Source organism: Eublepharis macularius, chromosome 6 (assembly GCF_028583425.1).
Source record: "Eublepharis macularius isolate TG4126 chromosome 6, MPM_Emac_v1.0, whole genome shotgun sequence".
Classification (NCBI taxonomy): Eukaryota; Metazoa; Chordata; class Lepidosauria; order Squamata; family Eublepharidae; genus Eublepharis; species Eublepharis macularius.
In genome coordinates this window covers 87,968,009-88,112,187 of record NC_072795.1, presented here as the reverse complement: position 1 = coordinate 88,112,187, position 144,179 = coordinate 87,968,009, and positions in this window count along the sequence as shown.

Sequence of the window (144,179 nt, the reverse complement as noted above, 5' to 3'; positions counted from 1 at the left end):
ATCCTGCAGCAGCAGCAGCCCACGCAAATCTTTGACTGGAAAATGTTCTGTGGGTGGATCTGTGGGGGCGGAAGGTACTGCTCTTACTGTGGACTGTTTCTGAGCTGTTTCAGAGCTTTACTCCATATGACCAATTATGTGTTGAACTGTGTTCATTGTCAATTGTTATGTATATACACATGGCTGTTGCAAGTGCACTGATTCAAGAGTACATTCAGATGAATAAATTCTCTCTCTCCACATTACAGTTATCAGTCTTTTAAAAGTTTCAGTCCAATACTGAAACAATCACTTCTGTTTCTTGTGTAAAAATATAGTATAGTTAACAATAGACATACAGTGATTCTTTTTATGTATAATTTTCATGAAATTAAATGCTTTTACTTCACTCAATATTTTCCTGAAGTATGCCATTTACACTGAGGAATTTTTTTGTGCTTGAGATAATTTGATAGGTCTGACTAAATGAACTAGTTAAAATAATAATCACAGACTTGTTTCTAGTGGAAATGCCAGAATTACTTTTCTAATTTTGTTTTCCTTTTCCTTTCTCCAGTAGCATAATATGAACTCGGGATCTGCAAGAAACTGGGGGAGGGGGGGAATTTGGAAATTCAATCACACCTCACTCTACACAAAACATTTCCTTTCATGGTTCTGTATACTTTAAAGAACTCGGGTACATTAACTTATTTTTCCTTTCAACTGAAATATAGCTGCTCTTAACTGTCTTGCTTTTCTATGGCATTTTCAGTTGTAACCAGGACAGTTTTTAAGGGCTTTTTCAATTTTTCTTTAGGTAAGTTTACAAAGTTATATACTTTTGTACATCTGGGGAGTTAATCTAATAGGTACCCTTTCTGTGTCTATATGTGGTCCCAATGGGGTGCTGTAATTATCCACACAGGAGCTAGTGACTTTATTCTCGGTTGTACTGATCCTATCATATCTTACACCACCACTGTATTTTCTAGAGTATCCTTGAAGCTGGAAAAGTATAATCTTAAACTCAAACTCTTAAACTGTAGAAATGTTGGTGCAGGGTACTGCGGTGGTAGAAAGTGCCATTAAATTCTAGCATGACATATGGCAACCTCTGCTAGGGTTTTCAAGGTAAGAAACTAATGGAGGTGGCTGGCCATTGCCTGGCTCTGCAGCGCCACTGCTTTGGTCTTACATGGTGGTCTTTCATCCAATTCCTAACCAAGGAATTGGCTTTGCATAGCTTCAGAGATCTGACTAGACTGAGCTAGTTTGGGCTAGCCAGATTAGGGCTGTAGATCCTCGGCCTCGGTAGATCCTTGGCAAAAAAGAAGTGTGTGACTTGTTCCCGTAATCTTCTTTCATAAGGCAGTGATCAAAAGTCCAGGTTTTTTAATGTGCTTTCTGCTCACTTGGGACAAAACTCTAGACATCAGTTTCCCAAACACATTATCAAAATGCAAAAAAACAAACAAACCAAAAACACCCTTGTCAAAGTTTTCTTGTTCAGGGCTTGTGTATGAGAAAGTTTTATTTCTAGTAGCTGCTGAGTGACCATACATTTGTTGTGTTGATGACACTGAATATTCATCTGATATTTCCTCAGTAGGTGATAATTGTTAGGAGATAGAGCCAAAACACACGTTAAGAAATACCTAGGTTCAGCACGTGTTCTCTTACCTCAAGGTTTGCCGGGATCTGTAGGCGTCCTGGAAGCTTAAAGTTTAGCATTTACAGAGCAGCAGGGAGGGAAATACAGGCGCCTGTATTTCCCTTCCCCTTCCTGCTGCTCTGTAAATGCTAAACTTTAAGCTTCCAGGACGCCTACAGATCCAAGCAAACCTTGAGGTAAGAGAACAAGTTTAGCATTTACAGAGCAGCAGGAAGGGGAAGGGAAATTCAGGCGCCTGTATTTCCCTCCCTGCTGCTCTGTAAATGCTAAACTTTAAGCTTCCAGGACGCCTACAGATCCAAGCAAACCTTGAGGTAAGAGAACAAGTTTAGCATTTACAGAGCAGCAGAAAGGGGAAGGGAAATACAGGCGCCTGTATTTCCCTCCCTGCTGCTCTGTAAATGCTAAACTTTAAGCTTCCAGGACGCCTACAGATCCCGGCAAACCTTGAGGTAAGAGAACACGTGCTGAACCTAGGTATTTCTTAACGTGTGTTTTGGCTCTCAGTCTTTGATAGTGCAGAGAAGGCAAACCCTCCCTATTGAGGAGAGGGGTAGCTTTGTGTGTGAAAGAATAGTAGGTTTAGTTGGAAGACTGAGATGTAAAGAGGGAGACAGAGGCTGTTGTGAGGTGTACTCTATTTGTAGATTTGCAAATAAAACAAATATTACAAAACTACTACAAGACTACATTGCTTTATCCTCCAATGTGAACCAAACCTAGGTAACATTGCATTGTTGCCTAAGAAAACCATATCCTTATGCTTCAAAGACAGAGCATACTTCTGAAATATGAAATGGTCTTCCTGGAGCAACATAAAAGTTATGCCAGCTTGGTGGTTAGAACACAAAGAGTAACTGGGCAAGTATGGCAGCAGATAAGGGGGCAAATTGCATACCATTTGCATTAAAGGGGATAACTTCTCATGTGAAGAGATGTGGGCGGGGGGGAAACATAAAAATAGATATTGAACTGTTATAAAATAGACAGCTGTAAAAAACCTCCACCAAAAGTGGGGAATTTTAAAAAATGGGCAGGAAGAAGATGCAATTCACTAGTGTGGAGGAAGCTTCAAATGCTTGTGACATATTGAGGGTCAAGCTAAATGAGACAGTGGGTTTTAACTTATGCCTGGCATCTCAATTAGCTTGACCCTCAAATTTTCAGGGAATGAGGGTTTCTCAGAACTTCTGTTTTGTTAATATGTACATAGAAGCCCTGAGACAACTACCACTCCCCACCATTCTGATGTCTGGGATACTTTTCCTGTACCATCTTAGGCCTCAGTATTTCAACTCAAGTCCCTTTGTTGCTGCCATTACTGCCACCATTTAAGTTTGGCAAAAGGAGATGGGGGTGTTTTTATTCCAGAAACCTCTAGATCTCATTGTCAACCAGAAAGAAACTCATTGTTGGGAAGGCTTTGCTGGCAACATGATGACACCACTGATGCTGTGCTGCTGTCACTTCTAGCACAACCAGAAGTGATGTCAGAATGTTAGGGCGCTGCTGACTGCCCCCATTTTCCTGATTTTTCTCCTATTGCTCAGCTGAGTGGCTGTGTGAAGAGATTCCCTACCCCAGTGGGAACTTGGCAATCCAAGTAACGGCTTATGAAAGTGTTTGCAGGAGATGCAATGTCAGGCATTGACATGTTCTTGAACTTCAATGACATCATCAGGACTTCACTGAGAATGGCCTTGAACTTAAATGAACTAATTCAGGTCTGATCCAAACTGAGCTCAAATAAATTTATTTTAGAATTCCCTATTCTAAATAGAGTCTAAGGAAACTCAAGTATTTCAATTCTAGCTGGTACGAAGGAAAACAAAAGCTTTTCATAACAAGTCTTTAACACTGACACCTACATTATCTGGCATTCTGAAGATATTATGTATGCAAAGTGCTATAATTCTACTTCTCCTAACCTTTACTCGCTTTTCCCTATGAAAATCACAGGGATAGCTGTTATCTGACATTATATATCCCTTATAACTATGGAGACAAGAGGATTTAAAATTGCAGCACAACACCTTGATAATAGAGCTCACTTTTGTGCTGAAATGTCACTATGATGACTGTCAGGATATAGTGAGTCCCCATGGGGTAGGTAGGTGAATTCTTTGTCTCATCCACTTTTCAGTCTAAGTCCTTAACCAGATCTCCCTATAGCAAAAAACCCATCAAATTCCTCCTAATAGACAAGATAAGCCAAAAAGGGGAGAAAAGAGGAATCTCCCTCCTGACACATGGCCAGGCCCCATGGAGAGACAGATCCAGGGATATTCTTCCTTATCCCTGCCCCAACACAAGAATAGGTAAGCAAGTTTCTGGAGAAACAAGAAATGTTTATTGCAATTTCCTCACATTTGCACAGTATGGTTTATTCAGGCAAATTTGCACCTGGTTAAACCTCTTCTTTAGAGTATTAGCAGGGCTCATTTTGAGGGGGAATGCGCAGGAATGCAGTTCCGGCAGTTTCCCAAAGAGGTCACATGTCAGGTGGCCCCACCCACCTGACTCTCGGCCATTTTGGGCCCATTTCATCCTGGATTGGGCCCGAAATGGCCAGGATCTGGCATCTGAAGGGTGGTGGATCACTCTCCTGCTCAGCAGCGGCCTGATCCTGACCATTTTGGGCTCTTACAGCCCCTTTTTGCCATTTTGGGCTGAATTTCGGCCCTGAATGGCAAGGATTGGGTCCAAAACAGCCAGGATAGGTGATGTCAGGGGGTGTGGCATATGCAAATCAGTTATGCTAATGAGTTATGCTGAGTTCCTCCAGCTCTCTTTCTACAAAATGACCCCTGAGTATTAGCTTTCAACAATTCCAGATCCAGGACTCACTTTTAGGATCTACTGAATTACATGAACGTGACAGGAAGTCACATGGTATCACAATCATATGACAGGACGAGGAGGAGCCAGAGTCTATGAAAGAGCCTGTGCTAACCACCACTAGCACAGCATCATATCTTCCCTTTTTCTCCTTCTCCAAGACCATTTCCAATTGGGAAAACCGTGTGTGTGTGCATCAGGGAGTGGAACGTGTTGGATCCTTTCTTCTGTGGTGCTTCAACTCTGATCCAAGTTATCCTTTCCAGCTATTTTTTGCAGCTAAAACATAAGGCTGAGTATACAATCCCCAAATTCCTTCTAAGATATTTATTTGAGATTCTATTTCTGGTGCAGGTAAGAACTCAAACAGAACCTTTTACTACTGGCACTGGCTCTCTGAAAGTTCTTGAGAATTTAGAATTCTTTATATGCCTTCTATGAACAACTAAAACAGAGCATACTCTGGCTGACAGTTTTGTCACAGTTTACTTTTGTAGTCTTTAAGATTTTTTTTTTAATTAACAGTTGTTTAAATTGTTGCCTTTTATGTTTTGGTTTTAAACTTCAATTTTGTATGCTGCTTTCAGAATGATTTTTATGGGGAAATGAACAAATATAAATATAGAGAAGTGGAGAATTCTATGAAGAACTGCAATGGTTAATTTCACTATATAATTTGGAACAGTGGATTTCTGCCTGCTATTAGGAAATGTGGAATTCTTCCTCCCATATTCAAATGCAGGCCTTGATCACATCCTGCATCGGGGAGTGGGGACATGGAGGGTAGTATGTGAGAGAGAAACATCTTTTGAGGTCTATTATTCAGCACTGCAAGACAAAGGGAAAGTATGGCCTCCTCATGCCATATTTGTACCCATCTGGCCAAGGAGAATTTCAGCTGTAACCATTCTTCTCTCTTAAAAAGATATTTATTATAAATATTACTAATAATGGTTGTTGGGAGTTTTCCGGGCTGTATTGCCGTGGTCTTGGCATTGTAGTTCCTGACGTTTCGCCAGCAGCTGTGGCTGGCATCTTCAGAGGTGTAGCACCAAAAGACAGAGATCTCTCAGTGTCACAGTGTGGAAAAGATGTAGGTCATTTGTATCTACTCAGGAGGGGTGGGGTTGAGCTGAGTCATTCTGTAAGAGTTTCCCAGGGTGTGGAATGCTAATGGCGGGAGGCTTCACTGTATCCTGAGGAGGTTCTTTTGCATATGGATTGGTGCTTGATGTGCTAATCTTCTCTGCAGGGCTATTGTCGGGTGTGGAGTGTTTTGTTGGCCTGGTGTTTTTCAGAACTGGAGCCCATGCTCTGTTCATTCTTAAGGTTTCTTCTTTCCTGTTGAAGTTTTGCTTATGCTTGTGAATTTCAATGGCTTCCCTGTGCAGTCTGACAAAGTAGTTGGAAGTGTTGTCCAGTATTTTGGTGTCCTGGAATAAGATACTGTGCCCTGTTTGAGTTAGGCTATGTTCAGCCACTGCTGATTTTTCAGGCTGTCCAAGTCTGCAGTGTCTTTCATGTTCTTTTATTCTTGTCTGGATGCTACGCTTTGTGGTCCCGATGTAAACTTGTCCACAGCTGCAGGGTATACGGTATACTCCTGCAGAGGTGAGGGGGTCTCTGCTGTCTTTTGCTGATCGTAGCATCTGTTGTATTTTTCGGGTGGGTCTGAATACTGCTTGAAGGTTATGCTTTTCCATAAGCTTTCCCATCTGATCAGTAATTCCTTTGATATATGGCAAAAACACTTTTCCTGTAGGTGACTGTTTTTCCTTGGTTGTTTGATTCATCCTGGGTTTGATTGCTCTTCGGATTTCATTTCTGGAGTAGCCATTTGCCTGAAGTGCGTGGTTTAGATGATTAATTTCCTCATTGAGAAAGCGCAAAACATAGCATTCCACACCCTGGGAAACTCTTACAGAATGACTCAGCTCAACCCCACCCCTCCTGAGTAGATACAAATGACCTACATCTTTTCCACACTGTGACACTGAGAGATCTCTGTCTTTTGGTGCTACACCTCTGAAGATGCCAGCCACAGCTGCTGGCGAAACGTCAGGAACTACAATGCCAAGACCACGGCAATACAGCCCGGAAAACCCCCAACAACCATCGTTCTCCGGCCGTGAAAGCCTTCGACAATACTAATAATGTGTCATGAATGTGTATGGTATAGAGTACAAGAAAACAAGTCACTGCACTGAGGAGGAACTTGCAACAGAAAGGGAGGAGGAGGAGGAGATGGAAGCATGGATAAATGGGAGGATAATATGTGTTCATTCATTCCAGTTAGAAGTGCTTAGGCTTGCTTTCAGTAGTTTGGAGGGGCTGTGATGAAAGATTTGAATGAAAGGACAGAGGTGGCATGATGCAGGTGTTCTAGAAGGCAATTCCACTAAGACAGCCCAGGTTGTAGAGCAGTGGGTCAGTAACCCTGCCTTTCTTCCCACACAATGCAGGAAATTTCAAGCTTCATATCTGAGTAGGAAAGAATAGGAATGAGGGATATTTAAGGACTCAGGGTTCAGCAACACAGTGACTCCACAAGCTGAATTCAGTAGCCTATTCAGACCTACTTTTGATGTCTCAATACAAAGTCAGTTGGGGAGCTGCTGCTGTGCTACGGAAGGGCAGAGGGATAAGGACAGGAGCCCAGGGCCCAGAGCACCAGAGGTCATCAGGATGCTGAGCCCTTGAACACACTTCTGCCGTTCCCCTTCTCAAATATAGCAGCACATCCCATGAGACCTGTACCTCAGAAACTGTGGTGGACTGTGAAGCTCTTACCATCTTGATACTGGGGGAGCCAGTATCACATCCTTCTCACATCCTCTGCTTCATGATGTGAATGATTGCGAAGCTCATATTTCTTTGTGTGAACTGGACTGATATGTGGTATCATTCAACATTTCACAGTATCTGGCAGCTGACAATGCAATGACATTTAGCAAATGTCAGTGTTTCTATTAATTTTATCCATGTATTTATCCACATCTAATCAAACAATGTCCCCCTGAATTTATGACAAGCAAACACACTGAAGACAAATGTCAATTTTAGAATCCAAATTTCTAAGTATGGGACTAAAATCAGCACCTTTAATTTTGAAATGTTGAATTTTCTGGGAGCTTCTCTACGACATTAACAAGAACCAAAAGGATCCCAAAATGTGCATGCCTTTATCCCACCTATTAAAATTTGCCCTCACTTCATCAGTTAATCAACTAAAGTATTGATTATTGATTAAACCAGTGTGTGCCCCTAGTGAGGATGCCAGTAACTGTCATAGGACGCATCTGAACCAGTGGTCTGAAAATCTTTTTTCTTAGACCAAATGCCATTCTGTTGTCTGATACATGAGTTTCAGTTAGTTCATTGGTACATTATCAATACAAGGTTGCTTTCTAGGATTTAAATACAACAGTAGTATCAGGCCCAGTACCACTGCACTATTACTTTACTACAAAATCTAAGAGTCTCCAATGGCATCAGTGTGCTCAATTGTCTATAAAAAGTCAAGTCCTTTCGAAGAGTTTATATTTCACTGGTCTGTTCACTTACAAAGTCTTTGGAAATGTTTTTTTTATAGCTGGGCTACTAAAATTGTTTTCTCACTCACTCTCTTTAAACATAGCCCTCTGAGTTATTTCTAGGCCTTTCATTTTGTTACTGGGTTTTTATTTATGTTATTTCGTGTTCTCCTTTCTCATTGACACTCAAGGTGGATTACATAGTGTTAGTCCATGTGATCTGTGGCTGGGACATTCAGTAAACAATGCAATAGGATATGCAAATAGAAATGTGCAGAAATTTGAAAACAAGTAGAGTTTCAATATAGAGCAGAAACAAAATTGAAACAGAGCCTAATCAATTCAAAACCTGACATATTAAATATTGCAGAAACTACTTGGCAGGCTCATACTTAAAAGGAATTAACAGTACATAATTGTATCATCATAACCCGAGCCTTTTACCAATGCATCTTTTTAAAACAACTTCCTTACAGTACAGCCCTACTATCTGAGTAAAACAGCCTTCTTGAATAATTCAACTTTGCATAGTGCATGGAAAGACAAGAGAATGGGAGATTTCCTGACCTTTTCAGGTAAGCCATTCCATAAGTTGGGGCCACTCCTGGGAATGTGTGGGATGGAACCATCAGGATTAACAGCTAGCAAGGCTTGAGACTGTCAAAAGAAAGCACAGATGTGAGAATTTTTGGTTTTATTATCCTAGTTGTCCACTAATTGTCCTAATTATCAACTAGGAAACCTCTGATGAACTACCTTCTAATCAGAGTCTTTTTGGAAGCTAGCATGAAGGAATCAATTGATTATAAATAGTTTATCTATTCCCAAAGCAAAGCACTATCAATTTTTAAAACTCTCAACAATGGACATATGAGTCATCAAGTCATAACTTATGGCAACTCCAGCAAGGGGCTTTCAAGGCAATTGAGAAGCAGTGGAGGTTTGCCATTGCCGCCTTCTGTGGACTTCCTTGGTGTTCCTCCATCTGTATGATGACCCTGCTTAACTTCCAAAATCTAATGAGATCGGTATATACCATGCTGTCTTCCTTCCTTAAAACCCTTGGCACATAAGGAAAAATAAATAGCATCAATGCTACTCTGTAGTTTATTTTGCATTTTGCTCTGCAAACATCACATTAAAAATAAAAGTATTTGGAAATCTTGCCACCTTGGACTCTGTAGACACTGTGACCAGACTGAAGATAATGAGATAGTCTGACCTTTAAGAAAGAGGCAAGGGTAGCTGGGTTAAAGTTAAACACAATCTGTAAGGTAACATGAACTTAAGGTAAATGAAAATGTTAGCTTATGTACCAATAGCATAGCAACATTCAGAGCAATATATCATCAAGCAATTAAGTGAAAGTTCCCTTGGCTGTTTATCAGCTTATCAGTCTAAGCAGAGTAAAAGTTTGAAGATCAGATGTTCACACATTGCATGAAACATATCACTAAATAAAAAAATGTACGCTTGGCTAACATTAGCTAATGATTCTTCTATTTGTTTGCATGATGAAGAGATTCTTTTCACACTGTTGAAATACAAGTCAAGAAGAAGAGCCCCTGAATAAGTAGAGCATTGTTATTCCATCTTTGAATAAGTAACATCCGGCTGTCTTACACTGGGCTGTATAATAGGGGTGTTCAAAATGAAACAAACAAACCAGAAATACTCCCCGGAAGCGCGAGCGCCCGACTTACCGGGCGCTCGGTTTGCTGCCGGGAGGCGCGGGGGACGGGGCAGGCGCGGCGGCCGGCGTGCTGGCTGTCCCGATCGTAGCCGGGCAGCCAGCAGCCAATGGGATTTGAATCCCGGCTGGCCAATCCGCGGCGGCCGGGAGGCAGGCCGGGGCGGGGCCAGCCACCGGACCTCAGGAAGGCAGTCTTCCCTCTGGTCCGCTAGCTGGGTATTTATCCAGGCCCGGCCCCGGCCCCTGCTCACTCGGCTCGGGCGGCGGAACGGAGAGGACTGGCGGAGACGACGACGACGACGACGATGCGCAGCAGAGCACGAAGGCAGGCGGCGGCGGAGAGGTCTAGCTGAGCCTCTCCCTTTTTCGTCGCGTGCCTCGTGGCCTCACGGACCGCGGCTCCCTGCCCCTCCTGTTAGCACAGGGCAGGTGGGAGCGCCGTTGTTGGGGCCCGGGGCAGAGCTGAGCCCAGGCCCCACCACGGTGAAGAATCCCGGCGAGGAACGCTGCGCAGCACGTTCCAAGCCTCCACTCACCAGCCTCGAGTTGCTCCTTGCCCCTTGTTAGCACGGGCAAGTGGGAGCGGTGGGCCACCTTCCCCCAGCAGGAGGACAGCTGCAGCAGGGCATGGCACCATCCAAGAGGGCAGGCGGGCCAGGAGGGAAGGCCCGGAGGGGTGGAGGATCGGTGCCAGCCCCCCCCCCAGGGCCGCCAAAAAGGGGGCCGCTGGCGGCAGGGGCAAGAAGGGCACAGAGAGTGGCAAGCCCAAACAGAATATCGGGGGCCGGGAGAAAGGGTCCCGTACGGGGGAGCCCCGCCGGCGGGCTGCTGCAAAGGGCTGCCCTCCCTCCCCGCAGCTCCCCCACACCGCTGTGCCCACGGGGAGCAAGGGGCGGGTGAAGGAAGCCAGCCCCAGGCTCCCCCCCAGGGGAAAAGGCACTGCACAAGGAGGGAGGACTGATAAGGATAACACAGCCACCTCCCTCCAGAGTATCAGTCGGACCCTGGAGCTGCTCACAGCCAGGGTGGAGAGCCTGGGGAACTCCGGGCCTGGGGGAGCCGTGCCTCCCCCAGGGCCTGTCGAGGTCCTCTCTAGCAGGCGCAGCAAGAAAAGGAGAAGTGGCTCTGCCAGAGGGCACCAAGGGGAGGGGTCATCAAGCTCCAGCTCCAGGAGCTCCAGCCGCAGGCGGCGCCCCTCCGCCAAGAGAAGGAAGGCCCCCAGAAAGTCGAGCCGACGCCACCGGCACCAGGAGGATTCAGACAGCGATGGATCCACAGGTGAGTCCTCATCTGATTATGAGTGTGGCGGGGCGGGCTACTGGGAGGCAGGGGCCGCCATCCCCGGGATCCCAGGCTGGGCCTCGCGGCGTAGGGTCTCATCCGGCGGTGGGGACTCCCGGGAGGTGTGGGGGGCAGATGACAACGAGACATCCCCCCTCCCCTCTAGGTCCTTCACGGACGATGAGGACCCCCCGGGGATCCACTTATCTCGTAAGGCCCGGGAGAGAATCCTGAATGGGTTCTACGTGGATGTTTTCTCCCTCCTCAGGCCGGAGGCGGAGGATGGGAGAAGTGCCCCGTCTAGCAAACGGGACAAAAAGACCCCAAAGAGGGAGGCGGCTGAGCGCACCTTTAATAACTGGATGGAGGGGTTCACTGTCTATATGGGGGTGGTGCAGTTAGCGTACCCGCTACGAGGGTGGCACCTGTCCAATCACCTGGGCAATGTCCTGCGGGCCCGGGCCCTGGCCGGGGAGGCGGCTGCCATGGACTATGATGAGGCCTTTCGTAAGAGGGCTTCCCACAACCCCAGGGCAAGGTGGGAACTCATCAGCCAGAAGCTCTGGCTCTGGCTGGTGGGTCCCCAAATGAAGGGGCGGGCTGAGCCTGCCCGGGTGGGACGCTGGTTCAGCCGGCGGGACAGGCCTCGCGGCCTCTGCTGGGAATTCAACCAGGGCAAGTGCCAGCGGTCTAAGTGCCGTTACGAGCACTGCTGCGAGTCATGCGGGGCCCCGCACCCCCGCCAGGCATGCCCCCGAGGATCGCAGACCACGGCTCCCTTTCGGGGGGGCCGGTCCTCCAACGGCGGTGCCCACAGGGACGGGGGATCGGGTTCCACCGCTTCTCACCAATCCAGCAACAGAGGTAAATAGCCCGGCCTGCGGCGTGTTGGGGTTGGCCCCCACGCCTATCCGCTTACATGCTCTCCGTCCCCTTCTAGCGCAATACCCCAACAGGCTAGCAGCCGCCTTTCTGCTGGAAGGCTTCTCCAAAGGCTTTCGGATCCCTTTCACAGGCCCCCGTGTGGCCACCTCCTCGGGCAACCTCAAGTCCGCAAGGGAGCTGCCAGAGGTGGTCGCTGCTAAAATCGCCAAGGAGGTGGGGGCTGGCCGGGTCTCCGGCCCTTTCTCCACGCCCCCGCTTCCCAACCTCAGGGTTTCCCCACTGGGGGTGGTCCCCAAGAAGGCCCCAGGGGAGTTCAGACTCATACATCACCTGTCATACCCACGGGGTTCTTCAGTCAATGACTGCATCCCCCAGGAGCTTTGCTCAGTTAGATACGCCTCCTTTGATCAGGCGGTCCGCTTGGTCCAATCCTGCGGGCGGGGGGCCCTCCTGGCCAAGTGTGATGTCCAATCCGCTTTCAGGCTACTTCCAGTTCACCCTCAGGACTTCTGCCTCCTGGGCTTCAAGTTCAGGGATCAATGGTACGTAGACAGGGCCATGCCCATGGGATGCTCCGTCGCCTGTGCCACCTTTGAGGCGTTCAGCACCTTCTTGGAGTGGGCCGCCAAGGATCGCATGGGCTCCCCCCACATTACTCATTACCTCGATGACTTCCTGATCATGGCGCCCCCTGGTGGTCACACTTGTGCCATCCGGCTCAGGATCTTCCAGGACTTGGCCGACGAATTGGGGGTCCCACTCGCGCCGGAAAAGACGGAGGGCCCCGCCTCCCGTCTCACTTACCTGGGGATTGAACTCGACTCCGAGGCAGGCCTTTCTCGCCTCCCCCCGGACAAGTTAGCCCGGCTGCGGGCCATCATTGAGGCCACGCTCACTCGGGAGAAGTGCACTTTAAGGGACCTCCAGTCCATCCTCGGCCATCTTAACTTTGCCTGCAGGGTGGTCTCCCCGGGTCGGGCCTTCTGCGCTCGCCTGGCCAGGGCGTGCAAGGGGGCATCGGCACCGCACCATCACATACGGCTCACAAAGGGGATAAAGGAGGATCTCAGGGTCTGGGGGGAGTTCCTCTCCTATTACAATGGGGTTTCGCTGTGGCAAGTTGCCCTCTCTCCAGGCTCCGACTTGCAGGTGCAGTCGGATGCAGCAGGCAGCCTGGGGTTTGGGGTCTTCTTCAAAGGAAGGTGGTGCGCCCAGCAATGGCCCTCATCCTGGGCCAGCTCCGGGATCCTCAGGGACCTCACCTTCCTTGAGCTGTTTCCCATATGGGTCGCTGTCATAATCTGGCGGGAGGAGTTCAGGGACAAGCGGGTCCTCCTCTGGTGCGACAACCAAGCGTCAGTCCGGGTGATTAACAAGCAGTCCTCTCGCTCTGAGCGGGTCATGCGGCTCATCCGGCGTTTTGTCCTATGCTGTCTTTCTGCTAACATCTCATTTTCAGCCCGGCACATTGCAGGTTTGGATAACAGCATGGCGGACGCGTTGTCTCGCTTCCAGATGGAGAGGTTCTTCTCGCTGGCACCGCAGGCAGCACGCACTCCCGACCCGTTCCCGGTGAACCTGTGGCAGATTGGCGAGACACCGTGACACAGGGAATCTTCAGCTCCGTGGCTCCCTCCACTCTGCGGGCCTATGCCAAGGCAGTGGCGCGCTTCCTCACCTTCGCTGAAGCGGAAGGGGAACGGGGCCCCTGGCCGCCATCCAGGATCACGATCCTGCACTACCTGGCCCACCTGCGAGGATCTGGCTTCGCTCCAGGAACCATGCGGCGCGAGTTGTCGGCCATCTCTTTCGTCTGCCAGGCAGAGGGTTTCCCTGACCCATGTGGCGGTTTCCAGGCTCGCAGGGCCATAGAGGGGTGGGGGAGGGTCTCCCCGCGGGTACCTGACCAGCGCAGGCCCATCACCCTGCCCATCCTGCGGGCGATCTTGTGGGTGCTTCCAGACATTTGCTGGTCATCATATGAGGAGCGGCTCGTGCGCGTCGCCTTCACCCTGGCCTTCTTCGGGGCCTTCAGGGTCAGCGAGCTGGTGGCAGGGTCCCACCGGGATGCTTCGGGCAGGGCCCTGGGTGTGGGGGACGTGGTCCTTTCCAGGCGCAGGGTCACCATTGTGGTCCGGCAATCCAAAACTGACCAGCGGGGCCGGGGGGCCTCCGTCACCTTGTGGGCCACTCGTGAGCGGGCCATCTGTCCAGTTACGGCTGTCCAGTCTTTCCTGGCAGTCCGGCCTCCCCTCCCAGGCCCCTTCCTGGCGCACAGGGGCGGCTCCCCTCTCACACGCTACCAGTTCGCGGCCCTCCTGCGGTCCTGCCTTCAGGCGGCAGGGTTCCCGCCGGCGGATTTCGCATCCCACTCCTTCCGCATCGGCGCGGCCACGGTGGCGGCAGGCCTTGGGCTCCCCGCATCTGCCATCCAGCAGCTCGGCCGCTGGCGGTCCAGGGCCTTTCGCACCTACATTCGCCCTGCCCGGGCTCTTGCTCATTGAGTTTTGTTTATGCTTCATGTTTCAGGGCGGCGGAGGATTGTGTGGATTTGCGGCCACAGTATCGTGTATTGGGCCGGGAAGTACGCCACGTCTTCAGGATGGGGAAGACACCTTGGGCTGGACGACCGCATCGAGATTCGCTGGATCGGCTCCCGGGGCATGCTGTGGGAGGCGCTGGCTCCCACCTTGATTCGGAAGGCCCGCCGGGAGGGCCCACCCGACGCCTTGATCATCCAGCTGGGAGAGAACGACCTGGGCAAGCGAGAAGCTCCGGAGCTGAAGCGGGCGATGTGCAGTGACTTGGACTATCTGCGGGGTTTGTTTCCCCGGACTTTCCTCCTGTGGTCGGACTTGCTCCAGCGGCGCTGCTGGCGTTTTGCGCACCACCCTGAGAAGGTGGATGGAATCCGGCAAAGGGTGGCCTGCGCCATGGGACATTACATCTCTGCGGCCGGGGGCCTGCTCATTCGGCACTTGGACATCTCATTCCGCATGGAGGCGCTGTTCTGCCCAGATGGAGTGCATCTGTCCAGCTGGGGGCAGGACATTTGGCTGCAGGACCTCAGGGATGGTCTGCTGGAGTGGTTGCGGCGGTAGGAGCTTTGGCGGGAGCCCCCCCCGGGTGGGGGGGCTCTGGTGGCGGTTGGTCATTGGATCGGATCTCTTTTGGGGGGATCAGGGCCTCTGCCCTGGTTCCTGTTAGGGGATTCCCATAAGGAATCTTGGGGGTGAGTCACGGAGGTGCATGCCCAGCTCGGGGGCTGCCAGGCGGACTCACCACCAGGCGGCAGGGGAATCATGCAGGGGTGTACACCCAGATGATCTCCCCCTTAATGCCGCTCCTTGGGTGCCCCCCCTCAGCTGGGGCCTGAGGGGGGAGGGTTCATCGGCTGGCAGGCGGGCCAGCCGATGCTTGGGGATCCGATCCATATGACTGCCTTCGCTCCTTCCTGCTGTTCTCAATAAAGTTGTGGCCATTTTCACCCAGCCATGGTGTGGTCTCAGTTTGTCGCCGCGCCGGTCGTCCTGCATGCCATCAGCCTAGGCTGCAAATGTTTTGTTTTATTAAAGCGGCTTTGCGAATGTGAGCCAAATCCTGGAAACCTTCCTGCCAATAATACCTTCCCACCAGAAAGTTTATGAGTTTCATTTCATTTCAGTTCTTACCTTGCAGCAGCAGCAGCTGTGACAGGCAGTCACTGGGCCCACACAGCAGCATCTTAATGGCATTAACCAATTGGATCCCAAGGGGAGAGAGCCCTTACGTTATTAATTAACTCTGTTGGTGGGAGGAGGGAATGGATGCAATGCTCATGAGTGCATCTTTTTTTTCCCCTGTCACTACCTTGGCAATGGCATTGTCTCACTGCCATTCAGGTCCTTGCAAGAGGAGACTCCCTCCCCACCTATCAGCTTTGGAAATGTTTGGAAGGTAGAATGTGCAGACTTTGATCATAGGCTGCTATTCTAAAGATACTTCGGTGGGAGTAAGCACTATTGAATAATGTGGGACTTATATCTGAGTAGACCTGTTTAGGGAGGAATGGACATCTTGGTTTGCTTTGCAGTGCTACCCACTCACTCGTCTGTCTCCTCCATCCCCATCAAGGCACTTAGATGGGTTGGTCTCTGTGAGGAAAAACTGCTTGGGTGGGGGACGGGAGATGTGAGCAGTCTGTTCAATCAGTTAAACTTGATAAAAGCCCCAGAAGACTTCAATCATAGGCTGCAACTCTAAAGACACCTAATGGGAGTAAGCACCATTGAATAACATGGGACTTATATCTCAGTTGATCTGCCTGGGATTGCTTCCCCTTCCATCCTGTGAGTCATTTGCCTACTCTGCCCTTTCCTTTTGCAGAAAAAAGGGACCCTTATGGAAGAATCTCCCCAGAGTGAGCTTGCTGAGCTTAGGGAACAAAAAGGGGCTAACCAAATTCTGTCGGTAGCTATTGGCTTAATTCAGGATGAGAATAATGTCATATTTTGTAAATCACTCTGAGTGAGTGTTAAGTCATCCTGAAGGATAGTATATAAATCAAATGTTATTGTTATTGTTGTTACTATGTACCACTCTTCTAGACAGATTAGTGCCTCACCCAGAGGCACAAGGTAGTGGACAAGGTAGTGTTATTATTATCCCCACCATACAGCTGGGGAGGTCGGGCTGAGAGGAGTGGCTTACTCAAGGCCACCTACTGAGCTCATGACAGTAGTGGGATTCAAACCAGTAGAGTGCTGATTCACAGCTGAACCACTTAACCACTGTGCTACAGCAGCTCTTAACACAATCTCAACTTTCTGTGCTTTAATATAATGATATAACAAACCTTATAACTAAAAATGACATTTGCTTAAAGAGAGGAAAGGCAAGCAGGAGAGGCCATGAGGGGGAAGCATAAATTCAGCACACCTTGGAGCAGCAGTGGGCAACAGGGGATGAGTGTGGGGTCTTGGCAGCTCTGCTTGATGAGAATGGAGATGTAAATTCTCAAGAAAACTGAGAGATACCTTTGAGAGAGAAAATTAACAAGCAGACATATGTGGTCATAACATTATGGAAACATTTATTCTGGATAACAAACATTTGATTCTAAGGGTCAAACCACACGAGACAAAATACTCTCGAATTACACTCAAATGCACTCGAAATACAAAATACTCTCGAATTACACGGGTATTTTGTCTCGTGTGGTGAAACCCTAAATTTCTGGGCCAGATCAGCCAGGTTTGAAGCCTTTGCAGGCTAGAGAGTATCTAGTCTTCTGGAGAACTGGGAGGCAATATTCTGGGTCCAGAGGGAAGGCAGAAGGAACTTCCCCCACCTGATCCAGACGGATGGGCTTCCTTTGGCTTAACTAACCAGGCAGAAAGAGTGCAGTTGCCAGGAAAGGAGCTGAAGGAGATGGAAGAATGACTCAGGCTGGGAAAGTAGCCCCAACATCTAGGTGTGAGCACATGGAGGTGATGAGAGGTGAAGCAGACAGGCTACAGGATGGCAGTTAACCCCTGGAGCTGGCATTGTAAGGGAGCAAAGTAGTTAAAGTACCACTATTACATAACATTTCTGATGCATTGACTTGACTTTGGCACTGTGAAAAGAACATGGCATTTCCACAGTCACCCCCAGCCCTGGGGGCTTCACAATGTTAAAAAAGCCCTAAGAAGGACTGCCAGCTTTCTTTTCTAGTAAAGCTCTTGTACCTATTCACCGCAGCACAAGAAGAAGAAATTCACTAAGTGAAGGTTTTCACTGCATCAGCACACCAAGAAAAACTCTACCTAGCAATCCTCATCTGAGATGAACTAGGGATAATGATCATTTTGTACTCTGAATCCCTGTTCTTTCCCCTTGAAATTCCCCATATCAGCTTCCTTTCTCCTTTGTTTCTTAGCACCTAATTTCCCTCATAAGTTGTATACATTTTTCAACATTGACATACATTTGTATTGTATGGTTTTCATATACATGTATAAATAACACGCATATAAAACACCATGCAACATGTGCCCACAATAGGAACAAATCTAGAAAATCAACAGGGAAAAAGACAAACAATGACATAACAAGAAACAAATATAGGAAACAAAATTCATTTACACAGTATGCAGATAATTTATTTTGTTCAGATGTATTTCATACACCTAATCAAACATCATGCTGCAAGGTAAGACTTTCTCAGTATGCCATTAATCATAGTATATTGTGTCAGATGCATAAAGTAGAACAGTTGAGTGACATGCTAGAAATATTCAAAGAATGATTTTGGCAAAACAAATCTAGCAAGCATGTAAACTCTTCCTCACCCTATTGAAAAAGGTGTAAATCAAGTATGTTCCACCTTGAAATCTTATATGGATATCTGGAGGCTTGTGCTGTCCAAAAGATTTGGCTGGTTGCCCATCTTTTTATCTTTTCCCATCTTCTTTGTCAAGTCGCACAAGAAATGAGAGGATTACAGACTGAGCCTGTGTACCTTCACTCAGGGGTCCCATGGAGTTCATTGGGCTTACTTCCATGGAACTGTGAATAGGTTTATGACCTTCATCTGCTTTATATCTTGTCTAGGATGGAAAAGAAGGAGAAGCTGGCACTCCATCCCAACCCTGGCCCTCAGGAGTCACAGTTAAGAAGTAGTCATATTGTACTGTGCTCCTGAAACAGCCATTTCAGAACTGCCACTGTGGAGAAAACTAATGACTTCTTTGCCAAAATAATCTAGAGTAGATGGAGAGTACAGTGTAGGTTTTGACCTCCTAGTTTCTTGTATCTTACCACTCCATAGTTTAAAGCCTTCTTCCAACCCGAGGAGACTTTCTCCAACATGGGGAAGGGGGTCTTCCTCTAGCAGAAGCAGGAGAAACATTCCTTAGGTTGCTGGAACTTCATCCACCTTAAAATTTGGTATACGGCATGACAGTGAAGATTTACGTAGGAGTAAGCCACCCTTTTCCAGTTTCAATTCAAATACTGGTTATTACTTGCAAAGCCCTATACGGCCTTGGACCCTCATATGTGAAGGACAACCCTAATATTTTGCTCTGCCACAGCAGTCTCACTCATCTGAGCAAAACTTTCTGAAGCTGCCCCCCTGCAAATAGGTCTGATCAACAGGTAAAGTTCTGCTCAGGCAACAGGACTTCCCCACTTCTTCCTTTCTATCACAGCTCCCTGAGCCTCCAACACCTTTCCTGTGGGTTGCCAAATACTGTGCAATATGGGGACGGAGAGGAATCACTGTCGTCCAGTTGAACAAATGGATCCCATTCTATAAGGGTCACTCTACACATTACTTCTTTTATGAGTTCTCCATGGAGCCAACTTGTGCTCTGCACAGACACATGTCAGCTCCCAGGATTGGCTTCTATAAAAAAAATGAGATAGTAAATGGGCTCAGAAAGCTGCCACCTGGGGAGGGAGAATTCCTGCCTTTCTTGCAAGCTATGATCCCCAGGCAAAAACAGTGTGCGAAAGGAGAGTTTCCCCCCTTTCTTCTCCTGCTTGTGCACACAATACCTCCACATGGAGCAGCAGAAATGGGGAAATGTCTCCCCTCCACACTATTTTTGCATAAGGAAAAAAGCTTGGGAGAAAGGCAGCAGCTTTCTCCCCGTGGAAGCTTTCTGACCCATTTTCATGCTGGTTTTTTTTTTTTTTAATAAAAGCCGATCCTTGTGGTGATGTGTGTCTGCGCAGAGCTCCATGGAGAAGTAATGTGTAAAGTGACCCTTAGTGACTCTTTGGACCCAAGCCAGGTTATTATTAATTTTTTGCCATGGCCAAGTTCTCACATGACAACTTGTGTACTTCTCTGAGCAAAAGAAGCAAACACACACTTTAATTTGGAGTGATTTGTAAAGATCAGGAAGTCTAGCTAATAAGAGCTGGAAAATGAACTGGCAAATCTTCAGTGCATTTGTGCTATCAAGAGCTGCCATAGATGTAGCATTAAAAAAGAGCTTTGAAAACTGCATTGGCAGGGTATTCAGAGATGCTACACATTTATGATTGGTTTCTACAAAGCATGCAGTTTATTTCAGCCTTCTATAGCTTTTGAAACTTGATGATAGTGTTTTAGATGTTTCATTACCCTTGGAGAGCCACTCCATTCTTTTCTAGAATCTGTTCTATCTCAAATACATTTCTATCAAGTAACTTATACAAAATTCTTAATTAGCAAGAGGTAAAACTGGCTTTTGTATTGTTTGTAGAAGCTTCTTCCGCAATATCACTGAGAGTAGTAAAACTACACGTGTGTCTGGCAGCAAAATTCTGCTTTTTCTCTTGGTGCGTGTGTGGTTCCATGGATGGATATTTTGAATTTCCTTCCACCACTGTCATCAAAGAGAAAGCAACTGGGCCAGTTGGCAGGGAGCTATTTGACTGGACCTTGGGATTCTATGAAATGCAGTATTTTTTTCAAAAAAAGTAACTAAGGCTGCCATGTGCTTAGTACATTCAATTAAAAGCCCTTTGTGCTTTTGTAGCAGACAAGCTTTATGTACTGTAAGGTTCTACTTCCTGGGCATCGGAGCTGGGGGGGGGGCATGCCCTCCAGGATGGCCTTCTTCCCCCAGCAGGCTCAGAGAATGGCCTAGAATTGGAGGGGGAAAGTGGGATTTACAGGACCCTCAACCCTCTCTCCCTCCAGTAGGTTGACAGACTTCTCTCTCTCTCTCTCTCTCTCTCTCTCTCTCTCTCTCTCTCTCTCTCTCTCTCTCTCTCCACCCTCCTGTCTCCTACACATTTCTCATCAGCCTCCTGTCAATGCCCACTTTTATGGGGCTGTCCTGGAGAGAATCCCTGTCTCCTTATGGCTTTGCCCTACCCCCCATTCCCCAGGGTGCTTGTCAGCTGAGCTGGCATATCCCATGCACCTCCCTGGACATCCCTGTGCTCTGAGCTCCTCCCCCAGCTTCCCTGCCCTGCCATAAGGTGGGGCTGGCTGGCCCGTGCCAGACCCAGGGTTGCTTCCCGTGGCCTGTGGGGAGGTGCGGTTCCATGGCCCCTGATGGTCTTGGGTCTTGGGAGGTGTGGTCAGTGTCTTCTCCCAGTTCTATTGGCCCTGCTGGGAGTGGGCCACACTTTGCCACCACTTTGGGGGACTCCCCCTGTTGTGCTACCATGGGCTCTTCCAATCTCCATGCTGCTGTTCGCTTGAATATCTCGAGATATGCCTCAACATCTTCTTTGAGCCCTATCTGGGTCAAGGGGAAGGATGGAGCCTTGATCACTGGGCCTGTAGCCATGGTGGCTCTAGCTGCTTGGGTGGTTTCCCAGGCACAGTACAGGTCCTTTACCAATGAGGTTTGGCCTTCGTGTTGCTGGGTGACCATATCCCACATCAGTCTTTCTTGGTGCTCGGCCAGCCATTGCCCAAACTGAGTCAGATCCATGGCTGCCATGCCCAGGGTAGCATCTGGTGTACTAGGTTCTGTGCTGGTAGTGGCTGTGGGACCACCCTGTAGTGGAGGCTCAGGTGGAAACTAGAGTTTGGCTGGCACAAGTCATGGGAGGTGCTGTGCCGTGCCTGCCGGGGCTAGTATGTGAGATGGTGGCTTAGCTGCAGTCCCCATATGGGCTACCAACTTGTGAAGCTCTACCTTCTGGGCATTGGAGCCAGGGGCATGCTCTCCAGGATGTCCCTCTTCCCCTAGCAGGCTCAGAGAATGGCCTCAGAATTAGAGGGGAGGAGAGGAGTTTACAGCACCCTCAACTCTCTCTCCCTCCAGTATGTTGACAGACTTCTCATGCACTCTCTCTCTCTCCACCCTCCTGTCTCCTACACACTTCTCATTGGCCTCCTGCCAATGCCTGCTTTTATGGGACTGTCCTGGAGAGAATCTCTGCCTCCCCACGGCTTTGCCCTACCCCCCATTCCCCAGGGTGCTTGTCAGCTGAGCTGGCATATCCCATGCACCTCCCTGGGCGTCCCTGTGTTCTGAACTCCTCCCCCAGCTTGCCGCCCTGCCATAAGGTGGGGCTGGCTGGGCCCCAGGGTTGCCTTCCCTGCCCTGTGGGGAGGCATAGTTCCACAGCCCCAGTGGTGTCTGGATGTCTGGCCAGTGTCTTCTCCTGGTTCCATTGGCCCCACTGTGGATGGGCTGCACTTTGCCACCAGGGGACTCCCCCCCACACCATGACACTTCCTGCAGGGCCGCTGCGGGCTCTCCCAGCCTCCATGCTGTGCACAGCTCCCCAAGGGCCAGAAGTGAGAGTCTTTTCCAAATCCCATTGGGATTAGGAGTATTCCAGGGTTAATGGAGGCAGAAGCAGAGATCAACATCTGAAGAGAAGTCTAGAGAGTTGAGGAGTAGGAAAAGGGAGGCTGATAAAGGGAGTTCAAACAGCAACTGTAAAGTAGTTTATCTGAAAACAGCCCCAGCCCTGGACTTGCTGTCCCACCTCCCATGGGCCAAAACCTGAGCCTTGGAAAAGCCTTTTCCATCCCTGCCATGCTTGAGAAAAGAGTATAAAAGCAGGGCTCCAGCCTCTACAATAACAACATTCAATTTATATAATGCCCTTCAGGACAACTTAACGCCCACTCAGAGCAGTTTGCAAAGTATGTCATTATTATCCCCACAACAAAACACCCTGTGAGGTGGGTGGGGCCGAAAGAGGGATTTATATACTGCCCTTCAGGATGACTTAACACCCACTCAGAGCGGTTTACAAAGCATGTTGTTATCCCCACAACAAAACACCCTGTGTGGTGGGTGGGGCTGAGAGAGCTAGAAGCTGTGACTGACCCAAGGTCATCCAGCTGGCTTCAAGTGGAGGACTGGGGAATCAAACCCGCTTCTCTAGATTAGAGTCCCATGCTCTTAACCACTACACCAAACTGGCTCTTAAGGTTGCACTGATGGGGGCTTGACTAAATCCACCTATTGAGTTCATTCCTCTAGTAAGATTTAAATCAGAGACCAAAGCCATTGCACTAGACCAGCAATTTTTGCTGGCAAAGCTGTGTTTTAATTTCTACAAGATCATGTGGACATCCTTAATTAGGGTGCTACACACAGACTTTCATTATGCTGACTTTAAAAATAATGACAAACAATTTGTTTACATTCAGATGAACTAGTTTGCCTGATAATAAATTGACAACAGCATAGTTTAATATCTTTCTCATATTTATTCTGAAACATTTAGGTATAGCCATCACCTCGGTGAAACAATTTGAACTGCTTCCATTTCATGTAAGTGGATAGATCCGAGAAAACTGTCATGTAAGCATGGTTCCGATTTAGCTGAAATGCTAGGAAGCCATGGATCATAATCTACCTCTGAGATTTACTTTAGAGTTATTGGTGTTTTTCTTTTCTTTCTTTTTTAAAAAAATCTATTGTTTACATAACTTTTAGTGAAAAAATAACACATGAAATGGCCGGAGGAATGTAGTACTGCTTGTATGCCTATTGCAAATGAGAGAGATATTTTCCTGGATTTAAGTCCTTTTCTATTAACACCAAGAAAGACTTGAAAAGAAAACTTGAATATTACTTCAAAGTTATGCAGAGATCAAGGGCGCATGCCAAGTGGATAAATAGGTCAACCTTAAAGCACTTCAAAAAACTACAGGCCCAATAGGAATGGGAAATCAATACATTCAGGAGGACTGTTTGGGATGGTAGTCTGTGTTTGTAAAAGCTATAATGATAGACATTTTCACATCAACTAAGTTTTACACATGAGTAAATTCGACCATATCAATGAGAATGGCACATGTACAACTGAGGGTAGGATTAGATTTCCTTCTCTCAATATGAGGGGGAGAAATCAAGCCAGACTCTCCTGAAATAGCTACAATGGGGGGGAAATGACTAAGCTGTGTTGTGCACCTTCTTTTCCCCTGTGTTGCTATATTTATCATTTCTATTACATAGTTACTTCCTTTGTGACTAACAATGAAAGAGAGAGAAGGAGGGAAATGCAGCATCGAGAATAAAAAGCACACATACACACGCAAATAATCATAATGGATATACTTTGAAATCATTAACGTGTTACTGTGATCCAGTTTAGATCACAATTTTCTATCGCGACTTCTGTACAAGGGAAATAAGTAAAGTTTTATTACTGTATTTCTCTTCTACCATTTCTTCCAGGAGCTTAACATAGTGTAAATGGCTTTCTATCCCACAATTTATCCTCAGAAAAAGCTGCTGAAGCAAGTTTTTGTCTGTTAGGCCTAGGTTATCTAATAAGCTTTTGGAGATTTGAAGCTAGTCCTACACTAACTACTGTTCAACACTGGTTCAACTTTTAATAGAGCCTTTCTGAATTCAAAAGCTCAGATCATAAATTACATTAACAGTGCAGTCCTATGGAGAGTTACTCTGCTTTAAGAATTGAATCTAATGGATTTAGACTGGAGTAAGTCTGCATGGGATTGCACTATAAATTAGATAATTATATAAAAAACGTGGACAGCAATCTTAAGAAAACTTTCTTGGGAGTAAGCCCCTTTGAATAAAATAAGGCTTACTTCTGAATAAAACTTCATAGAATTGCTCTCTTTGTATCATGGCCACCTCATACATCAGATGTAGCTTTTATTTTCATATCCTCCATTACTGTGGATTTTTCTAAAAGATTTTAAGTGTACAAAATGGGTGAGAACCAACCGGCTTCTCTGATGTTGAAAATAGGAGGGAAATGGTTTCCTTTGACCATCCAAAAAGGCTGAAATGGGGATCCTGATAGACATGGGCACAAACGGGGGGGAAAATCTGAACACCCTGTTCATTGTTCATTGCCATCCACGAACAACAAACAACGAACAGAAGCGAACATGTCCCCTTTACGAACTTGTTTGGTGTTCGGTGTTCATGGCACTTGTCAGAGGGGCGTGGGGACTCCCCTCATCCCTCTGACAGCGGGCAGAGCCAGCGCCATGGGGCTTCATTCTGCCCACTGTCAGAGGGATGAGGGGACTCCTCTTGTCCCTCTGACAGTGGGCAGAGCTGTCACCGTGGGGCTTCATTCTGCCTGCTGTTAGAGGGACGAGGGAACTCCCCTCGTCCCTCTGATAGTGGGCAGAGCCAGCAGAGACTTCTCTCCGTCCCTCTTGCACCGGGAGAGCCAGCGCCGCCCCCTTCATTGTCATTTTCTCTTCAGAGTGGCAAAAACTGGACCGTCTGCTGGAAGCTGAAGGGTTAAAGCCAGAAGGAAAGCCAGAAGGAGTTGATACAGAGTTCAGTCCCTCCCTACCTCCGTTGCCAGGGGAATTGATTGAAAGGCACCAGACTGTCTGGCTTGATGAACAGCTGACGAACTCACGAACAAGGCTTTGCAATGACCACTTGTTCGTTCAGAATGGGGCCTCACGAACAGCTTGTTCGTGAACAACTGAACCCAATGTTCATGGCTTTTTTTCATTTGTATTGCTGTTCATGCCCATGTCTAATTCTGCACCTCTATGGGCAAAAGCCATGTGGGAGAGGGTTGTAATAATAAGAACTGGGTAAGGTTGAACTAATTGTTGGGTGAATCCAGCTCAATGAGCTGTTACTTAAATTCATTTTGTTCAGTCCTAAATATTCCCTGCTTGGAGGGGCTTTCTGTATGGGTTTTTCCCCCATAGGTTCTGGCTCCATGCTGTTTCAATTTATCCCAATTTCTCTCTCTCTTTTTTTAAAAAATAATTTGTATTGGATGAGGCAATATACAATAATTGATTAATACTAGGGATGTGCGTTTCGGCATTCAGAATGCCGAAAGAATGCCGAAACAAAAGTGTTTCGGCTTCTTTCGGGGAATGCCGAAACGTTTCGGGGAATGCCGAAACGTTTCGGGTAGCCGAAAGAAAAAAGCCGAAACGTTTCGGGATTCTTTCGGCTTTCTTTCGGCTTTTCAATGGGAAAATGCCTCCGTCTTCCCGGACGTCTGGGGGAGGCATTTTCCCACCGAATAAGCCCAAAATTGGTGGGGACCTTCCTCTAACCCTTCTCTAACAACCACCCAAGTTTCAGACAGATTGGACTTTGGGGGGCCATGTTATGGCCCCCCAAAGCAGGTCCCCCCATCCTCCCATAAGAAAGCAAAGGAGCAGCATATTGTTAGCATGCTGCTGCTAATCTTCTTCATTATTTCCTATGGGGAAAAAATGAAGAAGCAGGCTTCCTTTGCCAGGGGTGGCATTTTGCATGCAAAATGCCCCCTCACCCTCAGGGGCCCTTCTCCCACCCCTCCTCCCACCCCCCACCAAGGCTCAGCCTGCTCCCACTTGGGGGGGCCATTTCATGGCCTCCCCAAGTAGGTGCTCTAATCTCTACCACTGACAGCTGGGGGAGGCTTGTGTTGCCAGGGGTGGCATTTTGCATGCAAAATGCCCCCAAGCCCTCAGGGGCCCTTCTCCCACCCTTCCCCCCACCCCCCACCCAGGCTCAGACTGCTCCCACTTGGGGGGGCCATTTCATGGCCTCCCCAAGTAGGTGCTCTTTTCTCTACCACTGACAGCTGGGGAAGGCTTGTCTTGCCAGGGGTGGCATTTTGCATGCAAAATGCCCCCCAGCCCTCTGGGGCCCTTCTCTCACCCTTCCTCCCACCCCCCACCAAGGCTCAGACTGCTCCTACTTGGGGGGCATTTCATGGCCTCCCCAAGTAGGTCCTCTCAGCCCCTAAAGTCCACCCCTTACAGCCCCACACAAACCCAATTCCCCCCAAGCTGCCACACACAGACCCAAATCCCCACATTAGCCCCTCACAGACCCAAATCCACCCCCACCTGCCCCACACCCATAACCCCAGGAACAGGCTGGCAAAGGCCAGCCCTCTCCCTTTGTTCCCTATGCTGGGAACTTCTAAACTCTCTTTCCCTGGGCAATTCTGCACAGCCCAGGGGTGCCACAATGGTGGGCACACTTCTGAGTGCCAGCTGGTCCCTGTGAAGGAGCACCTGAACCACAGACACCCTCCCTCAAATTCCCCCACCACCTACAGAGATGGCTGGCCAGCCAGCCCCATTGTTCCCTATGATGGGAACCAACTGCACAACAAAGAATAAAACAAGAACAACACAAAATAAAGTTTTAAATTTTTTTTTCTCCCTTCCAAGGTACAAGTAGGCAAAGCATTATGACACATTACACCAGCAGTCCCCCACACAGAAAAATAACACAACTCACTTAACATCAGAGAATCACAAAGCATGATTCCTGTCAAAAACACTTTATTTCTTGAACAGCTTTAGGTTACACAGCAGGGGGGAACACCAAAGGGCATTGCAGCACTATCTTACACAAAAATAACACAACTCACTTAACATCAGAGAATCACAAAAACACAATTCCTGGCAAAAACACTTTATTTCTTGAACAGCTTTAGGTTACACAGTAGGAGGGCACAACAGGGCATGATAGCAATGTACTACAAAAAATGATACAACCCACTTCACCGTTTTTGACAGCAATTGTGTTTGTGTGATTCTCTGATGTGAAGTGAGTTGTGTTATGTTTGTGTAGTACACTGCTTTCCTGCTCTGTGGTGCCTTCCTACTGTGTAACCTAAAGCAGTTACAGAAATAAAGTGCTTTTGACAGCAATTTTTTGGGGTGATTCTTTAATGTGAAGTGAGTTGTGTTATTTTTGTGTAAGATACTGCTTCCATGCCCTTTGGTGTTCCCCCCTGCTGTGTAGCCTAAAGCTGTTCAAGAAATAAAGTGTTTTTGACAGGAATTGTGCTTTTGTGATTCTCTGATGTTAAGTGAGTTGTGTTATTTTTGTGTAAGATAGTGCTGCCATGCCCTTTGGTGTTCCCCCCTGCTGTGTAACCTAAAGCTGTTCAAGAAATAAAGTGTTTTTGACAGGAATCGTGTTTTGTGATTCTCTGATGTTAAGTGAGTTTTGTTTTAATTTTTCTGTGTGGGGGACTGCTGGTGTAATGTGTCATAATGCTTTGCCTACTTGTACTTTGGAAGGGAGAAAAAAAATTTAAAACTTTATTTTGTGTTGTTCTTGTTTTATTCTTTGTTGTGCAGTTGGTTCCCATCATAGGGAACAATGGGGCTGGCTGGCCAGCCATCTCTGTAGGTGGTGGGGGAATTTGAGGGAGGGTGTCTGTGGTTCAGGTGCTCTTTCACAGGGACCAGCTGGCACTCAGAAGTGTGCCCACCATTGTGGCACCCCTGGGCTGTGCAGAATTGCCCAGGGAAAGAGAGTTTAGAAGTTCCCAGCATAGGGAACAGAGGGCTGGCCTTTGCCAGCCTGTTCCTGGGGTTATGGGTGTGGGGCAGGTGGGGGTGGATTTGGGTCTGTGAGGGGCTAATGTGGGGATTTGGGTCTGTGTGTGGCAGCTGGGGGGGAATTGGGTTTGTGTGGGGCTGTAAGGGGTGGACTTTAGGGGCTGAGAGGACCTACTTGGGGAGGCCATGAAATGCCCCCCCCCAAGTGGGAGCAGTCTGAGCCTTGGTGGGGGTGGGAGGAAGGGTGGGAGAAGGGCCCCAGAGGGCTGGGGGGCATTTTGCATGCAAAATGCCACCCCTGGCAAGACAAGCCTTCCCCAGCTGTCAGTGGTAGAGAAAAGAGCACCTACTTGGGGAGGCCATGAAATGCCCCCCCCAAGTGGGAGCAGGCTGAGCCTTGGTGGGGGGTGGGAGGAGGGGTGGGAGAAGGGCCCCAGAGGGTTGGGGGGCATTTTGCATGCAAAATGCCACCCCTGGCAACACAAGCCTCCCCCAGCTGTCAGTGGTAGAGATTAGAGCACCTACTTGGGGAGGCCATGAAATGGCCCCCCCAAGTGGGAGCAGGCTGAGCCTTGGTGGGGGGTGGGAGGAGGGGTGGGAGAAGGGCCCCTGAGGGTAAGGGGGCATTTTGCATGCAAAATGCCACCCCTGGCAAAGGAAGCCTGCCTCTTCATTTTTTCCCCATAGGAAATAATGAAGAAAGATTAGCAGCAGCATGCTAACAATATGCTGCTCCTTTGCTTTCTTATGGGAGGATGGGGGGACCTGCTTTGGGGGGCCATAACATGGCCCCCCAAAGTCCAATCTGTCTGAAACTTGGGTGGTTGTTAGAGAAGGGTTAGAGGAAGGTCCCCACCAATTTTGGGCTTATTCGGTGGGAAAATGCCTCCTCCAGGCGTCCTGGAAGACGGAGGCATTTTCCCTTAGAAAAAAGCCGAAATAATGCCGAAATAATGCCGAAAGAATCCCGAAAGCCGAAAGCCGAAAGAGATTCTTGTTTCGGCTTTCGGCTTTAACGATAGAGAATCTTCTTTCGGCTTTCTACTTTCGGCTATAGCCGAAAATTTTTGGCTTGCACACCCCTAATTAATACATTAAACTTATCCAAATTAACCCTTCTACATATATACCCCACCCCTCCCCCTTTTCTTTGTTGACTTCCAACAACACTCGAACCCCCTGTTTATTCATAGCTATTATTATTACACTATATTGCTATCATTTTTACCATGGTAAAGATCTTAATATGTTTTTCTTTCATTAAAGTCTTTTTATATAAATTTTAAAATCCCTCCAAAGACCACAATTGTCCTTTAACATCACATTTCTTTTCCAAATATTTCTTAAGTTTCTTCCAATCCTCCAAAAAAGTTTCTGGATCTTGCTCATTCAAATTTCTAGTTATTTTATCCATTTTAGCCATGTACAACAGCTTCCTTGTCCATTCTTCAACATCCGGTATTTCTTCTTTTTTCCAATATTGAGCATATAGAATTCTTGCTGCTACGAACACATAATATAACAATGTCTTATCCTTTCTATTAACCTCTTCTAAGTGTAAAGATAATAATAACATTTCAGGATTTTTAGCAACATTATACTGTAATATCAAAGACATTTCAGCACATATTTTAGACCAGAAGTCTCTTGCCTTTTGGCACGTCCACCACATATGAAACAAAGAACCTTCATGCTCCTTACATTTCCAACATTTGTTTGATAACTGTTTGTTAGCTATGGCTAGTTTTTTCAGTGTTAAATGCCATCTATACAACATTTTATATCCATTCTCTTTAATACTAATACAAGTTGATATTTTTAGGGTATTTTTCCATAATTGTTCCCATGCTTCCATGGTTATTTCTTTATTACAGTTTATAGCCCACTTTACCATTTGAACCTTTATTGTTTCATCTTCTGTAAACCACTTCAATAACAACTTATACATTTTAGATATTGCTTTATTATTATCTCCCAGTAATAACTCTTCCAAGTCCAAATTTTTAATTCTAAAGCCTATCTTCCTTTTATCTGAGTCAAATAAGTCTTTAATTTGCCTGTATTGTAACCAGCCATATTTGAATGGCAAATCCTCATTTCGTCTAAGCTTCAACTCATCCTTTTCTAGTATTGTTAATTCTTTGAGGGTAAGCCATTCCTTTCCCTGGTATTCCAAATTTGGGTTGATTACTTCAACTGGTATAATCCAAAGTGGTTTCTTTTGTTCTATGAGTTTCTTGTATTTAAGCCAAGTTAGCAATAAATTTCTTCTTAGGTAGTGGTGCTGAAACATTGCATCCATTTTATATTTTTCATACCACATATATGCATACCATCCAAATAATTTATTATATCCTTCCAACGTTAATAATTTATGATTGGTCAAGGACACCCATTCTTTTATCCACACCAAACATATCGCTTCGTGATAAAGTCTTAGGTCAGGTAACTGCATTCCTCCTCTTTCCTTTGCATCACATAAGACTTTCATTTTTACTCTTGGCTTCTTCCCTGCCCAAACAAACTCAGATATTTTCCTCTGCCATTTTTCAAACTGTTTTTTATCTTTCACAATTGGGATTGTTTGCATTAAAAACATCATTCTGGGCAATACATTCATTTTAATTGTAGCAATACGACCTAACCACGACAGATTTAGTTTATTCCGTTTTATCATATCTCTTTCAATTTGAGTCAAGAGCTTTTCATAATTATTCTTAAATAAATCTATATTCTTAGCAGTGAGCTCTATCCCCAAATATTTGATTTTGTGTACCACTTCGCAGTTTGTTAATTCACTTAATTCTTGCTGCTGCTTCTTGGTCATATTTTTTATTATTTTTGACTTCTTTTTGTTTATATAAAAGCCTGCCAAATCTCCAAACTCTTTTATTTTATCCAACAACTTTGGCAGGGTTTGTACAGGATCTTCCACTATAAACATCACATCATCTGCAAAAGCCCTCAATTTGTAGGAAGATCCTTTTATTTTTATTCCTTTTATACTGTCATCTTCTCTAATCCTTCTCAATAATACCTCCAAGACCATCACAAACAGAAGGGGCGATAGCGGACATCCTTGTCTGGTTCCTTTCCTTATTTCGAAGTTTTCTGTCAGGTCATCATTAACACTAATTGTTGCTCTTTGTAGTTTATAAATTGTTTTCACAGCTTCTATAAATTCATTTCCTAAATCCATCTTCTCCATAGTTGCAAACATAAAATTCCAATTCAAATTGTCAAAGGCCTTCTTTGCATCCGCAAAGAAAAGGCCAACTTCCTTGTCTGGGCGTTTGTCATAATATTCAATGGCATTTATCACGATTCTCAGATTGTCTTTTAATTGTCTATTTGGTAGGAATCCAGCCTGATCTTCTTCTATGAACTCCATTAGCCATATTTAAAGTCTATCTGCTAATATTCTTGCCCTTATTTTATAATCGTTGTTTATGAGCGATATAGGTCTATAATTTTTAACGTCTGCCAGGTCTTGATTTTCATTTGGGATCAGAGCGATACTTGCTTCATTCCACGTATCTGGGAGGCCTTTTCCTTGAAACATATCATTCATTATATTTTTTAAAATCGGTACTAGGTCCTCCTTCATTACTTTATAAAATTTAGCTGTGATCCCATCCGGTCCTGGTGCTTTCCCAATCTTAGCCGCTTCAATTGCTTGTTTGACTTCTTCTTCTGTTGTTGGAGTGTTCAGTCCTTGTTTCATCTCTTCTGGTATCCTTGGTAGATGGGCATTCATCAAATACCCATCTATATCTTGTTGATTCACTGTTTTCTTTTGAAATAGCTTTGCATAATATTTAAAAAATGCATGCTTGATTGAATGATGCTCTTTCAATTCCTTACCATCCTCTATTATTCTATTAATAATTTTCTTTTCCTTCTTTTTTTTCAATTGCCAGGCTAGATACTTTCCTGGTTTATTTGCTCCTTCAAAAGTCTTCTGCTTTAATGTCTTTAGTTTCCATTCTAGCTCTTTATTACTAATAGCTGTTATTTGATCTTATAGTATTTTAATTTCCTGTATAATCGACTTTTCCCCTGATCTTTTCTTTAATTGTTGTTCTTTTTTGTGAATTTTTTCTTGTATTTCTTGCCATTTCTCCTGTTTTCTTGTCTTTACTATTGAGTAGTGTTAGATTTCCTCTTATTACAGCTTTATATGCATCCCATACCATCTGTGTTGACACTTCATTATTGTTATTTGTAAAAAAAATTGCTTAGTTTCTTCTTTCAAATACTTCAGATTTTCCTGATTTTGTAATAAATCCTAATTTAATCTCCATTTAAATGTTCTCCGCCCCATTGTCCATTTCTATGACATTGGATTATGGTCTGCACTCACCCTCTGTAAAATTTCCACTTTTTTAGTCAATAAAGTCAAGTCCTTAGTCACCCAAATCATATCAATACGTGAAAATGATAAATGCCTTGTGGAGTAGTATGTAAATTCTGAACTTTTTGGATTTTCTTTTCTCCATACGTCTACCAATTGTTCTTGCTGAACTAAGTCAAAAAAAGTCTTTGGTAACTTCCCTGATTTTTTGACAGTTGTTTTGGATTTTTTATCTAGTTGCAAATCCACTACACCATTGAAATCTCCAACCAATATCATCTGGTCAAATACATCCTGATCTAATTGGTTCAATAAGTCTTTAAAGAATTGGTCTTTTGCTCCATTTGGCGTATCGAGGGCTATTACCAACATTTTTTTTGCTTTTACATTTACTTCTACAGCCACATATCTTCCCTCTTGATCCTGATTAATTTTGATTCTCCAGTCTCATTTATGTAAATCACTACTCCTTTCTTCTTTTGTTTGGACGATGATACATATTCTTTTCCCAATTGTTTATTTTTTAAATATTTTATATCTTTATCTTTGATATGTGTCTCTTGTAGGCATATTATATTGCAGTTCTGCTTTTTTAGCCAATGAAAAACTGTTTTTCTCTTTTGGGGTGAGTTTAGTCCATTTACATTCCACGATATTAATTTGTACTCCATATGGTTAGATTTTTGATAATTCAGGAAAGTCCTCTGCATGTTCCTGTACAAACTTTTCCATCTGCTCCTTTGATTTAATAACAATTCTCAGGGCTTTGTAGTAAAAGCTTAGTCCTTCTGGGATTTCCCATCTATATCTAATATCTTTATCTCTTAGTTTCTGGGTTAATTCCCTATATTTTTTTCTCTCTTGGAGAATCCGTTTTGGCACTTCTTTCATGATCTTGATTCTACTGCCCTCTTTTATTAAAGGATTTTCAAAATGCTTTTTAAGAATCTCCTCCTTCATTCTCTTTGTCACTAGTTGGACAATTATATCTCTAGGTAACTTCCTCTGCTGTGCAAAAGCCGAGTTGATTCTGTATGCCAAGTCCATATTTGCTGTTATTTCTTCCTTTTCTTTCCCTAGAAATTCTGACAATATCTCTGTCATCTGTTCTTGTGTAGTTTGGGTCTCAGATTCCTGGATGCCACGAAATCTTAACTGCCTCTCCATCGTTTTGCATTCCATCATTGCCACTCTTGTCTGAATCACTTGGTTCTCATGGTTCATTTCTGCTTTTATATCATTTGTCTTTTGTTTTACCTGTTTCACTTTCTTAGTTGTTACTTGCAAGTCCTCCTTTACTCCCTCTATATTTTTTGCCAGTGCAGCTACATCAGCTTGAATAACATCTCTCATCTTTTTAAAATCCTTTGCCAGCATTTCTTGCATCTTCTGTAACAACTCTTTATGGTTCTCTGCCACTTTTTTTCCTAATCCTTCAATCGTTGCTTCTACTGAGGCTTGCCATTCCTTGTCCGCTCCTTTTTTTCCTGCCATCGTGGGACTCGGTTTTGAGCCTCCCCACATATCTGCCCTTGTTCTTAAATCCGTGGTGGATCGTTTAAAAGCTTAGGTTATCTTAATATTTGTTGCAAAAAATAAAATAAAATAAAAAAGTCCTTTTAAAATCCAAAATGTTGGGCGTTTTTTCTCTATGGTTTGTTTATAGTGCCTCTATGGTTTCTGTCTTAACTTTGTACCTTAGTTAAGATGGCGCACTTCCTGTTCCTGTTGTCTTCGTAGCCCCTCCAGTAAGTGTTTGTTTTGCTTCTGAGTGACACCTTTCTCACTGATCCTCTTCCCTTTCCCTTTGCTGTCCTTGCTAGGAATCCAGTTATCTGCTCTGCTGTTAACTTCCCATCTCACGATGTTTCTCTAGTCCCCCTCCGCTTTCTCATGCCGGTTATCTCAATTCTAACTGCAGTAAGTGTAAACAATATTTCTTTTCCAAGTTTTTAGTCCTTATTTAGTTTCCAATGTCTCCAATTTAACACTGCCTCTATTACTAATCATTAGCTCTTTTAAAATCTGTCCATTAATTTATTTTCTCTTGGTCTTTTTGTTGCCAATCCATTTTAAATAATCCGATAACGATCTTTACCTTTGCCGAATCTGCAGGTTGTCTGTGTTGTTTCCTTTGTTTATTCTTTGGTAAAAGTTGTTACTGAAGCTTGGTTATGACGATCTTATGCCAATTTAATGACTCCTGAGGCACTGCAAAGACAGTAGCTCTCCCTTCTTCGAGGGGACCTCAAGGTGATGGTGGGAGTCCTTTATTCAGAACCTCCCCTTCACCGAGATCTACACTCTCTTGGGGATGCGTAGCGTTCAAGCCCAACTTCTCCCTGAAGTTGGGATGGAAACGGGTGTTTGGGCACCCCGCTTTCCAACAAAAACAGTGTCTCGGACAGCCCCAGTTGGAGGCTGCTTCAGATCTCCATTAATCCAAGCCGGAAGTTCATTTATCCCAATTTCTCAATGCATTTTTTTTGTCTTCAGTTTTTGCTTTGGGTTTTTTGGTTTTTCCCTAGGTTTTTTAAGGTTCTTTTGAGATCACTTTTACTCCAATGTCTTTTTCTGCAAGCCAATTTTGAGTCAACTTTGCCATTACCTGCCTCTGCAACCCTGGTCTTCTATGGAGGTCTTTCATCCAAATACTAACCAAGGCCAACCCTTCTTAGCTTCTGAGATCTGACAAGATTAGGCTCACCTGGGCTATCCAGGTCAAAACACAGACTCTTTCTATTACAATGATGTCTTTCAGAGACTTGCAGTGTAATCCTAATCAGAGTTACATCCATCTAAACCCAATGAAGTCAATTGGCCTAAAATAGAGTTCCCCAATATGGTGCTTGTGAGCACCATGGTGCCAGCCACTTCTTCCCTTGGTGCCTACCGAGGTTCTCACAAAGTGGGTGGGGTCATCATAAATCAGGAATTGTTATCGGCTGTTCTCATTCAAATGAAAGGGCTTTCCACTGGAGAATCAGGAGGAGTGGTAAGCACACCAGCCTTTTCTTAGCCAGTATGAGGTTCCATTCCCTCTTCAGACTTTCCTTCTTCTCAGGAGGTTTTAGGAGGGAGATATTTTATTTGGCTCTGTCTCCTGGGGCAGTCATTTTGGGATGGCACTCACTAGCCTCTCTCATAATTACAAGGTCAAAAAGCCAGGGACCCCTGTCCTAGAAGGATGTAACTCTGATTGGGATGACACTTCCAAAGTCTACCCTATGCTACATAGTGAGATGGTCATTTTGCATCACACAATTCCATCCTTCTTAAGCTATACCCAATTACACCCATTTTCATAATTTTCTACACAATTGTGTAGAAATGCTTAAAAGAATCATAACAAGAGTTACAGGGAATACACAAGTTCTATAGAACTAAGCTATTAGCGTACTTCACAGACTCTTTCATAAGCTCTAGTATCTGAAACAGCACTAGTAACTATTTTCCTTTCACTTGTGGTTCTCTGGACCAAACTCATTTTCTCTTAGATTACTCTGTATGTGTGTGTACATTCATTTTTAAAAATGAAAAAAAATCCCATTCATTTCATTTGTTTTCCTGCAGAGTCTTGCAAACAGTCACTCAGAGAGTTCAGTTGGAGGCCAAAGGTGGAGAGAAAGTGACAGGAGAGCTCAGATATGTGAAATGTATATGCTTCTCAGTCATTAAAGTTAAACAAATGTAGTTGAAAAGAATGGTGTAGTATAAAATATAAGTCTTTTATTCCAAGTTTGTGTGCACAGCAGAACTTGGTAAAGATCAAGGGATATGAAACTTACATGGAAGGATTCAATCACTAAACAAGATTTATCAAAGTAAACAGAAAGTATATGATCAGTCATAAAGGTAAATAGAAAGCATTATATCATAAGTAAACAGGAGGCATTCAATCAACCAGCAAAGTTTAACATAAGCAGTCAGAAGTAGGAACAGAGAGAAAGGATCAGGGGAAATCAAGAAATAGCAAGCTGTGTATGAAACCAAGTTTCTTTCTCTACCTGAATTTCAGCAGCCATGAGCACTGGGTAGGGAGTACAAGCACTTGAAATGTTATTCATGTTGGAATGAAAAAAGCCAGTGTGTCAGGATAGCATTAGAAACTTAGGTTCAAATCATCAAGAAGCTCCCTGAGTAGTATTGGGCGAGTCACTCTCTTAGTCTAAAGTACTTCGCAGAGTTGTTGTGAGGGTATTGGTAAAGTGGAGGAATGAAGAATCATGTATGCTACCCTGAGTGCATTGTATGAAAAGCAGGATAAAAGATACAGATAGACAAACAAAACAAAAAAATGTTACAACTAGAAATGTATTTCTAATTAAAATCAATATTATTGAAACAAATGTATTAAAGAAACCTAAAAGTGGCAATAAATTAAATGAATATAAAACAAAAAAAATTAAAACTCCTAGTAAGGCACCGATGTTAATAAAATATGAAGTGGCAAGTGGTAACCTGGATTGTCCTTTAAGTAGCTCAGAGCAATGAAACAAACACTGATCTCTGCTGAATGCTTCTACACGTTGCCAATCTTCCAGCACATTTATTTATAGCTCTGTATGTGCTTTTTCTAACACCTTGTATTGTATTCAGGGCCTTCATAATGGCATAGCTGGAGCCACCTTACATGATTTTGAATGCCTCATGTGGACTTTAAGCTCAAGAAAAGCTCAATACGTTTTTGCTCCAGGAAAAATATGGAATTGTGGTTTGTGCTATTCATATCCTAGCAAAGCTTAGCTTCTTGAACTGAAATTTTGTACTGTATATACAATAGCTAATGCTACTGAAGCCGTATCCAAAGAGAACAGACAGATTAGATTCATTGGGATAGTATAATGATATGTGGGGGATTAAATGGACCTGTAGCTATCCCATATATATTTAAACTAGAATCTGTCTACAGTGACTTACCGAGGTTGTAATTCTAGCAGTAATCTCCTTCCATTAGCAGTAAGCAGATCCAAGACAAACATTTTTCAGAAACTCAGAATCCTGGCGGTGTTCACATTTTTCCACTCAGTTATGAGGCATCTGAAACCAGCATTTTAACTTGAATGACATTGTACAAGGAAAAATGCCCATGGGCTGAAAATCTTGGTTCCAAGTTTCAGTCTGGAAAGTAATGTTTTTGAATCGACATACACTCTTTAAAAAGAGGCATTGATGGAGTTTTATGGCCAAATAATTGTGAAAATGTAGGCAGAAAAATCCCCTGGCTTTGAAGCTATCTTGGCTTAGTAGCGCCTATTAAAAAATGTATGTGTGGGGAGGGAATACACTCAAATAGAAGGTATGTGTAATTGTTATGAATATTTATTGACTCCAAAGTTGGAAAACAACAATTTGCGGATTTGCTGATTTTTTCCCACTTTTAGGAAGCATCAGTATGTATCATTTTCAGAGACACTCTCAGTATCAAAAATATTTATTTACTTTTATTGATTACAGTATGTATGCCACACTTTCCCCTTGTGGCTCAAGGTGACTTACAATTGCAAAAATAATACACATACAAATAATAAATATATGAAGTACAGTAAAACCTATTTATCCCCCTCCCCAAGAAAATTCCTGCAGCTTCTGTTACCAAAACAGGAGGCCTCCTTAATTAGTTGGTGGGAATTAGCTTTAAGGAGGCAGTGAGAGGGGGTAACTGGGATTCTCTACCTATGTCTATGGGGATTATTCCCTTAGAAAATGCTGAAATAAACAGGCAGATGTTCAACAGGGAAGTTTTTTATTAAAGAGAAATAAAAGGCAAACATACAGAAAACCACACATAGCATACATACAGGGACAACTAAGAAAACAATGAGGAAATGAGAAAGCAGTTTTGGGGGAAGGGTGATAATTACTAGTTTTAAAGAGGAAGAGGTCTGTGGAGGAAGCAATGAGATCAACCAGCATTTCATGGCGAGGAGAAGAGAGGAAGCCCAAACAAGTTGGGGGGTACATGGATCAGTCCCAGAACACACACACTGACACATGGCTGGGAAGCCCAATTATAAAGAAAAATGTTCCCTGGAGCAAGACTGACATCTTACTCTCAAAAACAGTTACTTAATTGCTTGTCCAAAAGGTGAACAATACATTGGGAGAGGTTTGATATAACTATCCAGGCTGGAATATAGGTAAAACTACTGCTTGATGACCTGGTAAGTACTGGATGGGAAGGCTATCAGGTCTGCTGAATAGCCATGATTAGAACAAGTGGGTGAGGGGAGGTAAAAGAAAGTGTTGATGGGATTAGGCAGGGAGTTTTCTCAGGAAGCCTTGTTATCTCTGCTGCTCTTTGGGGCATGGAGGGCTGTCAGTCAGTCATCCCCATCTCTGCCTAGTAACTCTCCAGTCTCCAGGACAGCTGGCATCCATTCTGCCAGGCAGTGCCTTGGACTTATGGCAAGGAGTTTATGATATTCCATATCCATCAACTGTCCTTTCAGTATGGGGAGGGGTCTGATTGCTAACACTTAAATCCTATTAAAACCTCTCATAAATAAAACAGCCTTACAAGATAGCCCAAAAACTAAAGATGGTGCTCCATAGCTTCTGAAGGAGCCCATTTTACAAGGTGGGAGCCATTATAGAAAAGGAATGGGCTCTAGTAGATGCCAAGTGAGCCACCATAAGCAGGGGAACAACTAGAAACCAGAAGACTGCAATTATCATCTGGGGAAATACAGGGAGACAGTTCTTCAGATTTGTGAGACCTAGGCCATGAAGGGCTTTAAAGTTCATAACTAGTAGATTTTTTCTGAACTTGTATTTGTGGTCCACACTGTGCTTGTCTAGAGTCTATGGTAGCTTAGTATTGTCAACAGGTTACCCTACAGAAAGCAGTTACTTTGCAGGTACAGATGGAACTTATAAGTCAAATGGAAGTATGACTAGCTGCACAGAACCCACCTGCTGGCTACACGATCCAGAAATAACACCAAACCTAATGGTGGAATCTGTGGATGAAATGGAAAAATTGTGGGGTTTGAACTGGTGAAGACTAGGGTTGTTACGGGGGTGGGGTGGAATTTCTTTTCCCATTTTTTTTAAAATATAGCAATTGGTTCCTTTTATTCTCTTTTTCTCTTTCAAAAGAGGAATTCTCTTTGGTTTCATATTAATTTATCTTTGAGTTTTTTAACCATGTGATACCGTAGATTTCCTCATCTGTAGATTTCTGCATATTGTTGTGCCACTGTAAGGGTAAAAAGCAATCTGATGCAGCAATGATATGTTCAGACAAGTTCTGGCTTTTAGTTAATCATTTCTTTAATGGCTTGCCTTGTTTTTAATTTTTCAACTATGCTCGTAATAAATCTTGAGCATAAGTTCCAGTTCTGGCCCTTTCTAACAGATCGTCTAAACCTTTAACATTGAAGGATGTAACCAATAGGTTAATTTTACTATGACCTATATAATTTGACATGAATATCAAGCATTGGGAAAGTTTGTAGCCTCTTGAGACTGAAGCTGAGACCCAATTTCCGAATATTAACTGAAGCATTCCACACTAGACATTACCCTGTTAAATACTTTATTTTCTGTTAAATAAAAACTTGTTTTTTTGTTGTATCAGTCCAATCATTCATACTTACAGTATATGTAAATTACAGCAGCATTCAAACAGGGTCCAAGGAAGATACCTGTGAGGACATGTAGCATATATGTTACCAACACTTCTAAGCTTTTGTCACCCATTTACCTAATTGTGGGCAGTTGGGGTTTTAAAAGCGACAAGGAAAGGCTAGTATATGGAACTGGAAAAGGTACAGTTTATGAATAGACATAATAAATCCTTAAGCCCAGTCTGTTGCTGCCTAAGAGTTACATTCTCTCTCCTCCCCATAACCACCACAGCAAGTTATTGATGATGATGATGATGATGGGATGAAACAACAATGGGAAGAACTAATGTCAGAAACTGGGATTTCTGAATCAAAAACATAGTATCTCTCCAGGATAGTATCCCATCCAGGATATTACTCTGTTAGTAGCAGTCCTATTCACACAATATCTAACAAGCAGTGACCTCAGACATCATCCCCCCAGACCAATTAGCTATTCAAGGGACAATCAACAGCCATTAAAAGGAACATTAACATTAGTGAGTTAAATCCTGGACTCTAATCAGGCAATACTTTCAAGGAAAAATCATGTTGATAGATCCACGCATAGTAATCAGACAGCAACATTAAAATAGTACATTTCTTGATTTACGGGCCCACTTGAGCAGATTTAAGAGATTGTTCATTAATGCAGCCTGTACAAGATGTTTACTTTTATTTGCTTTGTTTTCCATTTCAATTTTGCATTATATGTGTGTCTTCTCTCTATGAATGATGATGCGAGCATACACTTTTTGTCTTCATAGCACTTCTTAATACACTGCTTTCTTTTTCATGTACTGTCATTGCTGTTTGTAATAACTTATATCTTTTTTTTATTCATTACTGGATACAGTTGCTTGCTGTGAGACCTTATTAAGTGTATTGTCAATGGCTTTCACTGTTGGAAACTGTATTGGATTATGTTTGGAAGAACAGAAGAGGAGAAACCCTGAAATTAGCAAATTGAGCTTTTAATCATCTTTAAGCATATCTACTGTTTCTGTACAGTCATCCACCATATACAGAATAAGAAAATTCTCAGCAAGCAGCAGGGCTTGGAAATGTTGGAATGTACACCTTGGCATTTTTTTCCTTATTTTTTTTAGCAGTGCTACTCAGGCACTGGTTTGTCTCACCCACCCCCATCAGGGCACTCGGAAGGTCTGCTGGACAGTCAATCAATCATACTTGATAAAAGTTCCGGAAGACTTCAATCATAGGCTGCAGTCATAAAGACAGTTCCCTGGGAGTAAGCACAAATAACATGGGACTAACATCTGAGTAGACCATTTAGTATCCCCCCCCCAATCCAGCATTTACCAAAACATTATTTCAAAACAAATTCTCCATATCAAGCTTAAGTCAAGCCCCCTGTGAACCATTGGCCTACTCTTTCCTTTCACAAAAGAAGGAAACTTCCTAAATATATATCAACAAAGGAGCCCAAGCTCAGGGAAGTATAGCAAACAGTGATAATAACACACCTTCCCTTTTCAATTGATAGATTTTATAAGTGAAATCCTTAACATGGAATATTCAATCACTCAAGTTATTAAGCCACAAAAGTTCCCGTCACAAAATACATTCAAACTTTCATTACATGTAATTACATTTCATTTTTCCATTTCTACTGAGTTGCCCTGCACGGAGCATATACAGTCAAGACCACAATGGGTTAATGAACGCCGCTTGTTCTCCTGCAGTTGGGAGGAACTCTGGCGTTGGTTTCAAAAAAATGGCCGTGCAGGGCAACCCTGTAGAAATGGAAAAATGAAATGTAATTACATGTAATGAAAGTTTGAATGTATTTTGTGATGGGAACTTTTGTGGCTTAATAACTTGAGTGATTGAATATTCCATATTAAGGACTTCACTTATAAAATCTATCACTTAATTGAAAAGGGAAGGTGTGTTATTATCACTCCTTGCTATAATTCCTTGAGCTTGGGCTCCTTTGTTGATGTCTACTCTGCCCTTTCACAAATAATCCTGCTTGCCCACAGCAAAAAGAAAACTTATGGAAAAAAACATAGGTCTCTTTATGGGAGAAGGGTTCAGACAATCATGCTGCTTGTTTGCCTGCACTTGGGAGATGGAGATTGGTGAGAGCACTTCATTTTGCAGTGAACTAATGAGCTTCCAAAGGAAGAATTCAGATTTGCCCCTCATTGTGGGGTCTGCTATCACTTTGCCAGACAGTGCCACCTGCCAATACTTGCCTTCTTTGGGCAAGTATTGTTGTTGTTGTGTGTGTATTGTGCTTGAGGAAAAACTCAGTGGATCATGGTTTAGAGAGGGGGGACTACTGGTTGATGTGGTTTTTGGTTAAGCGTGATAATAGCTGCACCCCTGAAAAGAAGAGTGCAGCTGCCCAACGCTAGCCTTGACACCTTCCCAAAGCATTCTTGAGGGGTCTGAAACACTGAACCCCATTGTTGTATGTGAACAAATTCATTGGGTTGATGGTTTTGAGAGAGGACTTGTGTTTTGTGTGATTTTGGTTCCATTAACTGCAAAAACAGCTGCTCCAAAGAGCCTCTAATGTCTCCTCATAAAGAATGGGGACAAAATTCATGATAATGGAAAAAAATGGATTACATCCAAACTGGCAATGCTCCACCTAGAAAAAAAATAGTAACAGAACAGAGCTTGTTTGAAACCCCTGATTCAAAACTGAAACTAATTTTTTTTCAGTGCACACTCCTACTGATGATTTAATTCAGTATAAGGCAGTTTCACGTGTTCAGGGTGTACTTTCACAACATCATTTTTAACATTTGGACCTCGGGTTGCCAACTTTTAAATTGGTACACTGTTTTCAGTGGGAAGACCTGGTATCCAAACTCCTGCTGCCTGCAAAAGAGAGGAGACCCACACCTGGGTTGGCTGCCACCACAAGCATTCAAAAAGAGTGCTTGGTAGACCTGGGCTCTGGATTTGGAAGCCATGTCTACCTTCTACTGAAAATAATAGCTGGTGAACCTGGCCTCTGGACCCCAGGTGCCAAGTTTACAACTTTTATTTAGAGCACCTCCCAGCTGTTCAGCAGCACTTCTGCCCTTTAAAGGTCAGTGGGGGTAGACCTGATATCCAGAGTCCTAGTCTACTGTCCACTATTTTCAATTTTAAAATTAAAAGGGATGGTGCACTGCAGAACAGCATGGGGACCAGGGCAAGCTTCGTCTCCCTCCCTGCTCCTGCTGTCTTGGGGTGAGAGGGTGAGGATAGGCACCAAACATTTATTTTAACTTAATTTTTTTTAAAGGGCATGATTTTCAGATCCTAAAATTCTTGAACCTGAAAATTGCCTGAAACCATTCAAAAAATGGAAACCCCAGCCCTTTTTCAGCATGGCAAAAATCATGCCCTTTAAACAACCTGAGCTGAAATTCAATTTTTTGAGGTACACACCCCTACTTAAGAGCTGCACCGGAGAGTTTATTTATTAATAATGAATTAATTTCTGCACAGGTAACATCCAATGTTCTGCAAAGAATTATTTGCTATTGTGTGCTTCTACCATTTTTATTCACAGCAGACATTCTATTCTTTAGCATACCCAAACTTTATTATGGTGAAAACTTTTTCCTTGGTTTTCCTCACAATGTCCTTGTTCTTTCTCTTTTAAATCAGTCATTGTTATTTTCTTCTTCTCCTGTCAGAATTAAGCTTTGAAGACAGTGATAGGGAGCAGCCTATATAAAAGTAATTTTCCCCCCTTGGATGTACTATATTAAATGAAAAAATCCCCCCAAAAGCCAATGAAAACATGGTAGGGGAAAGTCAGCTACAAAACCCCAAGCTTCTCATGGTAATGGCATGGATCCTGAATAATCACCAAGAGACAGACAGAGACCAGCTGCCACATTAGCTGCTTTCAAATACCGAATGATAACAGCAGAGCGCTGCAAGTTCTGCTGCAGCTGAAATGTAAGGATGGATACAAATCATTCTTCATGCTAGGTCCAATTTATTTTTGAAATCTCTTGGGGAAAAGGGTTCAGTGCTCTTTGCCCATAATGAACAGTTTCTTGGAATACATTATACTCCTCTGCCACCATTCAATAAGAATTATATGCATGCAGAAAAAAATTCCCTTGATGTGAATCTGACTTGCAGATTAGGTCCTGAATGCACTATGGGCTGGGTGAGGTGGGGGGAAGAACAGTTATAAAATATGGGCCAAACTAGACTTTCCACTGAATGTATAACCAAAGCTGACCCTGGGTTTAGTTCCCTCCTCTCCCTTCATAATTCATAGCAGAATTTACCTGTGGTGGGCACCAGTTCTAGTCAATTTGTTCACACATATAGACAGAACTGGTAAGCTTCTCCCAGGAGTGGTCTTCTTCCATCGTTGTACCTATCTACAAGAAATGGGAATAAAATACTATACTATATATGTACAGAACAAAGATATTACCACAGAAAGTTTGGAAATTTATGACCATTAGAAGCTATTCAAAAAAATAAACATGCTCACATATTATTAGCAGTTCCTAAGTCATCACCAGCAGTTATAGTTAGATCTGAGCTGGTTTTGATTCCAATATTGTACTTAGTCTATAAAGCTGCAATTAACTTTTGGTTGAAAATTCTCTTTGGTCCAAGTTCAGGTTTCTTAACTTTGGCTTATGAAATGAAAGTTAACTCATGGCAAAGTCATATACTAAATATAGTAGCCAAACTTGGATTTTCAGAAAAATATTTAAGGAAGCTTGGCTTTTTTGCAGTGAAACAATTAGTAAAACAAAGGGCCAAGCTACACATGACGAATGACACTTGAACAGCAAGTGTATTTCTCCCTGTTCACTTGCCCTCCACTCAATCCACTTGCCGTTCAAGTGTCATTCGTCATGTGTAGCTTGGCCCAAAGTCTATTGGATATAAGTGTTCAAGTAGATGCTGCCTTATTGGGTACCCCAAGAACAGCTTCTCTCTATAGACAGCTTGCATTCTTCCCTTTAACCCTTCTGTCTTATTTTACTAATCTATTAAGTTTTGAGCATAGGAAAGCATTCACCAAAATGCATTTGGATATTTTCCAACTGGCAATGTTAAGAGGTCGTTATAATGAGATCCCATATCATGAACGTATCTGCCCTTGTGATCAGAGATCTATTGAGGTCTTAGCCCCTGTAGTTTTCTGTGCCCAAGATTTGTAGCAGAACACAAACAATAGTTTAGGAATATTTTATCACACTATCGAGGGAGATTGGACCAGATCAGACTTATAATATGGCTTGCTGATCAAAACAAATGGGTAACATCACAAATGACAAAGTTTATTACTTGGGTGATAAAGAGTCTGTCAAAACCATCTATTGCTAGTTTGGCACTAGTTTGAAACTGTAAGCACTATGCTGGGTTGAATTAGAGATGGGCACGAGCCGAAATAAGAACCATAATTAAGCACAAACCAGGCCAGTTCGTGGTTCTCGAACCGTGGTTTGTCAGATCCCATTTCTGACGAACCGCCACGAACTTCAGGCTGGTTCATTTGGTTCATTTTTTGGTTCGTGACTGCAGACAGCCTGGTGCCAATCAATGAGTTTCCTAGGCAACAGGGGATGGACTTCCTGCAGACCTTCTGCTGTCCCGGAAGTGATGATTTTCTGACCTGGATGTAACGTTTTCATGAACCAAATGAACCGGTTCGTGAACCAGGGGCAAGTTTGTGAAAGTTCGTGGTTCGCGGTTCGTGAAATTTGATGAACCATGAACCGCATGGTTCAGTTTTTTCCCAGTTCATCCCCATCTCTAGGTTTAATGTGTTAATATAGAAACAGTAAATTGCCACTAATTTCCTGTTTTATTGCTATGATTTTAATTATTATTATGTATTTAACTTTAAATGGACATTTTATGGGTTTTAATAAGTACTGAGATTGTTTGTATTGTGGTTTTCTCCTGGTGTTGTTTGCTAATGCTATGAGCTAATGCAATAAAGTTTATGATGATGTTGAGAATTTACCTGCATTTTAACAGCACAGAATTCTGAATCTTCTTGTCATCTGTGCTGTATATCATGAGACATGGGTAAATTCAGCACATAGTTAAGCTTTCTCTGGCAGCCTCACGTTTAGTCTTGTTTAATTGCTCTCCTTCTAGTTTCTGAATGCTCTCAATGAGGATATGAGGGAGAACAGAAAGTTGCTAGCCACACCTCTATTGTACCTGGATGTAGGTCCTGTTGAGACTAGGACCCTTCTCTCTCCAGCTTCCAGCTGTCATTGCTGCACCTATGGGAGGGAAGAAAGACAGCAACCATGCACCCCTCCATCACCCTAGAATCCAGTTCAGCTTAGGATACCTTCACTGTAAATCTTTAGATATTTTAGTTTAACTGTGGTACATACTTGAGTCTTGATTCCTAAGGAGCCAGCTTGGGAGCCACATCTTGGCTTAGAAACAGTATAAATTATCATAAATAATTTACAAATAGCCTCCTGCTCCTAGCTAAATCAGGAATTTGAATTTGCCCCAACAAGTGATACTGTTGGCTCTGACAAAAGACAACCCAAGGCATTTTGGTGCCTGAGAGAAGAAAACAAATGGCATCACTCATGTTGGACAAAATAGAATAATAAACTTTATAACAGACTGTCTCTGTACCAAGGCTTTCTCTTTTGATCAGTTTAGTCCAATATCTACAGACATTTTTTTTGCTCTTGAACATTAGAACAGTCACTACATTACCTAAAGCATAAGCCATATGTTACATAAACACACAAATGAGTATATGAAGAATATGGAAAATGTGCTCCATTTCACAATATTGCAACCAGCCATAAAGTATGTTTTCAATCATATCCAGCCTTATTTGAGATGCACATATCCCTTTGAAGAGAATGGGCATGTAAATCAAAATGTAGTTGTCATTCTACTGCTAAAACTGCCGATTAGAGATGTGCGTTCAAAATGTAACTAATCGAAATCCAAACTGAACACATCATATTTGTTAACTATGGAAGGGTAACCAATTCAAATGAAATTATCTCTACGATCTAGACAGACCACATCCAAATGTTATTTTTGGCAATAAATTTGTGGTTGCACTCTGTTTTCCAGTTCTGTTTCCCCTGCCATCTTTAACTTTCTGTTTTCTTGGGGAAGCTTGGCATAGGGGAAAGACAATTTAGAGAAAATAATGACTCAGCATATCATGTGTGCCCAGGGCTTTTTTTTTATCTGGAACACGGTGGAATGGAGTTCCGGCACCTCTTGAAAATGGTCACATGACCGGTAGCACCGCCCCTGATCTCCAGACAGATTGGAGTTTAGATCACCCTCTGCATGCAGAGGAGGGTGAGCTAAACTCCCCTCTGTCTGGAGATCAGGGGGCAGGGCCACCAGTTGTGTCCATTTTCTCTGAGGGTGATTTAAACTTTAAAAAACTCCCCCCCTTGTTGCAGCTGACCCAAAGGGACATCATTGCATGTTCCCAGAAGCGTGTGCACACTTTGCTCTTGCACATGTGGTACCAGGGACACCACCTCCTGCCAGGAGTTGCCCCCTGTGCTGGCAACCCACTGAGTTCCATCACCTCTTTTCCCAGAAAGAAAGCCTGACAAAGAATTTTTGCAAAGAGCACATTCAATGAAGTGTGTACCAAACAAAATTCCCCCAATTGACACTCTTATGCACAGTAAGCATTTCTGTGAAACACTGCAATGACCTGTGGGTTTGAAAGGGTTTTCTTGCTAGAGCATGATTGTCTGAATTTTTTTATTATCTGTTTGCATGGTTTGCTGGGAGAAGGAAGAGGATTTGCCCCAGTGATTGCCAGCCTACTTGCCCTGTTGCCTAGTCTAACTTGTAGGATAGATTAGGCTAAGAGTGAGAGTGCCTGGCCCAAGATCACCCAGCAGGCTGAGTGGAAATTTGAACTGTTGTTCTCCCAGATCATAGCATAACACTCTACCACACTGCTGAGGGAGGGAAAGAAGAAATAGTGGGGGAGGGGATTAAGCAGAAAAATGGGATGTGTCCCCCCACAAGTGCTTTTCTTGTTCTTTTGGCTCTGGGAGTTGTCGTTCCAGAACATGAGGGCTCAGAGCCGTGCTATGCAGGTCTATTCAGAGGGAGGTAAGGTAAAGGTAGTTCCCTGTGCAAGCACCAAGTAATTACTGACCCATGGAGGGATGTCACATCACAATGCTTTCTTGGCAGACTTTTTTTTGTTATGGGGTGGTTTGCCATTGCCTTCTCCAGTCATCTACACTTTACCCCCAGGAAACTGGGTACTCATTTTACTGACCTTGGAAGGATGGAAGGCTGAGTCAACCTTGAGCCAGCTAACTGAACCCAGCTTCCGCCACGATCGAACTCAGGTCATGAGGAGAGCTTGGGCTGCAGTACTGCAGTTTACCACTCTGCGCCATGGGGCTCCTTCCATTTTTATTCTTCCATTTATATCCTTCCTTTTTTATTCAGAAGGAAATCTCCTTTTAGTCAAGGTTTTTTTATACTGCTAAGGAGAAGTAGCAGGTATATAACTGGCTTTTGATACCAGTTCTGATACAGAGTGATCTTTCCCTGTCTAACCACAATATATCTATGAGTTTTAAAATAATTTGCTCTAGTGTTCTGTGTTGTAAATAAAAGTTATTCTTGTTTCTGGTTTAACTCTTGATGACTTGAAGTTTTTGGGGAAATAACACATACATGTGTGAACATCAAACACTCATCTCATGACAAATGGGCCAGATTTAATAAATGGAGACAGTCTGTATAGCCCTGGGCAGTAGCTGGGTGAGGAGAAATAAATATAGGGAGCAGTTTGCCTGTCTGGTGGAGCCTCTGGGAAGAGAAGAGAGAGGCCCCTGGTGTGTATTTGAGTCAGGCTCTCTGCCTGATAAATAGAGGTTAGCTGGGGTGGCACCAGAATTTCTGGCACCCGTGGCTGCCCCTACGTATGTGCACACATAGTGTGCACACACGCCCCCAGACTGCATGATGACATCACTGCGTGATGGCATCATCATGCAGCAAGCCAGCCCCATTGGTTGGCGGGTGGCTGGGATGGTGCGTGGAGGTTGCCCACGCTTCCAGTTGGGTGCAGCGGGTAGCTAGGGAGGTTCCGCACGCTGCCCCAGATGCCTGCCGTACCTGGCCCATGGCTGCTGCGCCCGGCCAGGGGAGTGTGTTCGTGGTGGTGGCGGCAACACAGGGCTGGCCAATGCAGCAGCTGTGGGCCAGGCATGCCAGCTCCATGCGCCTCTGCCCCTGGCACCCCCTCCAGTGCCCCCTTCAGCGCCTCGGCACCTGCGGCGCCCGCCTCACTGCCTCAATGGTGGCACGAGCCCTGGAGGTTAGACAAGTGGATTATTGTGGTTGCCCTGAACTGCCTGGGAAGTCCTATACCTGTGAAGGTAGATTTATGGTGAGTGACAGCGTGGAAAGTGGTCACATATATCCAAGTTTATTTAGAAAGCTGGAAGGCTTCAGCAAGAGCCTTCCAGGTTACCTGGAGGATATATCAAATCAATACTGTAACCAGATTCTTTCAATGTCACATACCATCTCTTGCAAAACTTGAGGCTTTACAGATCCCCAAAATACACATTTTTTTTGCTGTAATAAAGTTTCCAAGTTGCTTTACCATATGTAGAAAAATGTGTTACATTATGTGACCCCATTTGAAAGCTATACTCATTCAAAGTTCTAAACGTTTCATGTGTTGCACCTTCTTTTTCAATTGAGCCCATTCAAGTCAATTGGCATCCCATTACATCCAGCGGGCCTTCAGTGAGCTGAGCTTCCATTTTTTTCAATGGTTGCAGGGGAAGAATTGCATGCATATCTGTTTGCAAACACATGCCCCTCAAGGACCTGTCCTTCTAAAAGATGAAATTAACCAATCCATTGCTGTTCTCCATTGCTTCATGCAGGTTAGTCAATAGCCCCTATCACCACCCAAGGCTTAGACATAAAAGCTACTGTGCACCCACAAGCTCAGAAAGAGTTCTGAGTATTTAATGCACCAATGAATGAATCTTGAGATCTGCTCACTAGAACTGCTTTCATCAAATATCATAGATTTGCCTGGCAAACTCATTAGTGATGAAGATCACAGCATCTCTCTGCTCAACTCACAAGTGATAGCTGTTGAAAATGGTATGTTTGCCCATGCTCACAAAATTTGCAGCTCTTCTCTCTCCTACTGGAGATTATTTTTCAAAGCACAAAGTTAGTGGAGGCCAGTTTGGTTCCTGTTTCCTTGTTTTAAAAGGGTGGGCTCCTTAAAATTAGATTTCATCTCTTGCTGTTTCAAAGGTTTTAATGACACAAGTTGCTCACCCATTCTTTTTGTCTCCTCGCTTGCTCTTAGCCTAGAGACTAAGGTCTTTGAAGCTTGCATTATTCCAGAAGGAATATATATATATATAATTTAAAATTATATATATATAAAATTAAACATTTAAAAGAGAGAAATATCTACATTCTTGCGCAAAAACATTTAGGCTAATTCAGGAATATCACTTTTCATGTAGAAGGCACTACAAGCATCCCTGGCAGATGATGTTTCTCCTGTCATTTGGAAAATTTCAAACTCAAAAATTCATTTTCTTTCCATTCTAGAAACAATTTATACTCTGCTATTTGTACTGAATTCTGCTACATTCCACTGCGACTGTATGGCACTATGCAAGGCTGTTCTAATGCAATTCTTTATTATTATCCTTTTGCATATGTGTAATTTCTACCCCGGATCCCAATCCAGGTGAACTTTGTTGGTGGGAAAATTATTCAGTTCAGGGAAAAGGCATTCTTAATACATTCAGGATTGCCAATTCTGGCTTGGGAAATTTTTGGGAATTTGTTGGTGGTGCCTGTAGAAGGCAGAGTTTAGGGAGAGGAGGGAGAACTCTAGGCCCCACTTAGAGGCTGGCAATCCTAGCATTCAGAGTCTATGCCTGACAGAATTTTTGAAATATGAAGTTGGCAATTTTGCCCCTCATAGAATATGTCCTTCATAAAGAAACCCCAAGGAAATCAAATCTTCCAGGTGACTGACGACAGCAAAAACAACGTTGCATTTATTACAGAAGAGAGCAGACAAACAGATACCAGTGTTTGTCTGAAGAGTCAGGGCTGTCTCCAAACTCCAACCCGCAACACCTACAATCAGATGAAAGCCAGAAGGAACTGAATTTTAGTGATCTTTCTGAAATTTTGTTATCAGGAAATGGAGGTCCAGAACCAAGTAAAGCAGAAACCCTGGGCTATTTAGCTAATCAAACAGTATTAATAAGTCAGACTCTTGCCAAGATCTACGATAGATTGGACCTGATAACCCAGTACTTCCAGAGACAATCATTGATTAATCATAAGACCCAATTAAATAATAATCTTCCTCCTGGGACCTGCCCACTAAAGGAAGTGAGAGGAAGAGCCTCTGGGAGGACTTATTTTGACACAGTTCTCCATTCAATTCCGGATGAGGACGTTTGTCAGGTTGTGTTAAAAATCTATCCTTACCAAGGGAAGCATATTAATTGGCTCCTGAAATGGCATGCTAAGCAACATCTAGCCTTCTTACTGAATGTACCACATATAGACTTAAGAACAATAGAAAGAATCCGGGGTCCAATATACTATGATCGTATTCTACTTACATTCTTTTCCCCAAGGTTACCAAGACTTATTTTGGCTAAAAGCAATTTTCTACAAATATATGGAATAACTCCCTTAATGCACCTCCGTGACCCAATAGTTAAACCACTGGTTCCATTAAAACATTTCATCTCTGAATGAAGGAGTTGCGATAGAAAGATGAATAGGACTATTGACAACATTGACCTATGTAAAGATTTACCACCATCTTTAGACCAGAAAAAGAAATCTAATGAAAGGGAAGGCAAGCAGGGAAAGTCATCCCCCAACAATAGAAAGGAAACTAAAGAAGTAGTTGATCTGAATCCAACTAATGACCTCTCCAATAATTTAGCTAGCAAATTCCATGATCTAACTGCTACATCAGCTTTGGACTCAATTGAAACCAACTTGTTTTCCAATCTGGACTTACAAGAACAGGGCGATATGATAAAACATTTTCAAGTTCTTCAACAGAAAATAGAGGATCTTCATCAATCATCTCATAGAAAATACAGCAGGCTCAAACAGAGGTGGGCATGATTAAAAAAAAAAACCGATGGCTCCTGATCTCTTGATAGGGCTTTTCTGCTCACAAGAGGCCAGTAGCTGGCAGTGGACATGTGCAACTTGCTGTGCTTCCATCAAAGGTACCAAAGAGGAGGGCTGGTAAGATGCTCAACTTCTCTCCTTAGGCTATGTTGGACAGGGCTGGCAGAAAGGAATAGGAAACAAGGTGCCAGAGGACTCCCTCACCTCTCAATCTTAAGGCATCATGGGCTCCTGTAGGAGTCCCTGGGGACAGGATCAGTGGAAAGGCAAATCTCTGACATGGCACCCCCTCACATTTACTTTGTATAACTGCAACAATGCTGCATAAGAAAACCAAGGTGAAACACAAGTGGGGTGTACAAGAAAAACTGCTTCAGGAACAGAAAATACTGAAATGACTAATAGCTAAAACAGTTAAATATTGCTTTGTAAGCCTGGGAGGAAGCCAGGCAAAAGCTGGTGACTATTACCACTTTTGTCTTGCAGTTGTGCGTCATACAGAAGGAGCCGTCTGTACCCACAGTATGACTGGCATTTGGGAAATCAGGCTCTTTTCTCTCTCTGAATCTTCGATGTCTACTTTGAGTGAGTTTTTTTTCATTTCCTTACATTCATTGTCGAACCATGAGCAGTGAGATGATTGAGTTCTCGATGGTTTACAAGTAAAGGCTGGTGTCAACAAATCTAATAACTTAACCAAAACTGATGGAGTGTGTACTGTATTCTGTCTGTCCTGGAGCTCACTAATAAGTGTTTGAGCTTCAGGGGTTTCAAGAAGAGCGTTAGCTCTTGCTTCCACGTGGTGGGCCCAATGGGCTGGCTTCAATAAATTGCCCTCTTGGCAAAGGGGGACCTCATGAGCTAATAATAGAACCTCAAAATTCCCTTTGATTGAAAGTGAAAGGGGCAAGTGATCACCTCCAAGGTAAGTGTCCACTTGCAATTTCATTTTATATGGGATTATATCAGGGGAGACTAAAAAATAGTCTAACAAACTTGCACCTCTGTTTGAAAAGAACGTATACTCTCCCCTTTCATTGATGCCGGCCCGCCTGTTTAGAATTATCATATTGGTCTTGAGAACAAAATCCAAGAGTTTCAGGCCTGCAGGATTAACTTTCCCATCTTCAGATCTCCTTTCATAGAAGTACAGATATCTCAGATCATTCGATTCAATCTCGGTAAGTCCTGCTGAGGCCAGCCATAACTCATCATTCATTCCAATACGGGCATTTAAATCCCCTGCCATCAAAATCTTTGCTCTAGGGTGGAGGATGGTTAGTCTATCTATCAGATTCTCTGAGACCAAGCCTGATTTAACAGGACTTTATTAGAGATAGGAGGGATATAGACTGTCACCAAAATAAGACATAGAGCTCCAAATAAATAACTAATGTTGAAGGAGAGGATCCAAGAAGTTCTACTCTATCATATTTCAGAGCATTTGAGATCATACAAGAGAGGCCAGCTTTAGGGCGCCCCCCTTTCCTCCCTCTTATAGCTTTCTCCATAAAGGTGGTGTATCCTGGGAGGGGCACATCTTCCAGAGCCCAAGTCTCTTGGAGTAGTATTATTGCAAAGTTGTTGAGGAGCTCAGCTACACCTGGAGACCCTATCCTAGATGTCCATCCTGCCACGTTCCATGAAAGGATTTTGACAGGGGTACTTAGGAGTCAATCTTGGGAGAATGGCAAGATCGTATCTGGGGGCTGTATGGTGCGAGCCTTGGGTTTTCTAATTACAATCCTGGGTTCAAGGGACAGCGGGGCATTGCCTTCATGCTCCATACTGCTAGCTTCAAGCTCATTGAGAGCTCCATCATGAGCACTTGTTTGGGCAATTGGGATGGAGTAGATTTCTGCAGGGCTTTGTGTTTTGAGCCTAGAGATGGGCACAATCTGCATTACGATTGAAAAAAAACCACGATAACGGCGATCGCGCGATCGGGACATGGCGGATCGTGCTCGGGCATGGCCAACGATCCAGTGGTCAGGAGGGGGGCTGGATCGGGGCTTGATCGGGGCGATCGTGCTCGGATCAGGAAGCCAGACACTCAGGCGCCTGCAATCTATTCCCCTGGCAACGGAGCCAGGGGAATGCCTGAGCTGTGTTTGGCCTCCTTCTGTCGCCCTGGAAACACGAATGGAAGCCCAGCTTGCCTTGATCAGCAGGGCTTCCTTCCAACCATGGAGCAGCAAAGCAGTCACCAGCTGGGAGAAGACACCCAAGGGAGGGAGGGGGAAGGGGGTGTTCTGTAGCCATGAGCACTCCAATCTCATCCCTGCAAACCCTGATAGGCAGCTCTGATGGCCAAACACAGACAGCCAAACACAAACACAGATGCCGCCGGCATCAGCCACCATTCCTGTATTGCTGGGAACAGCGGGGCGCCCCTCCGCTTTTGCCTCCACGATCCACAATCCACGGATCAGAAACAGGAGATGATCGGCGTGGATCGTTAATTCGGGATCATCGTCGGCGCCGATCCACGATCAGCTTGATCGGTTTTTTTTTTTAATCATGCCCACCTCTGTTTGAGCCTGCTGTATTTTCTATGAGATGATTGATGAAGATCCTCTATTTTCTGTTGAAGAACTTGAAAATGTTTTATCATATCGCCCTGTTCTTGTAAGTCCAGATTGGAAAACAAGTTGGTTTCAATTGAGTCCAAAGCTGATGTAGCAGTTAGATCATGGAATTTGCTAGCTAAATTATTGGAGAGGTCATTAGTTGGATTCAGATCAACTACTTCTTTAGTTTCCTTTCTATTGTTGGGGGATGACTTTCCCTGCTTGCCTTCCCTTTCATTAGATTTCTTTTTCTGGTCTAAAGATGGTGGTAAATCTTTACATAGGTCAATGTTGTCAATAGTCCTATTCATCTTTCTATCGCAACTCCTTCATTCAGAGATGAAATGTTTTAATGGAACCAGTGGTTTAACTATTGGGTCACGGAGGTGCATTAAGGGAGTTATTCCATATATTTGTAGAAAATTGCTTTTAGCCAAAATAAGTCTTGGTAACCTTGGGGAAAAGAATGTAAGTAGAATACGATCATAGTATATTGGACCCCGGATTCTTTCTATTGTTCTTAAGTCTATATGTGGTACATTCAGTAAGAAGGCTAGATGTTGCTTAGCATGCCATTTCAGGAGCCAATTAATATGCTTCCCTTGGTAAGGATAGATTTTTAACACAACCTGACAAACGTCCTCATCCGGAATTGAATGGAGAACTGTGTCAAAATAAGTCCTCCCAGAGGCTCTTCCTCTCACTTCCTTTAGTGGGCAGGTCCCAGGAGGAAGATTATTATTTAATTGGGTCTTATGATTAATCAATGATTGTCTCTGGAAGTACTGGGTTATCAGGTCCAATCTATCGTAGATCTTGGCAAGAGTCTGACTTATTAATACTGTTTGATTAGCTAAATAGCCCAGGGTTTCTGCTTTACTTGGTTCTGGACCTCCATTTCCTGATAACAAAATTTCAGAAAGATCACTAAAATTCAGTTCCTTCTGGCTTTCATCTGATTGTAGGTGTTGCGGGTTGGAGTTTGGAGACAGCCCTGACTCTTCAGACAAACACTGGTATCTGTTTGTCTGCTCTCTTCTGTAATAAATGCAACGTTGTTTTTGCTGTCGTCAGTCACCTGGAAGATTTGATTTCCTTGGGGTTTCTTTATGAAGGACATATTCTATGAGGGGCAAAATTGCCAACTTCATATTTCAAAAATTCTGTCAGGCATAGACTCTGAATGCTAGGATTGCCAGCCTCTAAGTGGGGCCTAGAGTTCTCCCTCCTCTCCCTAAACTCTGCCTTCTACAGGCACCACCAACAAATTCCCAAAAATTTCCCAAGCCAGAATTGGCAATCCTGAATGTATTAAGAATGCCTTTTCCCTGAACTGAATAATTTTCCCACCAACAAAGTTCACCTGAGCACATTCAGAATGCCATTTGCCAATCTTTGAATATTGAAGTCGGTTTTCTTTACAACAGATACATTCCCTAAAAACAGAGACATTCCCATTAATTCCTTATTTCACATACACATGCTAATACAGTGCAAGCAGCTATGCTAATATTGAACCACTGGCCCACTAGACAGAACTGTTATATTTTTCTTCCCTCTTGACCATGACTTTGCCCTTCAGACTCCTTCCTCTCTCTGTGAGAAGGGATGGTTGTGTTTAACAGCTGCGGCGGCCTCAGCAACTCCTTTTGCTGCTGCTAGCTGCCTGTCAGCTTTGGGCTCCCCTCGCTGACTCTTTCCCTTCTGGCCCTGCTGCTGGGGCAAAACTGGCCCAATCCCTGTGGCTGCTGCACATGGGAGTGTGCAACGCCGTGGAGGATCCCACAGGGAAGGTGCCCACTCCCTGCCGGTTAGGTAAGTCGGGGTGGGGTGTGGGAGTGGGGGCAGGGGATCCCCTGCCCCCACCAGGGGTCTGGGATCCCTACTCAGTATTGTCTATTTAACCACAGTCAGGTCATGGGCTTTTTTAATGGAAGGACATAGGGTTGCCTAGTGGTGTGGTGAAAAATGTTCTTTCCATTTAATAGAGGTTTATTGGCATGTTATTTACCAGGCGGCCTTCATGCCATAAAAAGCTTCAGCTGCCCATTTCCACAGATGAAGCTTCTGTTAAAGGGACAGGACAGTTTTCTCCAGACCAGTAGACAACCCTATCAGGAGGGTTGCCAGACTCCAGATGATGCCTCCAGAGCTCTCAGAACTACCACTGTCTCCCAACTACAGAGATCAGTTCCCTAGAGAAAATGGCTGTTATGGCATAATATCTTCACTAAGCTCTACCGCCTTGCCAATCCCTGCCCTTCCCAGGATCCACTGCTCAAATTTCCAGGAAATTCCCAACTTGGACTTGGCAATCCTATCTAGCAGAATCAGTCCCTTGGAACAGTTTACTGAAGTAGGTACAGAAAGCAACTTCACTTCTTGCATCCAGGAAGACATGTAAACTAGTTAAAGTTTAAAAGGCATTTGATGAAGAATAAATGGCTTTTTTGAAAATCAGACTGTGTTGTTTTTGTCTTGTTGGTGGACTGTCATGTTGGCTTTGAGTCCTTGCAACTTGCTGCTGCTTTACTAGCCATGAGTATAAGGACATAAGATGTGATATGAATATTTTGAATGAATAAAATAAATCTGTTCAGTTCATGCTCCAATCTAGATCAGAGATACAACAGAAAACCTCCTGTGCTGTGACTGGTAGTAGCAAGTCACCCAACCCTGGCCCTGATGAGTCCTTCCTCAAAGGCCAATACAATCCTGGAAAGGGCCTTGCCTCTTTCCTCTGCCTTTTTCTGATAGTAACCATGGGTTCAACTGGCAATACTGTTGTAGTTACCTAGCAATGGCCACAGAGGACATTTGTTTATTGAAGGTACAGCCACAGCTTCTATTATTTGGAAAGGACATTAACACACACACACCCCGCCGCCCTAGTATTGATTTGTTAAGATTTCAGATTTTTCTGCAACCCTGGGGCTTTTCTCAAGCTTGTGGAATGATCTGCCAGTTTGGTGTAGTGGTTAAGAGCGTGGGACTCTAATCTGAAGAGCCGGGTTTGATTCCCCACTCCTCCACTTGAAGCCAGCTGGGTGACCTTGGGCTAGTCATGGCTCCCTGGAGCTCTCTCAGCCCCACCCACCTCACAGGGTATTTTGTTGTGTGGATAATAATGGCATACTTTGTAAACCGTTCTGAGTGGGCATTAAGTTGTCCTGAAGGGTGGTATATAAATCGAATGTTGTTGTTGCTGCTGTTATCTGTTCATGGCTCAAGTCTCCACATTTAAGTATCCACAGATTTGGCCACATTCAGATTAGATATATTGATGCTAGGATTAATGAGACCCAGGTTTAAATGCCTACTTGTCCACAATAGTCACTGAGTACAATCAGGCCAGTGTTGTTCCCCCTCTCTGTCAGTCTGCCCTACATCAAAGGGTCGTTGTGAGATGAAATGGGAGGAGGCAAAAACCATGTACGCTGTTCTGAGAAAGGGTGGAATATTTTTCAAAAAATATTATTACTATACTCAGAATCAAGAGAATAAATTTTGCACATGTATTTAAATATTACCTTTTATTCATTTTCCGTTCAATTACTGCTATTATTTTAGTCATATTTAGTGTTTATATTGTTCCTTGTGCATATCCATTTTATAAATATTTCTGTTCATAAATATAAATTGCCTTACTTACATGTAATTATGTCTTTAGAAGCAAAAGTAATATATTTAACTGAATTGTCACTTTTTTCAAAAATGTGGGGCTTATTAATGTAATAAAAATGTCTGTGTCGTCGTAAGCATCACAGGCTAAGTAGAGAATTAAATGGTCTAATTTTATTTTAGCATTTTTATTTTGCAGGATATTTTATTTTCTATCAGGCACTGAATGCATTGTATTCTAACTAAGAAAAAAAACATGTGTAGGTGTGGATTATTAAAATTCAATGGGAAGTCTGTTTCAAAAAGAATTTTAAACAGAACTCAATGTGTTTCTAAGGTCATTAATGCAAGACAGACGTAAGAAAAGCATTTCTATATTCTATAACAGGAGCCACTTTCAAAGATTGCTTCAGGTTTCTTTGCTGCCTACCTTTATAAGAGGCTGCATTTCATACAGAAATGATTATGCTTCTCACCAATGAGGTATATAGTTGCTAGAGCGTTGGCCTGCGACCTCGGTTCAAATCTCTCTTCAGCTACAAAATTCACTGGGTAACCTTGGTCCTGTCGCTATTTCTCAACCTGAAAAACCTCACCGCATCATTGTGATGGGGAACATGCTTTTCTTATGAGTCTGCTGGCACCAATGGCTTTAGAAAGACATCAAGTTTCATTTAAAATCCTCCTTGAAATAGATGTCCCACTGAATTGTTCATTCCCACTGTTTTGGCTTGAAGGTCTCAGCTTTGGTTTCACTTTTCTTTTGTGCAAATCAAGCGTGATTCTTTGTTTTTGCATCATTTCCCCTCTCCACACTGAATACCTCAATTAAATTTATCCAGTACTTGATATTATTGTTGCATATAAATGACATATAATGTAAAAATTGTTTTTAAAATGCTGCAAAAGAAACAAAACAAAAACAGGTGAAACAAAATCAGCTCACAGCATATGAAAACAGAACAAAAATAATCAAAATAATAAAATAATCAGAATTCAGACATCCTTTTTCCTGTTCTCTGCTTCAACATTAATTTTGACTTTTAAAAATCCTGGCAAAGCATATGGCATAAAATAGTAACTAGTGGGCAACAACAACAAAAAAGACCACATACTGCTATCATGGCCACTGAAAACAAAGTAGGAGATCACATAACCACTTCTGACATTCATTGATGGGTCTCTAGAAGAGAGAGTTCCATTGCTATGAGATGCAGGTAATTCTATAATAGTTGAATGTATGCCTTGCAACATATATACTGAAGATATGGGCACCCAGTACCTGTTGAAAAGCAACTGACAGCACAATCCTAAGCAGAGTTATGCTCTTTTGTATCTAATTAAAGGCTTATAAGACTGTAACCATGTTTAGGATGGCACTGTGAGGCAGGCAGCCTGGACATTTCACTTTTAAGATTACTAGGAATCAGCCTAGAATTCATGCCCATTCCCCTTTTCATTCCATGTGCACTGTCCTTGTGAGTTTTTTCATTCTGCCTGCTTTCATTGCTAGTGTTTCCAACTCATTTGATTCCTTTACACCATTTACATGCAACAGTAATTTTGAAAAATGGAAAATTGTGCTCAGCATTGGCTCTCAGCCAGGTGGCTTTTGGGCAGCCTTCTGCAACTCCAGCCTCTTGGCAAGCCAGTGAACAAGAAGGCTACTGATTCCACCATTCTCTTTTAAGAGAGAGTGTCCGCAAGTGGGCTGGATATTCAGAGCCCTCTGCCAACACAAAGGAAACAACAGATCCATAGCAGCCACCTGTAATCAATAAAGTTGTAGCCAGATTCTCTCCAATACAATATGTTTATGTCCTCCTTCTCTTCCCCCACCCCCAACCCCCATGGGCTGATCCCCACTCTAAGCACAAACTCAATTATTGGAGTAACACAAGGGAGAACAAAAATCCAGATGGAGATTAATGAATTGAAGCTGCAGGAATGAGAAGTGCAAGAGCATGCCTATATGAGTGAAATGAGGATGCTGTGGAGAAAGAAGAGGTGGAGTTGATTCAGGATCCTCTTTCCCAGCTACTTAACACAACTCATAATGCTGATCAAATGCTAAACTGGGAACCTTTCTGCTTTCTTGGATAGGGCATCTCTATTTTAGAAGGATAATATTGTTATTTCTAATTGTGATTTTAAAATATGCAGGCACATACAGATGGCACCAGAGGTTTCTCAAGGTTGTTGCCATAGAGGCAAGTTTCTGCATAAAATAAAGTTAAGTAGGAAACTGTAAAGTAGCTGTCAGGGAAAGATTTAAGAAATGCCCTTTGGTGATATCGTTCCATGAGCACAGTAAATATGGGCATTAATTAATATAATTATGTAACAAGGGTTATCATTTCCATAACCTCATTTTCAGTCAGCAGGCCCAGCATTTCTTAAAAGGTGAGCACAAAGAAACAAAAAAAATGTAATCTGCATAATTATCTGTTTATTAACAATGAAAACCTGTTAATTAAATGGCAGTTTTAAGGGAGTCATTTGTCTGATGCAACACAATCCTCAACAGAATATAATAGGAGCTCTCTTTTCCCAGTGATACATTTCCTTTCACGTAGATTAATATAACAAGATCAAGAGAATTCCTTGAGAATGCCCGACCCGGCCCAGGACGTTGGCCAGCGTTGTGCGCACCACCTGCCCTTGTAGTACACCCCGAACCCGAGGCTGCCTGCCGCGTCCGACCGAACCTGTAAGTCCGAGCCTGGGGACAGGGAATCCTGCCACAAGGATACGCCATTGAAGTTTGATAAGAAATCCCGCCACACCCGGAGGTCCTCCTTGATCCCCCGGGTCAGGCGGATGTGATGGTGAGGGGAAGAGGCCCCCCTGCACGCCCAGGAGAGGCGGGCGCAGAAGGCCCGCCCCGGGGAAACTACCTTGCAGGCGAAGTTAAGGTGCCCGATGATGGCCTGCAGCTCCCTTAAAGTGCACTTCTGGCGCAACAATGACTGCGAGATGAGCGCCTGCAAACGAGCCAGCTTGTCTCGGGGGAGGCGGGAGACCCCGGCCAGTGAATCGAGCTCGATTCCTAAGTACGTTAACCTGGACGTGGGGCCTTCTGTTTTATCCTGTGCCAGGGGGACGCCTAGTTCCTGGGCCAGTGACTGGAAGATGCGCAGCCGGTCTGCGCAAGCGGGGGTCCCGGGGGGGGCAATTATCAAAAAATCAAGTAATGGGTGATGTGTGGGGAGCCCATGCGATCCTTGGCCGCCCACTCCATGAACGTGCTAAAGGCTTCGAACGCTGCGCACGCAACCGAGCACCCTATGGGCATGGCCTTATCCACATACCAATAACCCTGGAACCTGAACCCCAGCAGGCAGAAATTGAGGGGGTGGACCGGAAGCAGCCGGAAGGCTGACTCCACGTCACACTTGGCCATGAGAGCCCCAGGGCCGCATGACCGGACCAGACACACGGCGTGATCAAAGGAGGCGTACTTGACCGAGCATAGCTCCTGCGGGATGGCGTCATTAACCGAGGCACCCCGTGGGTAGGATAGATGATGAATCAGCCTGAACTCCCCCGGGGTCTTTTTGGGCACCACCCCCAGGGGGGAAACCCTTAGGTTAGGCAAAGGCGGGGTGGCAAAGGGTCCAGCCACCCGGCCCGCTGCCACTTCCTTGGCTATCTTGGTGGCCACCACCTCAGGCAACTCCCTAGCGGACTTAAGGTTGCCGGAGGAGGTGGCAATACGGGGGCCTGTGCATGGGATCCTAAAGCCAGATAAGAAGCCCTCCAACAGGAAGCCAGCCGCCTTCCTGTCGGGGTACCGTGCAAGGAGCGGGCGCATGGCCTCGACGTTCACGGGGGTGGACGCCAAGCCCAGGTCTGAATGGCCGGGGCTACTTGCCGCTGCCGCTGGCAGAGGCGGCGTTGGCACCGGGACCACCATCCTTATGGGAGCCGCCGTTGGAGGCCCGGGTGCCGCGAAAGGGGGCTGGGGGAGGGGGACCCCGGGAGCAAGCAGAGCGGGGATGAGGGGCCCCGCATGACTCGCAGCTGTGCTCGTAGCGGCATTTCTGCCACTGACACTTGCCCTGATTGAACTCCCAGCACAGCCAGCGGGTTTTTTCCCGGCGTCCGAACCACCGCCCAGGCCGGGAGCCCTCCCCTTTTCCCTTCATGTGGGGACCGACCAGCCACAGCCATAGCTTCTGGCTAATTAGGTCCCACCTGCCTCTGGGGTTGTGGGAGGCCCTCTTACGGAAGGCCTCATCGTAGACCAGCGCAGCCCCATCCCCCGCAAGTGCCCGGGCTCGCAGAATGTTTCCCAGGTGGTTAGAAAGATGCCATCCCCTGTCCGGGTAAGCTGCCTGCACCACGCCCATATAAACGGTAAACCCCTCCAGCCAGTTATTGAATGTGCGCTCGGCGCCTTCTTTCCTAACCCCCTTTTTTTCTTTCCTGGACGGGGGGCCACTCCTCCCATCCTCCGCCTCAGGCCTGAGCAGGGAGAGGACGTCGACATAATACCCATCGAGTATGCGCTCTCTGACCTTACGGGCCAGGTAAATACCAGGTGGGTCCTCGTCGTCGTTAAACAATTTGGGGAGAGTGGGAGCCTGGTCCAGACCCGCATCCCAAATGTCACCCGCATTCCCGCTGCTGGGACCTCCCGCCCTTCTGCGCAGCGCCCACCTAGGGAGACCAGGGACGGAGGCGGCCGCCTCCCAATAGCTCTCCCCAGGGGCATCCTCGTCAGAGGAGGACTCACCTGATGATCCCCCGCTGTCTGACTCCTCGTGCCATCTGTGCCTCCGGGCCTTCTTCCTGGAAGTCCTCTTCCGTTTGCTGGTTGGCTGCCGCTCACCACTGGAACTGCTGGGGCTTGTACTTGGCGACCGGGCCGACCAGCGCCTTCTGCTGGCCTTGTCCCTTCTCGCCCGGCCTCCAGGGTCTTTTTGGACCTCAACAGGCCCGGGGGAGGAAGACCCCCCATGCCCAGAGTTCCCCAGCTGCTCAACCCTGGCAGAGAGCAGCTCCAAGGCCCGCCCGATCTCCTGGAGTGAGCTGGGGGAAGGGTTACTGTTATCCCGGCCCCCGGCTCTGCCCTGCTCAGCTGGCTTGGCACGGGCCCCAGCCCTCTGGCCCCCACGGCCTTTGGAGGCCACTCGGCGAGGAGGAGGGCTGCCCTTCCCAGGAGCTGCCTGCTGTGCCCCCCCTGTGGCTCCCCCGCCCTTTTCCCCTTGCCCTGCTGAAGGTTTGCCTCTAACCTTGGACCGAGAGGCAGCAGGCTTTTTGGAGGCCCCCTGCTTCTGCCGTGAGGATTGAGGCATCCTGGCCCTGCCTGGGGGAGCCGGCTTGCTGCCGCCTCCCCCGGCCTTGGGCCTGGCTCCCTTGCTGCTCCACGAGGGTGCCATCGATGAGCGAGCTCCCCGGGGGTAGCCCTGCCGGCCGAGGATGGGGGGCTGAAAAGGAAGGGGGGACTGCTAGCGAGGAAGGCGGGGGGGATCGCCCAGAGGCCACTGCCTCCTGCTCTTCTCCTGCAACGGGGGAGGGCTCGGTAGCTACCCGGAGCCACGTGGCCGCAGCTGCTGCCCTTCGCCGCCGCTTCTGCTTTGCCGCGCCGAGGTTCGGGCTCAGCTAAACCCGACCTCCGGCGGCGGCGCTCCCACCTGACCCAGTCAGGGAGCCGACGCCGAGAGATCCCGCTGTCTTCCTGCTTGGCCGCCGCTCCTTCTCCCTTCACCGCGCCGAGGCTCGGGCTCACCTAAACCCGACCTCGGAACGTGGCGCTCCCACTTGACCAGCGTCAAGGAGCCGAACGCTGAACCGGCAGGCTCTTCTCCGTCGCGCGTCTCCCCGGCGTCTTCTCTCCTTCGCGTCCCGGCGCAGACTGCCGGGCGGCGGGGCCGAGCGGGCTTAAGTACCAAGCCACCGGACCAGAGGGAAAACCTCTCCCTCCAGGTCCGGCGGTTGGCCCCGCCCCCCCAGCAGCCGCCCCCCCGGCAGCTCTGATTGGGCGGCCAGGATTCAAACCGATTGGCCGCCCAACCGAGCCTGCCGGGAAGAGGAAGCCGGGCACCAGCTGCCGTTCCCTCCCCACCGCACCGCCGGCCGCAACGCCTCAGCCCGGTAAGTCGGGCTTCGGTCCATTTCCTTTCACGTAGATTAATATAACAAGATCAAGAGAATTCCTTATCCTAAATAATTGTATCACCAAAAACCCCAGCTACCAGTCACTTAATTAAATGGTAATTTTAATAAACTGCCTTTCATCATTAGACTACCTTATTTTATGCAGATTATATTTGCTTTGTTTCTTAACAGTTGACATTTAAATACTACCTCTGCAATGTTGAGAATACCTGAAAGTCCTGGGAGCATGGTGAAGAGTAAGTGATCAGTTTAGATTGTGTATTTTATTTGTTACACTGCATCTCCTAAGTGAAATTAAACTTCCACCTTTGCAACTAGATTTATTCAGAAAAAAGAAAACTGGAGACATTTCATGACATGACATATATCTTCCTATAACTGAGAAATGGAGCTTTCTACATCATAGCTAATTTGGTGTAATGTTTGAAGAAGCTTACAAAGAAAATGACAAATTTAAAAGCTTTAATACTGTCAAAAAGGGTCTTCTGTGCAGGCACACATTGGGACTGTGAATGCACAGGTCAGCCACGGAGAGTTTTTTCTCAGTTTTAAAGTCTGTAAGGAGGTGTGTAAAGCGCAGTCACTTTTCTGCCAAAAATGAGGTTACCAAGGCTGAACGCCCCAGCTTCCCTTAGTTTTTCTAAGCCACTAGAGCAAGAGTGACATTAAATAACACTCACAGCGGCGTAGGAGGGAGGGAATGTTTGCCTGCACAGAAGATACTCAACAAAAAGCAATTACAGGTAGATGTAGCCCTGTTTTCATCATTGTTCTTATATGCAGTCCCATATTGGGAGTATAGTGAGCTACTCACCAATGTAGGAGGATGTAATGCGAATAGGGATTGCAGAACAGCTGTTCCCACTGTTGAATCTCTTCTGGCATTTGTGTCCACCAAATAATGCTTGATGAATGTATCAACTGAGGACCATGTGGCAGCTTGAAAGACATTTTACAAAGGAACTCCATGAAGGAATGCTAAGAACACTAGAAGAATCTCTCTCCTTCCTAGTTTACTCAGCCCTGCCTTCCTTCCAGCAGGTCCAAGCATTTGCCTTTATTATCAGTTTCAGGACAAGCATGCTGCCTACTGCTGGGGTGTCTTTGCAAGTCCTGAGCCTTTGCCTTTTATCTCACCCATCTGTGTAGCCCTGCCTTCCAGCCAGCAAGACAAAGATAGTTTCCCCCTGTTTTAGCTCCAGCAGCTCCAGCAAATGAAATAAATCAGAGAAATTGGACTCTTATACAGAATCAGAAGCTCCCCCAAGGGCAATCAAGTGGATTATATCTATGCATGCCTACTTCTGGATAAGCAGATGGCAGCTGTGGTCAGGAGTGCTTTTTGCCAACTTTGAGTGGTTAGCTGCAGCCTTTCTTGGGCATAAAAGATCTTGTCACTGTATTGGTGCCATGGTTAATCTAGATTAGATTACTGCGACATACTCTACGTGAAAAATCTTCAGAAGCTTCAGTTGGTACAGAATACTGCAGCCAGCATGATGACTGGAGTGGGTCATATAGACCATATCACTCCTGTCTTAGCCCATCTACACTGGCTCCCAATCTGTTTCCAGGCACAATTCAAGGTGCTGGTTTTAACTTTCAAAGCCTTTAAAAGGATTAGGACCAGCATACCCAAAGAACCAACTACTCCCTTCTGAACCTTCCTGACCACTACAATCATCTTCAGAGGCCCTGCTTCAGGTGCCCCCACCTTCTGAGATTATGTGGGTGACAACCCAAGAGAGGGGCTTCTCAGTTGTTGCACCATAACTCTCTCCCTATGAAGATTTATCTATCCTCTTATTTTGCTCTCTTCCACAAGTGGGTAAAGACTGCTTTTGTTTCATTTGGTGTTCACTCTGTGATTCCTCCTTCCTGCCCTATGTTTTAATTGTTGTTTTATATTTTTGTATGTGTATTTTAGATTGGTTTTAAATGTATTAATGGTGTATATTTTAATTGTATTTTAAAACATGTTTTTATTAATCTGTAATCTGCCTTGGTGACCCTGATGAAGGCAGAAAGGAGGGGTATAAATTTTGTAAATAAACTAACTAAACAGCTCTTCAAAATACACATCTACTGTTTCTCTCTTTCCCATTCTATCCTTTTCAATATGCAGAACACAAGAGAGCAAGATTCTAGAAAAAGAGTTGGAAAATGATACAATTAGGTTAGTTATAGAGACATTATATAAAATTATGGTGCTAGAGAGTGTCCTCAAGTCATAGCTGATTTATGGCAACCCCTCGTGGGGTTTTCATGGTAAGAGACTAACAGAGGTGGTTTATCATTGCCTGCCTCTGCAACTCTGGTCTTTTTAGGAGGTCTCCCATCCAATTACTAACCATGGTCAACCCTGCTTAGGTTCTGAGATCTGACAAGATCAGGCTCTCCTGGGCTATCCAAGTCAGGGCATATAAAGTTACACAATTATATATATATTAACAAGTTGATACGGTTCTATTAGATTTCGATTCTTAATTATATGAATGCACATCTGTACTAATAATTACAGCTTAATTGGAAATAATTACAGTTCAATAATTTTGATATTAAAACCTGCCTAAAGACCAGGGGATGTTGTAGGCTAAAATCCCTAAACAAATGAACCAGCAAAGTAGTTCCAATTTCCAATGCACTTCTTTTCAAATTGTTCTTATATTTTAGATGACTTTTAGTCTTGCTAAGACAAATTTAATAATGTCATCCTGATCCACCAGAAGGGCTACTCTGAGAATGCCGCTGAAAGTGTAATTGTTGCATACATACCCCATGCAGATTTGGTGGGGGTCACATGACCAAAGCCAGCATTACAGATACTGGTAATGAATGGGTCTAAGTAGTTCAGGACAGAGTGAAACAGGAAAGGTAAAAACACAAGGTAGCTCTTTTGTCTGTTTTGTCTAGTGAGATGGGCACAGAGAGCTGAATGTAGATGTTTTGAGTTTGTAACAATTCCATGTTGTCTTTCCTTCTTATCTCAGAAAAAAAATGTTTGTAAACATGCATTGGCTTAGATAATGGAAATACTGTGAGGGAATACATTCACAAAGAAGGGTTGGTAGGCAGAAGAGAAGAGTTCTTAAACAATTCTGTAGCCACCAATCCCACCCAGCTGCATTTTCCTAAGCCAGGTTTATTTCTGGTTCTGGATGAGGAAAACTATTAAATATGGGTTTGAGAGCATTTATAAGGGAAAGGGTAGAGGAATGAACATCCTGTTCATCCAATGCTATTCCTCTGTAAATATATTTATTCGGAGAATTTATATGCTGACACACTGGAGAAACACATGAACATACATGAAGCTGCTTTATACTGAATCAGACCCTTGTTGCATCACAGTCAATACTGTTTAGTTTACTCAGACTGGTAGGGGCTCTCCAATGTCTCAGGCAGAAGTCTTTCACATTACCTACTGCCAGACTCTTTAAAAAGCCAAACTTTTAATAAAATAAGGGTGATTTGAGATGTAACAATCTTTTCCAGGGTGGCCCACAAGTAACTGAAGACTTTACATCTGCTGTGGCCTGCTGTTTACAAGTTAACAGGCTAAACATCTGACCTCAGACTGAAATCACTAGAACGATTTCAATTTCCTCTACTGAAAGCTGACAGCTCCTCATGGGAGAGCAGTTTCCATTTGATCTGAAAGAATATAATGAAGAAGTGCTTAACATCTAAGAAAGAACAAGAATAACTTGACATTTCCAAGCTTGTAGAATCTATACCTTGCGGATAATGATCTATAGAATCAGGGGTAGAATGCTGTCCATGATATTGCCATGTACTGTTCTCTTGTATTCCATTTTCAAAACTTATGTATCAGATCCATAAGAAAATTTGTTATTTATTTACTTCATTTATACCCTACATTTTTCCCCAACAGGGATTCAAAGCGGCTTCCATTCCTCAGTTTGTCATTGGCCCAGGGCCACTCAACAAGCTTGTATGACAGATCTGAGATCTGAACCTGGATCTCCCAGATCCTAGACTGATACTCTTAACTACTACACCAGGGAAGATCCAGACTAAGAAAAACCTTCTAGCATTGAACAATGGCACAATTAAAAATAGGCAAAAATCCACTGGTCAAGGGAGTTGCTCTTTCCCTGAAAATAAATACTATCTTGAAATGAAAAGGCCAATTAGATCTTGTTGAAAGGATTTGTGCTCTAAAAACTGGGCTTTTGTTCATTGCTGCTTACAGTTATTTCCAGAAAAGCCACATAGATTTGGTACTAACATGAACATTTGTACAGGTATCACTCTCTACTATCTCACAGGTGGCCTTAACAGAAATAGCTATACAACGGCAAGAGATCTGTAGCTAAACTAATTATTTCAAATCACAATATGAACTTCATAATTCCTCATCATCTGGGCCATGGCACTAATCCTCTCTGTCCCTTTACCCCATGTCTTCAGTTTTCAAGTTCCCCTTGCGGGTTCTCTCTACTTCTTTTATTCTGGATCAACTGTCTGCCATGCTTCTCTGTAGGATTATAGCAAGTCAGCTAATGGCAGAGAATCGTAAAAGTCCAACCAAGGGCAATAAGCAAGTAGCTCATGCAATAGCAGCTAGTGATAGAGGTATGCATCCAGATATTCCTGAACCAAAATGACACGTAAAATTTCCTGTCTTAAATCTGGTGGTTATTTGTTGTTACTTTATTTGTTATTCCTATTTAAAGTCTGCCTTTCTCACTTAGACTCAAGATGGGTTACACAGTGAATATGAACATGATCAATGGCTTGAACATTCAAATAGACAACACAATAGTGTATAGCAGCAACTGAAAACAAGCAGGAAATCTGATACAGAGTTGATTCAATGCTGGAACAAAACATAAGCAATTGGACATGACATATTAATTGACATGGAAAGTACTCAGTAGGAATATACTTACAGCAATAGACAGTACACAACAGTATAGTCTACCTTCTCTATTCCTTTATCAAAGCATCTCTCTGAAGCATTTCCTTACAGCATAGCCTTATTATCTGAATAAAAAAGCTTTCCTGGATAATTCAATTTTGCACAATTTGTGGGAGAAAGAGAGCTTTCCTGATTTCTTTAGGCAGGCCATTCTACAAGGCAGAGGACACTAAAGAATATGTACACATATGTACAGCTGTTGATTGTGCCCATTTGCAAGGTGGGCCTGCAGAAGTTCTTGTTCAGATTATCGAAGCTGCTGTGGTAGAGCATAGGAAAAGAAGTGGTTCTGTAGGTATGAGGGACCAAAGCCATGTTATGTGTGCAATATCTAAAACCTTGAATTGAGCTTGGAAACTGATGGGTAGTAGAAGGACATGATGCCATTGTGCCAACAGTGCCCACCCACATGTTCCTGCCCCCCCACTAGTTGGCAACTCTACATCTATTCCCAATGTTAATTGAAACTCCATTTTGTTTTTTCTCTATTTCTGTAGGTGGGAGAAGCAGAAAGATCTGAATAATAGTAAAAGCATCTAGTTTGTCATTGACAATAATAGCTGTGCTTATATACCATCCTTCTAGACAGATCAGTGCTCTGCTCAGAGCAGTGAACAAAGTCACTGTTATTATTCTCCTCACAATACATCTGGGGAGTTGGGACTGAGAAGAGTGACTTACCCAAAGCTACCTGCTGATATCATGGTAGTAGTGGGATTCAAACCAGCCGAGTGCTGATTCACAGTCCAACCACTTAACCACTATATTAGAGCAGCTCTCAATGAGCTCTGGGAAGGAAAAGTCAAAGGAGGTGGGGGGGGAATTAGCAATTACATTTAAGAGGATACAAATCATGCCCACTTCTTTGTTGTCTTAATGAAATCTAATGCTACTCACAAAACTGAGAGTTACCCATAGTTGTTCAGATCAATAGGGTAACGGATGGATCTTTAAAAATAATGGTCTTATTTTAAAATAGTGGTCTAATAGCAGCCTCCTCAAGGTTGGAAACACTGTTCCTTCTGATAAAGAAGCATTTATAATATGCCCCATCCATTGGGCCCATTCCCTTCTGGCAGATTTATTCAGCAGGGAAGAACAAGGATCAAGTAAACAGATGGTGGGTCTTGCACATTCAAGTGTCCTCCAGATTTCACTAGCAGAAAGGTGTACAGACATGGTACCGAAGCTTCGGTCACATTCATTGTGTCTGCTAATTAATGTGGCATCAAAGTCATGCCACATACAATTGATTACATTTGCCAAGTGCTTTGCAAATTGGTATCAGCAAGTGACTGAGAGAGCTACAGTTTTTCCTGAGGACCAAGCTGGGAATAGCATCACTGAATGACTGTAACCTGGTGCAATGGTGATGGTGAAATATGATTCATTCTTAATTACACTGAATTAAGCCTTACATTGCTTAATGCATGGTCCCTTTGTATTTATTCTGAGATCTATAAGCAACTTCAAAAAGGCAAACAGAGAAGCACCAAATTATTTTCACATCTTTCTAGGCACAAAAAATGTAGCCATAAATCTAAAGTTATTGTCCTTGCCTATTCCCAGACCTCTTTTTGGAGGCAGTAAGGTTTTAGACCTATTCTTAGTAGATGCTTCTGCTAAACTTTTATCATGTTCATAACTATTAAACATTCTACCCCTCAAATAGGGTAGTATTGGGGTTAATAATGATTGTGGAAGTCCTTGGGTCAGATCTTACCTCTGCCACTGCTTCCTATCTACAACAAGAAGGAAAATAGGGTAATACTAAAATTGTCATGGAATGCAAAAGCAAACATCAAGGTGGTGTTTTGAATGAAGAAATCCTTGAACAGAATAAAAAAGGAAAAATGTTTCAACTTTGTATCTACAGTACTAAGAAAACGTTTTTGAAAATAACAGAGTCACCTGGCAAATCTCATGTCCACTCATAACTTCCACTCCATTTGTAACAATCTCTGTGAGACACAGAAGAATTAAAAGAGAATAAAAGTTAATGCCCAGTTAGGAACTTTGAAAGCAAGAGTCAAATTGCCACTAAAATTATTGCCACTCCAGTCAGAATAAGAGACGGACACCAAGTTGGATCTAAGGGCCACTTTATTAACTATATACAAGCAAAACAAGCCAAAAAGCAGCAAGGACCTAAAGCGGTACAGGTCAAGCCACGGTGTCCCCATGGACCACCACCTTGACCTGTCTGGGCGAGCCCCGAAGCCCCAGGTGGGACCCATCCATTGGATGGGGCGGACCCAGCCGGCCAGGCAATTTTGGTCACCCCCCTTTGAGCTCCTGAACACCTCAGCCATCTAGCAGTGAGGGAAGGACTCGCAGGCTGGGGTTCCCAAAGGCAGCCTGCCTCTGCATCTGGCAGCCGTCACAGCAGTACCAGACCTTTAGGCAGGCCCCTCTTCCCCACAATAGGGAAGCGCCAAGGGTGCTCACCGGCCCGCACCCTACACCTACTCAAACCCGCCAACGCCAGAACCAAGCCTCTGCTTAGGTCCTGGCACCCCACTGATGGCCGAGGGCCAACTGTAGTCCTTGCCGCAAATCACCTATAAATATCTGATTGCCCGCTTGGGACAAGTGCACCCCATCACCTCTGTAGAGGTCGGGGAATTTGGCCCTGATCCTGGGGTGAGGCAGATAGATGCCTAACCCCTCCCCCAAACCCTTCTGGATGGCCCTATTGGCCTTAATCCTTGCCCTTTCGATGGCCTGACAATTCTCAGCCTCCCTCCAAACCCGACGGGGGATCATGGCTGACCACATGATCAGCACGCGAGGCCATCGTGCTGCAATAAGGAGCATATCAGATAGCGCCTGGGAAGACAAAGCCTTACCCTGTTGAAAACCGAGGTCGTTTCCCCCTAAATGAATAACAAGGATGTGGGGTGGTAGACCCCTCCCCACTCCAAACAACATTGGCAAAAGGCCCGGCCACCGAAGGCCACGTCGACCCTGCCATTCAACCGTAGCCAGGTCACTGAGTCCAAGCTGGGACCCGACTGGTGTCCTGCGTGCTTGATGGGCCGCCCAGAAGACATAGCTGTGCCCACATATCAGGATACGCTGCCGTCCTACCCGCGACGCTGGACCTAAGAAAGACATGAATTAGTACGCTCAAAATTGAGAAAGAGGGCGAACATAGGTGCGAAAAGCTGAAGACCGCCACCTGCCTACCCTCTGGATGACTTGACCGGAATAACCCATGGCAGTGGCCGACGAAGCCACCCCAATCTGAAAGGAATGAGTTCCCAAACTCACCCCCTGCAACCCAAGCTCAGCCAGGGCCCGCTTAGTCACGGCCCAAAACTAGTACCGAGTCAACGGGGAACTATCCCGGTGTCGAAAGAGACACCCTTGCTCAGTACCCCTCACCTGCCAATACCGCCTCAGAGCCCTAACCGGGCACAAGTCCGCATCAGAGCAAGACCCCAACCGGATGTCCGACCCTCTATGCATCTGGTCAGTCTTAGACCAACGAATCTTCAACACCACTGCATCACCATCAAAGGTTAGGTCGCTTGCCATAAGGGCCCGACCAGAAGCATCCTTGACTGATGCAACCACAAGCTCCCCCACCCGAAGGGCGCCAAAAAAGGCAGTTAAAGCAGCCGCATGGAAAAGCCTGGCTTCATAGCCAGACCTGCAAACTACTTTCCAAACTGCACCAAGGCCTCTAAGAACTAAAGGTGAAATGGGCTCACATGGATCCTTATGGACCATGCTTTCCCTAGACCATCCCTCGAGCATCTTCCATACCCGGAAATCGCATGTGGCCTCAGGAAATCCCCGGGCCTTACTAACAAAAGCCAGGGCGGCAAGTTGCCCCTTAATGGACTTCACTGCCAGCCCGCGGCCCTTCTGCCAAACGCAGAACTGCAGAACATGCTCGACAGGGACAGGCCAAATCCGAGCAATCCCAGCTTCCCGCCTGAACTCCTCCAACTGGCCTACCGCTCTCCAATACACCCTCCTCATACTGGGTGCAATGGCTAGCTGGATGGCGCGGCACGCCTCAGCCTCCCAAGCAGCCAAATGTCTGGGGGCATCACCGCTGGACGAGGATCTGCTTCCGGTGCAAGTTGCCAGAAACGCTCCATCTGTTGGCGAGACAAAGCGTCCGCCACACCATTGCTAATTCCCGGAACGTGCCTGGCTCTAAACAATATGTTGTTCTGCAGGCACAACAATGTAAATTCCCTAACCAAACGCATCACCCTGTGGGACTTGGACGTTAAGGAATTGACCACATGCACCACTGCCAAGTTGTCACACCAAAAGTAGACAGAGTGGTTGGCCAATTCCTCATACCATAAACGAACCACCAGCAACATAGGAAAAAATTCCAAAAATGTCAAGTCCCTAACTAAGTCAGATGCCAGCCAATCAGCCGGCCACTGTTCAGCACACCAATGCCTTCGGAAATAAACTCCGAAGCCCGTGGAGCCCGAGGCATCAGACGTGACTTGCAACTCGGCCTCGAGCAGCAATTTGTCTCGCCAAAGGCTAACGCCATTAAACCCTTCCAAAAACTTGCTCCAGACCTCTACATCCGCCCGCATACCACTTGTCACTCGCAGACGGTGATGGGGTGCACGCAGTGGAGCCATGGTGTCGCATAATCGACGCAAAAAAGGCCTACCCGGAGCCACTGCCTTACAAGCAAAATTTAGGTGCCCCACGAGCTGCTGCAGCTCAACCAGGGATGCCTTACGCTTACCCAAGAATTCCCGTAGGTGGACTCTAAGGTCCTGCACCTTATCTAAAGGCAATCGCATGGATTGCTGCACCATGTCCAACTCAATCCCTAAGAAAGTAAGAACCATAGAAGGGCCCTCCGTCTTCTCGTGAGCCAACGGCACTCCCAGCTCCCCGGCCATTTCAATAAAGGTGGCCAAGAGACTGGCACATCGAGATGATTGTGCCCGCCCAACGAACAAAAAATCATCTAAATAGTGGGCGGAGTCACTACAAGCTGCCCTCCGCCTAAACTCCCATTCAAGAAAGGAGCTAAAGCGCTCGAAGGCCACACAGGAAACGGAGCAGCCCATTCGTAGGGCATGGTCCATATAGTACTTTCCTTCAAAGGCAAACCCTAGAAGCTTGAAGTCCCCGGGGTGTACGGGAAGAAGGCGAAATGCAGATTTAATGTCGCATTTCACCAACTCGGCGCCCACCCCACACCTACGTACCACCTTGACCGCTTGGTCAAAGGAAGAATACCTAACTGAACACAAATATCCCGGAATGGCGTCGTTCACTGACTCCCCTTTGGGGTAAGATAGGTGATGAATGAGGCGGAACTCACCGGCCGCCTTCTTCGGCACCACCCCCAAAGGGGAAACCCTGAAGTTGGGGGTCGGAGGAGCCGCATACGGTCCCAAAACCCTACCTTCTGCACATTCCTTTTGAATTTTTTGCCTGACTATATGTTCCTTACCCTGCACCGATCGCAAATTTTCAGACCTGAACGGGCCCCTAGGTCCCTGAACAGGGATTCTAAAACCATCCCTAAAACCTTCAAACAGATAAACTGCATCTTCCTTAAGAGGGTAAGCACGCAACAAATGCTCAAGGACCCTCAGCCTTACCGGGCTGGGACCCTTTTCCAGGAGGCTGCTGCCCTCCGGAGCCACCTCCACCCTGCTTCCTACCACTCCAGCCTTGCCGGGCCTTACCACACGCATGGTAAGGATGTTGTCCCGCGCATGAGGGGCATTCGTGCCTAAATCGGCATGGCTTCCTGGCGCAGGTTCCCTTGTACGCGTACTCCCAACAGAGCAGCCGGGGATGAACCAGCTGCCCCGCTCCACCACGGGAATTAGACGCCTGGGAGTTGTGCTGCACCACGTGGACGCGGTCACAGCGATCCACCAAATTGGGCTTGGCAGGGGACATCACCGACAACCATAGTTGCTGGTGTATACGGTCCCACTGGAGACTGGGGTTCATGGCCGCCCGCATCCTCGTCGTACTGCATCCATGCAGCACCCGAGAAGCCCATGTAGCCCTTCAAGATAATGTCGAGGTATTGAAACAACGACGCAGCCCAAGTGGGCTGCGCCCTGGCAATTACTCCCGCATAAATTAAAAAGCCGGGCAGCCAATTGTTCCATGTCCTATCAACCCTCCTTCTCTTCAATCGCTCCTTATCCCTATCATCCATTTCCTCCTTGTCCTTCTTCTCTAACTCACGGTAGAGAAGGGAAAAGATGTCAACATATTCACCACGCAAAATTTTATCCCTTGTAGCCTGCGTAAGATGGTCCCCTAAGGGCAAGGCCATATCTCCAAAAGGCATTGCATTAAAAGGAACCTGACCATAAGCAAGGGATGGATAGGGATAATAGCCCCAAGGGGCGGCTGGGTAGGTAGGCCAACCTAGCAGCGAACCCATATAAGCTGCCACCCCAGGAACTCCCCAAGCCTGGGGAGCAACAGCTTGCTGCTGCTGGGAAGAAGGCGGGAAACCCATCCCAGGGATGGGCTGCCCGCCCGCAGTCAGAGAAGATCCCTGGCTATTTGTTGTGTCCTGCGTTGCACCTGTGGACCCACCCATGGTCCCCAGTGACCACGGCCCCCAAGGCCATGGGTAAGTGTACTGTGGTGTGTTGTCCTTACCAGTCACTTCCACTAGGTCCACAGCAACCGCAACAGGAGGCGGGTCCTCCGACCAATACTGCTCCACTTCTGCAGCTGGCTCTTGGGCTGTTGCCACCGCCGTCATCTGCCCACCACTGCTTCCAGCTGATGCTGATCCAAGAGAGCCTTCCAGAGCTGCTAAACGATGCAAGATACTACGATTAACAGCATTCCTAGATGCACGATGAACAGGCCTCCCAGTATTTGCTACCTGCTTAGGCGAACCCCCATCTCCTTTTGCCTGTTCAAGTGCCTCTAATCGCCTCAAAATATCCTGCTGGCTTTCCAATGAGTCCTCATCATCAGAAGAGGACACTGCCGGGGGAAGGGGTCGCTTAGCAGGGACCTTTCTAGCAGGCTGCTTTCCTTTGGCAGCACCACTACCTTTTTTAGGAGCCATGAGTACCTTTGCCACTTATGGTATTCTAATTAGCCAAAGGGTTCACAATCAGTCAATACAAAACTTCCCCCCCCCGCAAGAGAAAAAAATGGGGGGAGGCAGTACACCCCACTAAGGCAGGGAGTCAAGCCTGCTTCCAAAGAACAGACTAGCTAGGTTGCTACTGCTCTCAAATGAATGCTGCAAAACCACAATGCCCCAAAATGGCCACCGCCCCACCCAGGGCAGCACAAAATGGCCGCCTTAGCAAATGGCCCCTCTGACCAGAGGAAAGAACAAGGAGTGAAGGCAAGGGGTTGGTGGGTAGGAGGAAGCAGCCGAGAAGCGCTGACTATGCGAACGTAACCCCCCCAATCACTAACGGGGGAGGGAAGCTACCAGGTAAACTGGCCACCGCGCTGACACCCAAGTAAGCCTCAGCCCCCCCAGTACCTAAACGACCACCCTGATCACGGCACAAAGCCGAACCAATAGGGAGGGGGCTTTACTGCAGCCGGAACGCTGCTGAAAAGGCTTAAAAGCCTCCCGACCCAGCGACCCGGCCGCTGACCAGCAGGCAAAGGCGGGAGGCCGCTCGGATGCGTTACCTCCGCTGGCCGAAGCAGGCCCCCGCCTCCCAACCCGTATGGGCCGCGCGCATGCAAACGCAGCGCCGCCTGACAACAGGCCAAAAGGCCGCACCACCCCGGCGGCTGGACGCGACCAGCGAAAATGAAGGTGCCAGACGCGACCGCACCGGGAAGCTTCCCGCTGGGCTGCCGCTCCGCTGGAACGCTCTCGGCCGCCTCTCTGCCGCTTCTGAGCCTCACAGCGATCGCCTGGGCCCACTCGCTGCAGTCGCTCGGTTGGAGACGTCCTTCTCCGCCGAGCGACTTCCCAAACTGAGCTGGGAAGGGCAGAGCTGCGCAACAAGTGCTTTCTCCGCCCTCCCGGCACTACCTTATTGGGAACAGGGGGGGGTGCCATCTCCCCTTCGGCATGTCAATCAACGGCCCCTGGCTGAGCAGCGTTGCTGCATGCCAGGAAGGGGCTGCATTTATTAATCTTAAGTCTTGGATTCATGACATTTTATTCACTGTGACGGGAAGATCTTAATTAGGAGCTGCTGAGATCTTGCCAAGCAGTCGATCTGTTGGATTTCACTGAAGCCACAGAAACATTTGATTTGCTGGCTACAGGAGGAGATGAATTGGAATGTGTGATGTGCTCATTATATCTAGCTATTTTCCTCATGGTGGGTGTTCTACTTGTCAATGCTGGTCACTGAGTTGTGCCTGGTATGCTGACAGATGAATAATGGCAAATGTGAAGCAAGATGAAGGGCCAGCATCCTCCAGAATTGTCAAGGGGGTATTTTCAAAATGTAAAAAGAATCTGAGATATAAAATTGTACAATGAAGGCATTGGGCAGAGTGCCTATGTATCAGGACACTCAACTGATTAGTAACAACAGCTTTATTTATGGAACTAACCAACTGGATAAAACAAACAGATAATCTAGCTTCTTTGCTAGTTAAGAGAGAATGTTTTTTGGAGTTCAAGAAGAAAAGCCTGAGAATAGCTTTCTGCAAGGAAAAACCCCTTCAAAAAGGAAAAGCACATTCAACAAGAAGATACTCCCTCTATGGTCCTGTCTAGCTTGAGTTTGCTGCCCCTTGCAAAATCTTCTGTTCTTCTCAGTGCATAAGACATTGCTGTACTCCAATAGAATGAACAATGCAGAAAAATAAGTTATTCTGCTGAAGTACCCAGATGGTTGTTATGAAATGGCTCTCCAAACATTTCAGTGACCTTAAGACAGCAATGATTTTTGTGATCTTTGAAAACAGGGTTTATACTAGCTTTGTCAAAACCACTGCAACAGTATAGGATGCTGCTTTACATAAACAGCAACCACTTATAGCAGCTTCCATGCAGCTGTATTTCTAAGGGATTATTATGCAAAAAGGTGCACGAGTGAATCAGGGATGAGAAGGTTCAGGTCAGGAAGAAGCAAGAGATCAAATTCATCCAAATAAGAATAGTTGCTGATTGCATGGGCCCTTGAGCACATCCATGGGTCCCTTGTCCCCACTTTGGTCTCTGCTGTTACTTCCCCCCACCCCATTTAAGCTACATGGAGGAAGCAGGAGGTTTCTTACTCACTCCCAGACCTTTAGTTTGCCTGGTGGGCCACCACCACCCAAACTGAAACAGGCTTGATGCTTCACCAGCTGTTTGGGAAGCTGGTGAGCCTCTGTGCATGTGCAGAGTTCTAGCAAGTGGCTGAACAGAAGACTCATAGGTGAAGCTTGGGCACAGCTTGACTTAACCAAATTAAAATCTTTATTGTACTACAGAAGACTATAAAATACACAGATCACAAGAATATATCTAGATGGAGCACCACACAAGCCTACAGCTAATAAGAGAAAGAAAAGAAACCCAAAAGATAGAACTAAAGATAGATTAGATATTCCGCTTGTTTACTAACTGCCCAGCTCCCCAGGAATCAGCCTTTCTTTTTTTAAAAAAAATTTTTTATTGGATGGGTTCACAAACATACACAGAAATCATTAACATTATCTACCCCATAACAATTTCCCCATCCTTTCCCCCCCCCTTTTCTAGTGACTCCCAGCAGTTTTCCATACCCAACTTAATCTAAAAAGTATATCATATAAATTCTTAAAGTCTATAATGTATATCTATATTATGCATACTAATCAAATCTCTTTACTTTTCTTAACTATCTACACTTACTATATTACTTATCTTTAATTAAAAATATAAAAATTATATAAGTATATAATAAGTACTACTAAATATACTAACTAAAAAAAGATACATATATATGTGTAACATACTATTCCTTAAATACCTATTACTATAACACTATAACTCCATACTAATCCAATAAAATACGATGAAATATACCCCTTTTTGACCTTAAGTCTATCTCCCCTTTAATTCTCCAAAGACCACAGTTTCCCCTTCATGTCCCACTTTTTCTCCACATATTTCTTGAATTTTTCCCAGCTTAATGTATAATCCAATTCTTCTTGTTCTTTCAATTTCCTTGTTAATTTGTCCATTTCGGCCATATTCAAAACTTTCAAAATCCAATCTTCCATAGATGGTATCTCCTGAGTCTTCCACAACTGTGCATAACACATTCTGGCTGCCGTGATCATATAAAACACCATAACTCTGTCCGTTTTATCAAAATCTTCTAGGTTCATACATAATAACAGCAATTCCGGGGTTTTATTTATATTCCTTTGTAAAATATCTGACATAACTTTTACTATATCCCCCCCCAGAACTTCTTAGCCTTATCACAAGTCCACCACATATGATAGAATGAACCTTCATGCTGTTTACATTTCCAACATTTATCAGACATCTGGCTATTACCATTGGCCAACTTCTTCGGAATCAGCCTTTCTGAGTCGAACCACACTATACGAATTTCATGTGAATGACACAAAAACGCACTTACATGTGTCCTAATGTTTTTTTCCACTTCACGCGTCAGGACTGCTGGCCCGCCATTGAACCCATGTACAGCTTTGCACGGGTATCCTACGAGTTCCTCCAAGACACGGGAATGATATCCCATCATGCATCTCCATATCGTGCATGCCCAATTCATTTCCAGGATCCACTCTCTGTCCCCTCATACTTTTTATGTACAGCTACATTTTCCTTAACTGCACACCAGATGGTGCACCTAAAGTTTTTGTGTTTCTTGTTGTGTGCGCGGGTAAATTAATAATTTTTTTCGAAGCCTTGTAGATAGGGATTAATAATTAACCTATTCGTACAGTCAAATCACATGTAGACTTGAGCGCCATCTACCCGCTGATCAGAGAGCATGAAGGAGTGAGCAGCAGATAGGAAGTGGAAGACAGGAAAAAGGGCCACTCTACATTGCTGACTTACTGGTTGTGGTCCAAATACATGTGCTGTCGCGACCACACTTAACGGTGAGTTTATGAATCCGTGCATGGACCAGGACATGCGAACGTCGAGAAAATGATGGACACGGGCAATTGAGGTAAGTCAGACCTACTGACACTCACTCTGTTGCATGAAATTCATATCATGTGGTTCGACTCTGAGTTGCTGGAGGTGCTCTCAGATATAGTGTTAGAAATATCTACTTTCTGAGGGACTTCAACATCCATGCTGAGTGCTTGATGACAGGAGCAGCCCCAAAATGTATAGCTTCCCTGGCAGCACTGGCATTCTCTCAAATAGTGATAGGCCTGACACATGAAAGAGGCCACACCTCGGACAATATTTTGAGGGAAGTCTTGTTTCAGGATTGGAGATTTGGCCTGAACCATGGTTTGACTATCATCTGCTAAAGTATCACATACCTAAAGAGGCCATCATGGGTAAATAGATACAGAATAATAGGATAAGAATCCCCTGTAGGAACTTGGAAGCCCCTTTAGTACAACATTTCGCAGAACACCATAAAAATGAAAGGGAATTCTGGTATTGTGTTATAGGTGCTTAAACACAATAGAATAGGGGATCTGCAGAGGGAGTTACTGAGGAAAGATTTTTGAACGTGGATTAATTATTTAAGCAGAGGACTCTTTAAATAGTTAGCAACTAACTTAAATAGCAACAAGTGAGATCGAAACAAGGAGTGGTGGTAGCACCATGGAAAATACTCCCAGGCACATTGATGTATCATAGAAATGTATGTTATGATTTTATTATATCTCTACTGTATTAAAGGGTGGGGCAAATCATAACCTGGCACATACAAGTTATGTGCTTATATGTTGCAGGGATTGGGTTCATCACACTCAATTACATCCTTGAGAAGCAAGTGAAATGGAAATGTAGCTAGAATCCTGTTGGGTGTTTTGGAAGTTTTCAGCTGCACAATTGAGGCTTCTGTGTTTTTTGTGTATCTATGGAAAGAAAAATAACAAGATCAATCAAGATGTATCCAAACACAATATTTACCTACAAGAACTCGCTTGGGAGATTCAGCAAGGCTTCCGTGTTTATGTGTACCTATACAGGGAGAAGGAACACAATTTACCAACAGAGGAGACGAAATTAAACTCCATAATTATCTAGAACAGTGGCTTTCAGCACTGCCTTCTCCTTGGCATACACCAAGTATGCAGCTTGTTAGTGAAAAAAGTAAAAAGAACATAACGGTTACTTATCCATCCCGCTGGATGGTTTGAAGAAACTGGACTCTTATTGATTATTGTGTAGCAAGAGGGGATGGTGATGTGATGTATAGTATTTATTGTTATTTATGAAAGGTTATCAATTAGATTTCACAATTGAGAACTTTTACACTCTATAAATTATTGACTACAGCCATATTGATTATCTGGGAATTATTGTCTACCTAAAGGGGATTCTTATCCTATTATTCTGTATCCATCATCTGCTGAAGGCAAAAATAAATATGGCCCCAACAACCTGTAAAAAGCAGGCTCCCAATAAAACAATTTACTCACAAAGGCTAATGGATCCTTCTAGATTCCAAAATGCCCTTGGCGATTTTAGGATTCCAAACACATGCACAATTGAGGCTGCTGTAGGAGTTTAGAATGTGAACCCCATTGAAGTTATTGACAATACTGCTTTTTGCTGACCTCTTGACCCTTGAGATGGAAGCCAGCCTCATTGTTTATCATGGATCTTGGTGACCTAAAAAGATCTGGAAGACACCTAGAAAGAAATTGGTGGAAAATTCACAATGTAACTGATAAAGCTAGGCCAGGCCAGGCTATGGGACGAAGATAGCACTTGTAGCTTTAATGGATAATCTCTGTCTAAATATAAACAAAGGCCATGCTTCGTTATTGCTTCTCCTGGATCTATCTGCAGCCTTTGATATGGTAGACTATTCTTGTTGAGGCATTTGGAGACTGAAGTGGGTATCAAAGGATGTGCATTCAACTGGTTTAAATCATTTCTCATGGAACAGATTCAAAGGGTTGCTGTTGGGAACCAGTTATGTCCAGAGTGGGAATTATCTTGTGGGGTTCCACAGGGCACAATCTTATCCTATATGTTATTAATCCTCTATGTAAAGCCTTTAGGAGAACTCATTCGTAGCTATGGAATTGGATGCTATCAATATGCGGATGACACTCAGCTCTATATTTCAGTATCCAAATCACCACATGATGTAGTAGAAATCTTCGTTCACTGTCTGACAGCTGTGATCAAATGGTTGAAAGCTAACAAATTGAAACTGAACCCAGACAAGATGGAAATGATGCTCTTTGGGAAATCAGTGATCTTGAAGGGCATTGTACTCCCCACTTTCAATGGAGTTTGTCTGACCCTTGCAGACTCAGTTAAGAGCTTAAGGCTTATACTGGATCCAGCACTACTGCTAGAAAAGCAAGTTAAGGCAGCTGCAGAAAATGCTTTTTACAACTTCAGTCTAGCCTGGAAGATGGCCCCCTACCTTGATATGGCCAACCTGGCCACTTAGATCCATGCCATGGTAACAGCAAATCTTGACTACTGTACTGTACTGTATATAGGTTTCCCTTCTAAATTAACTTGGCCCCTTTAGTTTGTGCAGAATGATGAGGCTCTGTTTTTATCAGGAGCTAGAAGAAGAATGAATATTACTCCCATTCTCCACATATCTACAGGAACACCTCTCTTTCTATGTCCCACCACGGCAGCTTTGCTCATCTGAACAGGGCCTCTTGCAGATGCGACCTTGTACATAGGCAAAATCAACAGCTGCCCTTACAGGTGCATTGCCTTTAGTGCCCCCCCACCTTATGGAATGGTCAGAAAAGCTCCCACTCTCCTGGCTTTCCCAAACAATGGGAGGGCTGCACTGTAAGGAAGTGTCTTCAAGGAGATGCATCAGTAAAGAGAAAGGAACAATAGAATTTACTACTATGTGCTACTATGTTATATCTGTTGCTTGAAGTATGATTCTACTGGGTAGTTCTGTATTATTTACAAAATAGTACTTAGGCATCCCCTGCTGGGATGGGTGTCCAACACTGGGGAGGTTGAGGTAAGCCTCCTCCTAGGGCCCTTCATTCTACATCCTCCTGAGTCACACACACAATAGGCTATAGAGTGTTTTTGTATCCACTTTTCCCAAGGAGCTGGGAGGAGGAATTCCCTCCCTTAAACCAATCTCTCCCAAACTCCATGGTGAGCTGGCCCCTTGTCACATTGGCCTCCTCTTTCATGCCTCTGGATTTATGATGGTACCAAAAGGCTAAAACAACATACTTTGATCCATACCAGGATGTCAGATTTTAACAAATATCTCAAGGAGGTTTAAGTTAGGGCAAATGGCTTCCTGCCCTGCTGAAATGAGATGCTGTCCCAAGTCTGCTTTGAAAAGGTAAATCACAGGCCAGCTTAATGTCTAAAAGGCCTGTAGTTATATGTCCTCATCATGAGAGTGCTGGCAGGTTTTAAAGGAGAACAAAAGAATCGAGTTCTACTCCTCCCCGTGCCCTTACCAGGAAATAGGTGGTTGTCCCAGAGGCCCCTGCAATGATTTCTGTTTTCCTTATGGGAAAGGTATGTGAAGGAGTCAATAGAGAGCACCATTTTCTTGCACTCTGCTTCCTCTACTACCACCAAGCACTTACACACTCTCTAGTGTTGTTTGGAAGCTAATAGCTGAAAACCATCCTAAGGTTAAATATATATGAACATACTATAATATTTTTTTTTAAAAAATAGCTTCCAGACTAATTGTCATCTTGTCCAGATGTTCAAATAGGGGGATGTATTTATTCATGCTTAAAACTTATATACTGCTTTCTTTTCTTTTTTTTACTGAAAAGAATACCCAAGACACAATTATCGTTCACTTTGAGGACAATGCTGCACTCACATTTTGGGGGATGCTGCTGGGATCCCATTTCAGACAGAAATAGAGAATAACTAGAGGAAGAGGGGAGTGCCTATATTTTTAATAAAGAGGGGGATTTTGTCAGGCAGGAATAAGGAAGGCTTACTCTGGTCACTGTCTCTCTTCTATTAATGTATTTATTTATTATTTATTTTATTCGATTTATACCCCACCCTCCCCACAGATGGGCTCCGGGCGGCTAACAACACTAAAAAATACATTAAAATCACAAAAACATAAAATCAATAAGAAGTCCTGTCTGCCTTTGCATATGGAAATCAACAGATTACAAACTGAGGAACCAACATACTATTTTTATACAGAACCATATTCTCAAAGTAACATCTTATATTTTATGTTCTTGCTCAGGCAGAATTCTGGGTGATGGGTGAAGATGATGCTCTCTCATTGCCTTTCATGTAAATGAAAGGTGAGAAATATGATTTCATATCCGTTCCTGATTTAAACGGTGTGACATTCAAAATAATAATTATAGTGAATATGCTCTACTGCCGTGCAAGCAGATAGTGCTGCTAAGGTGTGCAGCAGATAGATGCTGGTTATAAATGTATTTTATCTTCCATACTCTCTAAGGGACATACACAATGATAAACCAGAATCTCCAATTGTCAGTCAGAAAGAGGAGATACACTTTTGTACATATATACATTTATTAATTCATATATTTAATGCACTTTATTTAATTCACTTATATACTGCAGACCTCCATTTAAGATGGAGGTGGGCATGAATCAGAAAAAACAAACCGTGCAGTTTGTGGTTCATCCTATTTCACGAACCACGAACCATGAACTTTCATGAACTTGCCCCAGTTCACGAACTGGTTCATGGTTCATGAGGTTTAAATACCCCTTTCCATGCAGCTGCACAGGCAGGCTTTCACATGGGCAAGCTTGGATCAGCTGCTTGTCAGGGATCTCCCCAACAAGCAGCTGATCTGGGGGTTTAAATGTCCCTTTCCCTGCTGCTGCGAAGTGGCAGGGAAAGGGACATTTCACCTCTGCAGGCTTGGATCAGCTGCTTGTTCAGGAGATCCCTGACAAGCAGCTGATCAGGGAGGTTAAATTTCAACCCCTGGATCAGCATTTCAACCCCTGAGATCCCCCGGGATCTCCCCAACAAGCAGCTGCTCCAAGCATGCAGAGGTGAAATGCTCCTTTCCCTGCCACTTCACAGCAGCAGGGAAAGGGGCATTTCAACCACTGGATGAGCTGCTTGTTGGGGATCTCCCCAACAAGCAGCTGATCCAAGCAGGTGGGGGAGTGAAATGCCACTTTCCCTGTTGCATCGCAGCAGCAGGGAAAGGGGCATTTCAACCCCAGGATCAGCTGCTTGTTGGGGATCTCCTCAACAAGCAGCTGATCCAAGCCTGTGGGGGTGAAATGCCCCTTTCCCTACTGCTTCGCAGCAGGAGGAAAAGGAGCATTTAAATCCTGGGATCAGCTGCTTATTGCCATTCATGCCAATCTCTATTTAAGATTCCCCACAGCATTTTATACCAACTTTGAACTACAACTTTAAAGACTATCAGAAGTCCATAAATATATAGCAAAAGATAAATCAAAACAAATTTAGCAGCTATAAAAATGATAAACTAATATAAGTTCAGAGACAATCAGTACCTCAATCATAAAAGAGCAGAAATGGCAACAGATAGAATAAAATAGCAGGGTCAGATGCAGAGAAGGGGCTGGAAGGGAGGTTCTGCAAAATTTGAGAACTTCTCTCTGTAGATGCCCAGAGACAGGTGTCATCTTCCAAATACTTCCTATCTGCCTGCTAGAGTACTTCCCTGTGATATGTAACATAAAGCAACTAAAATGTTTAAGTTAAAAAGGGTGCATTGATTTCTCTACAAAGAGAAATCCCTCTTTTAAAATAGAGTAAGAGGAATCAATGGGTATATCTAAGTGAATTTTAGAAAAAGAAATTCACCTCCCTTTAACAGTGCTAATTTTGGACTACTGCTCTAGAGGTCTGAATGTGAATGCTACCATCTCAGCTGCCTTCAGCTCCTGGTACAAGATCTAGAGAACCATGAGTAGGATAGACGCTTTTCTGTTGCTTTGTTATGGCCCTTCAGCCCTCCACAAACTGCTCTTGTCAATCAGTGAGAGGCCCCTTGGAAATAGTGTGGGATGCGGAACAGACAGAAACTTCAGGAATTATAGAAATGCCTACCATTAATGCAACCAGAGGAATGGTCTCCTCACCTGTTCTGTAATCCACATTGGCACTTGTAAAAATCCAGAACTGTAAATTGCAGTGAAATGATTGATAAGTGTAAACATTTAAGAAGTAAAGTACCAGAGTATTGATTAAACCTTGTTTTGGATACCAGCACCCTGACTTTCTAATGCCAAATTGTGTGGATGTTCAGAAATATAACAAACAGAAGTCTCAAAACTGAAAAGAAGAAGAGAAAAATATATGATGAGGTAGCAGTTCTGCTTCCAGCTCCACTTAATGTGAGCATCTTGCTGAAAGCCTCTCATTTTGTAGTCACTCAGTTAAAAGTGTGCCAAAAATAATTGTTTTAAAAAATCAGCGACTGAACATAGCAAATGGGCACTCAAATATTTGCAAAGAGGCTCCTTTTGACGATCAGCACTTTATTATGCACGTATCTCTACCAATCCATAGTTTTATTTTTTTAATATGCATATGCTTTTTGTTATAAATATTGGAGTCTAGTTACTCCCATCGCCCCTCTCTATCTTTTTTTGCTATAATGAGCAGATATTCCAAAAAATGTTTAATTGCTTGATGACAGACTTAAAAATTGGGGGACAGAGTGGTGGTGGGGAACTGCGTGGTTAATTCAGCACCACGGTGAAATGCAACCTCACTTCCGGCACAAAACCAGAAGTTAAATCATCAATAGGAAGTTACATATTCACCACCATAGAATTTCAGGTGACTCTTACAGTGTCACCCCAGTGTGATAATGCCACTCCCAGTTTTGCATTGAAAGTGACATTGGGTGCAACACTGAATAGATTGCCCCTGCCCCCCAAATTTTCCCTGGGGTACTAGGCAGAACTGGCAGCCCTACAAACAGGTCCTGCTGGGCAGTAATATAAACAATATGCAAAAGAGAAATGAAAAACGAATCTGTAAAGACACCCTCAGTTTTGAGGTTGGGCATCCCTTTGTCAGACTGTGGCTTGCTAAAAGTTGCAACTCAGCCTGCCTCTTGCAATAAGACAAAAGTCCCTTGGTTTCAAAAGGCTTTACTGGAGAGAAACAACCATTAGAGTACACATTCCAAGATACACGGATCTTAGCTGAACTAGGAAATTGTTACAAATGCCAAGCAAAGGATGAGGTACAGAATAAGCAGTTCCCTGCAGGCCCCATCCTCCCCCACAGTTCCCAAAACAAACGGCCCGAGGGTGAGAAAGTGAAAGTTTCTCAAGGGTGTCGGAAAGGCAGATATATGTAGACACAACATTCCTCCTCTCTCTGTAAGCTCCCAGCAATAGGCTTCCCACCTGCAAAAGAAACACTTAATACACAGACAAGATTAAAATGGAGTCTCTTTGGCTTAAACACAATCAGAACACAATCAGAACCTGACATTCTGACCCGTCTAAAACGCTCCTCCCCCAGGTTTAAGAGGATATTGAGAATGGAAAGCTTTCAATAATTTAGGGGCACGGATATGTATAGATTCTACCCATTCGTTATGCCCAGATTCAAAGTCCTTCCATCTGATAAGGTAAAACAACTTGTTGTGTTCAATCTTGGAATCCAGAATCTCTTCCACTTCATAATGAATCTGGCCATCAATTAAAGTAGGTATTGGTGGATTGGTGGTGTGCCATTGATTTGGAGGGGGAACCTTTTTTAACAAGCTAATGTGGAATGTAGGATGAACTTGACGTAAATTTTTTGGTAAATCAAGTGCTACAGTCACTTTATTGATTACTTTGAGGACAGGAAAAGGTCCCAGAAATTTGAGAGCTAATTTATGGCTTGTCTGAGCGACTCTCAATTTTTTTGTTGAAAGATAAACAAGATCTCCTGGATGAAATTCCCATTCGGCCACACGATGGTGATCGGTGTAATTTTTATAATCCTGTTTGGCTTTTTCGAGATTTGCTTGAATTAGAGTCCATTGCTGCGCAGCATCTCCCTACCACTTTGCTATATCCTTGGGCGTTGCTGGAGGGGGGAGAGCTTCAAAAGGAAAAGGTTTAAAATCATAACCATATACTACTTTGAAGGGCGTTTCTCCTGTAGAGGCATGTACACTGTTGTTATAGGAAAATTCTGCCAAAGGTAACAGATCAGCCCAGTTATCTTGTTGAAAATTAATATAACAGCGGAGGAATTGTTCTAATATTTGATTAGTTTTTTCCAATTGTCCGTCGGTTTGTGGATGGTGAGCGGAGCCAAGTCCTTGCTCCACTCCCATAAGCTGGAGAAGCTCCCGCCAGAAGTTGGCAACGAACTGTCCACCACAGTCAGATATCACCTTTGATGGAAAAGAGTGTAATTTTACAATATGCTTCATAAAAATGTCCACCAATTTCTTTGCAGAAGGTATGGTGGTACACAGAATGAAGTGGGCTTGCTTTGAGAATAAATCCACCACGACTAGTATACAGGTGTGGTTCTTTGAGGGGGGGAGGTTAGTGATAAAGTCCATAGAAATGATTTCCCAAGGTCTGCTTGGGGTTTCAAGAGGTTGTAATAGTCCTGGAGGCTTTCCTTTTCTAATCTTGGCGCTTAGACAAGTTGGGCAGATAGCAACATACTGAGAAACATCTTTGCGTAAACCTGGCCACCAAAATTGTCTTTGTAACAAATGAAGTGTTTTTAAATACCCATAGTGGCCAGCGGTTGGGGCATCATGACAACGCTGTGACACTTCTTTTCTTAGGCTAGTCAGTACATAAAAATGATCATTCCATAGCCATTCCCCTTGTTCAGATTGAGATAGTTTTTCTTTGGGTATATGCTCCCCCTCCTTCTCCACTTCGCTTTTCAGTTTTTGTCTCCACCCCTGATCTGCCTGAGTATGCTGTGCCGCACTACTGCGCGTCGTAACCACGCCTCTGAGTTGCGTTGGCAAAAATACTGTGTCTACTGTTTCCTCCCGCTTGCTTTTTAGTTGGGGCATGCGCGATAGAGCGTCAGCTAAAAAGTTAGTTTTGCCGGGCAAAAACTTTAGGGTGGAATTGAATTTGGAGAAATATTCGGCCCATCTTAACTGTTTGGCATTCAATCTCCTGGGGCTACACAATGCTTCTAAATTTTTGTGATCTGTCCACACTTCGAAAGGATGACGGGCCCCTTCCAGCCAATGTCTCCAAGAGGAGAGCGCTGCTTTGACTGCAAACGCTTCCTTTTCCCAGACATTCCAATTTCTCTCCGATTCTGAGAATTTGCGTGAAAGATAGGCACAAGGTTTAAGGCTATTGTCTTCCCCCTTTTGCAGGAGGATTCCCCCTCTCGCCGTATCACTGGCGTCTATCTGCACAATAAATGGGCGATTTTCATCGGGGTGCTGCAATACTGGTTCTGATACAAATTGTTGCTTTAAAAGATTAAAAGCCAATTGGCATTCTGGGGTCCACATTAATTTGGATGCGGGTTTCTTGGCTTGTTCCCCTTTGTTCTTTGTTTTCAGTAATTCTGTGAGGGGGAGAGTTATTTGGGCAAAATTTTCTATAAATTCTCAATAGAAATTGGCAAACCCCAGGAAGGATTGCAGTTCTCTACGGGTAGTGGGGAGTTGCCATTCCTGTATGGCTTTAATTTTGCCTGGATCCATTTTCAACCCATTTTTGGAGATGCAGTATCCTAAATAACTGAGTTCTGATTTGTGAAATTCACATTTGGATAATTTGATGGGTAGCTTATTGTGCATGAGGGTGGTAATTACTTGTTGTACTAATTTCACATGTTCCTCTTCCGTTTCTGAATAAATTAACACATCATCTAGATAAACGACCACCCCTTTATATAGGAAATCATGTAAAACTTCATTGATCATGGACATGAAAACCAAAGGTGCTCCAGACAGGCCAAAGGGCATGACCAAATATTCATACTGCCCCAGGGGCATATTGAACACGGTTTTCCATTCATCCCCCTGTCTTATACGAACGTGGAAGTAAGCATCTTTTAAGTCCAATTTTGTAAAGATCTTACCTTGGGCCACGACGTTGAGCAAATCTCTGATGAGAGGAATTGGGTAAGTGTTCGTGGAGGAGACAGCATTGAGTCCTCTGAAATCAGTACACAGTCTTAGTCCTCCATCTTTCTTCTTTACAAAAAGTACTGGGGCTGCATGAGGACTATTAGCAGGTTGGATAAATCCTCTTTCCAAGTTGGTACCAATAAATTTGCGTAGTTCCTCCCTTTCTATGGGACTCATTGGATATAATCTGCCCTTGGGCAGAGTGGCTCCTGGGAGGATTTCTATTGCACAATCTGTTCTCCTATGAGGAGGTAAAGTGTTTGCTTCTTCTTCAGTGAAGGCTTGTAGATATGCTCGGTATTCTTTCAGTATTTGGTTGATTTCTTCTTGGGTTAGCAGTGCTTCCTCCCTCCGGGTAGGATCGGTACCCCAATTTTGGTTCCAACGGTGATTCCTACAGCCATCTTGCTGAAATGTAACACTCCCGACCGGCCAGTCAATGTCTGGGTTGTGATCCCACAACCATCGGCTACCTAAGATTAGAGGGTATTTGGCGGTAGGGCTAATCACAAAAGACCTCATCTCCCAATGCTGTCCCAGTCCCGTGATTACAGGTTTGGTTTCGGTGGTTACTGTGTTCATGTTGGAGCCATCCATTTGTTCGAGGATGACAGGTGTTTCTAGTTCCTTCATTGGAAGTGCTAGTCCATTGACCAGAGCGGGTGCAATAATATCTCTGGAACATCTGGAATCAATGAGTGCTTGTACACGAATATGAGTTTTCCGCTCTGGGTTGACTAAGGTAACTGGCATGAATAGAATGGACCCTCGTGGTCTTTCCAATACGGACTGGTTTTTGATCTGCCGTTTGGGTCCGTTTACGACAGATCCATCTCGTTTCCCGAATTCGGGCTCTCTGGTCCTTCCTCTCCAATTAAAGTGGTTGAATCTAAGTCCATGACTTCTTCTAATTCTAATCCTTTCTCAGGAGGGTTTCTGCGGGTTGCACTACGTCCTCTAGTAGTTCGGGGAGTGGGCGTTGGGCGGTATGGTGGGGGAAGGGTGGTAGAGGTTGTACGTACTGGCTGGAGCAGAGCTCGTTGCACAGGGCTGAGTGGACATTGCGCTGCGTAATGGCCGCTTTGGCCACAATGTAAGCACAGTCCTTGTCGCCATCTAGCTTCTCTCGCTCCTCTAGCCGCGTATCCTGCTCCTCTTCCCCTTTGAACAATTATCGATGTTCTTCGGTGCCCCGTTGCCTGCTGTTGTTCTACAAGACGTACTTCCTGCGTACGGTTTTCCACTTTACATGCCAATTGTATCCAACCCAATAATGTTGGAGGATTGTCTTGCATAAGAGCCCGATCCAGCAGTTTAGGATTCATGCCTTGTTTAAACAGAATTATTTTTGTGGACTCCTCACATCTCGGGCTTTTGGCCGCTAGCTGCCGGAATTTAGTAACACGGTCTCTGGCTGACAGATTGCCTTGCCTAATGGTTTGCAATTCTGTTCGGGCTCTATCTTCTTCTAACGGGTCTTCATATTGTGCTCGGAGAGCTGTTACCAAGCCTTGCAAGGTATCTAACTCCGGGGCCCCCAATTCATACAAAGTTACATACCATTCTGCTGCTTTTCCTTGCAGTCGGGATCCTAGGTGTTCGATTTGACTAGCTTCGTCTTCGAACAAGTATCCCCAATGGTTGAAAAACTGAAGAGCTTGTACTAAGAAGAATCCTAGTTTTGAAGGATCTCCGTCAAACGTAGCTTCCAACTTTACCCACCCCATCGGTAGTTCCTGAGGTCTAGCGACTGGGGCTGGTGCTGGTAACGGGTAGTACTGTAAGGGCACTGGCCTCAGTCTGGGCGGTGCGTCCCGTTGCCACGGGATAGGTTGTACTGGCAGTTGTTGGGGTCTCGGCTGCGGAGGATGTAGTGGACCCTGAGGTACTTGTCACAGACGAAATGGTTGCGGTGCTGGACCTCCTGGAAGGGGATGACGACGTAGTTGCCCTCGCAGTGGCGGGAGTCTCGGAGGTTGCTCTTGTGGTTGAAGTGGTTGTTCTTGTGGTTGAAGAGGTTGCTCTTGTGGTTGAAGAGGGGGCTGCTCTCGAGGCTTCTCCTGGTTCCCGTCTCCCGGGGGTCCTGGTGGGTGACGATTATCATCTTGAGGAGGCCCCTGTGGGAGATCATCTGGCAATACATCTGGTGGTCCTTGTGGAGGGTCAGGTGGCGGCATCACTGGTCTTTGTTGATCATCCTCTGGTACTATTGGTAATTCTCTGATCAAAGGGGGGACCTGACCCTGTGCCGGCGTTATAACTGGCGGATCCCTCTAGGCAGGCACCGACTGTTGCTGCATTAACTCCTGTAGGGCTGCTACACCTTGGCTCATTGAAGCTCTAGGATGCTCCCCAGCCCCTTGTTGTGGCCCCTCACCACTCCCTTCCATGACTAGCAATGATAGCAGATGCACTGCATGGGCCAAGCTCTCCTCCATGGTACCAATTCTATCCTCCAGTCTCTGTACGTGAATTGGCACCGAGGTATCGACATCCTAATATGGCATTTCCTGGGGCATTTCAGTCAGGAATTGTACTGTATCCACATAGTCCTCAGAGGAGGTGGTAGCACGGGACCAAGGTCGAATTTCACCCATTCCGGTAGCCCCAGTAGTCTCACCTTCCTCCGATATTCCAGCAAGAATTCCTTTCACTAGTCCCGTTACGGCTGAATTTCCCACATCTACAGCTTGAGTTCGGCCCTGTAGTTGCTGCCAACTTTGATTAGTTGACTCGCGCTGCCCCATCCACATAGCCGCCTCGGCGTAATCCCAGCTCATTAAGTCGTGACGGGTGGTCTCCCCGTCCTGGGTATTCTCGGTACCCCTGGGGTCCCATTCCTCCAGTTGATTGGATTCTTTATTCCACATAAACCATGGTTGGTTGCTAGCCCACACCTCGATTGGCATTTGGGATTGTTTGGGTAGCTCCCAAATGATGCTAGGTCCTTCCTCCATTGACGAACCGACCGTCCATCTCACGTTAATAAGCGACCTGGAGAACATTGTGCTTGCTCTCCTCTCCCTCGTTTCTCTAGGCCTGGAGCCCCACTGCCTTGGTATAGGCAGAGATATCAGGGGTTCCGCCGCCGCCCGTGGTCGAGCTCCCAAGTCCCTCCGGACGTCCTGGGTGCCGGCTCTCTCGGTTACAAGGGGATACACTGTAGCAGGACCAGACTCCGTTCCTCCCAGAATGGGTTGATTTATTGTAGTGGGTCCCACTCCTTCCATACTGGAGACATATGGATCAAACAAAGGGTCCCTGTTGGGCTTGGCCTTGGTATCCGTCTCCTCCGGCCAAGGCATTGGAACAGAGGTGATTCGTAATAAAATGTCAGACTGTGGCTTGCTAAAAGTTGCAACTCAGCCTGCCTCTTGCAATAAGACAAAAGTCCCTTGGTTTCAAAAGGCTTTACTGGAGAGAAACAACCATTAGAGTACACATTCCGAGATACATGGATCTTAGCTGAACTAGAAAATTGTTACAAATGCCAAGCAAAGGATGAGGTACAGAATAAGCAGTTCCCTGCAGGCCCCATCCTCCCCCACAGTTCCCAAAACAAACGGCCCGAGGGTGAGAAAGTGGAAGTTTCTCAAGGGTGTCGGAAAGGCAGATATATGTAGACACAACATTCCTCCTCTCTCTGTAAGCTTCCAGCAATAGGCTTCCCACCTGCAAAAGAAACACTTAATACACAGACAAGATTAAAATGGAGTCTTTGGGGCTTAAACACAATCAGAACACAATCAGAACCTGACACCCTTAAACCTGCATTGCAGGTGCTATTCCACTGTTCTACAGCATACAAATTGTTTTTCTAAAACTATTACTTATATAGTTTTATTCAAGCTGACATCACAGTAATAACTTCCTTCTCATTTGCTGCTTCAAATACAGTAATAAAAACAATAGCTACATTTAATGTAAACTATTACAATGCAGCGATGAACTATATTTGTTCAATCCAGAGAGTACAGCAGATATCACTGAGGCAGAGGGAAATGAGTCATGCTACTGCAGATTGGCTGAATGCTTGAATGCACAGGGAAATGTCAGCTGGGCTGCACACAGGGGACTGTGCCTGTTCAAAGTATCTATCTGAAAAAATATTACAAGACAAGACCAGATGGGGTGGAATTCTACTAAAAGCTTGCAGCTGGGCAGAGTAGTTTTGCTAAGAAGCCAAAGTTGCGCTCCCCTACACAGTAGTTGCTGTAGCTGTCAATGTATCCTGGCTAGACATGGGTACGAATGGGGAAAAAATTATGAACACCCTGTTCATTGTTCATTCCCTTCCACGAACAATGAAAAATGAACAGAAGCAAACATGTCCCCTTAATGAACATGTTCGGTGTTCTTGTTCATGGCCCTTTAAAGATCCCTTTAAACTATCAGCTGGCACGTGGTGTGGGGGATTCCCCCTTGCCGCCTGCCAGCTGATAGTATAAAGGGCCCTTTCCTGCCATGTGCAAGAGGCAGGGCCCTTTAAACACCCCACAACCTCCAGCCCCCACCCCCTGGCCCACCCCAGCACCACCGGGCTGCTGCTGCAGGGTGCGAGAGGGACGGAGAGATTCTGCCTTCTGTCAGAGAGATGAGGAGAATCTCCTCGTTCCTCTGACAGTGAGCAGAACTGGCCCCGCCGTGGGGCCGCTTCTGCCCACTGTCAGAGGGACGAAGAGAGACTCCCCTCGTCCCTCTGACAGTGGGTAGAGCTGCCGCCGCCATGAGGCTCCTTCTGCTTGCTGTCAGAGAGAAGAGGAGAATCTCCTCGTCCCTCTGACAGCGGGCAGAGCTGCCGCCGCCGCCGGGCTGCTTCTGCCCGCTGTCAGAGGGATGAGGATAGACTCCCCTCATCCCTCTGACAGCGGGCAGAGCCGGCACCATGGGGCTGCTCCTTCCCGGTGCCAGCGAGAGAGCTGGCGCCACCCTCTTTGCTTTCATTTGCTCTTCACAGTGGCAAAAACTGTACTGCCTGTTGGAAGCTACATTGAGGGGTTACAAAACTGACCTTCCCAATGTCCAATATCCACCAAATTTGCAGGGGACATAGTCCTCAGTGTCCTCCGAAGACCCCCCAAGTTTCAGAAATACTGCACCCTGGGAAAGGTATGATCCATGGGCTCCCCCCCCTTTGCTGTCTATTTCTCTTCTGAGTAGAAAAAACTGGACTGTCTGCTGGAAGCTGAAGGGTTAAAGCCAGAAGGAAAGCCAGAAGGAGTTCAGACAGAGTTCAGTCCCTGCTGTTGCCAGGGGAATTGATTGAAAGGCACCAGACTGTTTGGCTTGACGAACAGCTGCCGAACGCAACTAACGAGGCTTGTGATGACCACCTGTTCATTTGGAATGGGGACTCACATATGCCTTGTTCGCGAACAGACAACGGGCTCTTCGTGGGGTTTTTTTGTTCGTATTGCTGTTTGTGCCCATGTCTAATCCTGGCTCCTCCTCCTATCTTTTGAAGTACACAGTTTCCTGACCTAAGTAGGTCAGGAAAGCTCCCACACTTCTATCATTCTGCAGAATGTGTAAAATGGAATTGCTAAGGAGGACAATGTTATAAAAGGAACAGGGTTATCATTTATGGCACTGTTTATGATGTATATTAAATAATTAATTCAAAATATTTTTCTGCCACCTTTCTGCTCATTGAGGGCCCACAAAGTAGCACACAATTAGATATTTAAAACCATTAGATATTTAAAATTAGCTTTTAAAAATGTGTGTGTGTATGTGTGTGTAAAGTGCTAATAAGTCACAGCAGACTTATGGTGATTTCAAAGGTTTCCAAGGCAAGAGATTAGTTTACATAAATGGATAGAAGAAAAATTCCACAATCTCATGAATAACAGTCAAGCTTTAGACATAAAACAATGGACTGACTTGTACATTTTGAAAAAGGTCATACTGTTTTCTTGGAAATAAACCACATCAGAATACAGATGGAGAATTGCTTGTGTAAATGGTCATAGCAGACTTTCAAAATGTGCAAGTCAACCCTTTGTTTTTGCATCTGAATCTTGACTGTTACTGTGAGAACCTGGCATATCAGGGAAAGTCTGTAGCCTTTTACCTGATTTCTCTCTCTTACATAGTCAGTAATTGCATAAGAATCCTATCTGACACTAATTTTGGTAATCCCTATGAAGGCCTCACAGAAGAGCTGCAGCGGGCACATTCCAATTATCTTGATTTCAGTTAGCTAAATTCTCTAGTTCTACAGCAGCTCTCAAAGTGTAGGTCAGGAGTACCTGAAAGTGGGTTGTGAACTTGTGACTCTCTCAAATTTGGATCAGGAGGCCAAGAGGCAGCAGGAAGAAAAATACTGATGAGAGACTTGAAGGCAATTATAGTTTGCCTCTGCATGTCCAAAAGGGTAAAAAAAATAAGCTTTTTGCTCAGTGGTATTATATAAAGTGATGTGATATTCTTGAATTTTAGGTTGGGAAGGGAGAATGTGAAACAAATTTGCAAGTGGGCCCCAAAACTACAGTAATTTTAAAAATCAGTCCCACTTCAAAAAGTTTGAAACCCCATTGGCAGGAAAGGATATTTTATAAAGGTCCCCAAAAAACACAACAACGGAAGACTGTGAAATCTAGAATCAGGTTGCCTTCTGAGGTATGCAAGCACTCTTCTTTGAATCCTTTCTGGGACCTGCATCTAGATCACAGTTTACTCACTGACCATTCTGGTGCCTTCCTTACAGTCATATCCTAGCAAGTTGCTTTTATTTTATTTAACATAATTTATATCCCACCTTTCTGCCCTCATGTGGGCTACCAAGGTGGCTAACAAGTTAAAATATACATAGTACATGATAGGACTGGGCCAGGCACAACAATTTAGGAAACATTCGCTTAGATATTTGATTGATTGATTTTGTTTTTACAGTCTGAGACTCAAAGTGGATTACACAGTGTAAGTCAATACAATCAATGACTGGGACATTCAATAAACAATATGATCTGCTATGATTGCAGAAATTTGGAAACAAGCATAAATCTTATACAGAGTTGAAACAATGCTGAAAGAAAAATATAGACAATTTAACATGACATATTAAATGACATGGGAACTACTCAGTAGGAGCATACTTGCAGCACCAGAGGTTATCCAGTATTATAGTCTACAGTGCCTATCCCTTTATCAAAGCATCTCTCTGAAACCATTTCCTTACAGCATAGCTCTATTACTTGAGTAAAAAAAGCCCTCCTGAGTAATTCAATTTTGCATAGTTGTGGAAAGTTAGGAGAGTAGGTGCATTCCTGACTAGACATGGGCACGAACTGCATTACAAACCAAAAAAACCCCATGAACTGTCTGATCATCTGTTCACGAACTGGTGGTTCGTGAGGGTCCATGGCCAATGAACCAGCGTTCGTAGGAAGCCTGGTTCATTGCATTCACCTGCGGTTCGTGAAGCCAGACAGTCAGGCACCATCAATCAATTCCCATGGAAACGGAGCTGGGGGAATGCCTGAACTTTGTCTGCACTCCTTCTGTCAGCACCTGCTGGGGCCTTGGGGCTTCGGCCACCCTCCCGACTTCTTTGGCTCAGCTGCAGCCCATTCCCAGCCATCCCTTTTGCTTTCCCAGCCCCGTGCCAAGGAGGAAGCGGCTTCCAAAGCGCCCCGCAAGAAGCACTGGGGAGGGTGGACGGGTGAGACAGCCACCCTCGGGCATGGCTACTTGGCAATAAAATGGTAGAGGAAATGTCAATCAGGATAAACAGCTTCTGTTGTTCTTGCATGGCAGAATAGCGCAACAGCGCGATAAGGCTTACTTAAAAAAATACTTTGAGGCTGAATTGCTGGTCATGCTGGGGCTTGTGGGAGTGTGGGGTGGGAGAATCAGCATTAGGAGGGACAGATGATGGGGGAAGTGAGTGCTTTGGTGTTGCGAAGCATTCACAGTCGATCCAGGGCAGTCACATGGAAGCGAATGAGGAAGACATAAAGAGTCACAAAGTGTGATTTGGGGAGAATGGCAAAATTGAAACAGAACCGGAATAAGGTGAGCATTCAGCGGTAGATGGCACTAGTTTGGCACTAAATTTATGGCTGTGTGATGATAGCCTATGTTCGGTGCAAATTTTGGTGCCATTATCTTTATGCACAGCTGCTCTCGACTCTTGTATACATTCCCCATTGAAAATGGTCCCAGAACTCTGAAACCCGAAAAAAACCCACAGGGATTTGACACACACAAAAAAACAAAACAAAACTTCACACAAATTGGTAATGTCTTACACAAAAAAAAAGCAACAAAAGTGAAATTCCACCCCCTTCCAGGCCAGGTACAAGTTATAATGAGTTTTTTCTCAGTGCACACCCCTAATAGTCTCGATGTTACTATGGCTAGACTGAATTTGAAGAAGGCATGGTTGTTGTGGGTTTTCCGGGCTGTATTGCCGTGGTCTTGACATTGTAGTTCCTGACGTTTCGCCAGCAGCTGTGGCTGGCATCTTCAGAGGTGTAGCACCAAAAGACAGAGATCTCTCAGTGTCTTTTGGTGCTACACCTCTGAAGATGCCAGCCACAGCTGCTGGCGAAACGTCAGGAACTACAATGCCAAGACCACGGCAATACAGCCCGGAAAACCCACAACAACCATCGTTCTCCGGCCATGAAAGCCTTCGACAATACATTGAAGAAGGCATCTTTTTGCAGTTGCATTAACTGGCTTCTCTAGCAGCAAAGCTGGATCCAGTATAACTCCTAGGCTCTTAACCAAGTCTAAAAAGGTCAACTGAACCACATAGAAAGCAAGGAGAACAATGATCTTAGAAGGATCTCCACTTTCCCAACCAGCATCACTTCTGTCTTGTTTGGGTTCATTTTCAACACGTTCGCTTTCAGCCATTTGACTACAGCTGTCAAGCATTAACTCAAGACCTACTGAATCACCAAGAGGTTTGGATAGAGAGATACAGATATTGATGGCATTCAGTTCCAAAGCTATAAATTATTTGCCCTAAAGGCTTTACATAGAGGTTGAATAACACACTGAAGGTAGTGGGTCTATTAACAGCAACTTTAAACCAGCCCAAGGCACATCCCTTAAAACCCACTTCTGCTTCCAAATGCCTCAAGAGGATGTCATGATCTACTATATCAAAGGCTACAGATAGATTCAGGAGGAACCTTCACTAAGAAGGATTTCTATTAATTTGTCTAAATGTTTTTAGACAAATTGGAGAATTTATGAGCCTTCAATAACAAAACAACAACAACAACAACAACAACAACAACAACAACCGATTTATATACCACCCTTCAGGACAACTTAATGTCCACTCAGATCAGTTTACAAAGTATGTTATCATTATCCCCACAACAAAACACCCTGTGAGGTGGGTTGGGCTGAGAGAGCTCCAGAGAGCTGTGACTAGCCCAAGGTCACCCAGATGGCTTCAAGTGGAGGAGTGGGGAATCAAACCCGGCTCTCCATATTAGAGTCCCACACTCTTAACCAATACACCAAACTGGCAATAAGACTGATTGTCCATGAATGTGTCTAAACATTTTTAAAAGCCACTTTCCAACTCCAGTAGCTAATTTTATATTGTATGATCAAATGTTTCCTTTAGTTCATTATAAGTCTGCTCTTAAGTGCAAATAATAATTCCCCATCACAGGCCATGCATGACGTTATAAAGCTCTTTCATATTTCAACCATTCTTTATACATTTTAAGCAAAAGCCTCAACTGTTTAAGCCTTTCTATGCAAGGAATGTGATGTTGATTCAAATGTGTATACTTTCATCAATGATTACAGCACATTGCAGAGTCATATAAGGAAATAAGTCTCAGCCAAAGGATCTTGCAGTCTAAATTTCAACAGCTAAATTTCAAAACAAAGGGAAAGAGAAATAGGAAAGTAGTAGATGGGGGGCAGAGAAAGGTAAACAAATGTTCCAACTCTCTAATAGTCTTATAGCACCCCACTGAATAGACCCGAGTCAGATTCTCAGCTGACCTGCTTTTAGGATTGCACTGAAAATTACATTTTTTTCCTGGCTGCCCCCAGCCCTATTATATCCCACCCCACTTCCCACCAAGAATGTTCATTCAGAGGCTTGCTGGATACAGAACAGGCAAACACTTTTCATCTCCTTTAGCACACTTCAGCTGACATTCATCCACAAAGACAGAGAATGCAAGCAATCTTTTCAAATCATTAATCATAATTCTTAATTATCTTTTAATTAAAGAAGGCACTGGGGCCTCTCAAAGGGCTTTTGTGCCAACAGAATGTCTTGCCAAAATTAAATTGTACCATCTGAAGTTTGTTTAAATCCCATTTTTGTGGCTATCTGTCTTCTATTTCTCCGCAAATGAAGTTTCACTATAAGCAATGAATCATGCATTGTTCTAGGTGAAACCCTCTATTACCAGGAAAGCAATTTCTGAATATAAAAATGTTTCATTGCATCATATCTTGACACCAACTTTGCTGCCTCAGAGAGGGAAGTCAATAAAATTGCAATGTTCAACAGCTACCCCATGCCTTGGATCAACATCACGGTAGCTTATGACACTGGACTTCATGAAGGTGTACTGTCAAGTGTTTCTTTGCCTGTGCAGGCCAAAATTGACATATTGCATATGGCACCAAGTGGCTCAGCCCAGGACCAAATGCCAGGTGATGCAGTTGTTGGGACTTATATGGTACTATAGATGATTTCCCTCCACATTTTGCAATGATAGCCAGCCTGAAGATGGAATTTGTATGGAAGAAGTTGCGCATATGTGAGGCCATGGTTCCAAACCCTACATTCTGCACTCAGTGAACTTCCCCTTCTTTGCAATCTGGATTTCAACACACCTTTCATCCTACAAACAGACATGTCCATTTTGTGGCTTGAGATGGTATTGGCCCAAGAACATGACAGCCAAGATCACCCTGTACTAAACATCAGCAGGAAATTGTAATCTAGGGAGCCCATACACTCCCCCATCAAGCAGGAAGCCTTGGCTGTTAAATGAGCTGTAGGGGCCTTTCATTATTTGGTGAGCAATAATCACTTCACCTTAGTCATGAAGTCATTTCACCATGGTTACCTTTCAATGGCTCATGCTGCCCAAGGTTTCTAAGGTAATATGCTACTCTGCTCCCTTTCAGCTTCACCATCCATCATCACAAAGGAACTAGCCTGGAAATGCAGACTACTTGTCCTGTCTACACAAGGAGGAACCTGGATGTGACCCAGCAGGGGCATGTCCAGGAGTGGACAGTATGTCCCACCAGAAGGTTAAGGCCCTGCCCAAGGCTCAGCTAAAGGCCCTCAGTCACATCAAACATACCCTGTGGCTTAGCTGACAACCAGGGACATGTCTGGGTTGTGAGGCAAGGCGGGCCTGGCTCTGTGGCTCTATTGGTCAGCAGAGTTACACCTGTAAGGTGTGATATGGTCCCATTGCAACTAGAGGACAAGGCAATGACCATGGGGCTGGTAGACTGAGAGAGACGATAGGGGCAGAACCGCAGCCGGAAAAATTGTGGAGAAGTCTCCAAGAACCAATTGCCCCAGGCAGAAGGGAATGAAGCATGCAAGGGCTGCAAGGGCCTATTTAAACCCTCACAGGCCAAGGAGAAGATGGTTGAGGCTTCTCCTTTCCCCACAGTAATGGGGGGAGTGGGAGAAAGAGGATCTGGGTGACCCTCGCCTAGAGTTGCCAGGTCCCCCTGTCCTCCCAGCAGGAAGTGGGGGACCCAGCACTTACCTTCCTCCCTTCTTGCTCATGCACAGGCATAGCATGCACCTCTCCCGGCCTGCAGCCACCCATGGGAGGGCTCCTGTGCTCTGCAGGGGGCCAAATCAAGCCATATTCGGGCCAATTCAGCCCAAATCAGGCCACTGCAGAGTGCAGGAGCACAGCAGCCCAATCTGGCCTGAATCCAGCCTGATTTGGGTCAGATTGGGGCACTGCAGACCATGGGAGAACTGCTGTGCTCCATAACAGCCTGATCCAGCCCAATTCTGGACCAATCTGGTCCAATTCAGGCCCACTTTGCAGCAGCCCCATCTGGGCCCAAATTGGGCCACTGTGGAGTGGCCCAATTCAGGCTGGACCCATAGCCAGGACCCATGTCTATGACTGCCCTTTCCTGTGTCAGTCCAGCACTATCCAGTCCTCACATACTTGCCTTATACTTTGATTTTCTTTAAAAGGCCCTATGAGCAATTATATGTATATATGCAAATACAGAATTTTAGAAAGGTTTTCTGATTCTGGTTTTTTCGTATGCTCTCAGGGACTGTACAAGGAAGAGAAACCTCTTCTGATCCCATTACACTCCTACACACTGACAAGTTTTTTCTCCACGCACTCTGCAAAGGAGAATTTTACTGGGTTGTAAAATAGGAACACTTTCTCCTCTTTGTCTGATATTTAGCAGGAAGGGATCTCTTGGGTGAGGGCTAGAATCCCCGAGAATGTATGCCATTTGGAAGTGGGGAGGTTAGAATGACATACGTGTTGTGCCTTTCACTGTATCTAGAACAATAATGATTTCTCTTCCTTGGCTAAAATGTAAAATGGAGGTTTATCTGGATAACAGGAACAATCCCTGAGAATTTTAGCCCAATAGTGGCCCTGGGGAAGTTGTCAGTGGAAACATGTTTCCCACTGAAATCAATAGAAATGATTACCAAATTAATGAAACACTGTGAATATGTGATATAACATTATTTAAAGAATCTAAACCAAAATGTTTACCAAACAAAACAGGCAAACTCAAATGTAAATAAGTGAACAAATCCTCATATAGGTTCACCCTCTTGTTGTGTAACATTTTTGCTAAACTGGTTATGACCTACTGTATCCAGTAATGAGTAAGATGGTCTGAAGAGAGAGCTGTTCAATGAATTATCTGAATAGTGCACGTGAAGCCTTCTTATAACGAGTCAGCCCACTGGCCTATCAAGGTCAGTATTTATACCATATACAAAACTGACTGATCAGAAAACCTATCTACATGCCTTCAACCACCATCTCAAACACATCAAATGATCCATAATCTGCAGCCAAGCTCTATGTTACAGCTGCATCTGTTCCAGTCCACCTGACATAGATTCTCACCTATGGGATCTACAACAGATATTCTTGAAATCATAGTACCTACTTGATGTAGTTAAGAAACAGATTGACAAAGCCAAAATCACAATGCTCAAAAACCAGTGAGAGAAAACTTTAATCTTCTGGGACATTCCACTGCTGATCTAAAAGTGGTATTCTTCAAAAAGAGAAGCTTCAATGGGAGATTACAATGGGAGATACCTGAATTTACTGTGGTTGCTAATTTCTGCTCTAACCAAGCTGCATCATATCATTGTCCATGTACATCCAGACACTTTTGCAATAGCCCTCCCACCTAATCAAGCTGCATTGTACCTTTGCATCCTGACGTTCCTTCTTGCAATACCCCTCTCACCTTCTGGCTGGGATATAAAGGCTGAGGGATCTTCATTCCTATTTGTATCTGACGAAGGGAGCTCTAACTCTCAAAAGCTTATACCCTGAAAATCTTGTTGGTCTTGGTTGCTACTGGATTTGAATCTTGCTGTATGAATAGCAGTTTCTTGCCTTGAAACACACTCATAGTTCATAAACTAAAAATATCCTTATTACAAAATCCATCTTTCCTTAACTTGGAAGAAAACACCTCAAAAGATAATATTCTTTCTACAGGACATCAGCAGGTGGCATATAAAATATGTTCAAGTATCTCTTTTTGAGATACTGTAATTAATCCTGTCTAATGAACAGATTTTAAATTAACCAAAGCTATTTGTAACAGTTGGGGATTTTTTTTTACTCCCTATGGTACTCATAATATATAATTAATTTTGACACAAAGTAGTTCATGATACTTAACTCATACATAAAGAATTGCTCGATTGCAATTGTTGCAGTTTTTAAGACCTAGATTTAATCACACACAAATGTGCATACCCACAAATACAAACACTAACATGCTTTCCCTAGTGAATTAGTGGATCAACATGTCAATTGTTAGTCCCATAGCATTCAAACAGACGTATTGCCTCGTAGATGTATAATGCAATCCTATGGTAAGTTACTCCAGTCTAAGTCCATTGACATTGACTTATGTACTGCAGGGCGGGGGGGAGAACATGCACTGCTACCAACAAAATGGCAGTTGATGGGAAAGCAGAAGTCAGTACAATGTGTACCATCACTGTCAACCTGTCAAACCATGTTTGTGGCATAAGTCACAATGCACTCAATCTTAGGAAACTTGTGGATTCCTATAGGTTGCAATGCACTCAGAAGCACTTTGTTTCTGGGACAATCATACCATAAACTAGGGTTGCCAGTCCCCTGCTGGGGGCGGAGGATTCCCCCGCTCCCACCCTCCACCCTTGCCCCTGCTTACCTGGCCAACGGGGGAGGCACGGGCCTCCCAGGGGCACACTGCCAGGTGGAACAACGTAGTCCTGTACAGCACAGCGTGTTCCCGTGGGCCCAATCCAGGGCTGGATTGTGCCCGAATGGGTCTGGATCAGGCTGCTGCAGAGCATGGAAGTGCTCCCATACTCCACAGAGGCTCATTCCAAGCCGATTGAGGCCTGATCCAGGCCAATACATGTCCAATTTGGGCTGAATTGGGTCTGGATCACCCCTCCCCCATGGAGCACAGGAATGCTCCCAAGGCGGCCACAGCATGCACAATGACGTTACTTCCTGGAAGTGACATCATTGTGCAGGACCTGGGAGTGCACATGTGTGAAGTGCATGTGTGATTGACAATGGAGCAGGTAGGTGCCAGGCCTCCCACCTTCCATTGGGAGACCAGGGGGACCTGACAACTCTACCATAAACCCCAACTTCAAGCAGGGTGTGGTATTCCTGGCTAGAAGATGAGGGACTGAGAATCTGTTTGTGGCACTGTGTCAACCCTGCACTCCTGCCTCTCTCCACCCCAGTCCCTGAATCAACAGGCTAAAATTACAGCCAGTTCAAAGGATGGTTATGATGGGATTCAGATATGCTGCAGCTTGCACTAGAGTGGTAATATGGAGAACAGAGATACCTGAAACCAAACAAATGAGCTGGGAAATAAAGCAGGAAATTGCTATTTTGTTGCATTAAATCAGCTTCTGGAATAGTGAACCAAATCCGGGAAACCAAACATTCTCCCACCAAAAAGTTTGTGTGTTTTGTTTTGGTTCTTACTTTCCAGTATTAGCAGCAGCACTCAGGCACTGGGCCCACATAGCAGCAGCATATTTTTTTCCTTAATGGCATTCACTGATTAGATCCCAAGGGGAGAGAGCCCTTATGTTATTAATTGACTCTGTTGACTGGAAGGTGGAATGTGTGGACATCTTTTTTTCTTCCATTGCTACCTGGGCGATGGTATTGTCTCCCTGCTAGTCGGGTCCTCTCTCTTTTTTTATCATATACTTTTTTATTAATTTTCAGTAAGAATACATACACATAAACCTAAACATAACATCAAGGGATATCAAACATAACATCACAGGATATCAAAGGAGATAATATACAACAAAACATGTATTATATTCATTTTCCATCTCTACAATCCTTTCTCTTTATATCTTCTTTTCCTTATTCTAGACCTAATTTTCCTGTAAGGCTACTCTACTTGATTCTAATAAATATTCTCTCCTATCCTCATATCATATACTTAATTTCTTGTTCCGTATTTTGATTTGACCCATCTATAGAAGGGTGTCCATCTTTTCTCTCAAAGGGAGACCCCTCCCTACATATCTGCTTTGAAAATGGAAGGCAGAATGTTCAGACTTTAATCATAGGCTGCAGTTCTAAAGACATTTTCATGGGAGTAAGCACTATTGAATAACTTGGAATTCATCTGAGTAGACCTGTTTAAAATTTCTCCCCCCCCCCACCTCATCCTGTGAGTCATTTGCTTCCTCTGCCCTTTCAAAAATAATCTTTCCTTCCCACAGCAAAAGGAAAACTTATGAAAAAAACACAGATCAGGGGTGGTTCAGACAATCATAATGCCTCTCTGCCTGCCTGCCTGCCTACTCTTGGGTGATGGAGACTGGTGGTGATTAATTCAAGAACACACCCCTTATCAGGGGAACAAAACTACAAAGCACAAGGAATCATGGCACCAATAGGCAACAGCAGGATACAAAGGTAATAATTTATTGGCACTATTGAAAAAGAAAAAGGTGAATATAAAGCAGGATTGTTTTTAATGCTGCCACTGCCCTGCTGTCCCTTTGCCAACCAGTTTCTTGCCATAGTATGCACCTACTAACACTTGCCTTCTTCAGGGTCATTTTTCAGGGTCAGTTATACTAACTGAGGGAAAACTTGGTGGATCAATGGTTTTGAGGGAGGACTGTGTTCAATATGATTTCAGTGCTGTTAAGTGCAAAAGCAGCTGCCCCAAGGAGCTTGCAAGTCCTCATTGAAAAGAAAGGGACCAAAACTCATGATAATGAAGAAAATGCACTAGATTTGAGTTGGCAATGCCCCATGTGGAAAAAAAAACTATTATAGTAAAAAGTTCCTTCAGAAATCCCTGATCAGAAACTGAAGCAGAAATTATTGCAGTGCACAACAGCAAAAGATTCAGGACAAATCTGATAAGGCATAGGCTAGAGGTCATTTTAAAGCCCACTGCCTGCCTGTTAGTGATGGTGGCAGAAGAACAATATTTCTCCACCACCACTGCATCCATACAGTGTAGACTTGCAGAACTCTTCCAGGTGGTCAGGGGCCTGTTGGGTTCTGGCCTACAGGAGGAGATGGATTACTGTACAGCTCTCTGCAATCATTTTGATAAGCGCTTTGTAGATAAAATGTCTCATATCCATTCCAACTTAGAATCTACATTAGCAGTAACAGGCTTTGATGGTCCTAGGGTACCAATTTTTCCAGTTGTTTTTCCAGTTTGAAGATGTAGACAGGATTCTTGGAAGTTTGAGTCCTACCACCTGCCCATACAACCCTTGCCCTTTGGCTACAGGACTAGCTCCACCCTGCTTTCTCATCTCTTCACACAGGTACTGCACACTAGGAGAGCTATTTCAAGGGGGCACTGGGCAGAGAGGTGTGAGCCTCTTGGCGCAAGCCGAAGGGTGAGAGCACAAGGGGTCTTGGCCCAGGGAGCGTACCCCAGGAGCAGCCATCAGCTAAATGAGTTGGAGGACAAGAGAGGATAAGAACAAATTGTTTCTGAGATGATTGCAACAACCGATCAACACTGCTTGTGTAAATATATGAAGACTGTATCCCTGAATTGTTGTCTGAGTTGAGACCAGCAGTATGTTTGATATTCTAATATGTGATTGTAGGGTACAATTCTGAGCTTCTTACATACTACTTATTTGCTTGGTAGAAAAGTCAGGCAAATTTACTATTCCAGTACAGTTGGGAACTGGTAGATATGGGAGCAAGTCTCATGAGAGGCACCCAGCATTGAGCAGTAATGCTGGCTGCTTATCCAGCCTCTCTAGTATTCCACCTGCTGACAATGGGGCCACTTCTACCCCCCCCCCCGCTACACTAATCCTATACAATACCAGATCTGTTAGGAACAAGGTGGCCTGCATTGTGGGGATGTTGCAGGAAAAGAAAATTGATGTGGCTTGCCCAACAGAGACATGGCTGCAGGAAAATGACAAGGTGTGTCTGTCCCAACTAACTCCCCCTTGCTATGTGGTTCTACACCAACCTTGCTATAGTAGCCGAGGAGGAGAGGTTGCTATTATTCTTCATGAGTCCTTCAACTTCCATAGATCTCCAGTACAAGCTATAGCTGCTACTGACTGCATGTTCCTGTCTCGGGGAATTAAAAATAGATTAGGTATCCTTCTTGTGTATAGACCACCTAGCTCCCGCATATGCACCCTTTCTGAGTTGGCAGACCTGCTAGCAGACATGATGCTGGAGACACTTAGACTTATTGTTCTGGGGGATTTCAACATCCATGCTGTGTGTTCAAAGTCAGGCCAGGCTCAGGAATTTATAGCTTCCCTGGAAACCCTGGGCCTCTTTCAAATTGTGACAGGCCCTTCTCATGAAAGAGATATTTTGCACTGAGCCTTTAAGGCAAACCCTTGTTTCAACATTGGAGGTTCGGCTTGAACCATGGTCAGACCATCATCTGCTGAGGGCAGAAGTTAATATAGCCCCAACTCTCCACAAAATTGGGGATCCAGTTTAAATGATTTGCCCACTAAGGCTCATGGACCCTTCTAGATTCCAAAATGCATTGGGGGGGGGGTTAAAATCCCAGACACATGCCCTGTGGTAGCTGCTGAAGGAATGTGGAATGCAAAGCTCCTTGAAGCTATTGACACCATTGCTCCTTATCAGCCACTCCGGCCCTTAGGATGGACACTAGCCCTAAGGTTCACCACGGAGCTGGCTGACTTAAAGAGGGTTGGAAGACATTTAGAAAGGCACTGGAGAAAAAGTCATGCAGAAGCAGATAGAATATGCTACAGAACCCACTGGACAACCTATGAAGCAGAAATGAAAGTGGCAAAGAAACGTTATTTTTTGGCAACTATTGCGTCAGCTAGTTCACGACCATCCCAATTGTTTAAGATATCTCCTAACCCCTAAATCTGAACCTTTACAGTCCCAAGAACAGACAATTAACTGTGAGGCCTTTGCTAAGTTTTTTGCTGATAAAATAGCTTGAATACACTCTGATCTAGATGCTAGCTGGAATGCAAGCGTGAGAGAAGAAATGACAATTACACCATCCAGCTTACATTTGGACTGCTTTGAACCAATCGCTATGAACCAATCACTTTGAACCAATCACTATTAACAAGATCTTGATGTCTATGAAAACCACTACTTGTGCACTCGATCCTTGCCCATCCTGGCTGTTCAAGTAAGGACCACTGAGCCACTGAGGTCTATTTTAAATCAATCGCTAACTCAGGGCAGCTTTCCCCGACAGCTCAAACAGGTGGTTATCCATCCGCTACTTAAAAAACCATCCCTAGACAAAAATGATGTGGCCAATTATCGCCCAGTCTCTAATCTGCCCTTTCTGAGCAAAGTGAGAGAGCAGTAGCTGGCCAACTCCAGACCTTCTTGGATAACTCTAGTGCTCTGTCGGGACCCTTTCCAATCAGGCTTCAGACCAGGGCATGGAACAGAGACAGCACTAGTAGCATTACTGGATGATCTCTGTCTGAATATAAACAAAGGCCATGGCTCCTTACTGCTTCTATTGGATCTGTCTGCCGCCTTTGATACAGTAGACCATGCCATCCTCTTGAGGTGTTTAGAAACGGAAGTGGGCATCAAAGGATGTGCCCTGGACTGGTTTAAATCATTTCTCTTGGAGTGGACTCAAAGGGTTGCCATTGGAGATCTCCAGAATGGGAACTATCTTATGGGGTTCTGCAGGGCGCAATCTTATCTCCCATGTTATTCAACCTCTACGTAAAGCCTTTAGGAGAACTCATTCACAGCTATGGAGTTGGATGTCATCAGATGACACCCAACTCTATATCTCACTATCCAGGTCCCCACAGAGATCTTGAAGGACATTGTACTCTTAACTTTCAATGGAGTTTGTCCAGCCCTTGCAGACTCAGTTAAGAGCCTAGGGGTTATACTGGATTCAGCATTATTACTAGAAAAACAAGTTAAGGCAGCGGCAAAAAATGCTTTCTACAACCTCACTCTAGCCTGCAAGATGGCTTCTTATCTTGACACTGCTGACCTAGCCACTTGGATCCATGCTATGGTTACATCAAGGCTTGACTATTGTAATGCTCTATACATTGGTCTCCCATCTAAGTTAATGAGAAGGCTCCAATTAGTGCAAAATGCTGCAGCTCGATTGTTATCAGGAGCGAGCAGGAGCATGAACATCACTCCCATCCTACAGACACTCCACTGGCTACCCATCATGTACCGTGCTCAGTTCAAGGTATTAGTTATTACATGCAAAGTTCTTCACAGCTTTGGTCCGGCATACCTATGAGACCTCCTCCCTCCCTATGTTCCTCCACAGCAGCTTAGTTCATCTGAACATGGTCTCCTGCAGGTACCAGGCTGTACACAGGTGAAAGCAGCAGCCCGTATAAGGGCTTTCTCTGTGGTGCCCCCTATCCTGTGGAATGACCTGCATGAGGAAGTCAGAAGAGCCCCCACTCTCTTGGCTTTCTTTAAACGATGCAAAACCAAACTATTCAAAAAGGCCTTATACTCAAATGGAAGGGCTGTATTGTAGGCATGGGGTCTCAGATGCTTTACTAACAAGTTAGGGATCATAGACTTCATCACTATTTTTGCCTTATATATTACCTGCTGCTTTAAATATGTACTCCTGTGTACAACTAGCACTCCATGTTGTCAGTCCTAGAATTTATTATGTTTTGCTCCAGTATTTTTTTCTACTCTGTCTTGGATCCTTGCTAATGCTATGTCTTTTAAACTTGTATCTGTTTACCTTATGGTATTGTCTTGAAATGTACTTGATACTGATTGTATTAATCTAATACTGTGTAATCTGCCTTGAGTCTCAGTGAGAAAGGTGGACTATAAATGACGTAAATAAAAATAAAGAAACCTACTCTGGACTTAGGAGACTTGAATAATTACTATCCAGTCTCAAATGTACCATTCTTGAGCAAGGTGATTTAATGAATGACGGCTGGCCAGTTTCAGAAATTCCTGGATGAATTAAATTGTTTGGATCCATTCAAATCTGGTTTCAGGCCTAGTGATGGAACTGGAACAGCCTTGGTTGCCCTGGTGTAGGGCATGAGCTGAGGGATAGAGGGGGGAGTGTGACCCTGTTAATTTTCCTGGACCCCTCAGCAGTTTTTAATACCATTAATCATGGTATCCTTATGGACTGCCTTTTGAGATTGGGACTGAGAGGCACTGTTCTGCAGTGTTTCCAGTCCTATTTCAAGGGTAAGTTTCAGATTATGGTGCTGGGGGACTGCTACTCAACCTCTTGCCTACAGGGTGCCTGAAGGTTGCATCTGTCCCATGCTTTTCAAAATCTACATAAAGCTGTTGGGAGAAGTCATTCAGAGATTTGGGCTGAGTTACCACCAATACGTGTATGATATTCAGCTCTATCTCATGCTACCAGCAGATCCCAGGGAGGCTGTGAAAACTGTATCTTGTTCTAGATGGGGGTTGCACTCCCCCTAAAGGAGCGGGTTTGTAGCTGTTGAACCTGGGCCCTCTTGTTGGATAAACAGGAGGCAGCATTCAGGGGTGCTTTTCACCAGCTTTGTCTGGTGAGCCATTATGATGGACTGCACTTTTTAAAAGCTTAGAAGTGCTATACAAACAGCTGCAGAACTGTTAAGGAGTAATCCCTCACAGACACAGAGAGCTTTGAGTGACAGGCTACTCCAAGGAATCTGATTGGATATCATGAGCTGGAAAGAGGAATGGTATGTGAAAGTTGGGAGAGTCCTAAATAAAAGCTGTTTTAAATCTACAGGAGAACTGGGAAAAGTTAGCAAGGAAGTTTGGGAAGTTGGTGCAGGCTCACATTCAGGTCAAAGAAAGGGGATAGATCTTCTAAGAAAAGGAGACTTTCCCTAGCCAGTTAAACAGGGAGGTAGCTCTGGAGAGTGAAGAGATCCCTGGTCCATTGTGGTTGGAAACTGCCTTTTGGAGTCCTTAAGATTCAGTCAAAAACTGAAGGAAAGAACTGGTGTTTGAAGAGAAGAGGATTGGGGTACTAGAAAGTGGGTATCAGCATTTTTAAACACCAAAGAGAAAGAGAATACTAAAAGAAAATGTACTAGAGTGTTGGGGGGGGGGCACGGGAACAAAAGCCTCTAAACAGAAGTGTTTACGTATCTGTAAAGAGCATAAGAACTAAAGTCTGTCCATGTACTGATTTTACCTCTGAGTTATTAATTTAATTTAATTTAATTGATTACATTTATATTCTGCCCTCCCAGCTTTCGCGGGCTCAGGGCAGATAACAAAAATACAAATGTTAATACCATTAAAAACATTAAAAACACTATATCTAATCATTAAAATTACAGCTATGTATATAAATGACATATATTTACATACAAATAGATAAATAATAGATATTTTGCAGGTAAAATCTTGTCCCTTCGCCGTGGCCTGCCACCCACTGTTGATACAGTAAGGGAACTGGAGACCCCTTGGCCATCTTCTGGGTCCATATTAGACCATTTCAGGCTGCTCTCTCAGGACAATGTTGACAGGATCCTGCAGGGGATGAGGCCAACCACCTGTCCTCTGGACCCCTGCCCATCCTGGCTGGTGAAGGCCAGCTCAGAGGGGCTACGGGACCATTTGGAGGCCATTGTTAACATCTCCCTGAGCTCTGGGGCTTTTCCAGGAGTGTTAAAGGAGGCAGTAGTGTGGCCCCTCCTGAAAAAAAACATCTTTGGACCCCACCAACCCGTCCAGTTACCGCCCAGTGTCGAACCTCCCATTCCTGGGCAAGGTGATTGAGCGGGCGGTGGCGGTACAACTGCAGGAATTCCTGAATGATGCTCTAGTCCTGGACCCATTCCAGTCTGGCTTCCATCCTGGCCATGGGACGGAGACAGCCTTGGTTGCCCTCACAGACGACCTTCGCAGGCATCTGGATCGAGGCGGGTCAGCGCTGCTTGTGTTACTTGATCTCACAGCAGCGTTTGACACGGTTGACTATGATTTGTTGGCCAGCCGCCTTGCCGACGTGGGGATTAGGGGGACAGTCTTACAGTGGCTGGTCTCCTTTCTCCAGGGTCGGGGACAGAGGGTGGCACTTGGGGGAGATCTATCGCCCCGTCACCCTTTGGTGTGCGGGGTTCCCCAAGGGGCGATACTCTCCCCGATGTTATTTAACATCTATATGCGCCCTCTTGCCCAGTTGGTGCGGAGGTTTGGGCTGGGTTGTCATCAATACGCGGATGACAGCGAACTTTTTCTGTTGATGGACGGCCGGCCAGACACGGCCCCAGACAATCTGGCCAGAGCTTTGGAGGCTGTGACGGCATAGTTGAAACAGATCAGGCTGAAATTAAACCCAGTGAAGACGGAGGTCCTGCAGCTGGGACGGGGGCTGCCAGATGTTGGGATCCAGCTCCCTGCCCTGGATGGGACACCACTGGCAACTTTGCCAGTGGTAAAGAGTCTGGGTGTGCTCCTGGATGCCTCCCTATCGATGGAGGCCCAGGTCACGGCGGTTGCCAAGTCTGCATTTTTCCATCTTCGTCAGATCAGGCAACTTGCCTGACGCCCCAGGACCTGGCTACAGTGATCCATGCAACGGTCACCTCCAGGCTAGATTACTGTAACTCACTCTACGCTGGGCTACCCCTGGGCCTGATCCGGAAACTACAACTGGTCCAGAATGCGGCGGCACGGGTCCTGACTGGTATACCTTACCAGTCACACATCACACCTGTCCTGCGCCAGCTGCACTGGCTTCCGGTTGAATTCCAAATCAGGTTCAAAGTGTTGGTTCTTACCTTTAAAGCCCTGAGTGGGTTGGGACCGGCATATCTTCGGGACCACCTCTCCCTGTACGTTCCCCGGAGATGGCTCCAATCAGCGAATAAATATTTACTTGTGGTTCCCGGCCCTAGGGAAGCCTGCCTCGCTTCAACCAGGGCCAGGGCCTTTTCAGTCCTGGCCCCAGCCTGGTGGAATGCTCTGTCAATGGAAACCCGGGCCCAGCGGGACATATTATCGTTCCGCCGGGCCTGTAAGACAGAGCTGTTCCACCAGGCGTTTGGTGATTGAAGGGGGCGGTGCCATGTCGGCCTCCCACCTTTGGGGTGGGGAAGGTTCTCCCCACCACTGCACCTTGTTAATTTGTTTTATTATTTGTATATTGATTTTAGTCTTTGTTTTTATCGATTTTAACTGTTCACCGCCCAGAGCCCCTGGGGATGGGCGGTATATAAATTGAATAAATAAATAAATAAATAAATAAATAAATAAATAAATAAATAAATAAATAAATAAATAAATAAATAAATAAATAAAAGCAGCACATAATTGAGATTTGATGTTCCATACAGCGGTTTTTCCAGAGCAACTATATACAGTATCAAGTGTGGACAATAATAATATCTGCATCTGCATAGGAGGGCATATGGTTTGATCCTCCACCCCACAGAGTGGGGGGAGCACCACCCAGCATCAGCCATATGACTGGTGGAGTAGCTCCGTCTTACAGGCCCAGCGAAATGCTAACAAATCTTGTCGGGCCCTGGTCTCACAAGACAGAGCATTCCACCAGGCTGGAGCCAGGACTAAAAAGGCCCTGGACCTGGTCAATGCCAGGCAGGCTTCCCTAGGGCTAGGGACCCTTAACAAATGCTTCCCACCTGACTGAAGAGTCCTCCGGGGCTCATATGGTGAGACACGGTCCCGTAGATACATCGGTCCCAGTCCGCATAGGGCTTTGTAGGTTAACACCATAACCTTGAACCTGATTCGGTATTCCACTGGCAACCAATGCAGCTGGCGTAGCACCGGTGTGATATGCTCCCACACTGGTGCTCCAGCAATGACCCACGCCGCTGCATTCTGTACCAGCTGTAACCGCCGGATCAGGCCCATGGGAAGCCCAGCGTAGAGCGCGTTACAGTAGTCCAGCCTAGAGGTGACCATTGCTTGGACCACTGTAGCCAAGTTGCAGGGAGATAAATAGGGGGCAAGTTGTCTGGCCTGCCGGAGATAGTAAAAGGAAGACCTGGCAACTGCAGTGATCTGGTCCTCCATCTTCAAGGAGCAATCCAGAATCACCCCCAGGCTCCTCACTCTCGGGGCCAGTGTAAACACTGCCCCATCAAGTGTAGGAAGCCAGGGTCCTGCAGCCACCCCCTCCCCTCACAACTCAGGTACAGGATCTCCATCTTCATGGGATTCAATTTCAGCCGACTGTGCCTCAACCAACCAGCCACAGCTTCAAAAGCACGCTCCAGGACATCAGGGGCCGATCCAGGCCGCCCGTCCATCAACAGATAAAGCTGGGTGTCATCCGCATATTGGTGACACCCAAGCCCGAAACTCCACACCAGCCGGGTGAGGGGGCACATATAGATGTTAAATAATAATGGAAAGAGTATCGCTCCCTGTGGCACACCACACACTAGTGGCCTACAAGATGATATGCTCTTTCCAAGTGCCACCCTCTGACCCCAATCATGGAGAAAGGAGACCAGCCACTGCAGTGCTGTCCCCTGGATCCCCACATCGGCAAGGCGGTGGGTCAAGAGCTCGTAATCGACCATATCAAACGCTGCTGACAGATCCAGTAAAATCAGCACTGCTGATCCGCCCTGATCCAGATGTCTGAGGAGATTGTCTGTGAGGGCGACCAGCAGTGTCTCAACCCCATGTCCTGGGCGGAAACCAGACTGGAAGGGATCTAGGGCCGAGGTCTTGTTCAGGAAATTCTTATCTATGTTGAATTACCTCAGAAATTTTCAACCCCTACTTTCACTTGACTTTCCCCCTCTAAAATAAATAGAATAGTTAGTTATTTTTGAATTTTAAAAAAGCCTCTTTTTTGCCATTTTTGCTATTTAAGTACTAAGAAGAGGAAAAGAGGAGGATGGAATGTCGTAGCCATCTTCAGCCCTTCATGAACAGGAAAGATTTTGCCTCTACAATACATACCCTGGCAACATCTAAATTAGATACTGCAATGCACTCTACATGAGGTTGCCCTTGAAGACTGTCCAGAAACTACAGTTAGTACAGAATACTGTGACCAGAATGCTGACTGGAGTGGGTCGTAGGGACCATATCAATCCATTCTTGTTCCATCTGCACTGGATCCCAATTTGCTTCCAGGCCCAATTCAAAGTGCTGGTATTGACCTTTAAAGCTCTATATGGCTTGAGGACAGCATCCCTGAAGGACTGCCTTTTCACATATGAACCTACCCAGACATGCCAGTCATCTTTGGAGATCCTGCCTCAGGTACCCCCAGAATCTGAGGCTAGATTCCAAGGAAGTTCTTCTCAGTTAAAACTTTGGACCTCTCCAGGGAGATTCATCTACCCCCTACTGTTGCTGTCTTCTTCCAGCAGGTGAAGTTTGTGTTATGTGTGTTTATTGAATTTTTAGGATGTTTAAAATGTTTTTAAATGTTTAAATGTTTTTGTTTTAATTTTTTTTACTGTTTGATGCTTTAAGGACCCTGTTTGGGTAGAAAGGTGGCATACAAATGCTTTTAAATAAATAAATAAATAAATAAATAAATAAATAAATAAATAAATAAATAAATAAATAAATACTTTGGCACACTTGCCAAAGTGCTTCACTACTGGTGCTTGGTCAGAACATCTAGATTTTCGTTTCTGCCCTGCCCCACACAGTGAGCAGGCAAGGCACATCACCATTGGTGCTAAAAGCATGGCAAATGCCTTGCACCAATTGGAGGTGGCTTTGGATGAGCTATTTAAGGCACAGTCTGCACCTCTCTCAGCCTCTTTCTCTTAAGAAGCACTCACCTTCCTGGTGGTGTAAGGCAGGCTTCATTCTGTTAGGAATGAGTTAGGACTCTTCGACATCACCCAACTCCACCTCATCTCTGAAGTTCAGGTTACTGCAGTGAGGACGGAGACAAGGAGATAAGGAAATGAAGCTGCCTTTCTACTAACTGCAGATCCTAATTGGGGCCCTTTATCCCATAGCATGGATCTCTTTATGCTGTGTCCCCATGCAGCGAACCACATGCCTTGCAATATGCTTCATAAATGGCTGATAGATCAGACTTCAGATCCAGGTTCACACCTTATCTCAATCGTACACACACCCTGCTCTAAATCCAAATCCCTTCCAAACAATCACATTGTGCCAATGCTTCCTTTCAGTGCCACAGTTTCATGGGAAAGATGGGCATCACAAAACTTTGGATCAGGCTCTGCTCAGCAACTAATAATTACCCTGCTGATCTCATTAACACCCTGCATTTAAACAGCTGTGCTGTTTGTAATGAATGGAAATATCTGCCGAGTGGCACAATTTAGGCGCCAATTTTGTCTCTCTGCCGTGTGGGCGTACAGCAGCAGCAAGCAGCTATTTTCCTTCACAGAGCCAGAAATTATTTGTGCTGGAAAAACAAGTGAGCTTCTCGTTAGCACCTGGAAGATATATTTTGGCTGGTACAATTTTAAGACTTTTTTTTACAGTAATGATATATCATACTGAAGCTGAGTATTCCATATTAAAGAATCATACATGTCAGTGCACAGTCCATGCAGAACCATTACAATACAAGCTTGAGAGAGAGCAAACACTGGACAGAATTTGTGTATCACCTTAAAGTGGACTGTTATATTCATTCTTCTTTGTTTTTTGAGAAACACCAAATAATATTTAGTGCAAAACAAAAATGTAAGCTTTGAGGGACTGTGTAAGTTCAGGTAACTAGTTAACTGGCTAAAAGCTGTTAGGAAGAGAGGAACCATGACCCAGGGTAGGAGTTGGAGTCTGGGATTACATTATAAAGCTGTTTTCCCTGCTCCTTGTAGGGAGGGGGTTCTGGTAGGTGGGACCTAGAAATCCTCATGAGGGTAATTATACATTTCATACCAAATATGATGGTGTTTCTTAGTGCTTAAACTCAGCTTCTAAATGTGTCATTTGAAGGTAAGTGCCATTGAAGTACATAGGGCATATGTCTATGAGTTTGGAATGTAAGAAGTGTTGGTGACATTTCACTGCAATGACCCCAATTATGCAAATGCCTGTTATGTTAATTTCCAAATCTTTTACATCGTGCTGTGTCTCTCATATTGCTGAAGCCCCATGTATAGAGCCCTCCTCATTTAAGTTCAAATATAAGCACTAGAAAAGGATTCTCCTCTTTTTAAAAACAGGAATACAGCTACCCAATGGTATTGTTTAAAATTCAGGTAACTAGAAAGAGAGGAAAGTCAAGAGAAGAAAAAATATGGGACAACCTGTTTCTGTCTTATTTTTAGAGAAGCAGTGACTAACTGATGACTTCAGTGCAGTCTAATCTATAAGGAACTGGGATGGGGAGAGAAAAAGCTATGTCAAATACAGCAGAAGAACTAAGCAAGTTATATAATGAATAATTGTTGTGGTCAAAGGGCATTTAAACACAATACCTTCTTAAAGAGGAGCAGGCATTAATAAATGAAAATATGTGTAAGCAGTAATGATGAGCATTATGAGACTATTCCTATTTCCACATATTCCTCTCAGTAGGAAATGAAGAGTGGAAGTAGTATAACTTTTAAAATTATGCCCAGAAAATTTTTCAGGTCATCCTAATTGCGCACTACAGTGAGAGCAGAACTGCAAGTCTGCAACACTGCTCAAAAAGGCATCCATTGTTGAGATCATCACTTGCATAACATCTCTTAATACCTGGTAATATTGTGGCTCTCCCTCTCCCCTCTGACAGCAGCAAATGAGATACAGAAGGGGCAAGAAAGCAAGCAATGTGAAGTCATCTTGATATGGGGTGAAGGTTCTACATATTACAGAAGGGGAGGAGACTTGACATGGGGCTGCCATTGTGAGTGTTCCTTATATCATGTACTTCTACCTGGAGTGAAAAAAAAGATAGTATATTTGTTCCAATGACAGACATTTGGAGGATACGTAAACAATATTGCCGTTCCTGACTTCTAAAGTATTAGGTTAGAGTGTTTATTTTTTTTAAAGCAATATATAAGTTGAGTATTTTCTCAGTTGTTCAACCCACAGACATTCTTCAGTGCCTGTGGGAATTATCTGAAGTATAATTGAATTTTATGTACCTATTTAGAGCATTCATTATCTTTTTATCACAGAGATGATGAGAGAGTATGCATCTATACATGTATTGCTCAAATGCCATTCCCACTAAGTTTTGCTTAAAGCTGGAGGGTCACAAGAAATCTCAGGACAGGGAAACAATTTGGAAATCACATGCCACCACTCAAAATCTCCCTTTCTGGGATTCTCTAAGATCTCAAGAGCTTGAGCAAACTAGTTTCCTCCATTTTACCTTTAGCCAACACCCAGCTGCTGTCTACTAGGGATGCTATATTATCCACTAGTTCAGCTCATGTCCTGCTCACACATCGTTGTCTTTCAGCTCTTCATCTGTATCCAAACAGCTGACATGTCCAATTACAGAAAAGAGACAATTGTTCGTGCAAGATTACCAACTTTTTCACTGCTGCTGCTCCCTCCTCCCCCTGCCATTGAGTAAAAAAGGCAGCAGGGCAGGAAGCTTGAAAGCAACACTTTTCTTGCTGTTTGCAAGCAGCAAGAAAAGTGCTGTTTTGAACTTTGGTATGGAGCATACCAAAGCAGTTTAAACACCTGAATCCCAAAGCAGCTTGCCTCTTCAGGATTCGGAAATCTTTTTTGGGTGCACATCCTTAGACTCAACCTACTACTCAACCACTTTTGCCAAAACACACTCCCAGTTGTATGGTGTCTGTGTCAAGTAAACTTCAGCTTATGCTGACACATATACCAAGAATTCTTAAATAGAATTTTCTTCAGGACAGTGATGCTACAGTTAAGGCAAAAGTTTCCACTTTCCTCACTCCAGAGGGGAACCTGTCTGACCTTCCCTGTCAGACTCACTCACAAACTCTCCTAAATCCTGTCAGAAACCCACTGTCAGGCTGAAGGCTGGCTCTAACTGATCAATCAGAGAGGAAGGAGCAGCTTGTTACTCAAACTTTCTATTACAAGCAAGAGTTAACTATTTCCCTCCCAACTCTCTGATTGCTACAAGTGCTACAAGTGCAGTCCTTCGCAGGGCCATTCTCATGTAAGCAAAGAATTTAGTCAGGGAATGTTTGGCTGACAATTGTGTTCATCCTAAAGTGTGCAGTATCCCTGCTCCAAAATATGAAGCAATTTCTGGAGAATATTCAGTTCCAATGCAGACAGGAAGAACTATATATACCACCTTCAATTCTCTGGAGGAAAAATATGATAAAAATGTGTGGGAGTGGGAGAGAGAGACACTCAGGCCATTTGTAGCTTTATTGGATAATTTACAAAGTCTTAATATCTGTGGTGTCCCCAGAATATGCAGAAACTTGTAAGTTGTCTGTGGGTGGCCTGCTTTTGTGACTGGCATGGCATGCCAACCATTTTACTAGATACAGTGATTACTCTGTTACCATTTGCCTCTGGTTGTAATAGCAATCTACTTGTTTGCGAGTTATAAATAGCCAGCAACTGCATCCTCACTGTCTGCCTACATTGAACAAACTGTGATTTTAATTCCCTCAAACAAGACCATCTCAGGATGCAGGCCTCTCCAGACTAGAATGTTACCTGTGTCTCTTTTTTTCCCCCTTTTGGCAAGATGGCCAGTAAAATAACAGGATTAGCAGTGTTTATTGTTTCAGCACATAGTAAGATTCAGTGAATTCTAATCTTTTTTGCCACTGGCAAGGAGTATGCATAAAATTAACCAGTCTGGGAATAAACCACTCTGACCCAAGAAGAATGATTTAGAGTGAGTTTATATGATCATTGCCATGGGGGGGGGTGGCATGTGCTTGTGAGGGGACTCACCTTACCTTTTCCCACCTCCTACAAGGTATCCAGAGTAGTGCTACCAACCAACCACTGCCCTTTCCTTCACTGACCAGTGTCTTGGGACTTTGGTAGGGGCTGCATGTGGATGAGAGAAATGTTTTCACTCCTAACTCCCACCTCACTTTCTCCTGATTGCCATCCCCCCCTTGCCTAGCCAGGAGGTTCTAGCCTATGCATGGAAGAAGCAGGCAGGTGCAAAGGTAAGGCTGACTCTCTGAACACAATTGGAGCTCTCAGAAGATCTTTATTTACAATAGCACAACTTTAAACTCCAGAGCACAATACACAGGAAATGCATATCACAGCACTAAAGGGTTATTGTGGAACTAAGACAGGTAATAAACCATATGAAGCTGATCTAAGCTTTAGAGTTACAGATGTTACCTTCACATCTCCACCTTAGGATGTACACAAATCTGCTGGAGTTTTTGGAATAGAGGCTAGCCTGGATAGATGCCACTCCATTTCCCTCCCTTGTCCCCAATCCCAGCTTGAGCACCATTGACAGATTGTCCAGATCTTTTAACCTTCCCTCCCCTGCTGGGTAGTTTTGCCCTTGCCGTATCATGAGGTGAGGTGCAATCCCACAAGAATCACTCTACCCCCTTCTGTCTAATCAGCAGGGCATATCCTATCCTGATCCCTTATGGCCTAACACAGGTCATCCAAATAGCCTTCCGTCTTGCCCCTTTGCGGTAGTTGAGCAAAAGGTTATTTTCAGGCAGGAAATCAGCCAGTAATTTAAGCAATTAATAGCCCCTTTCCTAGGAAAGAATGTTATTTTCCTGAAACTAGAGTCTCCAGGGTGTAAACCATAGCATCTTGTATTCCCCTGTCACAGCAATCACTGTGTGTGTTATGTGCCATAAAGTCACTTTGGATTTATGAAAACCCTATGAATTTATGCCCTCCAAAACATGCTATCATCAACAGCCCTGCTCGTATCTTGCAAAATGAGGACTGTGTGTTCCTTTATTAAATCAATTCATCTCAGATGGGGCCGTCTTCTTTTCCTTCTACCTTCAGGTTTTCCTGGCATTATTGTCTTTTCCAGAGACTCTTGTCTTCTCACAATGTGACAAAAGCACAATAGCCTCAGTTTTGTCATTTTAGCTTCTAGGGAGAATGTAGGCTTAATTTGATCTTGAGCCCACTTATTTGTCTTTTTAGCCATCCATGGTATCTGCAAAACTCTCCTCCAGCACATTTCAAATGAATCAATTTTCTTCCTGTCAGCTTTCTTCATTGTCCAATATGTACATCCATACAGAGTAATGGGGAAAGGGGGTGTCCATCTAGAAAGTTTCCATTTCAGTTTCTGTTCCAGGGGTTCTGGAATCATCCTGTCTCATGAGTGACTAGTTTGTTTTAGTTCAGCCGGTCCCTGCTCAGAATTCCATTTAGTTTTTTCATTTTCATTTCATTTTCATTTCAATTAACTCAGAAAAAGAGAGAGTCCTGAAAGACCATAGAAGCAATCCTAAATAGGTCTACTTATATTTAAGTACCATGTTGACTCCCAGGGAAGTCTCTTTAGAATTGCAGCATTTGATTAAAGTCTACCAGGGCTTTTATCAAGTTTGATTAATTGAACAACTGCAACACTTTTCCTCACAGAGATTCCAAGTGCCCTGATTGGGAGTAGGGGACAGCTCAGTGCCTGGGTAGTGATGTAAAACAAACCAAGATGTACCCCAGCAGGTCTATTCAGATGTAAGTCCCATGTTATTCAACAGTGCTTACTCCCAGAGAAGTGTCTTTTGAATTGCAGTCTATTCCTTCCAAACATTTCCAAAGCTGATAGGAGGAGAGGGGAGGGTGCTCCTCTTGTAAGGATTGTATTGGCAGGGAAGGAAACTCATTTCCCTTGCAGTTATGGGGTGGGAGGTGGGGAGATGCACTCACACCATGCGCATTCCCCCTTCCCACAAACAAAGTTAATTAATAACTTTAGGTCTCTCTCCCTTTGGGATGACTGGCACTGTTCAGGAAAGCAAACAAGCTCAGTGCCTCCTTGCTGTTAGAAGGTACCAACCAAAATGAAACATACAGACTTTTTGGTTGGACAGCCTTGTTTCAATTTAGTTTCCCAAATTTGGTTTAGCATTCTGGAAGCTGCTATAATGAACTGAACCGGTGAGTTCTGTGTGTAATTTCAGTTCATTTTTCTATTATACACACTCCTAATGGGAAATACTATAGTTACTATGGCATAATACAAACTATCTTGACCTTGACCTCCAGCAAAACTTCCTTTCACTTAAGGATCTTTCCTACAACTGCCTTTCCCAGTCTCATTCTCCTTCCAGTTTCTAGGTTGCAGGCTTCCTTTTGGTTGATGGTTGAGTCAAGGAATAAAAAATCTTTAACAATTTCAGTTTCTTCATTGTCTACTTTAACATTGTATAATTTCTCAGTGGTCATTACTTTTGTCTTCTTGGGTTCAGCTGAAAACCTGCTTGTCAAGAATCAGTCATCCTTCTTGGCCAAAGTATATTTTAAAGTAAGGCTAAGCCCAAAGGAGCATTCTGGGTAACTCATATGCCCTGATACGTTTTAAAGAACACAAATTCAAGTGAAATCATACAGGCACTAAGACCAAGTGGCTGGAGGGAGGATCATACACTGCATTCCATTTTCTTAAACGTACCAGAATTCAGTCCAGGATAATTGCTCTGATAGGTGGTGCAACCGCTGCAGAGAGTCACATGACCACATGTCCTAGCAAGACCCAGATTGGTTCTTAGAATCTGCCCTTGTAGCTGGCCAATATAGGATAAAAATGAATTTCAGTATGGTTCTGGGCTCTTGGACCAACAATAGGATAGAGTGTTGGCCCTTGACCATTTTGTTCTGTCACCCTGTTTGGAGCTGTGTTGCTGACTGTGGCATAACCTTTGCAAGGTAACATCTTGTATATTGGTCAGAGGACCCTGCCAGGTATGTTTAGGACTTTTACAATGCAATTCAGACAGGGGACCCGAAAGCATTTAGAGAGCTGACTAAGAGTTATGCCTGCATATCCAGGACTTACATCAGCGTAACCTCCCCAATGCCAGTGCCTCAGCATGGTGCCACTCTGCCATGGCCTCTGCTGGTGCCCAGCCATGGCAGCTGGGCTCCAGCATAACTACAGTGTAAGTTCCTGCTCTGGTGCCCAGAGGGGCAGGCCAGGGGGCGGGGCTCAACTTGGCTTCCTAAGCTGTTTCAGGTCTGGACACACACCCCGCAGTGGCATAAAGTTACACCATGAAAAACAATGGCATAGCCCATAGGTGCTCATTGAGTGGGAAAAGTTGACTGCCCCCCTGGCCAGACCTGCCCAAGTGGCCTGGTGGAACATAGGATGCCAGCTACCATGGGGACCAATCTGTTCATGCCCCTGAAGTGGCTGAGCCCCTTCTCCAGTAGTAAATCAGGTGGGGTGCAATCCCACAAGAATCACTCTACCCCCTTCCGTCTAATCAACAGGGCATATCCTATCTTGATTCTTTGTGGCCATTGCTGAGAGCATCCGCCCCACCATTCCCTAAGAACCCCACCAAAAACTGGCATTTCTCATTCAATGTATGGTAAAAGATTTTATTGTCAGATTTTGAGCATCATTTTGCTTGCATGGGGAATTAATGTGGTAGTCCAAAAGTTGCTGCTATCTTTAATGTCTCCTTCTTTAGAAACTGGAATATAAATCAAACATTTCCAGTCTATGAGCCATTGTTTTGTTTTCCAAATCTGTTGGCAATTCTTATTAAGATTTTGGTGGACCCAGTTTCTGTAACCTGAAATAGCTTTATTGATTTCCCATCAATTCCTGGTGATTTCTTTCTCTAAATTGCTTTGAGTGCAGCTTTTGCTTCACTTTTTAAAACTGTAGGTTCTTCATCAAAAGATTCTTTTTTTAAGGAATCTGTTATCTTATCATCTCTTCTGTTCAGTTCTTCAATGAATTGTTTCCGCTCCTCCCATCCTGTCCAGATAATGTGTTTCCATGTTGATTATTCAGCATCCCTTGCCATGGTTTGAATTCCTCTTTGATTTCTGGGATCACGTGGAACAGATCTCTTGTTCTTTTCTATTTCTTCTTTTCTATTTCTTCACACTGGTTATTATAATAGATCTTTGTCTTTATGTGCAAGTTGCTGAAAAACTGCATTTAGAATTCTGATTCTATATCCGTTCCCTTTTTCTTTTTGTCTATTTTTAGCCATTTTAAGAGTTTCATCAGTTATCCATCAAGGATTTTCATTGCTTTTGGCTACACAAATAGCTTTTGCACATTCTTCCTTGATAATATTTCTGTTTTCAACCCAGAGTGCAACAAAAAAAAATCATTAGACAGGAAAAATGCCAGCCTGGTGAGCTTTCCCTGTCAGTTTTCTGTGGTGTCCCTTTCTAAAATTGCCAGAGGTTGAGATTTTTATTTAAGTAGAATCCAATACATTTTTGGTCATTCTTTAGGAAGAATCTAAACATAAATTTGACAATCCTGGGAATGAGTCATTCACATGGGAGAATGACAGGGACTAGCTATCATGTGGTTACTTTTGTTGCAAAAATAGCCCTAAAAATTCATCTATGATCCCCGCCCTAACATATTGTCACTTCATTTTTGAGTAGAATATTGGGAACTTAAGTATTGTCGTACTGGAAGCAACCAAAGTATCTAGCCTCTGTTAAAGGTTAGTGTTAAATTATTTGAGAAAGCACTGGCAATCCGTTGGGGTATGTGTACTATAAAAAATCTGTTTTCATTTTAGATCTGGGATTTGGGGGATCAGATTTTTTTTTCAATATCATGGATTCCAAGGTTGATCGATATACTGCGAAGAGATCTTTCCTTGCTTTGCTCAGTCCAGTTGTTGTGGGTGATTTGGAAGGAGACAGCAGTATTTGTTTTCCTAGCGTCCCAGCCTTGTCATTTTGCCTCCCTGACTCACTTCCAAAGTCAAGTATATTCATTTGAGTTAACTTGCTCATATGTATGCACTTTTCCCTTGCTGCCTATGAATGTAGTTCAACCCTCAGGCAGGCATCAGCAGCACTATGAACACCACTAACCTATGAATGAAATGACGCCAACCGCATAGGAGCACAGGTGGCAAAAACCCTCTAATGTAGTTGATTGTAAAGATACATGACCTGACTAATTATGATGACCCTGAAGGATATGTAAACCAAGCAAATCAGTACATTTGAAGCCAAGCATACTTTAAGAATAGCTCCTTGCCAGTTGCCATGCTGAATGCCACTGCTATGAAGACAAAATACTACTTGAAATGCCACTCATTTTGAATTGTGAGCAGATCATCAAGATGAGCATGTACGGTGCTAGACTCAAGAGTGAACTGACATTGCAAACAAGAAAAGTTCAATATTCAAACACCTGCTGAAGAAAATCAAATCATCCCTGATCTTTCAGACTTATTAGGTGGCTGAATGTTGTACAGAAAATACAACTGATGATATTCTGAACTAGAAAGCAATGTCTATTTTGCTCTCACTTTGCACAGTTTTAAATGTCCTCAGATGTCGCATATGGAACGGGTGGGCATTTGATCATGGAATATATCTATCATCCTACTGTTCATAAAATGGGTATTGATTAACAAAAGAATGCTCTCCTACCTATTGCATACAGCAGGGCAACTATGCTTCTACCCTTAGTGAGACCTCAGCCTCAGACAAACCAGCCATTACAGTGTGTCATTCAGAAAGTCTATATATATTCAAGGTGGCTATGACTCCCTACTGTGTACTCCTCACTAGCCACTGAATCCCTCACTGTCCCAATTTCACATAGTACAGTGCTCCGCTGGGGTCCAAATAGGAATTTTCTTTGCTCTGATTCCTTGATTGAAAGAAAGAACAAGATCTTTCCCCCACCTACTGTGCACTGACGGAAAACAGGAAGTTAAATGATTTGAAAAATTCAACTTGCTAATACCATGCATTCAGGTCACAATTGACATGTTCAGTGCAGGCAGAGAAGAATGATAAATCTACAATATTACTGCTCAGGAGGAATGTGACTTACCTGAACCTGCTTCTCACAGCCTGCCAGCTCAAAGTGACCTGAGTCTTGTACCCTGGTGGACTCATGTAGGATTGATCACCTGGGAGTCTGAGGTGGTCTACTCAACACTGTAAAGGTGCTGTGGGCAGTGAAGAATGTCACAAGACAGAATTCTGATCCTACTTTAATATGGTATTTATTGTAATGCCTCTGAACACCTCTGAATCAGGCCATTCTGTGTCTCTTACTCAATAACCATTCCAAATATCAAGGTTACTATGCATAAATATTCAGAAGATGATTTTTCTAAATGTTTTTTCTGACATTTTTAATATTCAGTGTTTTATGACATTTTTCACTATGTGTGTGAGAGTTTTAATCATTTGAATAATGTGAAGCATGTGTCTTGCTGTTTTGAATCTGCTCTGTTACATTCCTCTACATTAACTTTGTAAACATCTACCCCAGACCCTTGAATACATTCCACATTGAAAATAATTCAAGAACCCAAAAAACACACACAGTTTTGAATCCCAAACAGGATTTGAATCCCAAAATTTAGCAATCACAGTACCCCTCACCTCTTTTCCCGGATTCAAAATTATAATGATTTTTTTCCTTATAGCATACCCATAATCTGATATACTGATAGGTTATACTGAAGTTACAGGACACCAAAGGAATGACGCTCCAGCAATATGTGGCCATTTTGAGTTATGATCATGTACCTTGATTGAGATGAATGGCTAGCAAATGTCATTATGTTCTTCAATTGAGCAGAGCACTATAGTTTGTTGGACTAAATTGGGAGCCTGAAACCTTTGTGTTTGTCATCTAATTCTTGTGACCTTTTCCCTCAGTAATACTCCATCTGTTCCAACCTACAATTACCATCAGTTCCTGCTGCCTCTCATATCCTCATGTATGTCAGTTGCACCTCTAAGGACATTGCCCAGTATAACTGATGGGGCCTAAAATAAGACAGTTGAATGTATTGATTATGAAGTCCAACCTTTGTTCAAAGAACAATTCGTTTCAGAACTAGAAAAGGTGAACTGTGACTCACAAAAGCTCATACCCTACCACAAATTTTGTTAGTCTTAGCTACTGGACTCTTGCTCTTTTCTACTAGAAAAATGTTGACATGACATCTATAAAAATCTATTTAGATATATTCACAATCATATATTTATTTAGTGAAATGAGGCTATTATGACTATTTATCATTTCCAAAACTACAGGAGCCCAGGCATTTAAACAGACTTGGTTTTGGTCACCAAAGGACATCTGCCCCCATTTCCACATTTAACTATTATGAGATTGACCATTTTAAACAGTCATTGCATCTGACTTTAAAGAGCACAAAACTGAGAACTGAAGTTTGAGGTCTTTAATTTCTTTTATCTGAAGGAAAGAGGACATCATTCAGAGAAATTGTGTTTTATTTATGAAACTTGAGGACAATGCTATTCCATTTCATCACAAAAATATATAATTTCCTATTTTCAGTGTGTGTTACTCCTTTTTTGCATATTTCAGTCACCACACCAGTTAAGAAAGATTTTCACACACCCATGGGCATGCTCATATACATAAAATGCACTGGACAGTGTCTACTGAATAGGCACACACTTATTTTGGCTTCTGATCAACTCATACTCCCTTAGGTAGAGGAATGTAACAGAGCAGATTCAAAACAGCAAGACACATGCTTCACATTATGCAATTGATTAAAACTCTCTCACACATAGTGGAAAATGTCATAAAACACTGAATATTAAAAATATCAGGAAAAACACATTTAGGAAAATCATCTGTTGAATATTTATGCATAGTAATCTTGAGCATCAGACCCCGGACAGCTGCATTTACCATCCTTCCTTTTTGTGGTCTGTTGTTTGTTTCTTTTCTCAAAGTGAGGAAAGCTTCCTTTGCAGATGCCCCCCTCCATCCCATAGGACACACACTATTCCATATGTGGGACATTGGAGGTGTGTATTATAGCTGTTTTTTTTCCCAATCAAATGACACCAAAATTGTAGAGGAGTTGGTGCTACCAGTTCTCTAACCCCCCACCCCAAGTCCCAGTGAATTGAACCATGGGGTCTAATTTTGAGGGCCTCTGAACAGGGTGGTCCCAGCCATCCAAAAAGGGCTCTGCTCCCCAAAAAGAGGAAGGGAAGGTGAATGAGTGAGCCAGAACTGCAGTTCTGCCATATTCACTATGGGGGTCTTGGGGGGGTGGGGTTGGAGTAGCAATTTTTCAACCAAATGTCCCCAAAATAGCCTATCCATTAAAGTTTCAAGCTAATTGGACCAAATAGTCCAATTCTATAAGCCTTTGAATAAGGTACTCTCACCCATCTTACTTGCAAAGGAAAAAATGGCTCTGCTTCCACAAAGGAAGGAGGGAAGGAGAAGAAGTGATCCAGAACTGCAGCTCTTCTTGACCGTCTGCCTTTAAACCAAAAAAAGAGTGGATAAACCACAACTAAGGCTCACTAGCAACCACAACACAACTAACTATCAAATCAAAATGTTGTTTCATATATGTAATTTTAATTATAAAGTGCCATAGTGCAGTTTTGGTTATAAACAACAATGAATTCCCATGGTTGTTGATATAATATCTCTCTCTCTCCCTCTTCCTCCCTATTTCTAGTAATCTCTGTGTGTATGCCATGCATTTTTCCTGTATGTTTGCCTTTTACTGCTTCCTTAATAAAAAAACATTCCTGTTGAACACCCACCTGTTTTTTAGAGAGTCCTCTAAGGGAATGATCCCGGTATACATTGGTAGAGATACTGCTAGTTCTCCCCTCTCACTTTGTCTCCTTGTATGCTAAGTCCCCCAACTCACAAGGACACCCTCCACATTTGGGTCCAATCCACCCAAAGCATACTATCTTCCTTCTTTGGGAAGGAGGTTTGGGCAAAAATAGCTCTAAGCACAAAGCTCAAACCCCTGTAATGGCAAGGTTTGAGCTTTGTGCAACAGGAAGGTGTATCAGAAAGACTAGGCTGCCTGTTCTCACAGGTCAAGGACAGGTGCTAAAATAACTGTACATAATGGAGATGCTATACTAACTTTGATCCGCAAGAAAAAATAGGGTAACACAATATATGGAAATAAAAATCATTTTATTAATTTATTTCTAGATATCAACAACCATGGCAATTTCATATTTATGCCCTTGAAAAAGTTTATTTATGAAACGTGTGGTATAAATAACCAGTCCACTGTTGGGGTAGTGCTGGGGCCATTTTCACATGGCCGTTTATTCCACCAGTTTAGCGCCATGAATCATTTCCTGTGATATCACAATCAGAATGGATTCTTCCAACTTGTAACGACTCGTTGTGCTTCCACAAGTTCACATTTCATAGGCAGAAACACAAGAGGGGGCGGTCAAAGTGCTTGTGTCACTGCATATGAAGGCACATTCCCGCCCACTTAATTTTTTTTTGTTTTGCACACTTTTGCACTGTATCACACTTTCTTAATACCAGATTTGCATTTGCCAAACCTCAACGTTTCTTGTGATAGGAAGCAGAGTTTTCCTGCCCATGAACTGCTGAAAACATTGGTTGAACCAAATTTTTGCCAAATTTGAATGCTCTTAAATGGCCTTGGGGCTTCCCAAATCACCTTATCTGATGAGATCCTCCTCTCCTAAGACTCAACCATGATCTGCATTTAAGATTTGTGCTATTGTGATATATTATGAAATACTCCAAAAATATTTGGTCACATAGTGCTGCACAGCACAGAATCGACAGCTACATGAGAAGACATTTTTTAGATAAGAAACATCTGTATATTTGGTGGGATTCCACAGTGGAGTATTGTTCTTGACTAACAGTACATCGCAATTGTGCAATACAGCTTCTCTTTTAAAAAAAAATTTCCCTGGCTTTCTGGTGGAGCGCGCATTGGCTTATGGGAGTCTTGGGTGGGAAAATCTCTTTTAACTGTACAGAAAATTTAAAAGGTGGGATGAGTAACTTGAGAAGTAGCTGCTTTTGCATTACAAATTGTTAATACCCATTCCAAGGCGTTCACATGAAAGCCATTAATGCCGACATGAAGAATCACAAAGCGGATTTGGAGAATGGCCAAAATGCAACACAACCGGAATGAGGTGAGAATTCTGCAGGAGGAGAATTTAGTTTAGTGCTAAATTTATGGCCATGTGAAAACGACCTGGGTTTCCATGGTCACACCTCCCGAGTAAGAGGTTCTTCTCAAGAAAGAAATTTTTGATCTGTTCCAAGTCTCCTGTTATATCCATTGGAGGTATTGATAAGTACTCATCTGTAAGACTCATGAGAGCCTGGGAGGATCAGCACCTAAATAAGAAAAGGAAAAAGAAGAAAAATTATATTGAATGGACTCTATATGCTTTCTTTAAACGGTCATGATATATTTTTGTATTACTGATATCTGAAATATTTATGGAATGATCTATTTATTGTATGAGTTTTACTGTCACCGTGATAATGTCTATTTATTGTATGTACTTTATTAAACTTCTCTGTGAATAAATTCATTGTTGTTTATAACCAAAACTGCACTATGGCACTTTATAATTATTTTTTACATATATGCAACTACATTTAGATTTGATAGTTGTGTTGTGGTTGCTAGTGAGCCTTAGTTGTGATTTATCGACTCTTTTTTTGGTTTCTTGGCATCTGAGGCTGCTTCTCTTGTTTGATTTGACCCTCTGCCTTGCCTGTGTTGGAAAGAAGCCATGTTCTCCAGGCTATTGCCTGGGATATAAAAAGAAAATCAAATAAAAAATCAAATAAAAACAAGATGTCTGCTGCTGCTTATGGTAAGCATGGTAAGCAAACACAAGCAACTACACATTTTTTTTAATGTCCAAGAATCATGGATTTGTGTAACCATTCCAGAAAATTATGGCAATAAGACAGGGATTTTCAAGTATATTTTCAGCTTAGGAATTCTAGAATGCATGCATTTCCCTATCTCAAACAAGAATTTGCTGAGATTTTGTAATTTTGGTTGACTGAGTACATACTCCTGAGGTCTTATGCTGCTCACTTATAGTGCAATCCTTAGAAGAGTTACTTCAGTCTAAGCCCATTGATTTCAACGGACACATCTGAGGGACTAGTTAATCTTTGAATGTAGGGATCACAGACAAGGAGGAGTCAGAATGTCAGGTATAAGAACCATGAGAATCTTTGTAAATAAGGATGAGTTTGTGCTGGAACCTAGACTGGAGAGAAGCCAACAGAGGAGATTTAAGGAATGGGCAAGCATATGATGAGAATGATGACGGAAGTGAATTGTGTAGCAGAGTACTGAAGAGAGGCAAAATGGGCAAGGGGTGGCCCTGGAAGACCAGAAAGGAGGAGGCTGAAGAGTCAACATGTGAGATGACTAGAGGAGAGGAATCAACAGAGTTTTTGCCCAGAGGGTAGAAAGGGAAGACCATATTTTTGCAACATTTTAAAGGAAGAAACATGAAATTTTCCTCCAGCTAACTTTCCAGCTAAAGCAGCAGAAAACCCTAGTGTGGAAGATTGTGTTTTTTCAATGTCTTTCCACTCCCCACTGAGAAATAATATGTTAATAAGATAGTTGGTCCTGTTTGGAAGGGGCTGCACAGAAGCTGCCTTCCCAAAGAAACTTTATCTTCAACTGTTAAACAGTGATCTAGAGAAAGAGGGTTCATCTCTTGCTTTAGTTCCTCTGTTAATTAGCAACTCAAGAATTCTGCAGGGACTTTTCTCTCTCTCAAGAATTACTTTCTGAAAATCATTATGGATACTTGCTTATTGTACTAAGCTATGTGTTATTTTTCCCTATTTTCCTTCATACTACTAGAAAACCCACTTGTTTTCTATTTGTTGTCTTTCTTTGCATTTGTCCCCCAGCCCCATTTTTATACTGCTATATAATCTGATGCCTCATTCTTTTAATAGAAATAAACAATTTAATTTCTGCTGCAATGTTGTGCAGGAGCCCTAATGAATTCAGCCTGCAAAGAGTGACACCAAAAAACATGGTTTGTGAAGGTCAGGGTTTTTCTTAGGTAAAGAAGAGTTGTTTGTTTGTCAGTCCTCAGCAGTCACCCTATAAATCAACAGAATGGTACCATCTGCAAAATTAATTTTGCATTGATATCACATATGGCTCATCAAGTGACACCACAGCCATTACTATGTGGAAAATCAGCTTGTTGCCTTGTTTCAAGATGTGAAAGAGAACAGAAAATGACGAAGTTTCTCTTTCCTAATGAGTCACATATCTAAATGTTCTCCCTTATGAAATTGCTCTGAATAGACAAACCTGTCAAAAAATTGGATTAATTTCTTTGGGGAAGACTTAAATCACACATTTTCACAAAGAACTTGGGCACAGATACCAATCAATGGACAAGGAATCTGATGGCAACTGCATATATTCAAGAATGGGAGGAGACAGAGAAGAGTTTTCGGAATAAATCAGTGGTGGGGGGAAATGGGATTATGAGGAAAGGTGCAGCAAGGCAGGAGGAGTGGAATTGTTGGGAGAGAAAGAAAGCACAGCTGAAGGAAAAGAAAGAATCCGGGCTGTCTTTTACTCAGCTTCTACAGACGCTCAGTAGACATGGAGCTGAGGACAGTGAACACTAAAGTCAAGTCAGTGCTTAGAGGGTCAGATGAGAGATAAATGGAGCAGAAGTGTCCAGAACAAAGGCAAGAGAAGAACAATGGGATATTCCGAAAGGTTCTCACACTGGCATTGTAAATATAATGTCAGATTTATATCCATTTATTCCTTTGCATTAGGACTGAGCTGTGGAGAGTAGAAGGGCATTGTTGACACTTGACAGCATATATGACATTGTAAGATGAACAAGTGACTGAACCTGAAACTGAGATGGTATAGTGTTGTTAGGTCCAGCATAATATTGCTAGATCCGCAATCATGACATCATCAAGATTTCCCCAATAAATGTTCTATTTTAGGATTATGGGACTTGGCATCATTTGCCTTCCCCTCAGGTACTAATTCCCCCTCCCCATAAAATTTCTGGCTATAGGCCTGCTTTAGCTATAGAAAATATTGTCATATTTCATATTGCTTGCTATTTCTGTCAAAGGGATGCCTTGTTGCCCAGATTTGTTTGCTGAATGCCTAATCATCCCATAATTTCTACATTTTGTAACATTTGGATCCTTTAAAGAATGCTAATATTTGTAGATATGCAGATGTAGCATATCATTTTTCTTGATAGTGTGATATTTATTATGAAACACACCTTTGAAAGGAAATTTAAATGGGGCTATTTTAAGGGAAATAACTGGTGATGAAAGCCACATCTCCCAAAATCTCCTTGACTTTTGATCCTGGTTATGTTTGCCACATATGTGATGAACTTTAGAGATGAAGATAGTTCACTAATGTGGGCGGAACATCTTCATGCACTAGTAAAGAAAGGGTATTGCAAATAGTCCTGATGCAGACTAAGCGGGCTAAGCAGCTAATAGTAGCTATAACTAGAGATGGGCATGATCGGCATTACGATTTGAAAAAGAACCTGATAATGGCGTTTGCGCCATCGGGACCCGGCTGATCTGTGCCGTCCACGGCAACCAATCCAGCGGTCGGGGGTTTGCTTGTTCAGGGCTTGATCGGATCGATCGGTTTCTGTTCAGGATTGCAGACACTCAGGCGCCAGCAATCTATTCCCCTGGCAACGGAGCCAGGGGAATGCCTGAGCTGTGTTTGCCCTCCTTCTGTCACCCTGGAAACCCGAATGGAAGCCCAGCTTTCCTTGATCAGCAGGGCTTCCTTTCAACCACAGAGCAGCCAGCAACGCATCACCATTTGGGAGAAAAGAGGGGAGGGAAGGGGAAGGGGGTGTTCTGTAGCCATGGTCACTCCAAATGTTTTTTGCTTTTTAAAAAAACGGAGCTTTGTAGGAGGAATGGCTGTTTTTCTGTCTGTCACTCTCTGTTTTTAACTTGCTTTTAAAACACTGTATTTTGTGGGAAAACCTCATTCACGGCTCTATGTGTGTGTTTAAAATATGCTTTTGGAAGACTGGCTGCTTGCTTTTAAAATCCGGTGGGGAGGAATGGAGGATTCTGCCCCTGCTTTTTTTAAAAAGCTGGATGAAACATGTTGCCAGGGTGTCTCTCTCTCTCTATTTGGAGAGGCAGGGACGGGTTAAAAACTTTCCCCCCCTCTGCTCTAAGTGTGTGGGGGGGGGGCGCCCCTCCGTTTTGGCCTCCCCGATCCTAGATTGGAAACAGGACTTGATTGGTGTGGATCAGTGATCTGGGGTCTTTGCCAGTGCGGATCCATGATCAGCTTGATCGGTATTTTGTTTTGGATCGTGCCCACCTCTAGCTTTAACTAGCTGAATGTAAATTGCAACAAAGCCTAATTTAAACCCTGGTCAAAAGACATCATGGATCCCCCCTGCCGCCTGCCAGCTGATAGTTTAAAGGGACTTGCCGCTTGCAAGGCTGGAAAGGGCCCTTTAAACTGTTAAATGCACCTTTCCCTGCTGCTGTTAAGGCCGGAAAGGGGCATTTAAACACCACGAACCACAAACTGGTTCGTAACTGGTCCAGTTCTGTGGTTTGTGCTTCGTGAAACCCATGAACCATGAACTTCCTGGTTCATTTTTTTTTCTTCCGTGCCTGTCTCTACTGTGGATCCTTGTAATCTTTTGCCATGTAAATATTTTTGTGTGTTTTGTTTTAGATCACTAATGTGGGGTTTTGAATGTATGTTTACTTTAATTAAAATGCAGGCCTCTAAAGCAAGAAGGAGGTGGGCTGGATGGGTGAGTGAAGTGTGCTGCGATTCAGTGGTAGCTGTACCTTAGAGGGTGGTGTGAGCTGCAAGTTTAGTGACTGGATCAGAGGGAAAGAAGTCAGTGAGTCTGCATGGAGGTCTGTATCTGTGTGGGTGAGAGGGGAAAGCTGTTTTATGAGAGAAGTGCTGAAAAAATAAGTCTCTGTATTTTACTTCGTGAATGAAAACAGCTTATGTGGCAAATGAACTTCAGGGAACTCAGAGGATTCCATGTTCTTCTCTTATAGGGATATTTTTTAGCCTAAGTGACAACTGTGTGGTAAATTAGTCTTCGTGATCGTGTCATAAGCTCTGCAGGCTGGCCAAGTCTGGGATCCTCTTGAGTAGGGCTACTGGCTTGGCTGGCTAGACTTGGAAGCATAAACTGTTACTTGGGGCTGGGAGCTGGGGTGCAGGGCTTGCACCTAGTGGACCAATTGATCCAGCAATGCATCCTTCTTAAGCCTCAGCCCAGGTCTTTCACCAATGCCACTCTTGTGGAGTAGGAATGGGTCTTGAGGGGCTGCAGACCCAGGCTCATATCCAACAGGCAGGGGTCTAGTGGTGATCTCTGAAACTCATGGCAAGGGATCATTTGCAGGTTCTGATGGGATGGCATCTGGCACAGCTGGAGCGTGGTCAGCAGGCCTTCCCTGATCCCACTGGTCTTCCTAGTTCTCTGGCCTTGGCTCCTCAGGCTTTTCCTCTGAAACTGCTGTGTAAGAATCACTGTGCTGGTCAGAGAGCTGGTCATAAGGAGTCATGACTAGGGATTCCAGTCCCCCACCAGGGACGGGGATTCTCCACTCCCACCCTCCACCCCCGATTACCTGGCTGGTGGGGGGGAAATGTGCCTCCCAGGGCATGCCTTTCAGGTGGTGTGATGTGCTCCCAGGCAGCAGGGCATGCCCCCACATGCTGCAGTAGCCCAATTTGGCTGGATTTGGCTTGAATTGGGCTGTTGCAGGGCATGATAATGCTCCCGTGCTCCACAGAGGCTGGATTCAGGCCTGATTCAGCCCAAATCAGCCCAAATTTGGGCTGAATCAGGCACAAATTGGGCCTCTGTGTAGCACAGGAGCACTGCCATACTCCCCAGTGTCTGAATTCAGACCAATTCAGGCCTCATTCAGCCTGAATTGGTCCAGATTCAGCCTGAATTGGTCCAGATTCAGCCTGAATAGGGCCCAATTCGGCCCCCTCAGGAGTGCTCCCAGGGCAGCCCATGACCCTCACAAGGATGACACTTCTCGGAAGTGACATCACATAAGTTTGGAATGCGCATGCTGGAAAAAGAAAAGAAGAAGGTAGGAGCTGGGCCTCAGATCTTCCGCCAGGGGGGTTGAAGGATCTGGCAACCCTAGTCATGACTAGAGGTGGGCATGATACAAAAAAAATTACCGATCAAGCTGATCAGGGATCGGCGCTGGCAACAATCCCGAATTAGCAATCCACACCGATCATCTCCCGTTTCCGATCTGGGGATTGGGGATTGGGGATTGTGGAGGCCAAAGCGGGACGAGTTGCTATTCCCAGCTATGAGGGAAGGTGGGTGGTGACGGCAGCCACCAGGCCCGGTGGGCACAGGGAGACAGCAACTAGCCACCTCCCCTCAGGGAGGGGACGTTCACACACACTTAGAGCAGGGGGGATTTAACCCGGTGACGAGCCGCCTCCCCTCAGGGAGGGGATTTCACACACACACACACACACACACATAGAGCAGGGGGGGAGTTTTCAACCCATCCCTGCCTCTCCAAATAGAGAGAGAGAGACAACCGGCCAACATGTTTCAGCCAGATTTTTTAAAAAAGCAGGGGCAGAATCCTCCATTCCTCCCCACCTGATTTTAAAAGCAAGCAGCCAGTCTTCCAAAAGCATATTTTAAACACACACAGAGCTGTGAATGAGGTTTCCCCACAAAATACAGTGTTTTAAAAGCAGGTTAAAAACAGAGAGTGACAGACAGAAAAGCAGCCATTCGTCCTACAAAACCCCGTTTTTTTAAAAAGCAAAAAAACATTTGCAATGCCCATGGCTACAGAACACCCCCTTCCCCCTCCCTCCCCTGGCTGTCTTCTCCCAACTGGTGAGTGCTTTGCTGCTCCGTGGTTGGAAGGAAGCCCTGCTAATCAAGGAAAGCTGGGCTTCCATTCGGGTTTCCAGGGTGACAGAAGGAGGGCAAACACAGCTCAGACATTCCCCTGGCTCTGTTGCCAGGGGAATAGATTGCTGGAGCCGGAGTGACTGGATCCCCGATCAGATACCGATCGCCCCAATCAAGCCCCGATCAAGCCCCCCCCCAACCACTGGATCGGTCGCCGTGGACAGCACCGATCTGCCGGGTCCCGATTGCGCGAACGCCATTATCGTGGGAATTTTTCTTTTGTAATGTCGATCGTGCCCATCTCTAGTCATGACAGATTGGATCTGCGGAGGAACATTTAAAGATCTGTACCTATTTTCAAACCACCATGTTTATGAATCATTCTGAAACCAATACACTTATAAATTACTCTGAAACCATTACAAATTATGTACTGATAAACTCTATTTCTGATTAAGCAAAATGCCTGTTTCATCTAGAACAAAGGATTCCCTTTTTACGTCACAGCCACCCACACACACTGTCCATTCTGTCATACCATCATCTATTCCTATGATTTCCCATATCCCTAGTGAAACTGAGAGGGAACTAAGATGAAAGCCTTTAGTGGCAGTGAAAAGGAAATCAAGGAGGCAGCAATATATAAGTCACATAAAGGGGACAAAATATCACAACCATCAAGGTTGGCTTTTTCTTTCCTCTTTCTGTAGTTATTGAATGTGGGCTGGGTCAGTGGCTTGAGCCCATGGGCAGCAGCCACAGGCACAAGCCAAAAGTATCTTGGCTCTTTGTTTCTTATGTTAGGGTTTGTAGTCTGGGACTTGTGATAATCAACTTGGTGGACTTGAACTAACCGAGATATGTTTGACATCTTTGTAATTCATAGCTTTTTTTTTTTGTAAGCCACTTTGGTTTCTTCTGGGAAGAAAAGCAACCTGAAAATGCGTAAATAAATACATGAGAATACAATGAAGCACATGCCCCCCACAGTGCATTTATGTCCCTGTTCTTATACTGATACTTTGCCAGAGAAAGGAATAAAGATTCTCTTTAGCTTTTCCTCATAGGACAGGAGCTCCAACCCTTTAATCGTCTTTGTTGCCCTCTTCTGCATTTTCTCCAGTTCTGCAGTATTATTTTTGAGCTACTAGAATTCTATGCAGTACTCCAAATGAAGTTGCACAACAAGGACATTATGATATTGGCCATTTTATGTTCAGTCCCTTTCCTAATAATCTCCAACATGGAGTTTCTTTTTCACCATCTTTACACATGGAGTTTGAACTAAAATACCCAGATCTCTTTCCTCTTCAGTGTCAAGTTTCTAACTAAAGACTTGGAGAAAGATGAATATTTTTCTGCTCTCTTAAAGGTTGCAGTGAAGATACATCTCATGCGACAGAGCATTCTACAATCCTGGTAGTAACACTGAAAAGACCCACTCATGCATTGGCACCACAGAATCTCCAACAGTGGTGGCACTAAAGCTCAGTTTTAACCAGATAACCTCAATATTTTGGAAGCTCCACATTGTATTAGAGACAATTCATCAGTTGTGCAAATTGAGATGCTGTCGTGTGCTGATGGAACTAACCAATACTGTCTTGGACATCTTTTTGGAGAGATCATCTATAAGAATCTTGAATAAATAAACCAGCAAAGGGAATGTGGATAGCCCATCTCAATTTCACTACTCCCGCCTGTCTTTATTTAAAAATATTTTACTGATGTCTGTGTGACTTTATAAATGATATAGACATGCAGGACTTTCTTAAAAGAAGTTTTTGAGCAGCTGGAAACATTGCCATCCATCTGAACAACAAGGATACGTCTACCCACACTGATTATTTTCTTTGAGAAAGAGTAGAACTGAAATGGAAGTATCTATGCAGACAAAATGTTGAGTGGGAAATGAGTCTATTCAGTTCTGCCAAAGTGGAAGATAGCATCTAGGATGGAATTCATCTAGGATGGCATTCCAGAGGACTCCAAGCGTACGCAACACACTCCTGCAATTTAGTCCTGTACTCTGTCCAATATTAAATCTTACAACAGCTATAAGGTATGGTTCTGGCCCATTCTTTATTTTCTTTATTTTATTTCTCATTGAGATTTAAGGTGGACTTCAAAACTTAAAAAAAAATGCAGTAAAAACAACTAGGTTATGTAGAGTATATGACAGTCCAAAACTTGAATTGAGCCCAATAATTGATGGGTAATCAGTGGAGTGAATGGAGTAATGCATTCTCTGTCTGGTTCTAGATAATAATCAAGCTGTGGCATTTTGTACCAACTGGAGTCTCTGAATTTATTTCAAGTGTAGACCTATGTAAGGTGCATTACAGTAGTCTAGTCTTGATGTTACTGTGGCATGAATCCAAGTGGCCAGCTATGTCAAGGTAGAGGGATATTTTCCAGGATAGTCTGCATTGGGAGAAGGCCTTTTTTGCAGCTACATTTACTTGCAGCAGTGTGGGATCCAGATAACCCTTAGGCTCTTGAGTCAGCCAGAGTCAACTGAACTCCATTGAAAGTGGGAAGCACAATGTCCTTCAAGATCTCCACCTTCCCAACCAGCACCACTTCTGTCTTGTCCGGGTTCAATTTCAATTTGTTTCCTTTCAGTCGTTTTACCACAGCTGTCACGCAGTGACCCAGGAGGACCTTTACTATATTACTAGGGGACCTTGTCACCACCATACATCTTGTTTCCATATCAAAAGTGGGAAGGCAGGAGAAGCTGCATGAAAGCTAAACACTGCCACTATATCAAAATACCAGGGGGAAGCAAGGGGATGTCTGCTGTCAGGACCCTGCTGTTACCCTCCCCCCCATACGCCGCCACCAGTCCCTTAATGTTGTCCAAAGTCCAAGAGTGAAGGGACACAATCTCAGCTTGTAAGGAACTTAAACACAGCAAAGGCAACCTTGCAAGAATGGTTTAGCAAAGTAGTCTGAGTAGGAATTTAGCATTCTGGTAGGTGATGCCCGAGGGTTTACAAAGAGGCAGGTTTGATCAATTGGTTTAAGACTTTGAGACTTCAAAGTGAGCAAACCACACAAAATTATAACAACTCTATTTATTTAAAGTGCAAGGTCAAAACCAAGGCACGAGACTGAATGTGAGGATAAAACAAAAAATACCTATAGCTTTGTAAGCTCTAACTATACATACTAAGAGTTGCAGAAATAAATCCAAAGGCTGTCACAAAAGCAAAAGGCAAAGTCTCTGGTCAAGAGGCAAAATGGTTAAATGTGTTGGGTGAGTTTCCACAGATCTGAAATACAAGTTCAATACTTTCATTTTTGCTGTGCCAATGTTTTGGTCCCTGTAAACCAGCTGCTTACTTTTTTAAAAAAACATCATGATTGGAATTGGTCAAATATTGTGGTTTCCCCATTACCCAGTGCTAATCAGAAAATTCTGGCATCCATTCTGAAATCTGTCATACTTTCAACAAATCTGCTTCCAAGTTGCACTTACGTGAATGAGCATTATGTATTCGGTTAATATCTGTTCTTGTGATAATTTTTTTTACCAAACCATCTGTACTGGCATGATATTTTACCCTTAGATGAGAAACCACTGGTATTTTTGTGATATTTTAATCTTTTCATATCAACTTTCTTAGTCACAAGGAAAATAATGCATGCTCAAAAAATGACTACTTATTCAGCCTATTAAAAGCTATGATGCAGATAGTACGTCATGAAATTTTCACTTGCACAAAACATCCAGAGCCTTTAATTAAAGCAAGAAAACTGTGATTTCAAATAAAAAATTATATGCAACTACCAACATTTGAAGTGTTAAGCAGATTTTGCATAGAAAGAAACATACAAAACAAATTTTTTCCAATACATTTCATTTATGATTAGAGGCCTGCTACAATTACTGTTGTTGGCCAGTTCAGGCAGCACATTCTACTGTATCCTGAAAGTATTATCAACCCAAGAAATTTCTATACTGCTTGTACTGTGCTTTTGCTTAGTACAAAGGTACCAGATCCAGAGCACAGGATATTCCTGTTATATGCGTCTTTAGTTATATTCAGACTTCCTCACCAGGTGTTTCTGCAATATTTCCAGATGAGTCAGACCATTCCCAAGCAAACTGCATGTATGGTTCATGATTGGACAGGATCCTGCCACTAGGCTGAAACATATGCCCATCCATTTCTATGTTCACATTTACAGTACCTGAAGGGGACTTTTTATTTTAACAGAAGTTCCTCAAACAAGCTTTTATTCTATGAATGCGAGTTGCCATGTCGCAAATGGATAGCTAGTTTGTTGGAAAAGTAGTAGATAGGGGGAAACTATTTTCTGCATAGGATCACAACACCCATTGCCACACCTGGCTACAGCTTGATTAATTTGCAGCAGTGGCCAGAATTTGTGTCTTTAAAGATCCATTATATGGGATACTGGACAGCCCAGTTCCAACAGCACCTCTGGAAATTAGTAATTAGAGTATAGTGTTACCTAAGCTGTACCATTACTACTGGGGACTCACATGACTCTGTTTACACTCAATTATTTGCACCTAGAAAGCAAGCCTAGGAATAAGGCTTGGCTAGCTCACATCTAGTTTTCCATTTCCAGAGATTGGGAAATTCAGTATTCAAACATCTGAGCCCCCATCCACAGTCTGAAATGGTAAAATTATAAAACGTTTTATCATTTCAGTGATAGCTAGGCTCAAGAAACTTATGCCATTGGAGTAACCAGGAGGAGACTTAGAAATCAAGAGCATTGTTAAAAATGGAAACATCTGGGGTGGGGGTCCACTGCAAAACAAAATGATACAGCATCTCACTATGATATAGGTAAAGAACACAAAGTAAATTCAAAGTGCTGCTAAGTGCAAGGGGAAAGTAGTTATCTGAGTGGAGTCTGAATGCCTGCACATCAGACTTACAAATGCAAGAACATTGTCTACTATTAGAAATTGATGGTTGAAATGGATGTAAGATCATGAAAGGGAGAAACAATTTTTAAAAATGGAAAATGCAGGTGTTGATTTATAGGAACAATTCTTCCAGTCCAAAGAATTGTCTGAAGAGCAGAAGGCCACCCACAAGCTAGGATTACATTCCCGGAATTACAACTGATATCCAGACTATAAAGATCAGTTCCACTGCAGGAAATGGTAGCTTTGAAGGTGAACCCTATGGGCTAAGCTACAAGTGACACCAGACACATGGTTTTTAACATGCCAGGGACACAATTTTACCTAGCAATTGTAGTTGAAAACAGCATTGTATCCCTGGCGCAGGGAGGCAGGGGCAGGGCAGAGGTTTTCAAAGACATCCACACAGGATCGCTGGGGGAGAGGAACTTTGCAATTGTTTTCTTGCAATCTCAATGGAGAGATGAGCTACCAGTTCTTCCCCTCCACTGCCTCCCTGCGCTAGGTACAGTATTCCTCTCTCTGTTGAGATTGCAATTTTAAAGTTCTTCTCCCCCAAAGATCTCGCTCAGCTCTGTCTTTGAAAACTGTCTTTGAAAAGCTCTTACCCTCTCCTGCCTCCATAACTAGGGACATAATGCTGTTTTCATCTACAGTTCCCAGGTAAAAATGCATTCCCGGTACATTAAAAAACATGTGTCTGGCATCACGTGTAGCTTAGCTCTATGTCACCACAACTCTGTTGAGTTTCCTCATCTCCCCAAACTCTGCTTTCTCTAGACAGCCCTGTCAAATCTCAAGGAATTTATCGAGATAGACTTGAGAATCCTGGCACAGGCTAAGGCTGTGAACTTAAAATGCGTGAAGATAGTTAATACATACATTGGTTGATGTGTTTTTCTCTGCCGAATAGCAGGATATATCACTAAGGGCCAAGCTACACATGACGAATGACACTTGAACGGCAAGTGGATTGAGTGGAGGGCAAGTGAACAGGGCGAAATACACTTGCCATTCAAGTGTCATTCATCATGTGTAGCTTGGCCCTCATATAACAGTTCCATATTATTAGCAGTAGCCAGGTATTTTCCTGCATTAAGGGAACAATCTTAATTGGGTCTACTCAGAAGTAAGTCCCATGTTATACAATAAGACTTTCTC